This window comes from Nymphalis io, chromosome 3, assembly GCF_905147045.1.
Source record: "Nymphalis io chromosome 3, ilAglIoxx1.1, whole genome shotgun sequence".
Lineage (NCBI taxonomy): Eukaryota > Metazoa > Arthropoda > Insecta > Lepidoptera > Nymphalidae > Nymphalis > Nymphalis io.
The window spans coordinates 8,376,305-8,520,483 of record NC_065890.1 but is presented as its reverse complement, the minus strand read 5'-3'; the positions used below and the strand labels follow the sequence as shown (position 1 = coordinate 8,520,483).

The 144,179-nt window shown below is 32.4% G+C and overlaps 1 protein-coding gene across 1 annotated transcript; it reads right to left on the bottom strand.

Moving 5' to 3' along the window:
* Positions 1 to 23,641: 23,641 nt before the first annotated feature.
* On the bottom strand, positions 23,642 to 125,447 carry LOC126781424 (neural-cadherin-like). The gene is made up of 10 exons (XM_050506392.1): positions 125,299 to 125,447; positions 94,688 to 94,831; positions 44,411 to 44,526; positions 41,604 to 41,768; positions 33,781 to 33,918; positions 29,858 to 33,654; positions 29,098 to 29,333; positions 27,283 to 27,486; positions 26,283 to 26,501; positions 23,642 to 25,950 (listed from the first exon to the last, which is right to left on the bottom strand). Exons 1-10 carry the CDS (start codon positions 125,348 to 125,350, stop codon positions 25,847 to 25,849), a joined length of 5,175 nt encoding a protein of 1,724 aa, XP_050362349.1. The 5' UTR covers positions 125,351 to 125,447; the 3' UTR covers positions 23,642 to 25,846.
* Positions 125,448 to 144,179: the final 18,732 nt, after the last annotated feature.

Genomic DNA, 144,179 nt, shown 5'->3' with positions numbered 1-144,179 from the left:
AAAAATATATATTTGAATGTTTCAAAAAATATACGCAGTATATAATTTCATCTCCACGTGAAATATGTGTGCGCTATACTATAACCACATAATATTAAAATAATTAATTGGTAATTACGTATGCATAATAGTTCGTTACGAATAGACAATATTTAACTTGACAACAAGAGCAAAATTTATAACTCGGTTTATTGCCCAGTCGACTGCACATCAATTAACTTAATCGACGACGATATATTAGTTCGTTTACGAAACGAATAAAAACTAATAATGAATTGCCATTATCTTTTATGCATACGCTACACATAACGTATTAACAGTTAAGCCGCTGAGGTTTCAACACATTGCAATTTGGTCCATCGTTCATTATTTATATATACTTTGTTTATTTTTACAACTAGCGTTTCGCCCACGGCTTCGTCCGCGTCGTACTTAATGCGTAAATGTAATAATAATATGTACATCTAATTTGCCTGTCAGTCAGTAAACGATTTTCCTTTTCATCGTTGGATTCTGATTGACGATAAAACTATGTTGTATACAGTTATCCGTTATTTGTTTTTTCATTTCATTTAATTGTAATCGTTGTTCCCTTGGCAAGTTACTTTCATTCCATTAAGAGGTAGAGGTTTTATTTTTTATATGTAAGATGATATCTGAAGTTGACGTGTTTCGCACACCACCATATGTTATAACATATATTATAATAACAAAAATACGTACGTAAACTTGAAATTTTTATAAATTTTTAGACTCAACTGATTTTGATGAAATAAAGACTAAACAGTACCTTGAAATATTTTTTATTGTAATTCAGTTATTTCAATTGTAAATTTTAGCAGTTTGAAAGACTACTCCAGATAAACAGACACACAGACAGACGAAATTAAAAAAATATATTGTTTTGGTTTTAGTAACTCGCAAATAGCCATATTAATTTTAAAAGCGGTAGTTATATTGATATTACAGACGGACACTTCAATTTAATTTATTATAATAAAAATTTTAATCAACACGAATAAATTAATTACATATAACATTGAATGCTTTAAAAAATCTTATAATAAATTAATATTAATTAAAACTTGCTTTTCTCTTTACAGGATAGGATAGCTTTTATTTATAATATTTTTATAAAACAAGTAATTAATATTATATTTATTGGTTAATATAATTTTTATTATTGGTTATTTTTTATTGTACTCACTCAAATTAAGTTATAATATACAAGAAGATATCCAAGGTAGATACGTAAATTATGGCGGGACGAGTTGGTATATAAAAAAGCATTAGATGCAACAGGCGGCCTTATCGCTAACGAAGTGATCCCAAATCGAATCCCTTCCGGAATCCGGGCCAACAATTAGTGGGGTCTATTAAAAAATTTTTAGTAGTCCGGAGTTAGGCAGTTAGCGGTGTTACACTCTCGTGCTTCGAAAAACATGTGATATCGGCAGATATCTCTCTGGTCGATCTGAGAGTCTGTACATTTGTATTATCCATCGTGTTAGATTTCCATTCTATCAAATTCGATTAGCAGGGTGATTTCATATGTTCTCTGACTTTTCGGTTCCATAATTGTATAAGAAATTTATTCAATTTTTTATTTATTTTATATATATTGCACAACGAAATAAATTGTACAAAAGGTGGGATTAACGCTACTGCATTCTCTACCAACCAACCTTAAAGCGTGTATAAGCGTGCAAAATTATGTAAATAAAAATAATAAAATGAAATAAATAATTCTAATAATAATAAAATATAACTACACAAACATAATCAGGTACATACATATACTATAAACATACGCATACAATATGTAACAACAACTGAATAACGTATAAATAAACCATATAACGTTCTAATGAGCTGATTTACTCTTTTTTACGAATTCGTTATTTTATAGATTTGAATTGACCAATGGAATTTTATAGAAAATGTTTAACAGATGGATATGAAAACGTCTTGTAAGATTCGGAACTTTGATGGAGTGCACAAAATAAATATTTAGCAGATTAACATTGAAAATATATTGTAAAATCAAATTGTCGTTTCTTATCCATTTTTCTTTTAGATCCCGTCTGTGAAATATAAATGTCTATAGCTGTCCCCATCCGTCAGGCAATGGAATAAGATAAGAGCTTTCATTTTAAATAATTGCGATGGATATCATGAGTGTCGGAGGTTAATGATATATTTTGAAACACTCGAAAATTAGATGTTTATGTACCAAGAATAGAAATATATATGAAAACTATATTGACATTTGCAGAAAGAAATGAAAATAATGCAATGCTTGCGGCTCCTAGCCGACGGTGTAAGAATGTTAATCAAGCTTACTTAAATTGTAGAATAACATACTAAGTGTAGTGACAGTGGGCTTGTATTGGATGGTCACCAATGTACATATTCACACGACATGCTGGCAAACGATGGGACAATGATGGCTAGCGACTGTTTTCCATGAAAATTACTACAAGAAAAAAATTATAATGAATACGAAATTTAATTAAATATTTCTTTTACTTTGTCAATACGCTGCGAATCATAAGATTTAGGTTGGCACGACCCAATTATACTTACGTTTCTAAACACATTAATACGAAGCATTAACATTCGCGGTAGACTAACTGCTGAATTGATGATGCTAGGAACAGATTTGTCTTACCGTCATTTTTTTTACGTCACAACCAAGTTCGGAACTAGTATGTGGGCCGTGATGGCCTAGTGTTTAGAACACGTTAATCAACCGATGATTACGGGTTCAAACCGTGTGTTTTCAACGCGTGCGCTCGGCGGCAAAGACAACACCGTGGGGAGACCCGCGTGCGTTCGATATAAATTTGCAGTTAAAACTTTTACTTTAAAAAAAATATATAATCCAGGCTACGAGACACTGATGCATTAAATTCATTAAGCTAAGAAAAAACTATATAAAATAGTTACAAGTAGATACCGTATCTAATTTGACTTAACATAGATAGGTGTTGCCGAGTTCAAAAAGTTTTAGAACTTGCAATGTGGTGGCGGTGCAATGCGGCGGCTGAAAACCACCGTATTTTGATCTCGACGTTTCACTGAACTCCTAAAATGAGAGAAGTTATTCATTATACGTATATATTAAACTTTTACACAGCCTCGATGGTTTAGTTGTTAGTTGGGGATCACGAGGTCCTCCATTCATCTATTGATGTGTTCTATCAAGTAATTGAATAGAACTATGGATTTAAAAGGTTGGTGGCTTCCGTTTCTCGAAAATAATGGCAAGTTGTTGGTCCTGCGCCTAATCTTTCCATCGTGTTAGATTTCCAGTTTATCGATTATGAGCGTAGGGAAATAAAGAGTACATTACTATATTAAAATTAAGTGATTATATATTATAATAATATTATAATATTTTTTTATTTAAAATACAAAAAACATGACTAAATAACTGGCTTATATTGGCATATTATATGCCATATATGCGATACAATTTTTACGGCTGTCATTTTTGAATTTATTTTAAGGTAAGGAAAGAATGCTCATAATTATGTAATTCATAATCGAGAATATATTATTTAAATTTACATCAGCATTTTGGACTTGAATATGCCGACATATTGCCACGGTTAAATGCTCATCAATTAACTTAATCGACGGACATCAATTACTTTATGTATATGCGAACGTAGAAACCAACTGCGGCTCGCTATTGATGAGCAATTTCTATTCGTCATTATTACAAATGTGTCGATACTACGTGTTTTAAAGACCTTTACGTTTTATTACTTATATCATTTAATGTAAGATTCTTGTGACCTTAATATCGATATGAAATAGTATAATTTATAAATTATTATAATGTAATACTATATCAATTTAGATATATTTTTTAAAATAAATATTCGATTTTGAGCGCAACGTGGAATGTATAACATTTGAGTAATATATTGCTAACTCATTAAGGGGTCATTTTTGTCATTGATACGACGTGATTGATTAGTCGATCGGGACATCATTTAAATCGATTCACGACTTATCTACTATTAATGGAAAATAAAGGCAATTAATGGCTATGTAACCCATTAATCTCGGCGATAAAATTACGTTTTGTACGCTTACTTTATCACGCGTCAATTTAATGGGTATTTTTTTAACGAATTATCTAATTAAATTTAAGTTAAAAAAATTGTATTAGTATCAACCACTACATGCAATTATTTTGTTCCGGTTCTGCAATCCACGTTTTGACGAAGTATGTAGTCGTAAATATTTCATCTAACACACCAATAGTTCAAACAGTGATTTAAACTATAATGTGTATGTCAATACAACTCAAAATTCTATAAAAGTTTGATAAGTTAGACGTTTAATGGTGATTGATGAAAACAGTGATTATAGTCAATAAACATACATTTTGCTCTTAATTCATAATAAAATATTTAATAATTGAAAAAATGAATCATTCATCATGTAGGTATAACAATATTGTTATACAATCTATTGAAGATTTTTCTCATATGAGAAAAACATTTTCTTAGAATTTTACGAAAATCATCCTCCAAGGAGCGTGAAGGTAAAATAATATATACGATAAAATGATTTAAGGATTGATAGACATTTTTTTGCTAAGTTCGTAGTTAGAGATCCGCTAAGAATGGATTTTGTGTAACTCGAAGAAAATTGTTATAGAAAAATCGTTATGTACTTAAATTTTGTTTTTAATTTATTTTAGTAAGGTAATGAGCGATACAATATGTGGTAAGTAATTTGTAATTAAACCATTCGACCAAAAATTAAAAAACATGGCTGCCCTGAATTATTAAATCCATTAACTTATAGCCAGTGTCACTCGGAACGCTGTAAAGATTCTAACGACATCACATACATTCAAGTCTGCTCAGGTTTTTAAAAGGTATGGTAGAAAATAACTAATAATTAATGTCCTCCAGACTAATTTCGGCCACGGCGGCCAATCTCAAGAGAGATTAGCCACTTGTGTAGGATATATTATAGTGTACAAGTGTGTGCGCAAACACAGGTGCACTCTCTATTCCCTAGCTCTCATAATCCGTCACGACCGGAAAGAGTTCAGGTGCAGGACCAACTCCAATAACTTTTTGTTGGCATGATTTGCAAATTGAACCCAGGACCTCCGGGCCTGCGACCTTTAGCCTCTAGACCAACGAGGCAGAGGAAAACGAACTAACATACATTCATAGATACATAACATGAACCTTGAATATATTACACACCTTTTTTTAGTGTAATTAGCCAAACGCGTAACGACTTAAATCCCTTTGTTAATATTTCGTCTGTACTGTTTGTTGTATTTATAATGTAGTATGTAAAAATATTCAATAATATTCTTTAGGTAGCCAAATTGGCGTAAGTCAATATCAACATATCTATTTTTTAATTTCTAAATGGATTGTTTTGTACATATTTGAACTTCAATAATATACTCATGTTTTTACTTATTAAGGTTACGTCTAAATTTCATAGTCAAAGAGATTTTAGTTAGGATTTAATTTGTATAAGCAAAATATTAAAACACAGCGCATGGAACCGCCACAGCCTCATGAGGCTATCTTAATAATTATTATAATATATACAAATTACTTTTTTATGACGGTTAGTCCCCAATATAGGGGATACTAAATAAGGATTATTTATATTCCATTCCATTAATCTAATAATTATTACATTATATGATTGTATTGAGTGAGATATTTTTTTACTGCACATTTTTTTTACTTATTGGACTACATTTGGGCCTACATAGCTTACGTTAGCATTACATAAGTTTTATGTTTTGTATTTATAAAATCGAGTCTGATGTAGTAAGCTCGTTATGTATAGAGAATGTGTTAACTTTCCAACTAATTTATTTTAACGTCGAAAGGGGAAATTTTGACATCGTTGCCATTTGTTGTTCGCAAGGCACTAAGGGACAGGTAATAATTTGAATGCGACTTTCATCTGTTTTTTATGTACAACAATTGTTCTCTCTCGCATATTATTGTATTATATTATCGGGTGACTTACAGTCAAATGCTTAAGCAGTCCTTTATGTCTGATTTATATTATATTTTTATTAGCAGTTTAAAAGAAGTTAGGTTGTATATTATGATTTTATTATATCGAACTTTGGGTAACACATGACGAAAGAGCGTCAAAAACTGATGCGGTTGTAATAACATTAAAAGAACATTTTCGCCACAAAAACCTTAGTAGCCCTTTGTAAATCAAAGTTCTGATAAAGAATAAATTATATTCTTTATTTAGTTTTAGTCATTCATTTTTATATTATTCTTAGCAATTCGAGTATATACATACAAAAATTGTATAAAAATGCCTATTAGTTAATGAAAATAATTATTATTCTTGCAAAGATGAATACAGAATAAAGGTACCTAATTAAAATACATATACAATTAAAACATTAATTCAAAGTTATTAAAAAGATATATGTCAATTAGTCGATGGGTTATTATTGGCACACTGTACTACTAGTATAACTATTATCTGAATAAAATTTTAAGTTTTAATTTTTAGATTAGATTGAAACTCATTTTCATTTATTTAACGTAGAAGCATTACACTTGCTTTTTGTAAGTCGAATTAAAAACAGTCGTTGGTTCGGTAAAAGAAAATACTAACTAAACTAAACGCAACAGGCTTTTGTTTGTTAAAATTTGTAATTGGTGATTAATTTGAAACAATAGCATTTTTTTATAGAATAGGAAGGCGGACGAGCATATGGGCCACCTGATGGTAAGTGGTCACCAAACGCCCTTAGACATTGGCATTATAAGAAATGTCAACCATCGCTTACATAGCCAATGCGCCACCAACCTTGGGAACTAAGATTTTATGTCCCTTGTGCCTGTAATTACACTAGCTTAGTGAAAGGGCGACAGAGTGGCTTAAACAAAAGTTTTAAAATTAGACGATATGCAATACAATACAATATTTCATCTTTATATATTTATTGATAATGTTAGGAAATAAAAAAAGAGCATTTTATGTTTATGCCAAATATTTAAAATAAGCTCTTAAACACAAAATACCTTATCAAGATCAGGTCAAATTCATTTCTGTCAAAGACAACAATATATTCGGCAAAAATAAAATTAATCGCGGTCCTTTAGACTTATTATACACGATCGCGGTATAAACATATTGAAGTAGCTAATGTAGTTACAATGATAATGACGAAGCTTCGTCGTGACCGATTCGGGCCTTTGAGATAAGTCAACTGCGCAAGATATATTATATATATTATACCTCCAAGAAGTTGTATAGCATAAAAGTATCGCGGTCTCGTTAACCACACTAGATTTCATCTCAAATTACACCAGATTTCAGGAATTTGTAAATTTGCTATTTCCTTTTTTTATACATGAAAAAAAAGTAAGTAAACAAATAAATCATAAGATATATCTATGGTATCGAAGCGAAATTTGTTGTATCTAGCTATAGTTAGAGATATTATTATTATTATTATTTATATAGACAATTTGTTATAAAAAGAATTAAGATCATAAAGTAATCATAATTTTTTTAATAAATTTATTGTACAGTTACAGCCTGTCCTGCTGGGCTAAGAGCTCCTCTCCTTTTTATGAGGAGAAGGTTTGGAGCATGTGACAGAATTTCAGTGAAATCAGACGAATGCAATTTCCTCACGACGTTATCCTACACGAGCGCCGAGCACGAGATAAATTATATAACACAAATTAAGCACATGAAAATTGTCCAGGCTTGAACCCACGATCATCGGTTAAGTTTCACGCGTTCAAACCGCTGGGCCATCTCGGCATTTTTTGTTAATGCATTAAATACGCGGTACAAATACAAATAAAATTATTATTTCTATATTACTATTAACTTTCGAGATGTTTTAAATTAATTAAAAGATCCTTAATTAAATACACGGACTGTTCAATTTCTCAGAAAAACAACGCTAATTAACTTTTAAAAGTAACTCCAATATATAAAATATTTTCACATATTTATTTTTCATATAAAGACATATTGTGCTCCATCGCTCTTTCCAGTTCTTTTTAAACATCCTAATGTATTGTGACGTCACTGCAAAAGCTGTTTGCACTACATGTTATTTTTTTAGGTGGAACGCCTTTTTGTTTTATTAGTATAGAGTAGTTAATTTTATGAAGCGCATCATATACTGCCTTTAATAAAATATGTAAATAATCGAAACATATTTGATTACCAATACATATATTTGATTCGAATAAGTAATCAAAGAGTAGGCGAAAAAGTAAATACATAGTAAAAGGGATAATGTCTACTGGCTACTAACTACGAGTAATTAATAAGGGCTTTTTGAATAGACTTTCTGAGGAATGCTAATAATAAAATGTAACGATGATGTACAAATTATAATAAAAAATAAGATTATTCAGTCAGAAAAGTCTGATATTCGTAAATATTTTTACGACTGACATTATTCATATTATCGGCAAGTAATAAAATTCTTTACATACTAAAAAGTCTATCAAATGTACATATACATTCTATACCTCGTCACTTCGTTGGTGTAGTGACCTTATAAGCCTTCAGATCTCGAAGTCCTGGGTTCAAGTCCATAAGAAATATTCAACCATATAATTGTTTGAAAGCTCCCAGTGTTTACAATCTTGTGGCTCGGTAAGCACGTAAAGCCGTTGGTCTTCTGCCTAAGCTCTCTCCAATTGTGTCTGCACCTGTGTTTCGCCACACACGTGCCATAATATTTCATAACACACACATCATCACATAATATGCAATTAATCAGTGGCGAAGCCATGTCTATATGATATGACGCTTGTTGCTTATTATTTATTTATAAAATTATTAGTAGCGGATGATATATTTATTTTTATAAATACGTCGGCTATTACTGTGCAATTGTTAATATTCTGGATAGTTGTTTGACGGTAGAAAAACGATGGAGTTGGTGTCGCGTAATAACTACCGGATAGATTAGCACAACGATTGATCAGCAGTAAAAGCCTACTTTCTTATAGTTAAGTTTCCGTCACAAAAGTTGCCTGGTTTATATATATATAATAGTGACTTGACACGCTCTTAAGTAATTTTATATCCTTTGCTATGATTGACGTATTTAATTAAAAATTTAATTCTATGATTATGTGCGTTTATGTTTATAAATATAAGCCTCCGTATTTATTATAATTATCTGAGAAAATTATGTCAAGACACTGTTTACTATTCAGCAAACATCGCACATAAATTGAACAGAAAACTTACTAAATGATTTGTTTATATAATCAGAGCTTCTCGAAGACGTACTTAAAATAAAATAACATTGCAGATTGGAAGACTAATTAAATTTAACAACCAACGCTAACGGAACGAGAATTCTCGGGATACGGAGTAATGAATAGTGTTAAAGGAGGTTGTCAAAAGGAATACTCAGCTAAAAGATATTTTAAAGTTATTAACAGGTATAATAAAGTGTGTCTTATGTAGACAAACTACCTTAATGAGTTGATATGTATAAGTAAAAAATTAGTATGTAAGTATGATATTTTAGTCAAAATGTTCAAGTGAATTTTTACCACATCGATGGTCACAGTCAGTGGTCTAATAAAAATGTATGTTTAGTTACCAAATGAGTATAGGTACTAAATGATTGTGTAAAAACAATTGCACAATAAGAGTCTTCGTGCGGAAATAATAAATGGCCGGTCATATTGATGTCTGAATGACCGGCCATTTTGATTTTTTTTTGTTAATGATTTAGATACCAAATATTCAAACAAAAGTATTAAATATTAAATGCTGGTAGTATTTTCAAGCTGATCTGTCACTTTGTACAGTCATTCTTATCCACGCGTGTTTGTTATATGATTTCTAAAAGAATATTAGCTATTTCTCACTTTGATTGTCTCAAAAGAATACTTGAAAAATCGTAGAAACGACCATCGTTATCTATAAGCACAAAAAACATGTAAATTCATCGTCGTCGATAAAAATGCTACAATTAAAGCGTTCTTAGCAGGAAAATTACCCTATATGTATTTGCAATATACTTCCAATATAAATTCCTTTTTATAAAAGTGAAGTGAAGTAAAAGTAAACAGTTCAAATTACTTTGAAAGCTTACAGTTGCTATGAATACGTCCCTATTTACTGATACAGAGTTTCAGTTGTTATTTGTTTCAATACGTTTAATCAAAGGCGGGCTTGTGACACTCCTGAATGCTTTTTAGATAAATCGTGAACCAGCTATCATTTGTATCGAGTCCATTCAATCCGAGTTTTGAGGGCAAACACCTACAATACTCAAAATATACGTTATATATAATCCACGTATATTTTTTTAATACATTTAAAATATAACATTTTATTTGTATATTTTTTGAATTTTAAATTAAACTTGTTTTTTTTTTTTTGTAGATTTTTTCGAAATTCGATTCATATATTTACGAGTAGGCACATGACCCGTATATTCAACTAACTTCGTTTGTTTATCGGTTGTCGGTTGACAGCCTCACTGCTACTTGTTCTTTTTGTATTTCGTATGCCGAGAATAAGTATAACTAAATAAGAACAGAAGATGATGTGACATTGAAATGTTTTGGTTTCGGTATATAAAATACGACGCTTGGTCTTGTCTTATATGTTTCTATCAGATTAACAATTAAAGAAATTGTGATAAATCCGTGTTCATTTGTTCCAGCAAGAATATCGCTGGTTTTGCATTGTGAGTTTTCAAACTTGTGAAAGTTGAAATTTTGCGGCTAAACTAGCCGTAACTATTTTCATCTCAACTTAAATTTTACCGAGTTCAGAGAACGAGTAAAGTTTGCTCTTTTCTCACTAGTTTACTGCGCTTCTTTTTCTTTCAATTCATAATTGTCTTTTTGTTTTAATTTACAAATTAGATTTGTTTATCACAATAATTAATCGCTGTTTTTATTAAATTTTATAATTATAATTAATTGTAGTTACTACTTGATTCAAGACCTAATTGTTAAGTGAATTATTTATTTCCTTTCTCTCAAATATATTGTCTTTTATATATGCCATAAGTATAATATTACGGTGAACAATAAAATGTTAGAGCTTATTCTATGAGGATGTTGCGGAAACTACTACAAACTAATATTTTTATTGGTTTTTATTTTAGAGGAGATTTCAAGATACACAATGATGGTCTCGAAGTGTAACATTTCATACAATCTGGTTTAGTTCGGAAAACTTTTTACAATCGATGCAATCGTAAATGTAGGTAAAGTGCTATCCAGGCGTGCAGTATTTTTGTTTCATGGACACTCTCACATTATTACACCTTATATTTTAGTGCTTCGCTTCGCTTCGACATTAGATTTCTCTAGTACTACTTCCTACAAAATAGAATTTATTCTAATTCTATATTTTCACCAAAAAATAATACTAAATACATTTTATAAGTTTTAGCTTAATTATAGCATTTTTAAATGATTCTTTTTTATTTCTAAATTGAAATAAAAACGGTGTGTTAAATTTTATAGAAAAAAGGTTATATAAAACAGCAAACGGTACTGAACCTGAACGGTAGGTATTCACCACCGTCCAAAGACACTGGTGATAGGGCTTTGTGCAAGCTAGTCTGGGTAGATACCACCCACTCATCAGATATTCTATCGCAAAACAGCAGTACTTGGTATTGTTGTGTTCCGGTTTGAAGGGTGAGTGAGCCAGTGTAATTATAAGCACAAGGGACATAACATCTTAGTTCCCAAGGTTCTAAGATACTATGTGCATTGTGTGTGTAGCTACACTGGTTCACTCAGTCTTCAAACCAGAACACAACAGTGCTAAGTATTGCTGTATGGCTGTATCTATCCAAATGTAATGTAATACACTTTGCTCTAAAGAATTATTCTCTCTAATTCCTGCTTCCCCCTTCCTTCATACGCGTGCTGGCTCTCGATGTCACCGCCTAACTGTGACATCAATTCCTTCGCGCACAAAGAAATTTGGCAATTCCTTTCTTTGTCGCACTTCCAAAAAATGGAAATCTTTACCAGCTCACGTGTTCCCGCCTCTTACAACCAGGGTTCCTTCAAACGAGGCATGAAGAGGCATCTTGCGGGCCGGCAAGGCGCGGGTGGTTAGTGCAGAATATTCTTCCCGACTGTACTGGACGTCGTCAGGTTTAGACTCTACTACCACTTACAAATATAAAAAAAAGCACAAAGCCACCAAGTAAACAATCACTAATATTTATTAATTCTAGAGAAACATTGCAATACCAGAATTCTTACTAGCTTTTTGATCGTGATTATAGTGATTTGAATTAGAGCCTATTTATAAATTTCCAACAATATAGTGTTGTATTTTCTGAAATCATTTCCAACTTGCAATATTTGTTCAGCTTTAATTAGCCAAATACAGGATTTTCTTTGTTTCATATTTCCTAGATAAGAATCTAGGAAATCTCCGAATTGTTTAATTATACTGAACGGTAGTTGGCAGCATTGAGAACGTAATCTAGGTTAGCATTAAGCGCTAAGACGAACTATGCGGTGACTATTGCCAATTAGAGCTTGTTAAACGTAATTTGTGTTGTGGCGTCCTTATGTGCCGCTAAAACTTTGCTAATGATGATCTTAGTGTTAAGAATAAGTTAGGAATTATATAAATGTTAATTCAAATAAATACGAATGTTTATGAATTTGTTTTGAACCAAGACGCCGTTGCAATCAACTTAAAATAAAATTGCATAAGATGTGTGTGGAGCTCGCATCCTGAGCGTATGCTTATTGTATTGTCTCTTGTTGAAACAAGAAAAGAGATTACGACCAGTAAGACATGAAACTCTGATAATACTTACTCTATTCATATTTATATTTTATAAAACATTTTAATAATTCAGGGTATAAATAAAACATTTTATACATACATATTCGAGTGTCGAATTCTTTAACATATCAATAAGTTCTGAAATGTATTATTATAATTAATTTTCCAAAATATTAAAAATGAGAAATAAATAAAAAATGCTTAATTATTTATTTTAAAGCAAGAAAACCATGTTAAATACTTTAAAACTAACATTGTATTTCTTGAAATTGTATGTGGTTTTTTTAGAACCGAATGGAAAATGTAATGGAGGAGGGACGAAAGAAAAGTTTCGACTTTAGTTGGTATTCTCTGGAGAGTAGATTTTTGCATTATTATGTGTTTGAAATGTATTAAGGAAAAAAAAAACAAAATATGGCTAAGAAAATATCTACGCGAATGTAATTGTACTGTTATTGTAAAGTTGATTTCAGTAAAGTTGTTTTGCTTAATAATTTGAAACTGGTTAATTTGTAATTAAATTATTGATTAGAAATATTTTGCGTTCAAAAAAGATGGCTATCAGATTTATTATGGTGTCCGGCTCCCCTCTTAATACTAGCTTATACTATATATACTACTTATACAACGTTGCATTTACCTGTATTCGGAAATACTAATAAAAAAATTACATTTCTAGAATTCCTTATTATTCTGAAATATAAATTTTCCTTAACGATTAGATAAAAAACATTTCATTACTAAACTCAATAGTTTTATAATTATCTGCAATACCTTTTTCTGTAACTAAAATCAAAACTGCTTCGTGTTTGTTACTGCAGTGCAGCGACTATTGGAACTTTAATTGTATTTGTTTTTGTTAAGGTTCAAATCGATATGATCACGGTTTCACAGTAAAAACCTCTAGAAGTTTCTGATTTTATCTTTCGTACTCATTTACGGATAGAGGATGCGTACTATTCCGGTACCGGAATAATCAAAATACCAAACGTCAGCTTTACAAGTCCTTTTTTTTCAACCTGAAGAATTGTACAACATATTTTATTGTGCACTTTCATTTTAATCTCTTAACGTTCTAAGGTATTTTTATTATGTAAAATACTCTTCTAAAGTAATTTCTTAGACAATTAAACATTTTTGTATGTATTGCACATTTCTTAATTTTGTGTACAGGCGGTTTCTGAAAACTTATTAATGTAAAAAATTACATAAAGAAAAATTAGTTGTTTATCCTAACAAGATTATAATGGTAATAATTAAGAAGATAAGCCGTCCGAAAAATATTAACGTTGATTAATATACGAACGATATTATAGATACGTTGATATTTTTTTGTTAATCCAAAATTAAAAACATAGTCTTAAAAGAAAATTTAATATTAATTTCTTTAACAATAACAATATATTCGCTGTATTCAAAAAGGTCGTATTAATTTTATATGTCAATGCTTTTCCATAAATATCTTACGTAACAGTATATTTGGTTTTATATAATATGTATATTAATAAACACAAATGGCAAAGTGGTGGTTAAAACTATTCAAAATCCATGCTGTTGCTAGAGCTCAAGTTTACAGACAGCCACTGAGTATAATTTACTTTATAATTCGCTTGGCTTTAGGAATACACAAAGTAACAATATCAGGAAATTATAATATTATTTTCTTGTTTGAAATGAATTGTGAAAGGAAAATATCTGTAATTCTGATGGTGTGTGCATGTTTCTTTCTCTTCTCATCCCTTCCCATCCTTCTGTCCAGGATATTATGATCTTGTGAACAAGTAATTTCCACTTCAAGCGAAATATATGACACGTAATTACATAAGAAAGAGTTAATTATGTTTTGAAAAGATATTAATTACAAAGGTTTTATGTCAATCTTTGAAATTTAAATTCAATCAAGCACGAAGTAGTCTTGTCTTAAATAATGGACAAAATATAGACTAAATTCTGAGTTTAACAAGTCGATTTTAGTCGATCGAAAGCTATTCGAACTGTATGAATAGGCTTCAATCAAAAATTAGATTCAATAATAGTTTGCTACTTCAACAAAATGTTGGTTTGCTTATAAATTAGTTTGTTTATATAGCTATAGGAAATAGAGAATAAGCAGAGGTAAAATATATAAATATATATATATATATATATATACATATATATATATATATATATATATATACATATATATATATATATATATATATATATATATATATATATATATATATATATATATATATATATACTTTCAAAAGGTGTTTCACCGGATAGATAAGTTCTTATTTCTGTAAAAACTTTATGTACTTATTTTAATTTAGTTTACGATTTATATAATTAATACTCAATACAGTAAATTATGTATGTAAAGCATAAATAAAATGTATGGTTTCAATTGTTGGTTGGATTGCCAAATAAATTAATATTTTAATAAAGATGATTATTGATATTTTTAATTATATTTAACTAAATGAGTTTATAGATGTCAAAATAATTCACGTTATTCACTTTCAGAATATAATGAAGTAATTAATAGATAACGAGTACAACGGAAAAATATTAACTGTTTATAAATTCAGTTAATAATGTCAGTTAAAACTACAATAACATGATATTTTGAAATGAAAATTATATTGTAAATAAACATATGACTCATATAGACATTTGTTATATTTATAGTATCACTCAAAGTTGGAAATATTTACCAAGCACTTAATTGATTCTAAAAGTTTCCAGTTGAAACTCGCAGGAAAAGAAATTAAAAACTTTCACCATGCAAAGCGATCATTTCTAGAAAATTGTTGTATTATGTTATACTGGGTTATTTAATATATATTATATAACATTTCGTTATGTTACTAAGTGTAGTTATAAACTGTTTAATATAGTTGTATAAATACAACTACGTACGGAAACCATTAATTTTTTAATTTAAAAGTGAAATAGTACTATATAATACAAATACTTTTAACGTTATTTCTGTTAAGCTGTGTATAGTCATTTTTATTCATATGTTCTTATAACTAAAATTAAATATTATGCTATTTCGTTTCTTTGACTGGATCGTTGTGTCCGCTTAGATTATAATGTTGTAAGTCGCGATGTTCAGGGTTTAAAACTCGGTTCGGCACATTAAAAGTTTTTGATTTTTTCATTAAGAAATTCTTAATCTATTTGCAGCCTCAGTTCTTCTTTAAAAAAGGTCGGCATGGCCGAGATTGATGAGGAGATCTTATCAGAAAGTATATTTATGTATATAAGAAAAACAATTATACTTAAAAATAGTTCAATACCTGTTATAAATATATCTAGAACTATGGAATATATTTGATTCACATTTAACGTTTTTGAAAAACTACTTAGCTTAAAATAGCTTATTATAAGCAACAATAATTACGATTATAAAACTTTCATTTATTCTTTATAATATTAATCGAAATTTATTAGTAGATGATATTGCGTCCAATGTTAAAAGAAATTTCGAAATAATTTAAAGAAACTCAATTTACTGACAGCACCTGGTAAAAATCTTTTCTTAAATTGAAAATGAAATGTTCATACGTTAGCGATGCGGCGTCTGTCGCACTTTAGGAATGTCTAATTTAAAACACCGTAAAAAATATAATAAATATATAATACATAATCTTATATTATACATTCATATTTAAGATTAATACTTATATATATCGTGGTAATTATAAAACGTCATAAGTACTGCATACTCTATGATAATTATATGTATATGTGTTATCTGTATCTAGTAAATTTCGAGCTGTTTATTCTGCATACACTTTTGCACGCCGTTGTTAGCTTTGTGTTAATTAATGCAGAATTTTGGTTATGAACCAGATATTCTTGGCCCCATCTACGAGTATAAGCATGATTATGATAATGAAAGGTAGGATAACGCGTCAGCTGTATTCATATAGTGTAATAATTCATAATACATTGTTTGTTATCACTAAATTTATGATTAACGTTACAATTTTATCTTTACATTTTTATCAGCATCTCTTAAATTTTTTAATGTAATTGTTACTATTATTTAATATATAAATACACAATACATAGTGACAAGAACTTCCAACCGAGTGTCCCACGAAACTGTCTCTCTCGTATTTTTTAAATAATTGTCAATTTACTTGATGTAAGGCTTAATAAATAAATTTGTAACAGTAATCATAGCCTAGTAAAAATACCCTCAAAAAATAAATATTAATTAAAAAGTTTACCCAATTCTAAATATTTACCGAAAAACGTTGGATGTATTATAATTTTTATTCAGTGAAATACCTTTGTTTCAGTGAATCGGTATTAGTTACTGAGATACCTTTAGCCCTACGTGTATTTGTCACGTTTATGTTATTGTATTTATTCGTGAATATATTAAACAAGAAAGTAGTAGTCGAATAATGAAATAGACGGATTCTGGTTGTTATCCTTCTAACCACGTTCAAACTTCCCATAACCCTAATAACATCATCTATTTGCCTCATATTATTTGTTAACATTTTAAAAATCGTAGTATTTTATTCTTTTTTTTTCTGGAAAAATAATACTTTCGTAAATATATATTTATATATTTACTGGGTGTTATATTTATATATTTATGGGTACAACCACCCACCGGATATTCTATTCGGTTAATTAAACGCTTGAACGACATTTTAGGGTACGTTGTTAATTATAAACTTTTCCTAGTTTTTATCATCGCCGGTTGATCAGATGAGAAAAAGCTAATATTATCTTTGAAAATAAGTAAATGGCTGCCTGTTCTGACGGTCCTGACTCGCGTTCGTACTGGTGAAATAAGTATTAGATCAGAATATAAACCAATGTAAAATAATATTTATTTTTATCGCTTTACCCGCGGGTTTGCTCACGTCATAATTTATTATTATAAATACCAATATTGATCTTTCTTCAAAAATGAAGGATTTTCATACAAACTTTTATTCCCTTTAAGGGTTAAATTTTCAAAAATATTTTAATAAATATTCCCTATTGTGTAAAAGGAGCCAGTTGGCAAATTTTCATGTAGGTACGTACATGTGAGTTCTTATAAAGCTACTTACTAACGCTGGGCAACGTTCAGATTAAATAACCCGAACTAAAAATACTGAATGCTTCATTGGCCGCCAATAGCGTCATCGGATGCCATTGATCAATTACAATATAGATTAAAATATAAGTTAATGTTATGATTCTAAAAGTGGAGGCTAGTAAACGTTTTCTTTGTTATTTAATTCTCAATTTGAATTTCAATTTAAAACGTTGCCGTCTCAATGTATCTAAGCTTTCCTCAGTCTGTACAGCAAACGCAGTGTCGATTGTCAATGTTGCGCCACGTTCGTTCGATATTTATTTGTATGTAACATCACTGGCAATACGTACGCGGGCGAAATATTGTGTTAGTAAGCTTGCGGTACTCCATCTCACGTTCTAGCTGTTGTGCTAGTTTCATTCTGTTTAGACACAAAAATCAATAATACTTCACACGATTTTGCTGCGGTATACATTTTATTACTCATGCCTTTTTGTAATTGGTAAAAGAAAAGTAAAAATATTTGTTCGAGACTAACAATAATGACAGAAAGTGAGAAATTATTAAACTAAACAGCCGCTAAGCAAAGTTAATAAGCAGGACTTAATATTTCTATTCAAAGTATCGCTTCAGCTTTGTTTTTTTTTATTTGAAGGTAACATTAAATGTTCTTACATGATATATTTCAAATCGTTACAAAGGACCTAAATCGAATGGAAATTTGTACAATTGTGTTTTAATTACAGGGTAAAAAAAAAAAAAATTTGATAAAAAAAAGAATATCAATATGTAAATTTTATTGGCATTAGCTGATGACCGTAATTGATCCGTATGTTTTTTATAAATTAGATACAAACGTGAACAGTAGGTATTATTAGTATATATACAGGTATAATTCTAACTAATATAATAAATTTTAAATATTTAGTTATCTATTTTATTTTATTATCTATTACTGTTAACTATTCGTTCTGATTTTTATGATACGTTATAAAAATGATTCACAATAAAACCTTCATGTACATTCTATAAAAAAAAAAAAGTAAAATTTCTTTAGATTTTAAAAATGTAGCACGTTTTTGGTTGCTTGTGGCGAAGCTGTAAATAGGAGCAAAGAGGGCTTGCGGTTTGTCCGTCAGACTGAGGTTCATGTTAAAAGGTTCTAAAATGTATTTAGACAGTGCTTTCATTTTCAGTTGTCACAGCTTGGATAAAGTTGTATTATTCTGAATAAATTATCTCATACAACGATATAATGTGTAAAAGAGAAGGAAATTAAAAAAAATGCTTCATAAAAATAATAATAATAATTGAATCATCAATTGTGTTAAAATTAATCAATATACAATATATATCTACTTCTGAAAAAATACAAGCAATAATAAGATTCTTTCTTCTTCTTCTTTTCTTAAAAATCAAGAAATCCTACATTATCTATAATCGCAGACTCTGATAGTACAATTTATCTAATATAAATTTCGGAGTCAGAGATCCACCAATAGTGCTGCTAATGTAAATAAAAACCCTAGAGTTAGATAATACTGCAAACAAATTGTGTACATGTATCTTTTGGGTGTGTAAATAAATTATTATTATAAATTATTATTATTATCTATATTTTATTTGTAGAAATAGAAGTTGCAACTATTGTTTATTTTTTTTAAATGCTACGTACCGTTTAACAGCCGAGTATAATGAATAGAACGCGAGGATTTTAAGCGAAGATAACCCGTTATCTTCGCTTAAATTCGATCCGGTTAAGCTCTCCAAGTTATAATGTGCTTAATTTATAATTATTTATAAATTATCGTCAAGTGAAATTAGCCCACGTGTGAAAGTGAAATCGAATTCGCATCACAGCAACGTGATGGAATAAGCTCCAAACCTTCTCCTGAAGAGCCCAGCTTTGAGACATGAGCAGGCTGCTAGTTTTTAGTTTGTACTCATTTCTATATTTTCTGTTAAACGTTAATTAATACTCGTCTTTTCTCTCTCCTATGCATCCATTTTAACTTATGTATAAAGTTAAGTAGAAAATTATATATTTAACTTCGATGTGTAAGTCAGTTATACATTTAACGAGTTAGATAAAAATTACTAAGTTCTAAGTGGCTCGTATTACTGATAGAATACAAGCTAATAATATATTATAATTTTTTTAGAATATGTATTGAATAAAAACATATTTTAACTTATAAAGTTAATTAACGCTCTAAAAGACCACGCGTATCACAAAGACAACATTAAACTTTTTCTGAATGACAAGACAGAATCACATTCTGGTTTGGTCATGTTATCCACACATAGTAACAGCCTGTGAATGTCCCACTGCTTGGCTAAGGCCTCCTCTCCCTTTTGAGGAGAAGGTTCGGAGTTTATTCCACCACGCTGCTCCAATGTGGGTTGGTAGAATACACATTTCAATAAAATTAGACACATGTAGGTTTCCTCACGATGTTTTCCTTCACCGTCAAGCACGAGATGAATTATAAATACAAATTAAGCACATGAAAATTCAGTGGTGCTTGCCCGGGTTTGAACCCACGATCATCGGTTAAGATTTTTTTTTTTTTTTATAGAATAGGAAGGCGGACGAGCATATGGGCCACCTGATGGTAAGTGGTCACCAACGCTCTTAGACATTGGCATTGTAAGAAATGTCAACCATCGCTTACATATCCAATGCGCCACCAACCTTGGGAACTAAGATTTTATGTCCCTTGTGCCTGTAATTACACTGGCTCACTCACCCTTCAAACCGGAACACAACAATATCAAGTATTGCTGTTTTGCGGTAGAATATCTGATGAGTGGGTGGTACCTACCCAGACGAGCTTGCACAAAGCCCTACCACCAGTAAAAATTCACGCGTTTTAACCACTAGGCCATCATGGCTATTATCCATACATGAAAAATGTTTAAATCAACTTATATTGGTTTATCATACTTTGATTAGTAAAATAACAATTTTTATAAAACACTTTTTCAGATATACATATGTTTGTTATACATTTTTTTCTTGTCTCGGATATTCTTCTATTGCTGTAATTAAGTTTTAGTTTATATATATTTAGTGTTATATGAATTTGCTACTTTTTTCTTTTTATGTTTAATTACAAACGATGTTTACCTATAATTAGTTGTTACGCTATTCTATGTATTTTTTTTTAAATGTAGTAAGTTTTATATTCAGTGTATACAACTGTTGGTAAACCTTAATAAATAAATAAATACATTATCCGTTAATACGTTACAAATACTATGTTAAATATATAAATATTAGATTATACATTGATATTAAATAGAATAATAGTTTTATTCTTATGTTAATGGCTGTTATATTACGTATTCCGATTCGTGTGTGGGTATGTTGTACATGTGTGCTGTCTTAAAAGGTTAGAGTTATTGTTTGTTGAGTGATAAGTCTGTAGTCGTTCCTTACTCGTAATATCTTATTGTAAGTACGTAATTGTTTTGCAACACACATTATATTAAATAATAATATATTCTGTTCGTAAATGCGAAGTTCTCTAATTTGATTTCATACAATTCAACATGCGAATTCAAAGTAATCACGAACTACAAAGTTTATACCTATTATATAAATATTATTTTATATAACAAATCTGTGAAAAACGTTATTAGGCTAGTCGCCATGAATTTTAATTTCGATTTAAATCGGAAAGAAAATTTTATTGGAGACGGTTCTTCTTGCGTCTCTTTTGAACATAATTTATTCTCCTTTCCCGATTTTCGGAATAGACGTCATTTTGCCACAAACGTTTATAAATGTTAAGGTTTAAAAAATAACACATAATGGATATAATATTAGAAGTATTATTAGCTTTACTGGCAGAACTTTGTGCAAGCTCGTCTACCCAGACGACGAGGTACCACCCACTCATCAGATATTCTACCGTAAAGCAGCAGTACTTGGTATTGTTGTGTTCTGGTTTGAAGGGTGAATCAGCCAGTGTAATTACACAAGGGACATAACATCTTAGTTCCCAAGGTTGGTGGCGCATGGGTGATGTAAGCGATGGTTAACATTTCTTACAATGCCAATGTCTATGGGCGTTGGTGACTACTTACCATCAGGTGGCCCATATGCTCGTCCGCCTTCCTATTCTATGAAAAAAAAGCTTTCGAGACAACGTCTGTAAGGCCGAAAGTTGTGATGATAAAATTTCTCAAACAATGGTAATGAACGATTCAGCATTTTTTTTAGTTTTATACATATTTGTAGTTTGCGAGTAAGGTTAGATTGAGTGAAATGTATAACTGCACGACTGTTTTTTTAAATATTTATTAGTTAAACTTCACATACTAAGCGAACGTGCCCTTGAGTAAGTTAATAGCTATATTTTTTTTTTCTTTCCATTTCACCCAACATTTAAAAAAAGTAACAATACATGTGCATTGCAGACATAAACTATTATTCCTCGGGTCGTTGCAGCACCGTCACTCTTGTAGCTTCACTGCTCAAATTTGCTCCTCTCGGCTCCAGTAAGAGTCTGCTACGTATCGCCATTTTGATGATGTATCTTTTATTTCTCTCTTGTTGTGGCTGTCCACGCTTTTTTTGAAGAACAGCGCGGTTTGCGTGCATTGTTATAACAATAAAATAATATATATATATATATATATAAAAAAAATATATATATATATATATATATATAATATATATATATATATATATATTATATATATATAAAATATATATATATAAATATAAAATATATATATATATATATATAAAATATATATATATATATATATATATATATATATATATATATTATAAAGTCTACGAAATCATTGTTATAGGAAATTTTGCTCTTTAAATAAAATAAATATTTACTGAATCTGTTACTGACATCAGTCTAAGAACAGTTTTAATTAATTTCAACTTATTGCGGTGTTGCTCGCATGCTTTTATTTGCGGAATCTGTTGCTGATAAGTACTTTGTAAACATTGAAGCAGCTAATATTTGTATGCAACGATTAAATATTTCAATTTGGAAATTATTTATATCAGTCAAGTTTAACGCGAAAATGTCTAACTGCTAGGTGTCTGCGGTACATTCGGAGCGGAGCTTAATTCCTCATTCCATTGTCAGTTGGCAGATACTTGCTTAGAGCATCTTTAACTGTTACATTGTCAAATCTAGTCACCTAGTGGCTAGTGGTAGTAGTAATTATTTTTATTTTTTTATTAGGGTGTAAAGTCATTTTCCATTAACTTTCGATTTCTGTACTAAATGATCTAACTCGTTAAGCTAAAATCTAAAATCGGGCTTAACTACTGGACTTCCTGCTAAATATGATACGGCTATAGTTGCGGATCACGAAGTCCCAGTATGGTCGCGTCAGGCCAATAGTTTTAGATTTTTTCAGTTATAAAATTGGTGTGATGACATCAGTCAGGAGGCACTATGATATATTGTAGTACATACAGCAGCGCAAAGATTTGAGAAAAACATTGAATTACAATTTCTTCAGTTTCATATATGTTTTATGTTATGATTGTTTGATTTTTATTCACCTTAGATCAAGGTTTTTTTAAACACCGAGCCCGCAGCCTTTGATTAATATTGATATGCGCTACACAATTTGCGGTCACAGCTCAATGTCAATAACTGTGGTCATAACTTTTTATATCTTATTGCATATTTATTTGTTTTAGATGTAGCTTTTGTATAGAATTTTAGATATCATTGCTATGTTAATATATATGTCGTACGGGTTAGGGTTCAGTGAAATGAAACATTTTTATTTTTTTCGTATTTTATTCATTCTTTTATGTAATCGTCAGAGTTGTACAACTAAATAATCACAGTTGAAACAAAACATAACTATGTCGGTATAATAATATTAGTGTCTAAAATAAAATTATGTGCTCCGGTGTTGGTTGCAGCGCGAACTTCACACCGCTCACAATTTGTACTCGGATTCTGTGCTCTGCTGTCTTAATTAGGTGTACAGGTTATTTGGTGAGAAGAATGGACCATCGAAATAAAGTGCAAGCAGCGTGTTGATGCTTTTCAAAGACGCTAAATAATTTCGATTTTTAAACATTATGTAAAAGATGATGGAAAATCGTGTGAATGTTTTACTTATAACGATAATTGCACTAACGTTTAAATTCGATAAGTACAATTTCGAGTTATTCGATATTTTATTTAATATCACTTTAAAATGTGATAAAGCAACGCGTGTTGCTGGGACAAATAACTCTTTGGTTGATAACAATTATTTAGTAAAAGTACACGATTTGAGACAACGCAGAGCTTATATAAAAGTGGAGCTAGAGAGTGTTTTAAATGCACAATTCTGTCGCGAGGGGATGATGTTTAATAATAAATAGTTTAAAAATAATATACCACCTTTTTGTAAACACCGAAATACAAAAAACGGACAAAAATTCTTTATATTATAAATCGTCTATATGATTACTGGCAGTGTAATGATATACTTATATAAAGGAATAATAAAAACGTAAATCATTTTCGGACAACCATTAAACTTCTACTTACATGATTAGTAATTAACGAGAATTGCTTTATTATAGAGACGAGTAGTTTTTGAGTGCAAACTAGAGGTGATCTTATAGTAGATATTCAAAGTCTATAATTAAACAACCGAATCTACAAAATCTTAGGCTTCAAACGCATAATAAAATCAGTCATTTTAAACACAATACAGTATATTCTAAAATTTACACTGATCCTAGTTCGATGTCGATGTGAGACAGTTTTAAAGAACCTGTAATTTATTTAATTATTTTACTATAAATTCTTAAAAATTAGCATTAAATTAGTGACTTCTAACGGTTGCAATAACTATCTCACGTCAAAATCGATGGTATAATCCTAGCACAACACTCTTAGTAAGTTATTGATATTTTTCTAGGTGCGACTAAATTTATATTTAAATATATTGAATAAATAAAGTGCAAACACTTAACTCTACGGTCATTAGCTGCGTCATGACGCTAATAGATTGGCACTTTCCCATTCACACCGGCAGTGCGTCGGTGACGTCACTAACGCGCCCGTTACGTGCCAGTGACGTGCCAGTGACGCGGTCGTAGCGCGCGCACGACGCACGCACCCACTGCACCATCGCACTGCCTCGCATCCATCTTTCAATCTCACTAGTATTTGAATGAAACTCCTCACAATCAAAAACTATTATTTAATTAGCTACTATTACGAGTAGACCGTAGACCTTCGTAGATATTCTAATTTATACCGTCTAATACTACATGGAGACTCGGAGAGGAACACCAGTTACTGTACAGTTCACTTACATGGAAATTTCAAGTAGAATGTAAATTGTTTTACATTAAACTAAGATAATTGGGGTAGCCGTTAATTTATCGTATATACATCCCCAGTGAATATTTCCCATATCGAATGAGCATTATAAACTCGACGTCCAAAGGGACTCTATTAATTATTATAATTAATATAAAATATAACATATTTTCATAGTAGGTACATTGATTTAATGCAGAAGGGCCGTACGTGGAGTGATATCACGTAAAGCTGTGGACTTACAAAATACTCGTATAAATTATTCACATTTATAGCACACTATCTACAAACACCCACGATTCAGATTCACATCTGGCCCTCCAGCAGAAATCCACTTATCTCGTTAGCTTCCAATAAAATACTGACTCATAATATGGTTAACTCGAATAAAACTTATATCAAATATTTGGTGAAGTATTCGGTTGGGAAACCTCATAGAAAATTACGCAATCAAACGTACACATGCCCTAACATAGAGGTACTTAAGCTAACGATCCTTAAAGTATAAAATAAACTCTTAGAAAATGGGTTCAGATACTCGTAGTCGCGACTGAACGTCAACGCGACGACACGGAGGAGTCGCGGAGACGTCAGGGAGACGTCACGGAGATGTGCGCGCCGAGCGGAGAGGGGAGAAATTGACTAATCGTCGTCGGGGTGCGCGGGAAGAGGATGAGATCTACAGCTGCTCGTCGAGGTCGGGGCCGTACAGGTCGGCGAGCTTGTCGAACCGCGGTCCCCACGCGCCCAGGTAGTCGTACTCGTGTACTTCGTCGTCAGTTCCTGTTCAATGAGATTTTCTTACATCCTCTGTGTTTAAAGACGATTTCAAATCATCTGTTCGTTCCTTGTATTATAATTTCAAGTTTTATGGTATTGAGTGTACCACTAGTACATACGAGATACGAAAATGTTATGAAAACTATTTCCTCTGGGTTTTAAAAAGGAAATAGAAGAATTTAACACTATATACGAGTAGATTGAAGACGAGATCAATTTATTTAGTCAGTGACTTTAATCTGAGTACAACAAATGGTATAATTTACGACAAAAAACTACATTTGAACTTGTACACGCACATATTCTATTGAATAGATACCGTATTCTAGACATACCGGAAGCAAGCGAAGATAAAGAGCCGGCAGTGCTACCGCCGCCTTCATACGCATAATTCCTGAGGTCGTCGAAAGGTGGTGCGTTTGGGTCGCTGTCAGCCCTCCGCTTATGCTCTTCGATGAACATACCCACATTCGTTTCCCCTGGCAGAGGTACACCCACAGCGGGTGCTACTCCAACCATTGGACCGACTCCTAGGCCCACTCCCAACAACGGATCTAAATGTAAATTTTATAAGCTGTTGTAAAAACACTAGCAAAAAATATGGAAATTCCTTAGGTATTCCGTTTTCTTAAATCACATCAAGGCGCGCCGATTAAGGCTATTCTTATTTTCATCAAGCGAATATTTTAACTGGCTGAGGCTTCTTTACATAAGATTACAGCATTAAAGTGGATTTGATAATAGGTCTAATTTAGAACGAGGATAAGCGAGCAGCAGCTTTTCCGTCTAAATTAAAATTAAATACTCCTGTTCCGGAACTAAAGCCTTTCATTTTGCAATATTTTTATGCTGATTTTACAAAAGAAGAAATGATATCAAAAAAGCTTTATTTTGCTCAGTTGTCAATGTCGCAGTGGAATCAAAGTTAATAGGATAGTCAATTCACAAAGACTGTAGCTTGACAATTTTTAGTGAGTTGTACATGTATAAATCATCGAGTCGGGCTCAAACTCCTAAAGGTTATGTCGAATCGAGCGTCAGACAAGTGACATTTACAAGGGTATTGCCTTTGCCTTTTGAACGGAAAGCCTTTAAATACCCAAAGGAATGCCTTCAGTATAAAAATGTATAACACTTGTTTTCTCTTTGAACTTTGAACATGGAACATATCGTCAAGAAAAAACATTTAAAGTCACGTCGTTAATCATTTAATATAATTTTAACGAAATTTTTCTTCACTTACCTAAGCTTTTGCGGTTAATTCTAGGCATTTGTTGTATATTTATGCCTTGGTAATAGATTATATTAATAAATAGTTAATATTTAATCACTTACATGGCAGTTTGGATGGTACATGATCAGGGAGCGGTCCACCGATTGGAATTTGAAGGGGCGTAATATCAAAGGCTGTCATGTCATCTTCGCCGCCGCCCTCGTCGTCGTAGTTTATTATATTCTCGCGAACATCGTCGTCTGGACCTGGATATTTAATATGCGCCTCTCGACGCCGATTGTACACCACAAACACCAGCACGAGAACTGTGAGATACGAAATCGATTAATATTGACATACTAAAGTTAATATAAACATATTTAATCGGATATCATGGGTAAGCGAATTACTGATTGGACTATATAATATCCGCTAATCGCATTAAATATTTTAGTAGAATTTGCTATTAAATTGAACATATTATTGCAATTAAACGATCGTATTCTCTATTGTGCGAATGTGGCGTATTAACCAAGCCATGAATAAAGGGTCTAGCGGTGTTAGTGTTCATTTTCAAATGGTGTGAGGTTTATCGGGAAGCTACTATCGAAACTGAAAATTTGATCCCACGAGCGCTCAAGTATGATTTGTACATTGCGCTTTATAAAAGGATTTGTAATACGGAATTGTATTAACAGTTGGCGTTTCTCCAAACGTGCATATGAAATAAGTCATTTAGTAGTTATTTGTGATAGAAATGATACTAATAAATTTATTTATTTCTAGCAAAGTTAATTATATGACCAAAACTTCACTTTTACTAAATGTTCTTGTTGATTATGGGTACATTTATATTTTAGTTTGACGATGTTATGAAAAGGCGTCAATATAACAAGTTTGTATATTATTAATACCCAAGACAATGGCCCGTCATTTCCTTTCGTAATAAAATGTTTTATTACTTAATTCTAAGAACAATTTCTTATTGAGATATTGGAAATCTAAGTAGGTATTATTTTCGATTATAATTTATGTTTGAAATAAATATTATTTACAAACAATCGTAAACTGGAAATGTTAGGTATGATGCTACACAAACATTACATTATGAAATATAGCATTTCAGTCAATATTTCTAACAAAACTATATTATATAAAGATAAGTAATCTTATTCGTAAGCTCTATGTATTGCACTAAGCGTTTATATTACCACTTTATGAATATGTCTATAGCGATTCACAAAATAAACGCCGAGCTCGTAAAGTCGAGCATGAACAGAGCTTTTAGCGAATACTATATACACGTGCATTTTCTGACCTATCTAGAATTGTTAACGATTTTCATACGAGTAAAGTGGAAACATAGTAATAGTATTCATTATCTTTATAAGAGCCTCTCATACATCATTAATAACATTTAATATTCTAAAATCAAGACGACTGAAAATGATTACTAATGAACATTAAACTATATTAAACATTTATCAAATAAATATGAAAACATGCAAAATGATAAAGTGCTCACCTAAAAGCAAAAACAAACAGACAATGATAGCTATAATGAAATCTCTGGAAGGCATGATGATTCCCGAGGCCAATAGTTCTAGTTCGCAGTCATGGCCGGTGTAGGCGAATGGGCAGATGCAGTCGTAGCGGCGCGCCGGCTCGCGGTCCACACACGTGCCTCCGTTCAGACATGGATTGTGCACGCACTCGTTCACGTTGACACACGTCCCACCCGCGCGACTCGATCCACCCGGACACCTATACATTGTGCGCTATACCTCCCGAACCGGCACCATCGCGCGCACTGAGCCCCCACAATACGAAGCATGCACTACTACTATATAGATAAGATGAGATAGATAATGAGTGTGCGATAGTGATCGGGTGAAGGGTGAGGAGACACGCGATACGCGACTAGGCTATGTGCTCACTCATGATAATAAGGAGGCAGACGAGGATGGCCGCCAGCGCGCCCATGCTGAGCTTGAGCGTGCGGCCTTCCTGAACGAGCTCGCAGTTCTCGCCCCAGAAACCCTCGGGGCAATGGCAGCGATAGCCCGGCTCCCGGTTGACACACGAGCCGCCGTTGCGGCACGGGAAGTAGAGACATTCGTTCTTGTCTACGCAACCCTTGCCGTCCGGAGACAATACCAAACCCTCACCGCAGCTAGACACCATTCCAATATGTTAACATACACAGATACACACATACGTAAAAATATTATATTAATACAATTGAAATATTAATTATATAGTGTAATATGGATATTAAATAATTAGATAATTATAATTGTATAATGTGAAAGCGAAGAAGTTATTATATAAGCGATATAATTATTATATTTTTTAAATAAAATGATTCTTACATAATATAAGTATGTTAAAAAATATTAATACGAATAAATAAACCTACTAAGGAACTCAGTGCGCGCCTAAAATTAATAAATATCAAGTTACTGATAAAGTCAATCATAAATATATTTTTGTCTAAGGTATCAAATTAATGTTACTTTAAAATGTGTTTAGCCTAACGGCTTTAATTTCCTTAAATCTGATTATTTTATTTTGTGTTTTTAGACAAACGGATGATTTATTTATAAAAAAGTACGTTAGCGACTTAAAAATGTCAGTATGATTTTAATGTTTAAAAAATGTAATATTTCTTAGAATTTCACATTGATCGGTACTTACGTGCATTCGTATTCGTTCCAAAGATCAACACAAACAAATGGTTCGGTGCAGTGAACATTGATGCAGGGACTATTAGATGGGCAATTTCTATCCAAATTTCTTGCCATAGTTGCTTGACCCCATTGAGTGCCATTCATTGCTGGAGGCAATGGTAGATGCTTGCCCTCTAATCTGATATCATCTAAGCATCCTTTTTGGAAATCGGCATATACTTCAAATGTTCTCACACCAGTGTATTCAGCTTTGCCTCCTGCATATACACCTTCCTGTTTATCAACAAGAAGCCATTGATGTCCTTCAAATGTAAACGTTTCATTGTATCTTCTTCCTTCGCCACCATCAATTTCAAGAGTGGCGGCACTACCGTATCTGCTGACACGAGCAATGTGCCATTGGCCATCATCAACTGCTACAGAATTTAGCCAAACGTCGCGTTCTTCTGTCCGTAACGAATTTAGGTTGAATCGGAAATGCAGTCGTGAATCTTTTACTTCTAAAATTCCATATTCACGATTGTGCTGATCACTCACTCTAAAAAGTTCTCCGTGAGGTTCTCGAGTTCTAAATCGTAGTTGAATTTGCGTACTAAATCTGTCAGGTTCGAAGCTTAATGCGAATTTAACGTAGCTCTGGGGTCTAAAACTTGTTGGCGTTGTTGGTAAATTGCACGATGGCCCTGTCCAGCCTGGTAGACATTGACATCTAGCTTCTGAAAAACTACCAACACAAGTGCCATGCTCCCAACATCTTGATGTAGTATCGGCTTGGTTGCAAACTTCCTCAGTTTGTGGACAGCCTGCTACAGAATTTCGTGATAGTCCAGGATGTGCTAAGTCATACAATTTACTGTTGTGTATTAAATTCCTAATACATCCGTCGAAACCTTTCCCAATAGGCATGTATTGCCAATGATAATGCGTAGGATCAAAATGTTCGATGTAAAGACCTCCAATTTGCAATGGTGCATTCACATTTAAATATTCATTAAATGGAGGTATGCTACCAGATGCTTGACACGTTGAGTCGTCGAACTCTGGCGGTGTGCCGTCTTCCATTTCTTGGATATCTGCTGATCTACAGAAATCAACAATCATTCTTACGTTTTCAGTATCCCAAAATATATCTAAGCGATGCCATTCGCCGTCATCTAATGACTTTTTAGTTTTCACTCTTAGTTCTAATGTGCCTGATCCGAAATCTATAAGTAATCTGGGATTTCCTCTTTCTAGTTCAACAGAAATAAAATCTGACACGACTATTTCTTCTGGTTCGGGTGGGACTATTGGTCCGTTGTAAAGTAAAACACCTTCTGATTTTCGTGTTATAAATTCAAAGCTTAAATGAGAGCTATCACACATCTCCAAAGATGGGTACCACGCCCATCCGGTGCCTCTAAAACTTCTTGATGTTTGTTGACATCTTGGACCTGTATAGCCAGGTGGGCATGAGCAAGTTAAGCCATATTTACCTTCTATACATCTACCACCATTGTAACAAGGAGAATTTCGACAGGTCTCGGCTTGTGTGAAGTTTCTCGCACCACACGTGCACTCCGCTATAACATCAACTCTTACACCGACAAGCGCAGTTTTATTAGAATTGACCATATATGGTAAATTACTTATATCCAGGACATTTGTGCAAGATCCTTCGCACATTTGATTTTCATAAATACATTCATCAATACCAACCATAGTAATATTTATTCCAACAGCTCTTTCTATTTCCTCTCTGTGCATTAATACTATTCCATTTAACCGGATTGGTTTATAATAGTGTGCACCGTGTGCTGAAAAACGAATATCAGTTACTGGTGGATGTTTCTTTCTCAATTGAACACTGAAAATATCAATATTTTCTCGTTCAGTATTAAGTAAATCGGCTAATTTGTCTTTAAATATATCTAACTTGCTTCGAGATACACTTAATGTTTTATAATTCCAGACCCGTATAAAATCTTCATCCGATATTCCAGATATTCGTATTGAACCTGAATTTATGATTGCATCGTGTGATATTTCCTTTACGTACACAGTGACGTTAGCAGGCACATCAGTTTGGGTGTGTTTCCTATCATAAACTTTGAACTTCAAATGATATCTGCCTTCTCTGGTTTTATGTCTCATTTGTACCATACCTGTTTCTTCATTTAATGTAAAGTTTGGATGTTCAGAACTTTCCCAGAAAAATTTCTTATCGGGTAAGTCCCAATCATCTAAATCATACACATAAACTCTTCCAATTTCAGTATCTGGTGCTTGACCTTGGTAATTGTATACAAGAATTTCCTTAGATCCAGGTTGCATTTTGTTATCATTGACATCGCCAATTACTACGGTTAAAGTACTAGTTCCAGTCATTGCTGGATTCCCGTGATCTTTTATTATGATAGGAATGAGATACTCTTTTTGCTGTTCTCTATCGAAAGAACGAAGCGAGGAAACAATCGCCATACCATCACCATTGGCACCTTTTTGGTCTTGTTCAACTTTAAATGACGCTCTTATTATGTCATCAGCACCAGGATCAAGTCTAAATTGGAATGGAGGACCGTTGCTTTTAGATCTGTCATCATCGTCAGTGGCCAAAATTTCAGCTACTTTTTTAGGTGTAATGTGCTCTGTTAAAACTGGCCTGTAATCTTTAAGGAATGTAGGCGCATTGTCATTAATATCTTGCACAATAACGGTTAAAGTTGCTGTAGCTGTTCTAGGAGGAACTCCGTCATCTATAGCTAATATTTTTACTTGATGTCTGGGCGTATCCTCTCTATCTAAAGATCTTTGAATACTTACAGTACCTTCTTGGCTTATAGAAAACTGTCTTTTTCTGTCCGATGATCTATCGATAGCATATGAAACTTTACTTTTACCGCCTTGATCCGGATCTGTAGCTTTAAATGTTTCAAGACTTTTGCCAACTTCTGCATTTTCGTACACGGATACTTCAATATTTGCTCGTTCAAATTGTGGTTTATTGTCATTTATATCCCTAAGTTTAACAACTACCCACGAATAAGCTACATGATATTTGTCATTATCGTTGTCTTCTCCTTTATCGTTAACTTGTATTCTAAATCTAAAACCATTGCTTTGTAACTGGTCTTCATAGTCAAGAGGCTGAACGATTTTTAATGAACCAGTACCGTCATTATTTCTAACCATAGTAAATTTGTCGGCACCGTATCCACTATTTTCAATTACTTTATATTGAAATTTATTAGTTTCATCTTCATCGTGAACAGTTACTGTTAGAATCGGCATTTCTGGCAAATTAGTCCCATCTGTTTCATCTACTTCTGTAAACCATTCGTCTTTAGTAAATTGAGGTGGCATATCATTTATATCTTTTACTCTTATAGACGCTGTACCAGTTCCTTTCAACCCTCCTCCGTCTGATGCTACGATTTGTATAGAATAATCGGGCGTTCTTTCACGATCCAAACAACATACAGCTGTCTTAATGACACCGGTTTCTGGTTCTATTTCAAATATTGGGGAACCTGTTTCTTCTTCTATTACATTTTTCTCAATAGAATACCATAATTTCGCATTGTTACTTTCAGCTGGATCATCGTAATCTATGGCAGTCATAGTCATAACAACCATGCCTGCTGTCCCATTTTCTGTAACATTGCCAAAGTAGACACCTTGCGGGAATATTGGTGCATTATCGTTAATGTCCTTAAGATTAACTTGAACATCAGCATAACCTACAAGCCCTTCACCTCCTTCATCTTGAGCAAATACAGTGAATCTCCATTGAGGTCTTCCATTTGGTTGATCACGATCTAATGGCTACAAGAAAAAAAAAACATTTAAATCTATGAAGGCAACTATATACCAACTTTTAATGTTTAAAAATTGAAGTTAACTTAAGCTAACAGCTTACAAACAGTTGTTGCAACACTTATATTAGTTTACCTTAAGAACGAATATCTCTCCAGTTGTTCGGTTGATATCAAATTTGCTATTAGATGGATTGTCTGGATCAATGCCTTGACCCGTGAGGAAGTAAACAATGTTCTGCTGTCTGTCTTTGTCACCATCTGTAGCTGTTACCTGTTGCACATTTAATATTATGAAATCTAAAATCATAAAATTGGTATTAATTATTACATAATTTAGGTTTTAAGAAGTGAGTAATAGTACAGTTATACTTAGGAAAAAATACAAATATTGGAATCGCCTTTAAGATATATAATATTTATATTTGTGACAAAAACTTGGCCCTTGCTTGTTTTGTTTACGCAATAATATTACAAAGAAGGCGACGAATATCACCACCCCATCTCATCCCGTGGGGGGCGTAGAAGTCGACCCGAGGGAATATACACCAGAGAACGGGCAGCAGCGTCTCTCTGAGTACTATGACTAACTTACTGCGATCGCCAACCCGTCTGCCAAGCGTGGCGATTATGGCATATCCCCTCATGATTCGCGCAACTAAACCACGGCCCCTAGTCCCCGGCAGCCCTGCTATTCCTAGCCTTGGTAACAGCTGTGGTAACGGCGGGGCAGGGGGTGCTAAGAATCCCCGGCAGATTTCGTGTTACCAACACCGACGACCTCTGGCCCTGGCAACATATAACACGCGTACACTGCGGACCGACGAGAAGATCATCGAACTGGAGGAAGAATTGAGCAGGTTACACTGGGATATCGTCGGATTATCCGAAGTCCGAAGACAGGGGGAGGATACGATGATCCTGAAATCCGGTAACCTTCTCTATTTCCGAGAGGGCGATCAACTGTCTCAAGGTGGTGTCGGGTTCATAGTCCACAAGTACCTCGTTAACAACGTTGTGAAAATCGAGAGTGTGTCGGCTAGGGTGGCGTACCTTATACTCAGAATCACCAAGCGGTATTCTTTGAAGGTCATACAGGTATACGCGCCGACTTCGACACACTCCGACGATGAGGTTGAGGTCATGTATGAGGATTTATCTAAAGCCATACATACCAACAAGACTCATTTCACCGTTGTAATGGGGGACTTCAACGCGAAGCTGGGCAAACGATTCGGTGATGAGTTAAAGGTGGGACCTCATGGAATTGGAGACCGCAACACTCGGGGCCAGATGTTGGCCGACTTTATGGAGAAGGAGGGACTCTTTATGATGAACTCCTTTTTCAAGAAGCCAGGTCAGCGTAAATGGACCTGGGTGAGCCCTGATGGGAAAACCAAGAATGAGATAGACTTCATCTTGTCGACGAGAAGACAAATATTTAATGACGTCTCCGTGATCAATGCAGTCAAAACTGGGAGCGATCACAGACTCGTAAGATGCTCGTTAAATATCAATGTTAAACTCCAGAGGTCCCGACTGATGAAGTCTACGCTCCGACCATCACCTCTTCAAATCCGAAATCCCGAAGCCTTTCAGCTCGAACTGCAAAACCGATTCGATTGCCTAGCAGACTGCGAGGAAGTGGACACATACAACGACAGGCTTGTGGAAACTGTCCGTACGGCTGGGTCTAAGACCTTCAAGACCAGCCGTACAAAAGGAACCAAAAAGATCTCTGCCTCTACCCTACGGCTTATGGAGGAAAGACGGAAAATGATTCTGACGTCCCCAGCTGATGCTGCCGGCTATCGGCTGATCAACAGACGGATTTCAAAGTCTCTAACTCGCGACACTCGCCAATTTAATACAATGCGCATTAAAGAGGCCATCGAGCGGAACAAAGGCTCTAAAGTGTTCGCCAGAGATCTGTCTGTTGGTCAGAGTCAACTGACAAGGCTGAAAACTGAGGATGGCAGAATAGTCACGTCAAGATCTGAGCTGTTGGAAGAGGTTGAGAAGTTCTACGGTCAGCTGTACACGACAGCTCAATCACCTGTCAGTAGTCATGCTGCAGATCCCAGAGCAAGACTAACCCGACACTACACTGAAGATTTTCAGGACGTCAGTCTTTTCGAGATTAGAATGGCTCTCGGACAACTCAAAAACAACAAGGCACCTGGTGATGATGGTATTACAGCCGAGCTTCTGAAGGCGGGTGGTACACCGATCCTCAGGGCTCTTCAGAGGCTTTTTAACTCCGTCATTGCCAAAGGTCAAACGCCAAAAGCATGGCACAGAGGTGTGGTGGTACTTTTCTTTAAGAAGGGTGATAAAACCCTTCTGAAGAATTACAGGCCCATCTCACTGCTGAGTCATGTTTACAAGTTGTTTTCGAGAGTCATTACGAATCGTCTCGAGCAAAGACTTGACGACTTCCAGCCACCCGAACAAGCCGGATTCCGGAAAGGCTTTAGCACCATAGACCACATACATACGCTGCGGCAAGTTATACAGAAGACTGAGGAGTATAACCAGCCACTTTGCTTAGCGTTTGTGGACTATGAGAAAGCCTTTGATTCGATCGAAACCTGGGCCGTGCTGAATTCTCTTCAAAGGTGCCAAATTGATTATCGGTATATCAGGGTGTTAAAGTGCTTGTACGAGAACGCCACCATGTCGATCCGACTCCAGGATCAGAACTCAAAACCTATCCAACTGCAGAGAGGTGTAAGACAGGGAGACGTGATATCTCCGAAACTGTTTACCGCTGCATTGGAAGATGTTTTCAAGCTTCTGGACTGGAACGGACTTGGCATCAATATTAACGGCGAGTACATCACTCATCTTCGATTTGCCGATGACATTGTAATTATGGCTGAGACCTTGGAAGACCTCGGCACTATGCTCGATGATCTCAGCAGGGTTTCCCAACAAGTGGGTCTAAAAATGAACATGGACAAGACGAAAATCATGTCGAACATTCATGTTGCACCCACTCAAGTCAAGGTTGGAAATTCTGCACTCGAAGTTGTAGACAACTATGTCTACCTAGGTCAGACCATCCAACTAGGTAGGTCCAACTTCGAGAAAGAGGTCAATCGTCGAATTCAACTCGGCTGGGCAGCGTTCGGGAAGCTACACGATATCTTCTCATCCCAAATACCGCAGTGTCTCAAGTCGAAAGTCTTCGACCAGTGTGTGTTGCCAGTGATGACTTATGGATCAGAGACGTGGTCGCTCACAATGGGCCTCATAAGAAGGCTCAAGGTCACTCAAAGGGCAATGGAGAGGGCTATGCTCGGAGTTTCTCTGCGAGATCGAATCAGAAATGATGAAATCCGCAGGCGAACCAAAGTAACCGACATAGCCCGAAGAATTGCTAAATTGAAGTGGCAGTGGGCGGGGCACATTGCTCGCAGAACCGACGGCCGCTGGGGCAGAAAGGTTCTCGAGTGGCGACCACGAACCGGAAGACGCAGCGTGGGCAGGCCCCCTACAAGGTGGACCGACGACTTAGAACGAGTCGCGGGAAGCCGTTGGTTGCGGGCAGCGCAAGATCGGCTAACGTGGAAATCCTTGGGGGAGGCCTTTGTCCAGCAGTGGACGTCTTTCGGCTGGTGATGTGATGTGATGTGATTACAAAGATCGCCTTCAAGAATATCTTCCTTGGCGAGATTTCCGGAATTATCTTTAAGAGACAGGATATTAATGTTCGACAATGAAACAGAACGACTCTTCTTGCATTTGTGTATTCTCTTGACCTTATTATATGTATGTATTACAATTTTAAAATAATACTAATCACCTTATATTTATGTTTTATGGAAAACACATTAAATACTTTTTCAAGCAACCAATACCTACCATACTATATAAGTTAATTAAGTTGTAGCTTTAAATAAATAATAAAACCTTTAAAATGCAACATAATAGAAAACAATATAATGCGAAGTATACGCTATTTTACAAAGGGTATTTAACTTTAAATTTCTTAAGGGTATAAAATATTGTTTCGATATTTCATATTTATCATTTAAATTATATTTTGTATATTTAAGTCGTTACATTTCACGTCTAATATTCTGTAATTGACTAAATGTGTCCAGTAGTGGAGTAAGATAGGAATCGCTAGTTATAGTAAGAATGGAAATTAATTAAGTTTTTCAATGTTACGAACTCGCTAACGTTAGCAGACTGTTCGCATCGGCACATGACAGCGGGCGCTCATGCTAACGCGCGTTCAGAACTTTGCTCCTTTTTATATTTCCAGAAAGAATGTTACAAGATAAAGAGTTAAAAAAGTAATGGTGAAAAAATAGACTTCTCGAGTTTGTATTATTTTGTTACATCTCAAATATTGTTAAGAACAATGTCTATTATAAATAATAACCAGGTTAAATATGTTTCGTAACATTTGGAAAAACATTTTCCCTATTGAAATTAAGATAACCATTTTTGTTTTTCTTTTAAGAAGCTTATAGATGTTTATCATGACATTTATAAATAAAATGTTACGAATATACTTAATGTAACATTAAATGAATATAAAATAAATAAAAGAAATATAAGACCTAACTGATTCTGCTTGGCTAGTCATAGAAATGAAGAGGGTCGACGTTTGCATTATTACACGGATTATTTGCGAAGCTAGACCAATTATAAAAAAATCCATCTCACGGTCGACGGACGGACACGTCCTCGTTGTCTTAATCTTTACGTGATATTTTAAGGAAACAGGCTAAAATTTATTTTTATTCAATGTGATGTCTCTTATATTCATTTTTTAATATTAAAACAACTAATTTTTAATGTCTAGATTCAATAAATTATTTTGATAGTTGAAATGTTATTAAACGATTTTGTTCGTCTTTATTTTGAAATAACATGTTAAAGACATTACCTAAATGAAATTAACATGACAAAACAAAGGCCAAGTGTTGAGGGATATATTATAAATTTTGTGTATAAATAAAATTTGAGAGTGATTAAAATTAAACACATTTAATCGAGCTTAAATATATATAAACATGCATTAAAATTAATTGAATGTAAAACGTACAAAACCTTGCAAAGGGTTAACTCGAGTCAAGCGAAAATTCAAGCAGGCCTTATCTACGTATGTACATACCTGGCAGCTGTTGATTTAAGGGAATACAATAGATTTAAATTAATTCAATCATCGTTACCTTTTTAATTTTATGTGTATAAAATATTAGACTATTTAAAAGGAGTTTTGGATATCAAAAAGAAAAAAAAAATAAAAAAAATAAAACATATAGATAAAAGAGAATCGATTTAAAAATAAACTTTGGTGAAAGAATATAGAGAATTTTTTTAAAAATATGATTTGATATTTTTTTAGTCACTATTTAACAGTGGATTTTAAATTTGAAACAGTTAAAACATTTTATAGTTTTAAATATTATTTTATTCAATTGAAAATTTATAATTAAAACATCAAATTGAATGGCACAATGTCAAATCAAAACCATTTTCAGGCTTCATTCAAATTACATATGACAACTATTTTTATATTAAGCTCAATCGATTTTCTATTTACAGCAGTATATTAAACCCTGCTCTATTGTTATCAATACCAATATTGTTTCGAATCTCCCGTGCGTAAACGCACGCACGATTATTATTATTTCTTAATTGGTTTATATGAATAGTTTTACTTAGTAACATTTTAAGGGGAATAAACAAAACAAAAAAAAATAAAAACCAAAACCTGTATTAAGGAGTGGGGGTAGGGGCCGGTTTCCTCGAGAGCCTGAGTGATGTAGGCGCTGTGTGTGAACCGGGGCGGAAGGTCGTTGATATCGAGCACGTGAACCACTACACGCGTCGAGTTCTCGTTGCGCCCGTCAGATGCCACCAGCGTCAACTCGTACTGTGCACACGCACGAGTTAAGACATGCCCCATGCTTAGCTAAGAGACTGTTGCACGAATATCCGTAAAAGTTTACGAGCGTTCTTAGTTACTGTTTTTTAATGTAAATATCGTAATTTTTTAAATTGTTCGTGTAACATTCTTTTGTATTACATATAACTTATCAAAAGCGAAAATGTTTTTTTTTAAATAAAATGTAAAGTAAATGTAAAAATCATTATCATATAATTGTTATAATTAAGTAATATTTACCTAATACAAGAAATATATTCGAATTATTATTAATTAATAGAACGTAATTGTTAAATTTAAGCCAAATTACTGGCATTGTTTTACAGGTACATGTAAATGCGTGAAAATAAATTGCCTGCATTATATTCGTCGTTTGAATGTAACAATAATTTAACACGGGTTGAAATCCGTAAGATAGATTTCTTTATTTTTTATAATTAATTGATCACGATATTTTTATAGGCATTAAATGAATTTCAACGATGCAGTCAGTTTTAGTAACATGATACTGTATTTGTAATTTTTAAAGATAATGGCAGACAATGCAAATGTTTTATTTATTAAATTTGGTGTTCTGTTCGTAATTATAAAGGAATCTTCCTTCTTATAGTAGGACTATAAAACGGATTATGTTTATATTTTATCGAAATAATAGAAGGCAGTTTTGTTTAATGTTTAATTTTTTATAGCCGATAAGAGGCTGATGTTACCATTTTAAATTCACCATTTCAATGAATACTGAACAGTGTGTAGTAATTCAAATCCTTGAAAAAAAAAACAATAATCGATACTAAGCACATCTAATCTGTTGATCAAAAGATAACTTATAAGGCTGTATACTCCGAGTAACTGGGTATGAATTCAAAGTTAGGCCAATAAAACGTTATTGTTTTTTTCACTGTAAATTATAAAGAAGCAGTCGACATTTAGGAAGTTAATATTGCTATCTTATTGAATTAAGGTGCAATATCATTTGTTCCTTGTGCAGACACTTGTGCAAAATATATGTACCTTGTGCTTATATAGTAGGCTCGTCCTTGAAATTGGCCGCCTTTTTCGAATTTTAGGAGTTAATAATATTAATGCGAAAGAATCTTTGTCTCCATGTCGGTTACATTTTTTTAAAACCATTGTACTGATTACGATAAAATTTAGTATAAAGATAACTTACACTACGGGGAATAATTAATTATTTTTAAATCAACCACAAATATGGTCAAATTTGGAGATAAAAAATTCATTTTTTTATTTCATAAAGAAGTAATAGTTAACTTTTGTATTTGGACCACAGATTATTAACACTCTTCTTAAATATGTTTTTATATACGATAAGTATTTCAAACTTATTTGAGTTAAACTAATCATAAAATTTAACGAAAATATGTTGAAAATCCGTTCATAACCTACCATTTATTATATTTGAAAATAGTCTTGTTATTAACGTATGTATGTGTGTGACATTTTCATTTAACGTTCATCTGATAATGAATGAAGAAATGACTATTATAATTTTGTAGCTTAATAATCTATTATTTTATATAACATTTTATAAAAAGTTATTTATATTTTATAAAAGATTTATTATTATTATATTATAGCAAACGAAAATTATTAAAACGTTGATTTTAAACTGAAGTTACAGACCTATATGGCATTATTGAATTGAAACAATTTTTTTAAATGTTACGAAATATGTCTTATCTTTTATTACACCTTATTTCTTATCCGTATTCATTGTAGATATCTTAAGCGTTGTTCGCAGAATGTTAGCGGTAAAATTAACGAGCTCTACACTTATCACTTACTTAATTACAAATACTTCTTACACAACAATAAAAATAAAACAAGCTGAAACTAGCACTAAAACGAAACGGAAAAGACAAAACACTAAAAAACCCATGCCATGCAAATCGAAAAAAAAAAAGATAAAAAACGTCAATCTAGAAATCGGCATCTGTCACTCCATGCGATTCCCTTTGGAACCTTAAACCACAAAGCGACGGCTGAGGGTAAATAATCAAATGAGGGCCTTTTATCGCCCCGAAGCCGACCTGTAGCACCCGCTTGGGAAGATTGCGGTCGTCTTCTTCTGTAATTTGAGTTCGATATGTAGGCCGCTCGAACACCGGGGGATTATCATTCACATCCTTCACGTGAATCACCACCGTCGTGTAGTTCTCTTTAAGGTTGTCCGATGCAGCCAGCTTCAACTCGTACTGTTGCCACGCGACAAATCGGACACATTCAGTCATTAGAATTTGTAGCAAAATGACCGACAGAAAAATAAATTATTTCCTTTATTAACTTCATTCATTAAGCACGAAATGGCTAAGATATAGGACAACTGTAATTAAAACTCTGATGACTTTGGAGATAAGCAATCATAATTAAGATTAACGAAGTTGCTTAAAACGTCGACACGAAAGAAAATTTACTAAAAGTAATGTTCAGAAATTTAAAAGTTTATTAACCTAAATAAAATTGCTGGACAACCTTTATTAAATTACAATTGTTTAAGCGTTTACAAGACGATATTAGTGAAATGGGACGATAAAGTCTTATAACGTCGGCGTTAGATTTTAACATTAAAGGCGGTATTTGTGGTTGCGACCCGGGCAAGTTATTGGCGTCATCTGTCCGTGTCACTCCGTTATTTCCTTGAAAGGAAGATGTTTGTTTCAAAAGTCATTCCACGAACATTATACGTTAAAGTATTGTAATATCAACGTGGATGAAGTTAAATTCTTCTTTTTCAATTTCGAACATATTTGATTTTTATTGCTTTTGCGAATAAACAGAATTACCTTTCTGTTTCATTTCATTAAACTACTTTAACTGTAAAAGCATATATGTATTATTTGTCTTAATTATTTTTATCTGAGCTGGTGTTTGTTATTCACTATTTCGTATCTTATGGATTAAATAATGAATATGAAAGCAATAGAGATTATAGTAAACTTTAGGCTCATAGACCACAAATTAAATTGAATTTGCGACAGGATAGAAGATTATAAGCCAGTAGCTTTAAAGCTCTATCACTAAATATTATATAGGTTCATGACTAGGTATATTATATAATACTTAATTTTGACGTAATAAAGGAATTTATAATTTTTGCCTGGTTATCGTTAAATACTTTGTAAGCCTCACTATGACAGAATATATTATGGTGTATATTTTAAAAGGTTAATAAGCAAAAAGGGAGTTTGTAAAATAAACTGGTTTACATCAATTTAAGCTCCACGATGCTTTGCAATTTAATAGCAAGTCTGCCTTCGGCAGTCGCTTGCCGGCTTGCTTAAATGGCTATCAAAAATTAAATTATTTATCTCGAGAAAAGTTCAATGAATCTTCCTCGAGGGCAACGAAGACCTATGATATCTCAACAATATAGCCAATGCGGAAATCCACTGGATTTGGAGAGGATTACTCGCTAACTGTTGTTACCAGCGCTTAACATATTTTACGCGTTATATTTTATAGGTTTATTCATTGTAAAAAAGTTCGTTCCTAATAATGTTTAGTAGAATAACTTTTCTACTTTGTAAATAATGTTTAGCTATATTTATTTGTATCCTTTTTAAGCAATTTAAAAATACATAAAAGTTAGCTATTTCGCTTAGAGCTTTTAAATGTTAACAGTCAGCGCTTTTATGCTTGTAACGCACGCGTACTGAGTATTTTGTGCAAGTGCCAACGCCAGCTACAACGATAGTCATTTGTAAGCGAGTGACCTACGCCCTTGGTCCATTTCGCTGAAATAATGGTATCGAGCCCCGGCCAAAGTGTCATGCCACAGGCCTCTGCTGTGTAAAAGCTTTGATTTAGTGAACATTACGTTTATTTACTTATTTTTCCTATTTCGAAACTGAAATAGTAACTTTTATTATCCTTACCAATTAAAATTTCGAAGTCATTGTAAATATTTAGTGAAAAAGGTTATTGATTAATACAAATATGATTATAATTGTATATAAGAAACAATGTATGACTGTATATTGTAATTATTAGTGTGGCTATTATGAAAGTAATACTAATTGTCAATTAAACTGCTATTTTATATATTTACAATAAAGATTTTTTAAGTTTTAAGCTCATTTACAACGAAATACATAATTATTGTCAGTATATATGTTACAAAAGCGTGGTTCAGCGTTTGTTTTATTATTTATTTTTAGAATTTCGTTATTACGTCTGTTTTCATCTTCGTTACTATCGTTAAATAACATTGAATAGTATTTTGATAATTGAATATTTATTTCTGTATACGCCATTATAATCCGGGCATTTGCGATTAACAAACATAATTATAATATTATACAGTAATATAAATCAATTTTATTAACATCCTGAAATGTATAAATTTAATTATCGTTAAAACACTGTTGACTTATTTTCATATAAATAGTGATTAGTGATATAAACAACATTAACAATATTCTGTTAAAGATTTAATGAAATGTATCTACTCTTATATTTTTATGATTGTAGAATATTTAGTTGCGTGTAATATAAGGTTTCTAATTCAATATAAAAAAATATACGCATATAAAAAATGCTTTGTTCAACGCTTTTACAAGCATTTTTGAATGTAGAATGTAACAAGATTAAATTAAATGTAAACGGTACATCGAATTGTAGATTTTATCGAGAAAAACCGGCAAAAGGCATTTTAAATCCAGAAAACACAATAAAAATATTTTGTTCAATGACAGCGACACAACATAGTTACTTTTATAACAGGATTTTAATACTAAAGAATTCTTAAACACCTCTTACTAAAAACTTTACGAAATTGTCAACTGTCGTCTAAGTCACCTCTATAGTGCTTAGTCAGAAATCTGAAGATGCAACTTACCCGTTTTCTTGTTTCATAGTCGAGTGCGCCCGCCACATAGATGGCGCCAGTCATGTTCTTTACAGCGAACGCACCTCCTATGTTCCCGCTCGTAATCTCGTATCGAATACGCGATGCTGCAACGAGAAAATCAAATTTAATTCGATGTGAATGTACATACGAATATATAATAATACGGGCATTTCATGGTGCGTTCGAAGCCGGTGAACACCACTCAATTTTTATGTGCTTAATTTGTGTTAATAATTCATGTCGTGCTCGGCGATGAAGGAAAAAATTGCGATGAAACAAGTCGCATTGTAGCAATGTGGTGGTCTTTGCCCAGCAGTGGATATTTAAGGGCTGATAATTTATGGAGATTGGATGCGAAGCATCGGCAACCTTGTGATATGTTCTTATGAAGAAATTTTAAAATTATATAATGGTAGCCAATTATTTAAACGGAATTTATTTATTAATTTGAATTTATAATTTATTTATTACGGAATAGTTAAAAAAATATTGAATAAGATGCAGTAATACGTACTAAAATAATTATATAAATATTCAAATAATCTCCGTAATTATATGAAAGTTCACAGCGTATTTAATTTGTTTGCGGTTTTAATTTTTTTTGGTATTATGTTTGATGGCTAAAAATCTATTTTATATCAAAAAATAAACGTTTCCTTTATGAAGATTGATTCACAATAAACTTCCCTAATTTTAGAAACATGTTTATTTACAAATTTTGTAAAAAGGTCGCTACACGGTGAATGTAAAACATTTTTCATAATAAACCTTTCAATAACGCTAAAACTTCACGCTTCGATTCTCAAATGTGAGTAAGAAATATAGAAGCGATTTCTCTAACCGACTAAAGTACTACATGATTGAGTGTCTGAAAGAAATATTGAAAATTTTCATACAATTTATAGTAAGTCTATTCGTTTCCTAGTCGAACATTGTATGATGATTTTCGTTCTGGCAAATGGACAAAAATGTTACGCAAAAGTACGTACTAATCAACAAAAACGTCACTCCAGTAATTAGTATTACGAGCAACGTGATGTAATCTTAAATTGGATTTCTGTTATTTAATAGTGAGTCTGGACGTGTTACAATATTTAGCATTTTTATTGTTGTTATCTGACTTTTTTCTCAGATTTATAAGACAAGTCTCTCATAATCTGTAATTGAATGTATATTTATTAAAGAAAATATATTATTCATGGTTTATTGCGTTGTAGCGCCATTATATTAGAACAACACATCAACTTATCCAGCTCTAAGTCTTGAAGTAAAATTCGCAAGAAGTTTTTAAATTTAAAAATATAGACGTGATTAATTTAAAAAAGTTATAAAAACCATTTTTTTTTAAATTAAAGTTTATACTGGATAACCTTTCTTATTCGTCGTTCAAATGTAAGTTTTAAGGGTTTTAAGAGTCACTTATAAATATAAAAATATATTTGCATATATATAATAAATAGGTTTTTTAAGTACATTAAAGCGTTAGCTGTGATGTAAGCGGAGATTATAATTTGATTGAATGGTGGACTAAGTTGAATCAAAGTTTCCGCTATCTTCGGCTTATGAAGTAGGATGCTGTTTGCGAAAGTGTTTGAGTTCTGCGGATTTAATGTGAACTTTCAAAATACAATACAGGTGGGATTAGGGGAAGGGTTTCCCTAGCTTTCAGGGTACTGGAAGAGATATGCTGAAGGCCTGAAGGAAAAAATAAGGTTAACAATTTAGTTTATACTGTTATCTAAAGGCTTTTTGCTCACTTTTCAAATAAAATTTATTGTATCTGGCATTTGTTGTATCAAATATCATTTCTCGTGCTTATAGAATAAATAAAGCAGATCAAAGTTATAAAAGATCGTACACATTTAGATACCCAATGTTAATAACATGTAATATATTCAAAAACTTTTTTTCAAATAATTAAGATGGTAATTTAAATACAAAACAAATAATAAGTTATAACTTAAGCCTAGACGGCCCAGTGGTTGAAATGCGCGAATCTTAATCTAGGTTGTGGAGTTCAAAACCTGGCAAGCAATACTGAATTTTCACATACTATATACTATGTACTCCAAACCTTTTGAAGATTGATCAAACGAATGAGTCCCATGTTTAGCAGTAGAGTGTTTACTGTACTTTTTATTATTAATAACAAATATACTACGAGAAATAAATGTAATAATTGTACCTCATAATAATTGTCAAGTTAACTTTTGTTAAGCTGGCAAACAAATTACTTCGTTTACACTGTTATAGGTACATATAAATTCAAATTAAGTGTATTCTACCTAATGAATCTCATATCACAAGCAACACAACTCGTAATGGTGTGCAATAACGTAAATATTATTAAGTGTACGCAATTCGTTTAGTGAAGTACAACGGGCATTCGTTAGTGTAAAGTTACAACGCCACGCTATATATTTTCGCTTGATATTAATATAAAAACTTGCATCTTTTCGGATTAAAAAAACCAAAACGTGTGTAAATATTGTTTCCAAAATATGAAACAGTTACGCTTTTACTTGATGGTAGGACTTTGTGCAAGTCCGTCTTGGTAGGTACCACCCATGTATTCTAAATTTCATTGAACATTAATAACATAAAACTATAAAAACATGTAATAATATTGAAAATTTCAAAAAAACAATAAAACATTTTTTATCGAAGTGAAAAATGAATATGTATTTTTTCTGCAAAAAGTTCTGAGCAACGTGCTCATTGGTGCAACGTGTTGAATTAAACTAAATCCATATACTTGATTGGTGAAGAAGCTGAGTCTAAATGGTTAAATAGTATTTAATACAAATTTCCTTCGCTTTATTATTATCATAGATAACGTCAATAAATATCAATGTAAATTATTAAATATAAGCGATGGTTATAGATACTCTCGAATATTGATGATCTAGGTTGCTTTATCTATGACGTAGGCTAGTATCGTATTGAGTGACTGAGTGCACTCTTATGCCCAGACAGCTTAATGACCGGACTAATGGTTTACTAGAAGGCCCTTTTGTTATAGTCCCCTGCCAATAGCCAGCAGGTTTTCTATAGACAGAGGTATAAGCGAACATTATTATACCTATTAGATATTATTGATTTGGATTATTTTGCTTTATTAATGGCATTAAAGACCCCAGATCTTTAAGCAATGATTAACTATATTAAATATTACTATGAATCTTAGTAATATACTAAATGTTAAGGTTTGTGTGTTTGCATGTCTGTTACGCAATCACACTCGAACCTGAATTCTAATCAAATTGGACATAAAAGTATTTTATTTAAAAAACACAAGTTAAAATATAGTAAATAAAAGTTACATAGTTAATTTGTATCTCTTTTTAAATATAAAATTGCAATATTTACTGTAACAAATATATTTTATACATAAAAAGTAAAACGTAAAGCCAAACTAAAGAAACAAATATTTTCAGATAATTTAATCGTCTGCTATTAATTACCGTCTATTCGAATAAAAGCAAATGAATGTGAACCATAAATTGAACGGCAGACTTATCAAAATATACGATTTTTCTTCCATGAATGGAGCATTCAATAATGCCGTGGCGGTGGTCTGCGGTAAATCACCGATTAGACCGTTATTTAGGCACATCTCAAATTTCCTTTCTTGGCTAGTTTTAATATAAAAGATTGAGGCATATAAATCGAAATTTAAAATGTGTTGACTGATAGTAACCACCTGTTGTCAGTTTTCGATGAATTGCTTCTCACGTTACAAATTCGATACGTCGTTGAGAGTACAAATCACTTTTGTTTTGAATTTCTATCTGTCCTAAAAATACTATCGTCTGAAATTTTCAGACGATATTGTTTGTATCACATTACAGCACGGCTGAGCACTGTACTCGCAACTGGTGCGTTACCCATATTTCATTTGAGTGATTTAAGCATATGTATGTATACAGAAACGAAATTAGTCCAATACAAGCGCGTTTTACGATTTATTCTAACGTGATATTCATTTTCTGTAACGATCATGAAAATAACGAAAAAAATCAATTATTCAGGCGTATGTAGCTAATACAATGAACACTGATATGATTTTTTTTGATAAAATTAATAATAAAATATTCAATGCTTTCAGAGCTTGTATTAATATTAAAGTTAAAAATCATAACTGACAAAAGCCGGAACAAAGTAGTGCGTCATGTGAAATGTTCAGCGCCCAATAAAATGTGCCAACGAACTTTTGCATTTAAAATATACGATGTAATCAATATATACATGTAAAAACAAAACAATATCCATTTTTCACTTCTCAAAACAACTTCTTCATGTTTCATTAATAGGTAACAATCTATACAAATATTATAAATGCGAAAGTAACTCTGTCCATCTGTCTGTTTGTTACGCTTTAAACTACTGAACTTTGACGGTATGGCAAGCTTGTATCCCAAGGAAGGACATGGTTACTTTTTTATTACTTACCTCTGCCCCCGCTCAAACACGCGGGTGAAAATTAGTAACATATAAATGTAGCTAACATTGAATTTAATTTACAAACAATTTTCAGTCATTTCTTAAGCAAAGGCGTAACATTTAAAACAAAAACAAGAGTTGTATTTTCTTGAGTTGTTTTTTGTTAAAGAGCATTCATTTAAAGAAAGAAAGCTGCTGCAAAAAGTTGATGTTGATAAAGCTAGCATTTTTACAATGAAGCTTTTGGATGAATGAAAATGTTATGCGCAATCTGACGCCGGGTAGACGCAGCCGGGGTCTCATTTGCTTATAGAAAATAGAGTAGGAGTGTCGCGGAACAGCGCTTCTCAATCTAACACACACGCCTGACAATAGCCAACAATCGCTCATCTCGACACAGATAAACTATGCGCGTCGACTGAGTGTATACATTACCCAAGAGATTAACATGAAAGGGTAAAGGGTTTTCAGAAATAATACTACATAATAAAACGCAAAGTTTGCCAATAATAAAAAGGTGCTGTGCAACAAATAAATCAGAAATACGAAGTTATATTAAGACCACAAAATAATAACGGTGAAGTAAAGAATGTGTTTTAGGGGAAAATTTTAACGAGAGAATTTTCTAAACATTTATCATATCCGCGAAAAAACCTTCATTATGCGCGGCTCGTTTTTAATTACTGGGTAAGAGAGAATAATTTTTACGTGCTTTTATTTTACTATGTATTTATATGAATAGTTAAATAGACGGCTTTACTACATCGCACATGATCAAGCATCATTATAACTTCATGAAAGAATCTACATAACATATTCAGTATTTTTACACACAGGAACTTTGAACACTGTTCTGGAAAAATGACGGCTGCGTACTAAAAATATACATGAGACAAAGTTCATGTGACGTAAGATATAAAAAAGTCATATTGTTCAACTAAACATGACGCCCTTAAATAAAATACTAATAGTAGGTAGAGGGATTGGACCCAAGTTAATTCTTTGTATCAATTGGAAGACAAATAGTGTTGACCTCGAATCCGTAAAAGTCGAAGCATAATCTATCACAATTTATCCCAGTCCAAGTAGACAATAAAATATTGTCTTTAGTTAATAAAATTTCGGCACGCCGTACTAGTTTTAATATCTATGACCCGTTAACGTATTGACTTATAATATCGATAAAATATTTAACTGACTAATTCAATGATTTTAAAATTGTAAACTTTATATTTTTAAAATCACAAACAACGTTCGAAAAACTAAGTCGCTGTTTGTTAATCTCTAGTATAATTCGTTGGAGCAAAGCCAAAGGCGAAAAACGAACGAATTCATTTCGAAATACATTTACTGTTTGCTGAAACTAAGCTCATCCATTCTATTTTCCTATATGTATTTACCATATATTCACACATGTATTAAAAATATTTTATTTTAATTAACATAAATTTTATTGTTCTTCAATGTAACAATTAAAATATTTAAAAAAAAAACTATTTAATTAAAACATGCAAATTTTTAATTCCCAACTTAAAAAAACAGTTTGTTTCGTAAAGGAAAATTCCATTAGGAAATAAATTAAATAGTAGTCATCGCAGTAAAACCTTTTAAATTAAGGAATGATACATTAATCTAAGCAGAAAATTTCAATCAAGGAAATGTTGAAAAAGTTTTTTGTACTTTCAATCAATTCTAGATTTCACATTTTTTCGCTTCAATACTAGTTTATGAAAAGTTGTCTTATAAAATATTTATCATCTTTTATACTAAATAGTTCAAGGACACAATAATAATAATTTATTAATCTACGAGTTATGATATTTTAAAGGGATTGTTTAAGTTTCGTATCTTCGTTTTGCGTAATTATTATAAATTTAATTTCAATTATTTATTAAACTTGAACGTTTCATATTTTCGAGTATCTAACCATTAAATTAATTAACATAAATAAATCTTAAAATGGTAAATTTCTCTAAGTTGTAAAAGCTACAAGCGTGGTTATCCATTAATTACTCTCCGTTGGTTCCGTATATACTAATGAAAATAATTTGATAAGTTTCTAAACCAGTCGGTTTTTACTACAATTTATCGAGTATTAACATTTTAAAGTTTAGCTCGTTATATAAATGTAAGATATCAGAATATATGGTTGTTACAAAATATTTATACAAATATTTAAACAAAAGCAATCTGCTGCGAAAAAAATGCAAATTGTCACCATTTATTATAAACAGCTTATTTATTTATTTTATATATGTATTCTTAGGTATTATTTTTGCATTACATTATATCAACGGATGACCCTATAAGTTAGTTTCCCTCAACCTCTCGGTCAATCAATGGTCCTCCTGGCTGGCCTAGGCCAGTCTGGGTACGGGCCTCGGGGTTGCCCCCCCTACCCGGGATGGTCCTCCCCGACGGTTCATCCGTCGTGTCGATTCATTTAGGCCCATAGGGCCAGGGTCGTTGTGACCCAGTGGCTATCTTTCTTCAATGGTAATCTTGTTCACTAGTTATGTCGTCCTACCGCGTCTCCAGATCGTCGTCGTCCTCTTCACCGATGCCTGCATCGGCGCTGATGGTCGGCGACAATAGGAGCTCACGAGGTAACGGACGCCCCTCAGGTGGTCTGGCATGAAGTGGTGCTATACCGTGGAGGTGTACGCTCGCACTGCTATCTGCCTTAGCAAATAGCGAGCGAGCGAGCTTGCGGACGAACTCCTCCACGGTGGGCGTCCTGGTGTCTCTATGGATGACATCATTTCTGACGTACCTCGGAGCTCCTACAATCAAGCGTAGGCATCGGTTCTGTTGGATCTGAATCCTCCGCTTCTGGTACGCTGAGCAGAGTGCGTACCAGGCGGGGGCCGCATACGTCAGGCGCGAGCGGACGTAGGCACCGTAGACCCTCAGTCTGGTCTTTAATGGAAGCCGCGACGTGAAGAGGGTGTGCAGCTTAGACCGGGCAGCCGCGGCATGACTCACCACCTTGTTAACGGTGGGTATCATGCGCAGCCTGCGGTCCAAGTGACACCCCAGGTAGCAGACTGAGGTCTGCCATCCCAAGTCCTGGCCTCGAAAGGTGAGCCGACGCATCGGCTTGTCAGCACCGACAAGCAGAGCGGCCGTCTTATCGACGTTGACAGCCATCCTCCACTTGTCTAGCCAATCCGGTATCAGATCCAACACTCGTTGCATCTTGTTTATTGCGACGATCTGGTGGTAGGACGACGAAAAGAATGCGCTGTCGTCCGCGTCAGACGCGACAGGGCCAGCATCACATCCTCTTCACCCTCACGCAGATGGTCGCGGAGGGTAGGGATGTCGTCCGTGTACACCGCGTATAGAAGCGGTGACAGGCAGCTACCCTGGGGTACTCCGGCTCGAATGGGGCGCGGCTGAGAGTCCGCGCCTTCCACCGAGACATAGAAGCTTCGGCCTTCCAAAAACGACGCCACTACTCGCACATACGCGAGAGGCGCCGAGGTGTTCAAGAGCTTAGCCAGGAGTCCGGCATGCCACACCCGGTCGAAGGCCTTCTCCATGTCGAGAAAGACCCCGACGGTGGGATGCCCTTTGTTTCGCTCACTGGCTAAGTGGCTAAGAACTCTGGAGTGTCGTTGAATGGTCGCTGCGGAATCCGAACTGCTCCTCGCGCAGGGGCAGATGAGGCGCGAGTCTCCGCAGCAACAGACGCTCGAACAGCTTGGCGATGTGCGAGAGTAGCGTGATAGGCCGATAGCTTGCCGGGAAGCGACGATCCTTCCCGGGTTTAGGGAGGGCGATAACCTTCCCTCTCTTCCACGCCTCGGGGAAGTGTCCGGTCCGGAGTATCCCGTTAAAAGCACTCGCGAGCGCTACGAGGCAGTTGTTGGGTAGCTGCATCAACGCGGCGTTGGTAATTCCGTCGGGGCCTGGCGCCTTCCTCTTCGGTAATCGGAAGACGGCCTTCCGCAGCTCGGACAGAGAGATATAATCGTCTCCCTGGAGCGGCGGGATTGGGGCCGACAGGAATACCTCCACTTGCCTCTGGATCGCCGCGTGATGATGGACGACATCGATCTTTGATAAGTCCGGTGGGTTGGGGGTGAATTGACCCTCCAAATGTTCCGCCAGGATCTCTGCTCTGTCGCTGGCGGAATATCTTCTGTTACCCGCTCGATCTAGGAGCGGTTAGACAGGCGAGTCATGTCCGGTAAGCTGTTTGCAGAGGTGGTACAACGTAGTGTCGTGCTCGGATGCTCGATCGACGGTGGCCTCCCAGTATTCATCCTCGAGAGCCACGAGCGCACGCGACACTTCCTCTGCAATCCTATTGAGGTCACGCTTCACCCTCGGGCAGCGCGTTCGCGCCCACAGTCGGCGAAGAACTCGTTTCTTCCTCAGCTTCGCTCGGAGCGAGCTCGGCAGCTGGTCCTGACGACTTTTTATTTATTTATTTATTTATTTATTTATTAGGGAAACATACAGCATATCGTATATTACAACTTAATATAATAATCATATTTTAACACTTATGCCAGTTAAGTTTCCACTACTGTTTTAACAGGGAAGTGGACTAATTTTGATGTTACATAAAATATAACTATTTATGACAAAGTAAAATTTTAACGTAAATATGGTTATGGTTAATTACTAATAAGTATTTTTCACAAGATTATAAAATTTACTTAAACTATTTTTAAACAGATCAATGTGGTTGTATTTTCTATTATGACTATTACAAGATCTTAGAATAAAAGAATTTTTGAAATAATTAGTTTTATAAATGGGTATTGAAAAAGTATCCTGAGAGCGAGCGTTAAAACGAGGACACTTAAATAAAATCTCACTGAGCAGATATGGAGAATCAATTAAATTATTTAATATTTTGTAAAGAAACATTTGGTCTCTTTGTTCTCTACGTTCTTCAAGTGGCATAAAAACAGAGTCAGGAAAAGTAAATTTGTATCGCAACCTCCTGATAAATTTGTTTTGTATATTTTCAATTAAGTTGACATATTTTGCATATTGTGGATTCCAAACAGTTGACGCATACTCTAAATGTGATCTAACGAAAGCATTGTACAAAATTACAAAGGTATGAATATTTTTAAAGTCTGCCCCTTGCCGAAAGATGAATCCAAGCATTTTATACGACTTCATCACTATTTCCTCAATATGCTTATCGAATATAAGTTTGTTGTCTAGTTGTACCCCAAGGTCTCTCACCTCGGTTACCCTTTTTAATTTAGTATTAAATATGGAATAGTCAAAAATTATTTGTTCTTTTTTTCTCGAAAATGTAATTACACAGCACTTGTCAACATTAAGCTGCAAATTATTAGCAATGCAATATTGTCCTAATTTATTTAAATCCTCTTGTAAATGAAAACAGTCTTGATTATTTTTTATTATCTTAAAAATTTTAGTGTCATCAGCGTATAATAAAACTTGAGAATTTTTGAAACAATTAGTTACGTCATTAATAAAAATGTTAAAAAGTAAAGGGCCAAGGTGAGAACCTTGTGGTACACCCGATGTTACAGGAATAAAACTAGACGTATATCCTTTAATAGCAACGGCTTGAGATCTTTCGCGGAGATAAGATGTAAGCCAACGTAGAAGGTCACCGTGTATACCGATGTTGTTAAGTTTTTGTAATAACAAATTGTGCGATATCTTATCAAATGCTTTCGAGTAATCAGTGTATACGACATCTACCTGGAAACCAACTTCCATAGCACTTAATACTGTATGCAAGAACTCACACAGATTGGACTCAGTGGATCGCTTATTAATAAAACCATGTTGGTTACAGGTAAGTAGAGGCCTTAATAATGGAAATATCGTATCATAGACAATCTTTTCAAAAAGTTTTGGAATAACTGACAATTTAGAAATACCGCGATAGTTTTTTATATCGTTTTTATTTCCAGACTTATAAATCGGCGTAATTAAAGATTTTTTCCAAATAGTTGGTAATAATCCGTTGTCCAATGATTTTTTGAAAAGCATTGTTAAAGGCACACATAACACTTTACTGCAGTTTTTTAAGAAAATGGGATGTATTCCATCTGGACCATAACCCTTGGATGTATCTATGTTCGATAAATATCGTTCTACTTTTTTGTCAACAATCTCGATAGAACTGATGATAGTCTGATTTGCGCTAGTAGAATAGTGATCCATTGTTTGATTTCCACTATTATCCTCAAAAACTGAATGAAAATAAGAATTAAACATATTTGCTATATCGTGTCCATTGTATCCAACTTGAGAGTTAAAATACATTACATTAGGTACAGATGTATGACCTTTTTTAGTCTTTATATAGGACCAAAACTGTTTTGAGCTAAAACGAATATTATTCTCTGCTCGTTCCAGAAACTCATTATAACACGTTCCTTCTAAGTTTTTTGATTGTAGACGTAATTCAGAGAACTTGTTATAATCGTTTTGTTGGCCATAAATTTTCCATTTTTTGTGGAATTTTAATTTTTTATTAATTAATTTTATCAAGGGTCGCGTAAACCAGCGTGGATATTTATTGATCTCATTTATACACTTTGACGGGACAAATGTCTCTATAATGTGATTTACGATAAGATAGAACGTATCAACTGCCTGACTAATATCTTTGTTTTTAAATTCGTGTTGCCAGTTAACTTCTCGGTGTGCTTCCTTGAGAGGTGGCTGCTTCTTTGGCTTTCTGGATCGCCTCAGAAATTTTAGAAGCAGCTCCTTCCACATCTTCAGTCGTCGCGATCGGGACCGTGAGCTCAAACTCCGAGAGCTCTGAGGAGTAGCGCCCCCAGTCGACCCGCAAACGAGGGGAGCGGGGCACTGTAAAGTCGCGCTGGAGGGCGATTGTGACCACAATCGGCAGGTGCTGTGTGTTGAGGTCGTAATTCACCTCAACATCGATGGGTGCGTCTAGTCGGTGGTGCAGTACGATGTCCAGGACGTCCGGCTGGTACGAAGGGTTAGTCGGTATGTGGGTCGGCGCTCCTGGACCCAACACACCGTAACCCTGTCGTTCGCTATCCTCAAGCAGGTGCCTACCCGCCTGGGTGATGACGCGCGAGCCCCAAGCGTGGTGCTTCGCGTTCAGATCACCCACGATCAGTGTAGGCATCGGCGAGTCGATAAGCGATTGGACATCGGTGCTGCAGAAAACCTGTCCGGGTGGCTTGTAGGCGGCATACAGCAGCAGCTCCGTCTCACCAGCATGCACACGCACCCCCTGCGTACGTAGGCTCACAAAAGGTGCATGTGCAAGTTCTTCGTGTATAATATCCCTCCTCACCAGGGCTGCCAGGCCTGTAAATGTCCCACTGCTGGGCTAAGGCCTCCTCTCCCTTTTTGAGGAGAAGGTTTGGAGCTTATTCCACCACGCTGCTCCAATGCGGATTGGTGGAATACACATGTGGCAGAATTTCGATGAAATTATACACATGCATTTCCTCACGATGTTTTCCTTCACCGAAAAGCACGAGATTAATTATAAACAGAAATTAAGCACATGAAAATTCAGTGGTGCTTGCCTGGGTATGAACCCACGTTCATCGGTTAAGATTCACGCGTTCTTACCACTGAGCCATCTCGACGTTTAAAATAGTTTAATAAAGCTTTAAATACTTAAATATTAGGAGGGAAACATTAGATATATCAATTGAACGGACAGCATTCATTGTATTTTTTTACAAAATACAATATATTTATTTAAAATTTTCTTAATATTACTTAATAATTTAATGTAATGCCACCAGAGGTTTAGAATATAGATTCTACTGAGATAAAAATAAGAAGTAATTCTATTTCTCAAATTAAAGGTACAAAAATTATATAAAAATTAAAATTATTTCTCATGCATGGAAAATAAAGAACAAGAATTCTACGCTTATTTATCATTTATATATTATTATTATATTCAAAAGAAACAGATATACCAACACGGGTATAACATAAAGATCGGACGCCTGCGAACCCAAACGCGTCCTGGAAGACCGGCCAGAGTTTCGCAGAAGTAGAGGCAGACTCAGATGGTTCGACAGCGTCGAACAGGACACCAAGATCTTAGGGGTGACAAGTTTAACTGGACCAGGCTAAAGCCCACCCACGGCTGTAAAGCCTCAGATGATGGAGAAAGGTAGAAACAGTTGCAGAATAATATTTTAAAAAAGAATACTTTGCCTCATCAACAATGTATATATACGCAATAGATACGTACATATGCAGTGTTTCTATTCAATTTGTTTTAGTAGGTATGTATCTGGTCTTACAGATCATTTAATAGTAATTGTAACAAGTGAGACGGTTCATTTGCTACAATATTTTCTCAAGCGAAATATAAAATTAGCGGATCTCGTGTAAACAAGGCTCACGTTATCGGGTGATCAGATGCCAATGTCGCAGACGGCGATACATTATGCATGAGTCTCCTCTTCCCTCACTTTGGTACAAAGGACAGAGCAACGGCTACTGTTCCCTCTGTAATAAGAACTAAGTGCTTATCCTCTCACTTCCTTGTCAATTAATTTGTATTTATAAGGTATTAACTAGGCTTGATTGAAAAAAATACTTTTCGAATCAATAGTAAAATATATAAAAAAACAGTATGTTAAATTAACTATACTATCAGCTTGTTTTTTTTTAAACTTTAGGTACGTTTTGTAAAACAGACTTTATATATTTATGACTATGTAGTAGGATTCTGTAACAACTCACTTCATTAGTCACCCGTGAAATTTTGATAACCGAAGTAGTGTGATATACTATTTTGATGCGTTTATTCTTGAATTGTTATAATTATTAAGGTCAATGTCGCATATCACTGTCTGTCATTGTTTCTGTGGTGAGTTTCGAGTTTGTTTTTTCAAAATAGTTACTTACTATCCAGTAAGTTAAAATGTCCGTTTTTGCAATTGAACTTGCTCACTCTCAATTCATATTGCAACATGCTCTTCCGGCGAAATCATGAATGATGACAGGGTATCTTCCCAAATATACTTTATTATAGTTTTAGTGGATGATATTTCAATTGCAAGAAAAATAATTTTAGCTACTTCTCCATGACATTTTATCATGCGTTCTTTGTTATAAAACTTTAAAACAAATTTTATTAATTTCTCTTGTATAATGTTAAGGTAAATTTGTAAAAATAATTACTAGAAAAAATATCAGAACGAAACTATTTTTAAATACTTTTTAGAATCAGAATTATTTCACAACATTATTTATTTACATGATATAAAAACGGTTTATTTTATAAAAAACGTATTTACGTTTTTATCATCAAAATAAACAAAAACAATTAGCTAACATAGCGACTCTTATTTAACAAATATTTGTTTTAGTTGAAAAAAAAAACTTGTTATTTTGTGTTGTAATTTAGCGTATTTTTAGTAATTTAATTATATTGTATAATTTATTATATTTTCAATTACTTTCGTCAAGTTAAATTACTAAAGTCGTTACGTTAAGAGATTTTTTAAGTATCACAATTTAAGATATAAATGAACCATTCCGTTAAATGAGTTTGTCGCTCATGAACTTCAAGGATTCCATGTAAATCTAAACTGCTTCTACGGCGGACTTTTAATAGCTCTATAAATAATTTAGAGGAGTTGTGAGTCTGATTGTTTTATTTACTTGATATGACAGGTAATATGACAGGCCTTCAATAAATAACACTAACAAAGTTTTGATTTTTTTACATGTTATACCTATGACTTTAATATTCAGAAGGAATTAATAATATCACATTTTTTCCTCCAATTAAGGGTAGCTTTTTGTTAGAAGCGGGAATAAGATTAACCTAATGATAACATTATTGAACCTGCTACTATTGACAGACGACTTGGTTATTTGTTAAAGATAGAAGAATTTTTACTTAGGAGAATTAAATTGGACAATATGTTACTAAAAATAAAATGGAATATAAATCAAACGAACACATTGAAGTACACTCAATGTTTCTCTACATTGAGAGGACTTACTTCAGATAAAAAACGAAAATTTTCCATCTTAATAAATTAAATATAAAAAAGCCCGACTCGTAAATCTCAAGAGATAGTGCATAGAAGCCTATTTAAATTCAAGCCAGAAGTGTGAAAGAAGGTTCGAGTGATTTATGGAGACACTCGGTGCTTCGTTATTCAAAAGTTTAAATATGAGGGCGAGCTGGCGGGTCGCAACGTCTGGTGCGGAGTCAGTGGCTTGGCCTTCGGGCGGGTCGGGCTAATGAGCCGTGCGGTGCCGATCTGCCGACGTACGGGTCTCATTACGTTACAACCTCCCATTGAATATGTGCTATTACTTTTTATCTATTCATGCTCCACATTTATTCTACCTACACCGCACTCTTAGTTCGAGACAGTTTACCTTTTCGTTTAAGTCCCCTCTGGTTTTGTGTTCACACACATAAATTAGGGAGTAAGCTTGTTCTTTTGAGTGGAAACTAAAAGGTTTCTGAGTTTATTCGTCCGATTAAACTATGAGAAAGAACATATTATAAATATATCGAATACACTTTATTCGTTTCATGTTTATGTACAAATATAATATATACAAAAAAGTTTATCATACAAAGAAATCAATTAAATATTGGTGTAATAATAAAAACGTGTTAAGCAACCGGAAATATTTATGTATGTATATTGCATGTACATTCAAAACGAGCGAATTTCGCAGTCGTGTCTTTGTGAATAATTCACGACTTTGAAAGTGTTAAGGCGAATAAGCAAACAAGATAATATTCGATTAATATTTATACTTGGTTTACACCCGCAGAGGTAATCCCGGTAAATACAGACATTCTCTAGTAAATGACGGTGGAACTCGTACTACATAACGCACTCACTTGATTACATCGTTTAATATTGTAATATTATACAAAACTATCCCGAAAGGAATATAAACGTGTTGAAATATGCGTCATTATCTCATTTGTGCATAGTCCCTAGACAGGCGTGTGAGTAACGGAAATTAACATTTTAGCTTTATTTCGTTCATTATACAGCAATTCGGTGTGAAAAATTGAAATTAATTTAAAGATAACAATTTTAAAATACATTTTTTTTCAACTTTTTGAATAACTAGTTTAAAGCGGTTTTTTATAAATTTAATTTTGAGGTGTTTTAGTTCGATATTATCAGTTATGATATGTGTACATTGTGACGTAATACAGCACGACTAATGACATGCGGTATCCGCGTTTTACGCCTATCGCTCTGGAATCCGGCCGCGGAAATAATCACCGACCTCGTCCGCGAATTATCTCCCTGACCGATACCGGATTCTCATTTCGTGAAATCGCATCGTATACGTTTGAATGACGTATTTCGCCAACATTACTAGCGTATTTCTAGTATTGGAATATGATAGCATGCTATTTATGGCTGACTATGGATTTCGAAAGTTAAAAGTAAAGTTATCATATATATTTCTAGTGAAAAAACCTTGTTATAAGATATTTTTATAAATTTCTTTTAAACTTGTTCTATTTTTTAAATCTCAATATAAATTTAAATATTAAATAACGATTGATTTGTTCTTTATTCAGTTTGTCACCGATATCTTAACAAAGATTGTAATAGTATCCAATATCGTTGATAGAATTCGAAAAGAAATTAATACATTCAAGATAAGAAATGGAGCGAAAAATAGGGAAAGTGAGCTTACAAAACAAAGCCAATAAAACAATAAAGAACGCAGGTGAATTTATAAGGAACAAAGGCTTTTGGAATAGTACGCAAGTGTCTAGAAAACGTTGATTGCTGGTCGAAGTCACATATCGTACAACAGTGTCGATAGAACTTGTATAATCAAAAACAATTCTGATTGAATTAATTTCTTAAGTGAAAAATATTGATATTATATATATTAAGTATATTTTATCTATAAAAGCGATTATACTAAGAACGATTTGCTTATTTGTAATCGATATAAATCTGAAACTAATTGTTTTAATAAATCCTTCACAATGGAAATCTAGAAGTAACATAGAATATTTTTTTGTCATTAATATTAAGATTTCAGTGTATATAAATGTACTTAAAGTCACAAACTGAATGCCACCCGGGCTAAGTCGTAGGCATTTGGCAGGGCGTATATTGTTAAATTTATATATGAATATATGAAATAAAAAACTTTTTTTAATTATTACGTCACGATCAATTAACTTATAATACGCTCACGTATAAAATATAACATAATTTGCTCTGATTCAGGCTGTCAAAAGAATACATTTCTTTGGATTTATTTAACTCAGCTCTATGACATAAAGGCGAAATTATTACCCTCCTATAGCCAACTCGTAAATTGAACGACAATGTTATATTTTTTTATATTCGCTACGAAAACGTTTCTAGCTCTAATGCTTACGTGACCAAACATAAATGTATTATAGCTTTTTACATGCAGCGCATTGCAAGTGCATTTAAACACTTTGAAAAATAAATCCGAGAAATAGCTCGAGTGGATTTCTTTGGTAAAATTTTTCAGTAAACTAAACTATGCATTTGTTATGTCGTTCTATTGCAACACGTGCACTGTACTGTATGGATAATATATGGGCTATTTTTTAATAGAGCCGAATAGACTGAAGGAAGCGGAATGAATTAAGGTATTTTATTTGAAATGTGTTGCAATTATTTGATGGTAACTTATCTCATCTTATAAAACTTAATATATGTTTCGTAATTGGGTGATTCAAAGTCGAATATTTAAAGCATTCATTGAATATTATATTATTCAACGAATTCATTATTTATTATCGTCCCGATATCAAAAAAATGGCAAAGAACCTCTTCATCAATACTGAAATTTATTCATCGAGACCCTCATTCGTGTAGAAATAAGAATAAAGGATAGGTGAGAACTGTGCTTAGTATAAATAAATAAATGTTTTGTGAAAATATAAAAAATGTATTTACAATTTTTAACTAATACATCATAATACCGTATGATATATTTTAAGTGTTCTGTATTTATCACAGGAGCAGCGCCCCGTCCTATTGGATCAACTGGTGATCGTGATGTTTTGCGGTATACAAATTTCATCATGTAAATTACGAAAGCATCTCTTTTTAATCGACATCAAAAAAGGAGGAGGTTCACAAATCGATTATTTTTACTTATATTGTGGATGATGTGGTTGTTACCTCAGAATTTCGTCGATTTGGCATATTTTTTTATAATATATTTCCAGATTGGTTCTATTTATATAAAAGTATAGTTTTGATAATGGAGTCCATGAGGAAATGAGAGAACTCCTCACGCATAGACTTAACTTAATATTTGTTAAGTGAAATTGATTAAAAAGACCACAGCACATACTGAAGTCGGTTATTTCGTTAATGTTTTCAATCATAAGATATTATTAAATAAAAGTCAGAATGAATATTGTAAAAAGATTTAAGTTAGCCGAAGTTGACGGAATTTCATCTTCGGTGGCCAATCTTAATTGAACTGCGCGGAAAATATTTTATTGTATAAGTGTGTGCGTAAACACCACCTGTGTTTAATTTTATTTCGTAGAAAAATCAGGAAGAGGACTTCACTTGTTTATCGAGGCATGGAAGAGCAACACTACCAACTTCCTAGCTTCGGGTAGTTCCCAGAATTTATTGACAGAAAAACTCAATTACTTTTTATTGGCCCAAACCGCAATTTGAACTTATACGAGCTAGCCACTGGAGCGACAATCTAGTTTCAAATACTTTGATTTGAGTATTCATTATGTTCCAACCATATCTATAATATTTTATAGAATATTAAGCTTATTTTTTATTATTAACCTTAATAAATAAGTTATTTCCTTTAATTTAAGATCAATATGTTACTTAAGAGATAAAGTTTTAGATATATGAGTTTATATATGTCATAAATGTGATAAGGTAAAGACATAAAAAGTAATTAAATATGATAATGAAGGACCTTCTCCTCAAAAGGGAGAGTAGGCCTTAGCCCAGCAGTGCGACAATAACAGGCTGTTACTTTACTTTTTTTTAACGAAATACCGGACAATTTCGGTGAAATTGATAAAAAAATATAATAGCAAATGAATATAAAAGTTAGTTGCATTTCCCTTCGTTTTCATCCGTTACGAGCAATTAGTTTTAATATGAAAGTGATTGAAATGAGCATGAAGCACGGGTTTAATCGACTGTCATAAACATTCAGTTTATTACATATAAATTCGCATCGATATACGATTATCTTTGTTAACAGTTACCAATTTTGAACGTGACGTTACAATAAAAAGTTGACGGCATTGAGTTAATAAGAGATGTCGGGTCGGGAATATTAAAATATGAATATTAAACATTCATGCATGACTTTCATTAGTTCATCCAATTCTTTTCAGTTTATTAATACGCGAATTTTAAATGACATATAAATTTGTACAAAATGTTTTCGGAATATTTACCATTTTATTTTGTATTTAATAAAACTCAAAAGCGTTAATGTAAAATAAATGTACCATTCGCAATAGTAATGAAATTTTATTCTGATTATTTCTTAATTGGAGAGTGTTAAGCCTTATTGACTCGGATGAATTCCTTAAAATTATTGTAAACAAGTACGCTTGCTTATGGTAGAAATTAACGCATATATGTATATATATTCATGACTATATATTATATTTATTACTTTTTAATTTCTCAATGATCCGTACGAAATCGAGGCTAAACTAGTTAATATATATTACCAAACGGTCACAGGACTCTGTATAAATGGAACGAATGAAATATTGGTTATACAATAAATAATGCTAAATAAATCAAACTGTTAAAATCTGTAGATTCTAAGGTTTAGATTTTTGGATAGAAAATTGATAACAAAATTTATTGGGTTGTGGGTGTAGGTGTGTTTGTTTGTGTGTATATGTTTTTCTTGATAATCTTCATAATATGTTGGAATTACGTCACAATCACCTTATTAAGTTTTATCGAAATCGAATTTAATGTCAAATTGGAAGTGGGAACTTGATCGAACGGCTAAGCCACCGCAAGCTTACTTGCACAGCTTACAAATTACATTATCTTGTTAATAATAATTTAAAAGTGCTTGTAAGAGAGCCTATTTATTTGAAAGATTTTTGTTTTTTATTTTGTACTGAACATTTTTAGTTTAATTACTAAAATAAAATACGAAGTAAAGCTATGAAGGAAGCATATAAAATGTGTGTATAAATCAATAATATTAATTAGTACTTCTCAGTAATTTAAGTATGAATTTTAATTTTTTTATTTCGTATTACAACTGCAGTATATAAGTACATATTCAAATTCAATTTTTGGGTTTATAAAAAAACCGTAAAGCGTCTTTTTTACAAAACTAAAATAGGTAATATTTTCAAAGGGAAACGAAGCACGAGAATTAAATGAACGCTGTTAGAAACTTCCAGGATTAAAATAAAATTAAAAAATAATAGTTGACATTGATGACAGTAATTGATGTTAAGTGTGTAAAGGACTAAGTCTATCGAGTGTCTCGTTCATTTTCATCGGTATAATGTAATTTCTAAACTGAGTATAGTTGCATGTTAAATTGATAATCTTGTATTAAGTGTTGTATAATCTGTGGGGCATTTAGTTTAGAACAATATTTATAAAGTTATATGAGAGAGATCCGCACTTATTACTCATTGGTTTTACTCAAAAAATACATTTGAAAACTCTTGTTAAAAATCTAATATATTAATATCAATAATACAATATCAAATAGAGATGTTCCGACGCTTCGCACTTCGGAATCATAAGCTAATGGTTAGCATGTACTCAAAGACAAGCGAATTCAGAAACTAATATAATAGTTATACAGTTTTGATTACATTATTACATTCTATACATAGTGTATGAAGTTAGTACATTCGAATCCGTATTGGCAACAGCGCCGAACTGAATGTTCAACGTTGGGTATTAAACCTATCAATTAGTTTCTGTTAGTTTGCTTCAAGCAAAAACGTTGAATCGTATTAATATCACCTCGGGCTTCATTTATATTATTTCTTACATTTTTTACCGTTGAGGTTATTTTTGAGTTACTGTTTTAGTTTACAATAATTATGCGTCGTAGCTTCTGTTAAATATGTTACCGGCAAAACCTGTTCCTGTCTGTACAGTATATATACAGCAATATACATGGCAATCGGGTGAGCCGTACATAAATTTTTGGAGCTACAACGCTATCTAGGATGATACACAACAAAGTAGATAGTATAAAAATCTTATACATGAAGAAATACATATATCATATATAAGTAAATTTTTATAGTGATCCGTGAAACGATATTGAAGAATATTAATCTCAAACAGATCAACATATATTCACCACACGTTATCAACTCGCTTTACGCTATGTTTGTAAAGGTGGAATTTTGTCGTTGATTTTTAATAAACTTCCTGTTGATTTTGAGTTTTGAATATAGCCCTCGCCAGGATATCTCCCCTTATATGTTAGATGAGATAATTACAGGCACAAGGGACATAACATCTTAGTTCCCAAGGTTGGTGGCGTATTGGTGATGTAAGCGATGGTTAACATTTCTTACAATGTCAATGTCCATGGGCGTTGGTGACCACTTACCATCAGGTGGCCATGCTCGTCTGCCTTCCTATTTTATATAAAAAAATGAGAATTTTGAAACAAACAAAATATTTTCGATTGCTACTTTGTTTGCATTTTTTTGTATTTATCATTTAATAATAATAATAATTAATTATATGTTAAAGTCAAACAGTATTTAAGTAAGATAATGTTATTAAAATCCGGTCAAAGATTTAAGTTTTAAACGTTACAGCGTTATTTAGTGTAACTTTAAACATCTTTTAAACTAAATGATTGTAACTTAAATCATTACATTAAAAGTATGGATGAAGTTGCTAAGAACCCACATAAAGGTAAGGAGAAAACCGAAACGGTTGGGAATTTGCCATTAAGCTACCTTAATGGGGTGTTAAGTTGAACCGACGCAATAGAGTACCCAAGATTATGTTGATTACTTATTTAGTATTCATTAGAAATAATAATATTCACTTCATTTTCCATAAATTTAATGTTACCAATAAATTTCTAAAAACTAATGAAACCGTAGAAGTATTACGTAATTCAATCTGAAAACTTTACACCAGATAACGATAGTTTTTATCGTGCGAAACGTTAACTACAATATTAATGTAATTATAAATTATAATGTTATTAATATTACAATTGCGACAGGTTGTGTATTTGTTGTAACTAAATGGCGATAACACTGTTATGAAATTTGATACCATGTATTGACAGTATGACTTGGAATAAAACATACTTCTTATTTGAATGTTTTTAATCAATTAAAAAGTGTAGGTACACTTTAAATAAAGCTAAGCTAATGTACAATTAATAATAATAATTATAATCTGGGACATTTTTCACACATGGCCATCTGTTCCCAAATTAAGCTTGTACTATGGAAACCAGACAACTGATATAATACATATACTATTTTTCTTTTGTAAACACATACTTATATAGATAATTACACACAGACTCAGGACAAACAGATATGTTTATGCACACAAATATCTGTCCTGGGTGGGAATCGAACCCACAACCTTCGGCGTGAAAGGCAAGCATCCACAAACCACGCCAACCAGCCCGTCAAACTGTTGCGTTTCACTTTAAAAACTGTTATTTTAACGACAAATAAGAAGACATTCATAATTATACTTAATTCTTTTACACCGAGCCGACGAGAAACTCGGTATATTTTCACTGATATAATTAAAATTTTCAACTAAATTTATATATCCTATTAGAAGACAAAAATACTTTTTTATCATCTAATATAATCTTAATTAAAATAATATGTTGCGTATATGTTTTTTAATCTTAAACTTGTTAAACTAAAACTTATTGAAGAAAATTTTTATATTTTTTTTTATCATGGATTTTAATTATTTCCTCTCAATTTTATTTTTTAAATAATTTATATAAACTTGCATGTACATTATAATTACCTCTGTTTATGTTTTATTAGTATTTTAACGTTGATATAATATTTATGAACGTATTAAGTATATTAAACAATAAATGATAAGTAACCCTGGTATGATTTATAACAGAGACAATTCCTTCGAGAGAACCCATAAGAAACCGCTGTCATATTTCTGTTACATACATATACATACACACACATGTTACATTATACTGGAATTAATAACTTACCATCAGAGATGTTATCAACACATTTATTTTTTTCTTTATTTATAAACAAAATGGCTGATTCATTTCGATTTAAAACTAGGCAATAAAAATATGTTAGCAGTTATTTAAAATATAGGGGTATAAAGTATTTATATCATAGAATAACTCCCCCCCCACCCCTTCACACAAGGGTGAAGTCGTAGGCTGGGACTAGTTCTAAATAAAGTAAGGGCGAATTCTGTCTGTTAATTTATTAAAAAAAAAGTATCTCAAGCATTCTATGTACAAAAAAATCCAAGTCTCACGCCGAGAGTATTTACACGCACACATCTATTGAAACCACCTGTGAAATCAATACGCAGTACAAATTCAATACACTATGTATTTTTATTATTTGCATCGATTTGCGTACGAAAATATTCTCTACTATTGTTTAATATTGGTGATATTGGCATATATGATACTAAGACTACGATTTAGCAAATAGTCACGTACTTTTCGTTCTAGCTTCGGTAGGAATATTATATAAGAGAATCTTGCCGGCGTCACCCCAACTGTTCTCGTGGCGTACTCGTTATTAAATCATAACTTTCCTTTTCTTGGTTCGTACCACATGTGTACGAAGAAAATCAACTATTATTTTATTATGAACTTTTCAAGATCTCTCCTGTAAAACATTTATTTTTGAATATTGTTCCCAATAACGCGATATAAAGCCACCAACCTTGAAAGCTACCATGTTATGTGCCTTGTGCCTGTTTGCGAAACACAACGATATTTTGTATTGGTAGTAAATGGGTAGTACCCAGTCGGACTAGCACAAAGTCCTACCAGCAAATATATTTCATTGTATACAGTACTTGAATTGAATCGGCAATGGAGATATTAATAAAGGTGTGATGTTAAAGCCTGGTATTATGGCTATTTCGAACTACTGCACCAAAATATTTGGAATTTCGTTCTATTTAAAATGTAAATTATAGGAAATAGTATTCATGAATACCGAAATCATTAATAAATATTATGTGATTAACTATAGCAACTGATATTAATTCTCTTCAGCTATTTAGCTGTTATTAAAACATTTCACAACATATTATGTATGTTTATTAAATTATATATTATAATAGTTTCATTATAATTTAAATTATTATATTAATTCTGATTATAATAGTTTCATTATAATTTAAATTCTATATTTTTAATTTAAAACTTTATTCATAGGTGTAAATATATTAAATAAAAAACGTTAAATATATATAAACCAAAGATACCCGAACGTTATATACAAACCAATTGAAAATCTCTTCTTTTTTATAGTAATAACTATTAAATAATTTTAAATTTTGATAAATTCTTAATGAAAACTTAATAAATCTGAATTATTTTGTAAGCCATAAAAATATAAATTAAGTCAATTGTACCGCTGCGCTGTTCAGTTACAGAACACAAGTTTCTATTTTATACCACAAAAGATCCATAAATATTCATGCAGACATAAATAATTCAAGGGAAAATTTTCATTCTTTCGCCATAGAGATTCTGAGGGTCCTTATCATATAATATTTGATTTATATAGGAAGAGCTGTCTATTAGTACTTATGTAGCTCATATACAGGCGATCTTTCACGTAAAATATATGTTCGGGTCTCGAATAATAACGTCAATGGAATTTTTAGTGCCGAATATGGAAGAATATTGGAAATACGTTGGTCTCATATGACGGAAATGTAAAATGTACTTGGCTACATATTGTTGCGAGCGAATAAGTGACGAAAAAATATATCAAATCTGGTGCAAGCATCAACGAGTTTTCTATGTCATATTATGTGAAATTGTTTTCAATTTAATATTTAAACTAGAATTGAACAATATATTCATATATTTTTTTTTATAAAATAGGAAGGCGGACGAGCATATGGGCCACCTGATGGTAAGTGGTCACCAACGCCCATAGACATTGGCATTGTTAGAAATGTTAACCATCGCTTACATCACCAATGCGCCACCAACCTTGGGAACTAAGATGTTATGTCCCTTGTGCCTGTAATTACACTGTCTCACTCACCCTTCAAACCGGAACACAATAATACCAAGTACTGCTGTTTTGCGTTAGAATATCTGATGAGTGGTACCTACCCAGACCAGATTGCACAAAACTCTACCACCAGTTTGGGAATATTTTTGTGTTATTAATATATGTTTATTTTTTTTTTTTAATTTATAAACCAAATTTACAAATATTAAGATGCGCATCATATGGGATTTATTTTAATGAATATTGGAATTTTATTTTTCATTGATATAATAATAATGTCCTCCTGACCGATTTTGGCCAGGGCAGCCAACTGCGACTGACATTTTTAAAGTGCACAAGTGTGTGTGTCAAAACAGGTGCTCTCTTTATTCTGTTACTATCAATATCCGATAAGACTGGAAAGAGTTCAGGTGCAGGACTAACACGCATTCCGAAGCATGAGAGTGCATTTCCAGCTTCCTAACTACGGCCAGTTATAGCGTATTTTTCAACCTAATAATTCATCAAATTTAAATACGACTCGGGGTTTGAACCCAGGATTTCGGTATCTGCGGGCTTATAGACTGAGCTATCTATGCTCTAGAACACCTGCGGCCCACCGGGCTTTTCTGGTTGACCCACTTGATGTTGCTTTATTTTAAAGTATTTAAAATTTCAAAGGTTTTTATTAACACCTAAATAATTTGAATTAAACAACTGCTTGTAGCCACGGACACTGCAAAGTGTTTGAAACATCTCGAGATAAAAAAATGTTAAAATATACGCGATAAATCCGTTCATAATTGTTTAATTTAATTAGTAATAATTCCTAAAACCAAGAAATCCTTACCTAAATATTTTTTGTTTGCGGCCCGCGACACAATGACTAATAAAAAAAGGGTGAATATCGCTGCTCTAGACGAACGAGGTCGTTGTTATTGATATAAATGAAATCTGTAGTTTAAATGGTTTATTTAGAAACAATATTATATTATTTATATATACGCAAAATTGCAATATATATTTTTTCACTTTATCAATACTTTAAGAGAGTAATATCGCTTTGATTATATAAAAGGTTGCAAATATTTTTTTGAATTGACTTTTATTTCATTTGTAAAACTGATTGTATTCATTTGAACAGCGATATAGACAGATAACATACGGAGTGATTTCGCGTTTTTCGAATGTTGTTTTATCATTTTATTTGCATTTGTCAAATATTAAATAAAAGTTCGGGAATATTTTTGTGTTATTAATATATGTTTGTGTTTTTTTTTTAAATTTATAAATATATAATGCACATACTATAATAATTTATCTAAAGATAAAATATTGCTCGGCATGGATTTCTGTGGAAAATCAAACCACTCAAAGATAATATATTTTCAGCTTACAGTATATCAAGATACGAAATATATCATACCGTATACTTTAAGCGGGTAATTAAGAGAAAACTTCCAAGATAATATAAGGGATTCGTATATTCATATATTAAACAATATAACACTTTATTTATCTTAAAATATATTAACATAAAATGTTATTCCCCTAAACACTCGAAATATTTCTCTAAATAAACAATATAAGTAGGCCCTTAAGCACTTTTGAATTACGTTACAATATTAAATTAAATTAAATGTAAAGCAACCACCGATTCGGATTATAGATTCTATCAAGAACAACAAGCAAAATTTTCAGTAGCTAGCCTTTTCCAACGATTGAATTATACTTATGTATGTTTAATCATGCACACAATCTTATATAGAACAACATGTTACGGATTATGATATTAATAATTATATTAATGTATATTATAATTATTATCGATTACTGTAATCATGCGCTCAGTGATTTCTCCCTACGCGCTCATTCTGCCTGTACACGTCGTAACATATACCCTTTAGAATGCATATTTATACATGGTTTATTTCAAACGTCTTCATTATTTACTTGTGTATTTCTTTTTCCGGCTATGTTTAGGGTCCTTTAAAAAGGCTCAAATATCCTCGTATCAACGTATGCTATATATTTTTATCTAAAATTTCATGTCCTTCTTGATTTCTTACAATCAAAATGTCAGTAATAAGAGAGGTATTTTTGCGTGAATCCTTTAAAACCAAAGATATAAGTTTCAATATACTCTGTGTGTGCAGTAGCATTGTAAAAGGCTACTAGTGTGCCTTTTTATTAACTATGTGGTTGATTTATATGAGTTTTTAAATCGAGGCAATACTGAGGATTTAGAAGCGGATATTTCGAGTAATCTCGCACAAACCGTCGCGCTTCTTGATTTACGGAGCGCTTCAAGCAATGTCGTTAGCGCTCGAGTGTTTTAAAATACATACCATAGGATTTAGGATATTTGTTTCGCCAGCAGTGAGCGTTTGATAACTCATTACGAATTTAAAAAGTTAAGCACATTTGAATCTTACGAATATACTGTGATAAGACTGCACGAGTTTACAGGAAAGAAATGAACAACGATAGAGAATCCGTTGTCGGATCAGGATGCAAATTAATACGCCCCTGGATCGAGCACATGAATATGCATGGACGGTTCTCCCGACCCAGAATAATATCATGCCGCGTATTGGATACATGGCGCCCTGACTGGCAGCGGGTCAACGCGAGCCGTGCCCGCTTGTTTCAATGTAAACTAATAACTTTTTCATCACCATGATAAATTTAGTAAGCATCAACTATATCAATCATTGCCGACTTTTTTTTTATTAAAAATCATTTTTAACTGTAGTGAATTTTTTAAACGATTCTAGTTTAGTTCTTATATGGCTTTTAGATATGTTTATATCACGTGTAAATAAATCAATATAATTATGGTGGTATGTATGTGATTTGAAAATAGTTTTAGAGTTTATACGGCTATTTGCTAGTTACCAAAGCCAAAACAACTATAATTTTTGTAAGCCCTTCTGTTTATCAAAATAAACCATAAAGAGGAGAATGAGTTATCACAAGGTACGTTTAGTATTTATTTCTTCGAAATCTGTTTTGAGCATTTTAAAAGTTATGACATTTTATAACATTAGCGTAGATAAAACCACGATGCACAGCTAGTATAAAATAAAAATAAAATTGAAAAATGCATTTTCACACTGAAAAAATGTCATGTCGAACGTGTCTATTCTCCAATTTGATGAAGTAGTTGATTTATATGTAGCGTTTTTGTTTTATGTCTGTAAAGTTTGTCTAATATATAAAACCGAGTACCAGTCCTAGTCTTTGAGAGTTTAAAAAAATTACGTACCGAACGGGATAATCGGATGATGTTGGAGCAACGTCCTAAAAATCAAAATTTTACAAAATATTTTCTTACTACTGTGCTAACTAAATGAAGTTATCTCTAAATTTTAATACATTTTTTCAAGTCTTTCATATTTTATAACATGAAATATAATAAATTGAACAAAGGAAAATCAAGAACAATATTTAACAAGACTTGTGTGAAGTGCATATTAAAAAAATCCTATCGAGCAATAAAAATATTTTTATTTTACGGAATATAAAAAATTAATCACGTATTACTGCATCTGAAAATTGGAATCAAATTCCGAGGAGAAATTACATACGGCGAAATAAATATTGTATTCTCAAAACAATAGACACGATTTCAATTTCAATACTCGTTTAAAAATTTTCAACATATAATCTTGACATTTTTAAATAATTATAAATACATTAACTTTTATTTAAAATAATAAATGTATTAATAAATAAATAAATTTAAAAACGCTCTCTGTTGCATATTTGTGCAAAGAAACTTGAAAGTATTGATTGCGGTACTTATTCTAATTACTACTCGGTAGCGCAAAGTTTTGAATACACTTTTAATAGCCAGTTTACTTAATTTTGCATTCAATAAGCTAGTAAGTTACGTTCGGAAAATTAAAAAACCTCGAGTCCTATTCAAACCCGCTTTGTTTATATAAAACTAATCTAAAGTCAACAGCTGTAATGAGAAAAGGTATTATCAAAATAAATGTTTTGTTAGGTCCTATTAATGTAGTATTTCATTCCTATTCGTAATTGTTAAGGCAAACTTTTAGATTGATAATAAATAATACTTAGTAAGTAAGTAACAGCCTGTGAATGTCCCACTGCTGAGCTAAGGCCTCCTCTCCCTTTTGAGGAGAGGGTTTGGAGCTTATTCCACCACGCTGCTCGAATGCGGGTTGGTGGAATACACATGTCTAATTTCAATGAAATTAGACACATGCAGGTTTCCTCACGATGTTTTCCTTCACCGTCAAGCACGAGATGAATTATAATCACAAATTAAGCACATGATAATTCAGTGGGTTTTGAACCCACGATCGTCGGTTAAGATTCGCGCGTTCTAACAACTAGGCCATCTCGGCTTTTTAAATTAAAGTGAGATGATTTCACTTTGACCAAGTCAAATAATACTTACTGTATCAAATTTATATAGATATTTAATTGTAAATGAATATATACATATATATGATTGCGGCTAAGCTATAACGCTAATTTGATGTATTAATCTTTAGTGTATTAACGTTTTATATATGGTAGATAGCATCAAATTATATAAAAATATAAACACGACATGAAACTTGACAAACAACTAAAATATTTAATTATTCTTTAAACTAAATAATATAAACAATTGGAAACAGGAAAATATTTTTTCAAATACAGACTGAGATGAGTAAGTAGGTCATGGGATTATCGCGTTAAACATAAATCATACAAAATCTTCAACTTTATTATATAACTACAGCTTATTTACCATAACAATATCTTTATATTTTATATAGAGTTAAGAAAAAAAAATTCTAACAAAATTTTTGTTAACTAGAACAGCTTCATACGTATTTTTTTTAAATTAACGAGTTTTAACCGACGACTTCTTCCGTATGAACGCTGAAGATAAGAGCTCTTGACCTTCCGCTCCAATATCTCCTGGGATACATTCTTTCTATAGATAATTAGATATAACGATGCTGAGTTTTATTTAAATCCACGTATATTTGTATAAAAACAGATAGATAAAGATATCGGACAAAAATGTTACTTTAAACGTTCTTAATATGTAAAAAAACGTTGCACATACAGCAACTTAAAGTAGCGAAATAGTATATATATATATATATTAGCATATAACATTATATTACACACATGAATTATTTCAGTCCTTAGCTATTCGTCTAACTTCTAGCTCGTAACGAAATTATGCAAAAGGCAGATCGCTAGATATTAACTGCATCCCATATTATGTACTAGCATACTTATTTTAGAGGAATATAATTTTAATTTTCAACTAAATAACTCGACCAATACTTAGTAAATGTAGTTACTAAGTATACTTTGTGTCTGAGATAAAATGAAAACTTATTTTAGTACAACAAACATAAAAAAGATTTAATTATTTTTTATGGAACTACACATTGAGCCGATGTGGTCCAGTAGTTAAAATATTTGAATCTTAATCGAAAATTACGGATTCATGCTGGGGCAAGAACCGCTGAAACCAATTTATCTTAATAATAAAATTCGTGTTACAGGAAACCGACATTCTACACAATTATGTCCACCAACCATCAGAACAGCGTGGTACGCTCGAAACGTTCTCATCGGGAAGAGAGAGGCATTTACGCAGCAGTGGGACATTTACACTGTTGTTGTTGCTGGCTGTTATTCACTACAAGTAAGTTTTCGTTTCACTGTACATATATTAAAACCTGATTAAAACTAAAACATATTTATAATTTAATAATGTATATCAAGGAGGAGTAATTGGAGTTTTAAGTATATTTAAAATAATCCTATTAAGATATGCGATTATCTCTTAACTCCAGGATTTACAGTGTAGCATAAATTTGGCAAGCATTTCAGAGTTGCCTAGAAAAAATACTTTGTTTTATTTAACCATAAGCCGTAGCACTAAAATATAGTATAACTTTATATGTAAAACACTATTAATTATTACTATTGCATTCTATTTTATAATTACAGAACACATCAAATACACGACGCCGTATTACGGTATGTTTAATTAAGAAAAATATTTTAGAAGTATTTAGATAATCGAGTTATAAATACTATTATTTATAATATTTTTGCTGCAAAAATAAAAATCTATATCACGCTATATAACTTAGAACGCATATTATTCATAGTTTTAGATAGAAGTTTAAAACTCAGACAGTACAAAGGCTATTATTATATAATGTAGAGTATCAGATGTGAAGTTTTAATCGTCACTCTGACCGAGCTGGGTAGGTTTAAAATTTTCATTTTTTTTTAGAATAGGAAGGCGAATGAGCATATGGGCTACCTGATGGTAAATAGTCACCAACGCCCGTAGACATTGACATTGCTTTCATCGCCAATGCGCTACCAACCTTGGGAACTAAGACGTTATGTCTCGTGTGCCTGTAATTACACTGGCTCACTCACCCTTCAAACCGGAACACAACAATACCAGGTAGTGCTGTTTTGCGGTAGAATATCTGATGAGTGGGTGGTACCTACCCAGACGAGCTTGCACAAAGCTCTACCACCAGTAATGCTGTTTCATACAATAATTGTGGCAGTAGTCTCACTGACTCGTAAGTAATAAAGAAAAAAAAACGAAGTATTATCGGCTTAAGAATAATGGCAAATAAAGTGGTCCTATATTTGGAGTCCTGCAAGGGTCTAAAGCAAACACGTTTAGGTATATGCTAATAGCAATGGCCGCTGAAAGTGCAAGATAATCCCGCTCTGATCACTAAATCCGTGGCTCTTTTGGTATACTTGTTAGTGGTGTGCAGTTTGACAGATTTGAAAACTTCGTTCATTCTAAAATAGATGTATTTATTATTAAATGATGGAATGACATTTATTCACTTGTTAAACGTAACATTACAAACTATAAACGTCAGGTCTAAATCTCCAGTAAAAAGGTGAGTATAAAAAAAAACATAAATAATAAAAGGGATACATATAATAAATAATAACAATGTGAACTTAATATTATTAATGCGACAGTAACTTTGTCTGTCTGTTATGCGTTCACGGCTAAACCACTGAACCGATTTTGATGTTATATATCTAGTATTAATAGGATAACATTTTTATATATTTTAATATAAAACGTGGTTTTATCAATAAACATGTACGATTTAAAAAAAAAAAACGCCCCATCATATTTCGAGTGCAATACTGCAGATTCAAGGAGTTTACACTTTTTAAAGCGATGAGGTTTCAATTAAATTCTCGTTGAAGGATCACATTGCTTTAATTAAAGCTTTTTTTAACAGTCGACTTGGCGTGGGTTGGCTCCCCTTCTCCCACTATTACTCCTCGAGGCTACACATGCCGATGTTCGGTTTAATTAGTTTTTGTTACAAGACCTTCGATTTACTCGCCTTCATATAGGAACTTAAACAACGTTTGATGTTTTTGTAAGGAGTTTTATAAGTATATTTACGTATTCGTTTGAGCGTTATTTTAAATTAGCTAAGAATTTCAAATGCTTTATTTTACTCACGTTATTTTACATATACACAGAAAAATCAATCAAAGCTCTACATAAATATGTATATGTATGTATATGTAGGCGTTTATACATCCATCATTCTGTTGACTTAAAATGTTGTACAGTTATAAACGTACAAAAGCTATCATCGGTGTCAGATTGAAATATTTAAAATAAAGAAACAGAAACTATAAATTTACACGACGCTCATAGAGAGTAGGATCATAAAAATATTAATAATAAATTGTAATGTATAGGAAGTGTTATATTATTAGCAAGCTAGACGTCGCTTTTAAAATAATTATATTATCAGCTAATATCCGTTGGTTTTTGGTGGCAAACTCCAGTAATTTGTCACAGCTCGGCGAGATGTTTATTCAAACGAGGAGATTTTATTGCAAGGACATAAATCTTCAAGAAAAGACGTGGTTGAAGTTACGGAGAGGGTAATAGAACGACAATGGTGCCTTGTTTGCCTTTCATTTGAAATTAACTTAATTAGTTATCATTTGAAATTGTCTTTGACATTAGAACATTTTAGAATATTATAATATTTATTCTAATAACGGTTTCGATAAATTAAAATTAACGATTATTAAAATGTTTAGTGCGAACCGAATACGAGTTCACTATTATATATTTGTATTAATAATTAAACTATTCCTTTATGAATATTGAAACGGACTATCATTTATAATTTACATTTTAAACTATCCTACGGTTATTAAACTCTGAAGTCGCAACATGCCAGGGGTTTACAACTATAACAATTAAAATACGAATTGAAATCCATATTAAGTCCGGGTAGCAATAAGCGAGTTACTAATTCAGCTATCCGTTCGTAATCCAGTTGGGTACGCATGACCGCTGGATAAGTCGCTGTCGTTTCAGAAGATTATTATTTTAGCTTAAGCGAAGGCAGAAAAGTTGGCTTTAAGGCAAATATGTAAAGCTTGGATAATATTGACGGCACTAATTACGAAGTCGCTGCCTCGAGCCGCACTGCTAAGAGAACATCTTATGCCACGGCTCGACACCATTCCGCTTTTGTTGGATACTTTTACAACTGCTCGCAAGAAATTTTCTTACGCGACATGAATACGAGATACATATTGTAATTTATATGTCACTTCATCCTTAGAAGTCGAAAGAAGATATCCAATGGTGTATCTTTATATGGACACGTATTGCTCATTTGTATATTTTAGTTTCCATTCGTAGAGAAATTTACATTGCTCTTTCTATGCTTTAATTACTTCATTTATATTTTTATTCAACGAATATTATATTTAAAAGCGTGACAATTGCAATAAACAAATTAAAATACACTTTCCACAAGTAAGCTTTTACAAGCCTTTTTTGATCTTCATTTTAAAAGATTAATTTAAATTTAAAAACGTTTCGGAATGACGATTTAACCTTGAAGAACAAGAAAGTCAGTAGTTACTCTTTTTTTACAATAAAATAAAATAAGTACGTAAAATAAGTACAATTAAATTATTATCAATCCAGTGTAAATTCAATAAATGTCAACGATTTATGTCTGATTTTTATCATCTAAACAAAATTTGGTTGAGTGATACTCCTTACTGTTGTAACTGTAACAGCCTGTTAATGTCCCACTGCTGAGCTAAAGCCTACTCTCCCTTTTGAGGAGAAGGTTTGAAGCTTATTCCACCACGCTGCTCCAATGCGGGTTGGAGGAATACACATGTGGTATAATTTCAATGAAATTAGACACATGCAGGTTTTCTCACGATGTTTTCCTTCACCGTCAAGCACGAGATGAATTATAAACACAAATTAAGCACTTGAAATTCAGTGGTACTTGCCTGGTTTTGAACCTACGATCATTGGTTATGATTCACGCGTTCTAACCACTAGGCCATCTCGGCGTTATTCGGCGATACTCCTTATTAATCAACATTAATTTATTAATTAGCAAAGCTATAGTTTGGTTTCATATTGAGTATACCTATAGGACTCAAATAATATCCTGGTACATTATTCACACACGGCCATCTGATTCCAAATTAAGCAGAGCTTGTACTATGGAAACCAGACAACTGATATACTAAATATACTACTTTTCTTTTGTAAATACATACTTATATAGATAATAACATCCAGACTCAGGGCAAACAGAGATGTCCATGTACACTAATGTCTGTCCTGGGTGGGAATCGAACCCACAACCTTCGGCGTGAATGGCAGGTATCTATCAACCACGCAAACCGGCCCGTCTATTATCTAAATAATACATAATGCGGAGTCATAGACACATGTAATCAATACTTATGTTACTTAGAAATCGAACATCGTGTAAGATTCGTAATAACATTGTTGTCTCATGTATGATTGCCTTAGGGATAATCCAGCTTAATGCTAATGGAACTACTGAATCTCATTATAATCGGGTAAAAAAACCAATGCCAAAAAGTCATAACAGCCTTCATAACGAGTTAACAAAGACCATAATTGAAGTGAAGTTATCACATATTAAAAAATAATATTAAACCTAGTCAAATTTAAACATAATTTCATTGATTGTATTTCTTTTTAAATAGATCATAAAACAATGCATACAATAATTATAATATAACATCTGCTTTCATAGGTTCAAAGTAGAGATAATATATTTGAACGGAAAACTAAAAAATAAATATAATATTTAGCTGTCACGTGCTATTGTTGACGAAGGAATCATGATATATAAATATGATATATTTCTTAAATTACGTCATTAATGTGTATATATTTAAAAATAAAATGATTATTATATTACTATTGGAAATAATAATTACTTGCATAAAGCAATCTGTAAGATTATCTGTATTTGTTAATTTCGTTTTAATCCACGGTTGTTGGATTTAATTAATTTCAGTATGATTAAAACGTCCGTCGTAATGACACTATTTAACATCATTGCTTCATAACCGATTGGCGTAGGCTTTCCCGGAATGTGGTTTTGACTACCGTTCGTGTCTTTATTAAAGTTAATTGTACTGCTGCTTGTTTTATAAAATAAATAAATTATGGATTTGTTGGTAACCGTATGTCGTCACGGTATGCGTGACTCGTATGCCGTGACTGCAAACGGAATGACACACGCCACGCCTGCCACCTCTACTCCCTTGAGTGCGTGGCACGCTCACTATATTTTATTATAATTGTAATATACAATTAATTATTTATATTATTAACGACTCTGTTAATTTGATTTGTTTACTGATTTTCCTTAAGTATAAATTATAGTCAGTTTTCCATGTGCCGAGTGTTCAGTGACAGTCACATTTTTTAATTAAATTCAAGAATTTTATAATCGCTAAAGTAAAACTTCTTGAAGCGCTATAAGAGAATTTACTATTATAGTCAAATTTTAAAACATCCTTTTTGAATATAATTCATATCCTACTGAACTGTGCTTTAATGATATTTGGTAAAAAGCGATTATATTGTGGAATAAAAGATACTTATTATATAATACTTTTATATTTATTTTAAATAAACAATATCTAGCATGTAATTATAAAATATCTATGTATCGTTATGCACTACGCCACTTGACTAATTTTATTCGAATAATCCAACAATATTTGAATCGATTATTTGAAATGTATGTCAAACAACACTCTGTACCCGAAGCACTGTAACTAGTTTACTTCGAACACAATTATTCATCTACATCCCAGCGATAAGCGAAACGCTTGGGAAGTACGCGAAACGCTTGGCGTGTAAGCAAAACTGTGAAAATATAATGTGAATTTAGAACTTTCATTCGTTATTGATGTTAATCAAAGCGAGATAACCTTAGAGCTAGAAGAACGAGCGTTTAAATTTCTCATATAATTTATCCCGAAGTATTTTACATTTTTATAACATTTTACGGCAAGGCCTTTCTCGAGATTCATAGCCTACGTTACATATTACAGAAGGACGTTTTTCAGTGAAAATATCATCAACAGCATGCATTATGAGGTTTTTACACATATTTTTAAAATAATAGCTTCATAATACGGAATTTATGTGCCATAGCGGTATATTTATAATTATGTAATACTATTATAATAGCACACTTGTGTTGAATATGTCATTTTTTTAATATTCATTTTTATAATCTAAGTAAATATCGAAATAATACAAGTATCTTCATGTTAAATATATTAAATGGGAATACAATACAGTAAACAGTAACAGCCTGTTAATGTCCCACTGCTGGGCTAAGGCCTATATATAAGTTAGTTGTTATTAAATTCTAGCCAGCCATACCCACCTCATACACCGTAAGAAATATAAGTTTCATAAGTTTATCTAAGATGTTACGTCACTGATGTGAGTGTTATTACACTGCCCCACTCACAGCTTAAACCGGTACCGAGAAATTCAAAATACCTTACACCCAGTGGGGACATACACAGAGCCCTAGCATGGGTAGAACATAAGGTTGATTAATTATTTTTTATATTGAATACTAAATCGTTAATATGAATTATATATAGTAATTCAAGATTTCTAAGAAATATATGTATTTAACACGTGACCTTACACTAAAGATTTCAAATTGAAATTAAGTTGTTAGTTTAATGTTTTTTGTTTATTCTTTATTTATATATTTCTGCTAAGATAAATAATTGTTTTCTTAATTCGTTTGTCTTGTATCCATCATTATTATTATGGAAATATCATAAAGTTACTTGCCTTATATGTCACAGTAATATTAAGGACTTTGCTAAAGTAAAATAGAACAAAAACCAGTGAATAAATTCATATGAAAAAGTTTAAATAGTAAAATAATAATCATGTACTTAATTAGTGTTATTGTTTTAATTAGCGAAATGTTTATTTATTCAATTTATTTAATTGAGTTAATATAATTTTGACTGCTTTAACAAAACGGTTTTATTCACAAACGTCGTTTCGTTGAATTAACAATTTATCTTTTTCTATCATCGTTGATTTGGCATTCGAAAAAAGAAGAAAGAGAGTAGTTTAACTAAGAAAGCGTAAGCCACTAAACAAAATTGATAGGTAATATTTAACGTTATCAAAATAGTAACCGTTGTACATACTTTAAATCTTAATAAAGCATTTTCAAGAAATAAATAAAACAGATATAAATTCATTACTTTAAGCACAAGTACGATAGAAAACATTTTTGAACTTTGTGCTCTACATAAATAATATGCGCGAAAAGAAGGCTGAATAAGACTTGGAAAAACAATATTCATTTCAACGTTTTATTTCTTACGGAAACACTAGACGATTCTGGGTCGCATTCGGGATTTTTTGAATTAAAATATAAGCTATTATTATATATGTGAAATATCTCTGATTTTATATTAGTATTTGCATATGATTGGAGGATTATTTATACTGGCAACTCTAAGTAAAAAGTAGAGCAGGCTGGCATGTTCCACTTGGCAGGTTAATGATAATTATCGTGTCATTAACATTTTCTATACGACATTCATAAAAAGGGAGCACTTAGTAAGCTCATATGACGTATGTTTTATTGAATAAATTCTAACTTTTTTTCTTTAAAATTATTCCATTCATGTAAACTGGAGTTTCCTTCGATTGCGAATCAGTTTTTGTTGTGTAGCATTATATTTTTTTTAAAACCTTATAGATCCTCAAAATAGTAAGTCGTGAATATTTAAGTAATACTTAACTTTTTTATGTATAGGTAGGCTGTCGTTGTAATCTAACTATGCCATTGTCGCCATGTATACATTTTTAAATAATGGGACGTTAATGTCCTTTTTCCATGGGGAATAAATTGATATTATATAGTTTAAACAAATTACAATATTTTCATTCAATATAAAATATTAAATCGAGCAGTACTTTTGTTTATTTTTTTCGTACTTAAAAAGCTTTAGAGCCAACAGAGTGAAATTTCAAGAAGCAGTAAAACGGCGACTTAACTCAACACGCATACAAGTTCAAAAAGTCGTATTCTATTAATACAATCTTGAACAAAACTGTAATCTCATTTATCAACTGTCTAAGGGCTTCCGTGAAATAACTCGAATAATACGATCAGTCCCCTTTTCATTAGAGTCCGAAAATCTCCTCAGGTTGAACATGATTCAAGCAAAAACACTCAAAGGAAAAACTTCTGATGGAAATGCATTGATGAATAAAATTGCTACAAAAAATTGAGGCACAACCTCGGTCAGGTAGAATAAATGAGTTCTTATTTGTCCTTTTTTAAATTGAATTATTTTGATGTCTGAGAAAAAATCACATAATATACATTTGCAACAATGTCGCTGAAGCCAGCCAACAAAACTAGCAGATCTGTCAGAAAGAGACAGATCTTTTATCGTACATACAATTTTAATTAAACAGTGAATTTGAGCTTTGAACGAATATCATTGTTTCTGAAATAAATATTATATGTAATATAATATGATAAAGGTATTCGTATATAAAATTTTAATTACATCTGCATAAATTATTATTCCACTATATTTATTCATTTATTAATAGTCTGGACCCGCGAATGCCACAACAAAAATGTTTATTTTACGAGAGGCTATTTTAATAAATTTCTGTATAAACCCAGTTGAAGTTAGATTAATTCAATAAATAAGTTGACATTAGAAATATTTTCCCGATGAGTTTTGTGATGAAACAAAATATGTCTAATAAAACAGATAAGCACTTTTGAATCATCATGTTATAAGAATGTCAAGTTTCATTGGTTCGGAATGCAGATTCTACCGAGAAAAATTGGCAAGAAATTCAGTAGTCATTTTCTTTTTCAATTAAATACATAATCAAATCATGTTCATATGTCTTGTATGGAAGTCAACAAAGACGAAGCTCCACATAAACCTTATAATATGAACTAAACTGTGTGAACTTAGCAAAAGGCCTAGAGTTTAGGACCGTATTTATTAAGCAACATATATTTTATATATCTTACTCATAATATATATGTAACATGCGTGTTTAGCTCTAATTCAAAGTGAGAGCTTAATTATTATCAAGCTAAAAATCCCTATTTTATTTGTCGACTTAAAGTATTTTTTCTTTAGCCTTCCTTTTTTGTAAAGGTTACAATTTTTATTTACATTAAGGACTCAATCGAGTATCAATTAAAATTAAAAATATCTATCAGTATAAAAAGTATTAGTTGATATCATTGAAGCTCAGGCGACATCATAAATTTATTATTATTTTTATTTATTTTTATGATTATTACTTGATATTATGTTTTTGTGAAAGCCCGTGTGGGTAGGTACTAGTTAAGCAACAGATATTCTACCGCTAAATAGCAATACTTGGTATTGTTTTGTTCCGGTTTGCAAGGTGAGCGAGACAGTGTAACTACAGACACCAGGGACATAATTAGGGACTTAATTAGTGTGTCACGAGTAATATAAATCGGTGTAAAATGTAGTTCAATAACTTGTGGGGAATTGGTTTAAAATAGAGTTGCAGATTGGATTCATACAACAGGTGAAGTTAAATAAAAACTCGTACAAAGGTATATAGAATAATTATAATTTACTCAAAAAGTCAACAGCAATGAGTTATTTAATACAGTTGACATTATATACCTCTCGTTAAAACGAGAATCATGAAGTATTTTCACGATTTGAAATAATTAATTTAATTATTTAATTTTAAAGTTTTATCAGTGTGAAAATTTTCGGAATATGACCTACTTATAAAAATTAAGCTGATATTTTTCCCAATTTTAACGTTTATATGACGTCATAGGACCGTACTTATAACACGTTCAAATAAGGGTCCATAATTTGGAACGAACGTTCAACCAACATCATCAATAAATCAGTAAAAAGTAAGGGACTGGGACACGAAGCGAAATGATTGGACCGAAAAGCTCTGATTTATACACTAGGTATAGATCGTACCTACTTGAGTATTTCCAGTGTGAAATTCTAAGAAATCGTTTGACTCAGATTGAATATAATTTATAAAATTCGGCGAATAATAAAGTTTACCCGTTCTCTTTTCGAAAGTTGTCAGTGTGAGATCGCTTTAAGGAAAAATACCGTTTTCATTTATCTTTTTTAAACTCTTATATGGTTTTTTCATATAAAGTATACAAATATGATATTTTTTACGTCTTTATACATGTACATCTGATTCGTCTTGTTTGTTAAACAGTAGTATAAATTATATAAGTGTGGCTTGTCTGGGTATTTAATTCCGATTAAAAGCCCAAGGAACATAGCATAATATAGTTAAACTGTAATTGTAACTATATTATTGCATAGCTAGCATATTCGAGCTCTAACACAAAAAATAGAAATGCTAATTATGAAAACGAACGTGGACTCCAGAGTGCTGGATGAGAATTCGGCTAGTGGGACTTGAGCTCAGAGGACCATTGTACATTATTTAGAAAATAGATATGTTATTCTCGTAAAAAACAATTTAGTTAAAATTGGGTTTGCGGGAAATTAGGACTCATTTTTTCTTGCGGTTTTTTTAAAAATCTAAATGGCTGTCCTGAAGTGGCTCGTTGCCACCCCATAGAATCGGAGGCAACAAGGGACTGAATTAGTGGCATCGGAACCACGCCACTGTACCATAGGACAACTATGGTAACTTGCATGTTATTTAAGCTAGCAAATGACGGTTTAAGTAATCGTATTTCTTAGGATGCCAATGATTACGACCATATAATAGGTGGCTATTGTCTAATTTCCGATTATGCGTTAAAAATTATACAATGATCAGAATGGTTCGACATAACTTACTATTATATTTTTATTTAAATTAATAAGGTGATGACTTATGGATCAGAGACGTGGTCGCTCACAATGGGCCTCATAAGAAGGCACAAGGTCACTCAAAGGGCAATGGAGAGCTCGGAGTTTCTCTGCGAGATCGAATCAGAAATCATGAGATCCGCAGGCAAACCAAAGCGGGCAGCGCAAGACCGGCCAACGTGGAAATCCTTGGGGGAGGCCTTTGTCCAGCAGTGGACGTCTTTCGGCTGATATGATGATGATGAATAAGGTATTTCTATTACAAGGTATCCTTTTAATAGAAATACCTTATTTATATTATCGGTATAGCGCTTTTTTGTTTCTCTCTCTATCTATTCAACATATTAACCAAATTATATCACTTGTTTGCAAAATTAAAAGGAACAGGCTATACATACCATTTACCGTAAACTATAATTGCATCCAAATTGTATACATTGTTCATGTGATAAACGCCTCAAGTGTGCGCAGATTAATAAAAGTTTAAGTTTATAAAATTTAATATCCTGTGTCCCTATAGTATTAGGTAGTGAATATATTTTATATAAAGCCATACTCGCACTAATGACGCTCCATACTTCACAATTTTATGTCGCGTCCTCGTTAATAGCACTTTTAGCGCGGGGACGACGCTGATCATTCGTCGCACTGTATTAGCGGGACAATCGCTCAGCGTGGCGAAAGCGGACAGATCCTTCTGGTGCAATTAGCGGTGAAGAGTCACATGAGTGGTCTCGATTTCTAATTAAGACATACATCAACATACATACATCTCATTAATTCAATTACGTGTAAGCACTTGACATTAGTGGATGTTATCGTCATAATTAACAATAAATAAACATGATTAATAACACTTATATTCATTTGTCACACTTCAGAACACTGAAATTGTGAAATTTTAATGTTCTAATGATAAAACTGGTTTCACTCGCAGTTTTGCTCACGTGGGAGGAGGGGGGGGATGCGGTCGGTATGGTGTTACGTACCCTGTCTTTTTATTTGTTCCTGACAACTTGTATGCAAAACTTCATGATGATCGATCGGTTGAGTTGTTTAAACTTAAAAGTGTAACAAACAAACTCATTTTCACATTTATAATATAAGTATGTATACTACGAGTAGTAAATGATTCCAGAGGTAATATCAAAATAAATATATAAGTAACCATCATAATTTGTAATAAACTTAATTGAATGTAAATCCAAGTGAATATTCCATACAATTTCTGACTATCAAATAATCTGAAACTTATTTATTTGTTTGCTGAAAAGAGGTTTTACGTGATAGCGGAAACAGAAGCCGCCATTCAGTGCAGAACCGAAACTTTATGATTCGCCATTCATGTTACTTTATCCGTGAGGTCTCGGATGACTAGATTCGCTTCTTAGTTGTTGCCGTAAACCTCGTCGCACCCATTGTCTTCTATTAGAGTTTCGGATGTTGATATTTATAAAGGCCTTTTTCTTTTTTAATGAACAACTAATCCTAATGAATGAGATATATAAGATTTATAAAAAACCTTTTAATAATTTTAACAAAAATTGAAAAGCTGCGATGTGAAACAAATAAAGCCTGTGGCTTTTACTTTGCATATTGGTTATTAAAAATAGATTAAGCTAAAAACCTACTTTTTTATTCTAAATTATTGTACGGTTTTTAAACAATACTAAAGTATTATAATAAAGTGTATTTTTATAAAGTGAAAGGTATGTTTTTAAAAGTTTTAGAAACAAAAAAAAACGAGTGCTGTTGTGGGATACCTAACCTTACCTTTTTTTACAGTGGATTTTTTTTATTTTATATTAACCGCTTAAGTATATTGTTTTAATAAGCATTGCGTGGTTTTATTGTCAAAATTGTTAATTCATTTAATTAAATGTTTTTCCTATAAAAATGGCTATAATTTTCAATATAATATGATTGACAAAAAAATTAAATTTAAGCAATAATTGAAGGTCTCTAAAATGTCTAAATTTACACATTAATAAACATTTCATAATAATTATATAAAACAGAAGTTGCTTCGATTTAGACTTGTAACAAATTACAACATTTGAAACAACTGTGATCTTAATTCGTTTGTCTAATGGTGAATAAACGTTGTTGAACTTTAGCTCTTATGTTAATGCCATAAGAATCTCAGGTGAGTTCTATCTGTTTCGAGGACATCGCCATTTACACGCAGGCAGGTAAACCTCTAGCTAAATGGGGCGTTTGAATGTTAAAGTCTGTACAAATTATTCAAAGGTTGTTATTCAAGACCACCATTAAGTAAATTTATCGAACATTAAATGTAATTTTATAATAATTTAGAGTTTATAAAGCTTCTAATTGCCGTTCGAATGACTTCTCTTCAATAACCGAGAAGCCTTGTTTTTCTCTTTACGTAAAACAAAATGATCGTTGTAAGACTTTCAGCTTCAGTTCAGCTTTTTTATTATTATAAATATTTATTTAATTTTACGATTTTTTAAATTGCTTAATTTTATTTTTCACGCGAACTAACAACATTAATTTACGCTTACTTTGTAATCATATATATAAATAAATTTGATTTTACGTACTCTTGAACCTAATGTATGAATATTTAAAGCTTTTCATGACATATTTACATTCTTAATCTATTCATAAGAGGACGGTTTGAGTTTGACACGTATATATATTTTTTAAATGGATGTCTTTGAAAGTTAAATATAAGACTGATTTAAAATTATTTTTATTTTCAACAAAGTATAAGACGGAGGTTTAGAACTAAGTAGTAATGCGGTTAAACGGCGCGGGCGACCTAAGCATCTTCTGCAGGGAAGTTTAGGAGAAGAGTTTAACAAGTTCACACAATGGGCGTTGTTCAAATTGTTCCGTTTAATTTACTGCATCAAGTCAACATTTTCTCGGCAGTGAAGTATGCTGCAAATCTATTATCGTGCAACTTTTATTACTCACAACTTCTTTGAAAATAAATCCTTGTCTCTTGTTGACTTACTCGGAGTTATCAGCTGTGATTTATTGTAAGAGTAATCAGTTATTCTTTCGATTTAACAAGTCTCACGTTTACTTAATAAATTGTTCACATTTGATCAAAAATATTTCAAAGAAATATTTAATAATTAAGCTGAAAAATATTTTAATCGAGTAGAGCTTTGCAACCACCCTTGGATCGACATGACATTTGTACATGAAGTTGCTTCTTGTAATTTTGATTCAGAATTTACCGACGAGAGTTAATAGCAGATATAAATCTTAGTAGTTATTTAAAAATTTAAAAAAAAGTACATATTTTAAACAAATTTCTTGAAAAAAGTCAACTATAGTATAATGACCCGAAGCTATGTATTAGAGAGTTCTCTAGAAATTAAAAGAAACTTATACATTTATAATTTTTCACATATCTATATATCATTTATATATAAAGTAGCAATTTTATGATTTGATATTTTGCTTCAAGAAGGATGTATGCACTGTACGATGATGAAAACCAGATGAAATTTATTTCTCATTTATAGAATATTTGTTAATGTTTATTTTAAAATTGCACATTCATGGTACTGTATCATTCTAACGATACACATTTCATAAATTGTATACAATACACATAAGATAATTTAATCAAAAAAGCATCAGTTTACGTATCATCAACAAGTCTATTGTATATATAAATTAATGTTTAAAAACACCAAGGCGTTTTTAATTTTCTTAAAAAGAAAAAATAAAACGTAGCTTGACTAGATTCATAAAAATTGCGTCACACATAACTTTATTATGTTCCCGTCGTAAAATTGAACCTTCATAATATATTCTTCAGCTCACCTACGTTTTCCTTTAGACTTTTCACTTAAGACAGGAAGCTAACAATGTTTACTATGACATAAAAGGAACATGCGATATTTGATTTATCATCGTATATATATATATATATATATATTATTAGATTTTGATAGGATAGTACGTACGATGTTTTCAAATGAAAAAATATTACTTTAGAAGCCGATTAATTTTCGACATGTCATTTTCATTTATATACTTGTGAAATAAAAAAAGTGTATTGAAATAAAGTAAAACGTCATTAAGAATGTAAAAATGTAGCGAAATTAAGTTGAAAAATCTCGAATTCTGTTTTATTTAAAGAAAGCGGCTTTATATCTGAATATTATATATAAAAGAATTACCACCAAATACATTATAAAAGCCGAGATGGCCTAGTGGTTAGAACGCGTGAATCTTAACCGATGATCGTGGGTTCAAACCCGGGTAAGCACCACTGAATTTTCATGTGCTTAATTTGTGATTATAATTCATCTTGGGCTTGACGGTGAAGGAAAACATCGTGAGGAAACCTGCATGTGTCTAATTTCATTGAAATTATGTCACATGTGTATTCTACCAACCCGCATTAGAGCAGCGTGGTGGAATAAGCTCTAAACCTTCTCCTCAAAAAGAGGAGAGGAGGCCTTTAGCCCAGCAGTGGGACATTCACAGGCTGTTACGGTTACGGTACATTATAAAAATCATTTTATTTTTCTATATTTACAAGATAAATTCGAAGGAACTCTAAGTGGTACGTAAATATTATTCTCAGAAAGGGCAAAAATGGCTGAAAATAATAGAAGTTCCATTCAACAGTTGGAGCAAGAGCTCTTGAATCTTCTTATTAAAATCTTTGTAAATTTTCAACTGAATAATAAAATTTTGAGTTTATACAAAACAAGTGAATCAACAAATAAAATTAATGTAAATAGCGTCCGTTGAATTCGTAAAAAAATAATAAAGGCACTGAAATGTTCGTAACAATATATATTTTTTATAATAAAACAGTTCAGTTTTATGGTCATTGCGTAAAATTAAAATAATTAAATGCAAATATAATACTGCACTGAACGAAACGCATACGAAGCTACTGTTTCGCTCCGGTATTCTCTGATAGCAACCCTATGTGACATGTCACAACGGTGAGTATGTACAAATGATGTTCCGGGATGTTCGAGCCAGAAACACTTTTTGATTGTGTCTTATTACAAGTATGCATGTTTCATACGGGTGACGATTACATAACTAAATGAATACAATTAATTCAATACAAGTACTATTTTCTAGATTAGTTCACGTTTATAGATATTGCATCGCAGTATGTCCATAAAGTTATAAAACTGTAGTTTCAGAAACATTTCCAATGAACCGACTGGTAGTTTCTAAGATAAACACGTTCAAACATTTAAACTCTCTAACAATATAAGTATATAAAACAACAATATACAAAATAGTTAAAAATATCGTTCGAGATAGACTATTTAGATTTAATTTAATAGCACAAAGTCTTTGCTTTTAGTATTAGACGTAGTTAATATAGATATATCGTTACCCGTTACGTTGTTTAATAATTGTATCGAAATTCATCATATGTTAGCTATAAAAAATACCTGGTATCAACGACCTCGATAGATTTACGAGATAGTCAAAGAAAATTTTATTATACTCGCAATTTCGACGACGTCGTTCAAAATGGATCCCTAGAGAGAATAAGTCTCCAAACCGTTTCAAAGGAACTTGTAACAGCTATTGAATTTGTTACTATCGATTGATACTATTTAAACATCGAAGATTAATCAGTAATTAACGAAATATTGAATTGAAACTGTTTCATATTAACTAAATTTCACCTACAATTATTTATCCGGATCAATTATAAAGTAAAAAGTAAAATAACAGCTTTTAGGCGAAGATTTGGAGATTAAACCACCACGCAGCTCCAATGCAGATATCCTCATAAAGTTTTTCGTAAAAAAATAGTACGGATTTCGGGGGTTTGAAACCACGATCTTCATATAAGTTTAAGATTTATTATTATCACAACTGAGCCACGTCGGTCAAAATGAACGCATAATTCTCATATTTGTCCTTTTGTTGACTTATCGATCAAACGCGAAATACAGTATTCCGATATAATACATGAAAACATATTCAGCTTCCTATATGAAACTTTCATACATGGCAGGAACATGGCAGACTGGTTCTCACGCTACCCTATAACACACTGCCACCGACATTCATAACATGAATTTACTCGGGAAAATACCAATAACCTCTCCGATATACGAATACTTGAACAATGGTTATAAATTCCGTTAATATGAAAGTGTTACTAAAATATAGATAATATTTTCATATTTAAAATCAAGATTTATGCGAGATTATAATATATTTTTACGACCTTATACTGATCCAGAGTTTCGAGCGAATATTTCTAACTGGATATCGTTCAAATGACATATTAATATTATATATAACGTAAGTAATACTACATAGTTAATACACATATATTGTGTAGTACAACTTATGGAGTATCCCACAATTGCTTCCAACTCATTTTATCTCCCTATTTATATTTCGGCTAAATAAAATAAATTGCTACTGACATATAATAAGGTATTTGAGTTCCGGTGAAAATTTAATCCAGTTTAAGGCGGATTGGAAAAGAAAGATACAAAGACTCCACGGAAATACAAAATATGTTTATTTAATCAAAGAGGTTCCGCGTGAAATCTTTTACGACAGTTATCAAAATACCAACGCAAGTTACTTATATATGTAATGTAATAAATTATATATGACTAAGAGCCAGTCACTACATCGACGAGGCTATCGTCGTTGGATTTATAAAATGCGATATACGCAATCCTATGAATTTGAATACAGATTATTCAACCAACCATAGTCGTTCACTATTTATTCTTCTTAAAATACACTTAATGTGTTTTTCCATTGTTGTGTACAGCTTTGTCTGCTTTATAATAAAAAGGTATGTTTGTGTTGTAATAAAAAAGTTATTTGAAAAAGTATTAACAAAGAACACAAATTTATAAATTTCCTTAATTGATAATAATTAATGAAATTTAAAAATTCACGGCCTTACTTATAAATTTTCCATAGCGGAGGTTTATTTATGTTATAAGTAACAATTTCGTTCTTTCTATCATTATTGATTTGTCAAAAAACTTAGAAAGAAAAAGACAGCATTTCTTAACTAATCATGTCCTAAATAACGTTTTAAAAGTAAGGCCGTTATTATTCATTATATATTTTTTGTTATATATATATATATATATAACATGTGTTATGTTTCGTAAGATATTCGATACATAAGTATGTTAGGTCTCGCTTTCATTTTTCAATATTAAATATATTAAAAGATTTTTAACACAATTTAATTAAAGTATCAATTTAATTAGAAAAGACCCGTCAATATACAAAAGTAACCATGACATCGTAACAATATTAGAAAATAACAATATTATTTCAAAATAATTTACGATACCAGCATATATATATATATATATATATATATATATATATATATATATAATATATAATAAAATAAATATAAATATCAAATAAGGTGTTATGTTTCGTAAGATATTCGATACATAAGTATGTTAGGTCTCGCTTTCATTTTTCAATATTAAATATATTAAAAGATTTTTAACACAATTTAATTAAAGTATCAATTTAATTAGAAAAGACCCGTCAATATACAAAAGTAACCATGACATCGTAACAATATTAGAAAATAACAATATTATTTCAAAATAATTTACGATACCAGCATAATTAACGTAAATTGTTTTAAGTGAATGATAGCCATTTCCGGTAAAGTATAATTTAAATATATCAGTTTATTCTTGTTACGTCAAATATTTATCTTTTCGTTAAAAAAAATCCAATTTTAAAAGTAAATTTAATTAAAAAAATATAAATCTTTTCCTTTTATTACCGATTCAATCTAAATCTAACAAGATGTGTTGTCAATTTAAGCGCATATTTTTAATGTTTTTATATTTGATATATACTAAATAGTATAAAAAAGACGGTAGTATCAGACAATCCAGATGTAAAAGTAGGGTATTCAATAGTTTTTGTTTAAGGGTAAAAAGGGTACCAATCATTTTTTATTATATTACATCTTAAACTTCAAAAGTAATTCCATTTTCAAAATTTATAGAACTTATTCCTTTAATGGTCCTACTTTCGATGATTTTCAATATTTCATTATACTTATAAAGTTTAATGTCACTCAAGTTCCCGTAACTGGCGTTTGTTTTCTTCAAAAGTACTCGTTAGTCTTGCAATTCAGATCGCACGGGAACACTAATTTACAATATAATATTTTCGCAACTTTCTGTAGTAATGCCAAATTTACGAAAAAAAATTGATATGGTAGCTGACAAAGATAGCTGGCAGCTAACAAAGATTTAAAAGTTTCTAACGGACTGTACATCAAAGTGACCCAGGCAATTTCGTCTAGAGCTGAGTTGGCATCGAGCTAGCCTTTGTGAAACGTTGAAACGCGTATGAATCGATACAACTGGGGTTCCGTGAACACGATGCACGTATAATTAAATAGCTGTGTATCATTCTTTGCACAAGATGTTTATTATTCTTATCTTCTATAATCAAATTGGCGTAAGTAACTATATCGGAAAATTAATATTTATTAAATGTAATGTCTATGATATTACTTTTTATTCTTTTTAGATTGTTATATGACGCTGTAGAATAGATACTTTATGAGACACATGACTGATTACGTAGGTAATAATGTTAGTAGTATCAAGCTCAAATCCGCACAAAGATTTTTTGAAGTGTTGAATTTAAATGAAAATGTCGTGATTTTTAGCAAAAATATCATGAGAATTGGAACAGAATAAGATATGAATCAATCTCTAAGCAAATACATACAAAAAAGTGTTTGGGAATTTTACTTTTTACCGTAAGTTCTTATTTGTCACGACAACACGTACACATTACGGCAAATCATTTACATGTAGCCGTAAGTATACTGCAAGTATGGTATTTCAAATACTAACTTTAAAAAGCAAAATTTCTCGAGTAGAAAGCTACAGCTCTATTACATTATAAAAAAAAAATCATGAGTATACGTACACTTTTGTTGTCGTTTTTTTTTTAATTTAAAAGTTTATATTTTATGTCAGACTCCGCTTTCTTCTGCATCCGTGCCTTTTTAAATATATGTTTTGACATTTCATTCGTATATACAATATAATTAGTTCTATATCATTTATATCATTTAGATTCAGTCTATAGCCTGATACTTACAGGAACCAATACACCAGTATTAAAAACCCTTAATTTTGATAAAGAACACAGAAACGATGAACAGATGTTGGTTGTTTTATACAACAACGCCTTATTGGGTAATTTTGTTAATATTAGTAATTTTGAGCGTGTGCCGATTTAGCACAATCATTTATTTTTAAAATAATTTGGCATATGGCAAAATGTCGTTTACATTTTATTAAAAATATATTTTGGCCCTTTTAGCAGCAGACATTTATATATAATAATAACTAGGTACTTACATTCATCGTGATCTTTGGCGGTGACCGTGAGGACTGTATGTTGGATGTCTTCATTTTCGTCCACTTCCGCTTCGTATAGCTCCTTGTCGAAATAAGGCGGATTGTCATTTTTATCCGCGATGCCAATTCGGATGAATTTGGTCACTGTAAATAAAAAATAACACTAAAACTTTTATTTTTACATAATATATTTTTCAACTTATTCTTTATATTGTTTGGTCAAATTATTGGAATTTTGATGGCTTAATAACCGAATTGCAGGTTCAAGCCCGGACAAGCACCAACACGCATTCCAGCAGCGTGATCGAATAAGCTCTAAACCCTCTCTTCAAAAAGCGTCTGGTACCAATGGCAAAAACAAAAATAAACAAATTCGACTATTTATCATATTATCACATATTGCTATTCAACCTAATAAAATGTACACAACAAATTTAATAACTGCGGTCACTAGCGAAATTATTAAATGTATAAAATAAATGGTCAATTATGATATTTGCGGTTTTTCCGAATGAATCGATTACTTTGATTCATGTCGCACTTAATAAAAGATTTAAAACTAGTTTTAAATCTATGTATTATATCACTATAATATTTTTTTCCAATCAAAAATGAGCATCTAATAAATACATAAGTCATGGAACTGGATGTTTGTTAATCACGCTCGAATAATCGGACGGATTCTAATGATACAGATTTTAATGGTACAGATATACAAACATTATATTTATTTTAATTACCTTTACCGAAGCGAGTTGTGCCGAGGATAGCTATTTAGTTAGGTTTATATAAAGAATATTGTCATGTCTTCAGAGAACATCAAAAATAAAAAGCCAACCCACTACACTTACATTTTAATGAAACTGTACTGAATACACCAAATGAACCATAATCTGTGGCAGACTTGTGTTAAAGAAACCTAGAGGGAAATTGCTTCCGTTTGAGGTACTCTTTAGCAAAGATAAATTAGGAACGTTTGTCGAAATGTCCGGTGCCTTTATTAGCAGACGTATAGTACTTTGAGGCTCCGTTGATGGCCTTCGAGCCACATGGGACGGACGTTAACCTTAGCAAGTGTTTAACAAATGATATATCATTATAACATTCGTCATTCACAAGTGTTCTACGATTTAACGTATAAGAGCTTTTTTCTTTTTTATACAGATATTATTAAATGAAAGTTGGTTTTGAAATAATGTAATACTACTTTGCGCCCGCGGCTTTGACGTGACGTAAAGGGGAGGGAAAAGTCGTCATGCTAAGTGTTAAGTTTGCGTATCAGTTATCTCTATTCAAAATTTGATCCAAGCCTGTGCTGCCGTTTTTAAGATATTGATTAACAAGCATCCAAACATACAAACTTTTACAATATCAGTAGAGTTTTATGATTATAAGTAGGATCAATTTAATCCAAACGTATTTGTACATCGTAGCACTATTACGAAGGAATTATTTATTCAAATAGCTTATGAGCACTTTTAAATTGTCATATTAAAGCAAATTAATTTACAACATACTTAAGCTAGAAGCGTCTTGCAAATACTTTTGAATTGTCATTATACAAGATTGAATCTACTGTAAAGGACGTACATTTTACTGAAAAAAAACGGAAAAGAACTCAGAAGTTACTTTTTTCTCTAATTAAATTATATTAAAGAGGGCGTTGACACTACAGCCATTGCAATACGATTACAGCGTATTATATCATCTTGGTGTGTCGACTTCTAAACATTAACGTTACTTTCTTCATATGTATAACACTATCATAAAGTTAACTGTTAGGTTTATAAGTAAACTTAGTAGATATTATTTTGGTTCCGTGTATAAGTTACTATAAAGAAACGCTATCGTAATTTTTGTATTCGCTATACTACAGAAGATTTCGAAAATTATTCCTCAGCTTCAAACTTTATTGTATTGAATATTTCAGGAAAAAGATTTGTTGAATATATTTGTTATATAACATGCATTCATAGGGGAACTACGGTATACATATCGACTTGCACCTGTGCGTTTTCATTTCGTTAGTGTGGAGATCACGTTCAGCCTCTGGCCTCGTATTGCTGCTTATATCACACTTGCTTCCGTCCGCGGATTCACCCGCGTATATGTAAGGCAAGTGTTAGGTAGTCTATGTGTTGTCATGATTGAAACAAAAAATTGCTAGCGAAATCAGTGAAGAAAATTCCAGCGTGTTATTTAGTTTGTGAAGAAAATCCTTCAAAATCTGCCATTAAAGTACGTAATTCCAATTCAAATTAATTACGAGGTAGCAGCGGTAGTTAGAAATTAAAAAGAAATCGATGTTTTTGTATATATTATATAGACGTATTAACTTAAAATGTTATTTTGAAATCACAGATATTCACTTCAATATTATTTAATGTGAAATTTATAATATTAGTTCGGCTATATTATATTTTTGTATGCATTAAATTATTTAACGGACGACAATGTAGATTACGCTGTCAGCAATGCATCGACAATGTGAAGGCCGACCTGCTTCTTTAACGTCCTTTCCATATTAGATATTTCTTCCATATATGAACTTACTTTTCATTCATAGGAACAAATGGATAAAACAACACGAACACCTAAAAAGCTATCAAGCTGTCGGTATCCGGCACATTACACCGCTGTCGCAGTTTTCATAGAACGATATTACCTGTCTTGAACATTTAATTTTACGTCAGCAAGAATAATAAATTATGAAATAGAGAATTGGACAATGTTTTTAGCTTTAAATAATATTAGATGTCACCACTTAAAACATTTATGTCGCTTATATTTAGAAATTTTAAGTAAAATCAATATCATGGTATAATTCCATTAATTTTTGTTGTTTATTAAAATCTACAATTTATTAAAACAAAACATAATAATTGTTATTTTGTAGTAAAATCGTATTGTTAATAATGAATTAGCAATTTTAAGTGATCTAATGACGTCAACGGGAACTTTTTTACAAGCCATGCGGTGTTTAATTCCGGGCCCTGAGGAATAATATTGTTAGAAAACTGTACAGACAGTCGTAAAAATTGACGCGGACAACTCACGTTCCTCGTTTAATATTCAACCGCAATTTAGCATATACGAATGAAACCGACCAATGCCCCATAAATTTCGTCGGTTATTTACATATATCTACAGTGTACGTATATAGGTACATGTAGCTTGTAAGCTACTATACAAACCAACTAACTGCAATAGTAAATAAATACTGATTACTTTTATATTATATAACGTACCTATATTAGAAATAAAGTTCTTCTAAGTTCTAAGTTATTTTTATTGCGAGCTGATATAATACTTTTGAAACAAAAAGTAAGTAAAAACTTAAATGAATAAAAGCCTCCTAATATTAAATAATATATTATTTAAAACCAGACGACATAATTTCTTCATCTACCTTGTCACTAAAATAATTAAAAAAACAATAATTTTAATAAAGGTAAGTATATTAAATGTTAGTTTATCATTTAAAAAGTTAATTGCATTTTTTGTATAGCTCTCCTTATATAGAACGCTGAGGCTTGGTTAGGGCAACGCATATAATGAAATTCCTTGAAAGAATCCACGCATCGGAGAATACCGTCACGTGAAGACAACATAAGATAAAGCAAGACATTTAATTAAAATCATTTTATCGTATCATACACCACTATATTTCATTTTTAGATTCCGTATACCAAAATAATTATTGTTTAAAGTTATAATATAATACAGTACAGTAACAGCCTGTTAATGTCCCACTGCTGGGCTAAGGCCTCCTCTCCCTTTTTGAGGAGAAGAAGAATAATATAGAAATGACAAAATAATCGTTCGAATAAAATTATTCAACATATTTAAAAATGCGTTTTATAAGTGTTAACATAACATCATCATTCTTTGAATTATTGTGAATTATAATAAGTATTTAGTTATTTATTTAAGGAAGGCACTACTTGCACAGCAAGAAGTACGAACAACAACAACAAGAAGTACAAAGTAGAAGGAACAGGTGGTAGTAATTACACATTTTAAGCTATGCCGAATGCAAGTGCAAAAAATGTATTGAAACGTATATTTTATATAATAAGATAACTTCCTTACTTTGCCTTTTAAACCTTATTTAATAAAAAAATACATTAATAGGTAAGACTAATTAAACAATACAAAAATATACATATGTGTATATTATAAAATGCGTTGGGTTCGTATTCTCTGATTTTCATACAGGAAATATAAATTTAATTGTGTAAAGTTAATACTATATATCGTTAGATAAAATAGTAAGTACGAAATTTTAACCGGTTCTCAGTAAAATCTATAATCTCATTCCGACCTTTATATGACGAATCAAGTGTCTACTTGAACAAAGTATAATTTGGTTTGATTTGATTTTGATGAATGTGCAAAGGATTCCAGATAGAGAGGCATAAATATTCCACTTTGAGTCAGTTGTAAATGATACTTCACATGCTCATATGCATTTCGATGCGACACGAATGAAAATTACGAGTGAGCACGAACTTTAATTTTCAAGCAAATGTTTTCAATTAATGTGTACAACAACGCTTCCGCAATAAACTTTACTGCAATAAACTACGATATGCTTACAATATAAGTTTTAAAATTATTTTGCGTGATTTTAATTTGAAATAATTTCGTTACATTTTTTTAATTTAACTTGTGATGACAACACATCTTAGTTAAAGAAGTTGGATTTTCTTTTTTACTTTATACCGTCAAAATGTCGAGTAGCGATCTATTAATACCAAAGCTGGATGGCACAAAGGATAACCGTAAAAGTTGAAAAGTATGTTTGTTTGAGTAGACTCTTGCAAAACACTAGAGAGTTTGTTATGTAATTAAGCTTAAAATTATTTGTGCTGTCGAGTACGGTACATAATACTTTTCCTTCTTATTTTTGTTCACAAAAAAAAAATCAGTCAAAAGTACTTTACGCATGGCAAAAATCACAATTTTTTTTTACACTTTGTCCTTTCTACATTACCCGTAACAACTTGTTTGCAGAATTTCACTACGATCGGTTAAGTTGTCAAAATGAGAAAGCGTAACAAGCAAACTGACTTTCGCATTCATACTATTAGTAAGTTTCATATAAACTGTATATTTGTATTTATCTACTATAACCTTTTTTAGTGTTACTTAAATCTGCAATGTGGTTTCTTCTTCTTCGAGTGCCACTCCGACTAGCGAAGGTTGGCAGTCAGCTTTAAATACTCCTTCTTGTTCTTCGCGAGGCGAAAGAGTTCGACAGCACTCGTGATTCCCGTCCATTCACGGATGTTGCACAGCCAAGACTTTTTTCTGCGCCCAACAGCTCTCCTTCCGGCAACTTTTCCCGTCATAATCAGTTGCAAAAGTTCATATCTTTCATGCCTAAGCACGTGTCCGAGATATGCAACTTTTCTCTTCTTGACAGTCTCCAAAAGTTGCCGTTTTTGGTTGACACGTCGCAGAACTTCCACGTTCGAGACCTTTTGAGTCCAACTAATGGCCAACATACGTCTATAAGTCCACATCTCGAAAGCTTCTATACGTTTTTTGAGGTCTTCTTTAATGTCCACGCCTCGCATCCGTATATCCGTATACTTCTTGTATAGGCCAGATGTAACAATGTAGGAGTCGTATGCACAGGGATCTTAAGTCTGCGATTGCAGAGTACTTTTTTCAACGTGCAGAAGGCACTTCGAGCTATTTCGATGCGAGTCTTTACCTCCTGTTCACAGCTCCAGGTGTCATTAAGCCATGTCCCCAGATATTTGTACTTGCGCACCCTCTCAATTTTTTGGCCTGCTACAATGATAGCAATGTCATCGAAGCTATGTTTAGATAACACCATGATCTTCGTTTTTGATAGGTTCATCCTCAGACCAGCGTTTTCACTGCACTCATTAACACGGCTCATAATTAATTGCAGCTCTTCAGGAGATGATGCTATTAGGACTGTATCGTCAGCGTATCTGATGTTGTTAATATACCGGCCATTTATTTTGACTCCACATTCTTGGCCTTCAATTGCTTCTGCTATTATTTGTTCCGAGTACAAATTAAATAGCGTGGGTGATAATATACAGCCCTGTCGGACTCCTCTCTTTATTTCTACCTCATCAGTCTCCTCATTGTCAACTCGTACAGTAGCCTTCTGGTTCCAATACAGATTCTGGATAATACGTACATCTTTGTCATCTAAGCCGATATTATGTAATATTGCAATTAGACGGACATGCAGTACTCTGTCAAAGGCTTTTTCGTAATCGATGAAACAAAGGAAAACGTCTTGTTGCATGGCTCTGCATTTTTGTACGAGAATCTGCATTGCGAAAAGAGCCTCTCTCGTGCCCACTCCTATTCGAAAACCAAACTACCTACGACTATCTGCGAGATGTTCGTCGCATTTAGCTCTTATTCGCTCGTGGATGATATTCAGAAATAGTTTCAATACTTGGCTCATAAGGCTAATCGTTCGAAACTCTTCGCACCTTCTTGCGTTGGTCTTCTTAGGAAGCGTAATAAAAGTTGAGGTTAGCCAGTCTTTGGGTAAGAGGCCAGCAATGTGGCTTACTGTATCTCAATCAATTTATCATTTATACTACACATAAAAAGTAGTCCCTATCCAAAAAGATAAATAATCAAGCATTTATTACTGTTACAATACATTAAAATTATATCAATTGATTAAAATATCCGATATCAAAGTATCTTTATAATTATTATTATCCCGTCCCGTCGCATCCCGTCCCGTCCCGTTTGCACTGGTAGAATAAGGGTCAATATAAAACGTTTATATCGTAATACATACGAGTATAACTGTAATGGTTGACGTGGCACACATCAGTAAAGCTCCCAGTCGGCATGATTTTCCGACATCTTAAACATTTATCGTCGGTATCGTTTTCAGTCAATTTTCACAATATTATAATATAATGAATTATACACCTAAACCTTCTTCATGAATCACTCCGTCCATTGGTGAAAGCCGTATGAGAATCAGTTCAGAGTAATAGACAGACTTTGTTTTATAATATATAGTCAATAATCATACTCATATAATAAAACAAAAGTGTGCTTATACTTTAGTTAGTCATTCAACATAATAGATACATATTTTTTTATTATTAAAGGCGTATTTGTTTCCGAAGCGATCTTTCGTATGTCCAGTCCAGTCGTTGCCTATCGCCCCCGGAATATTTTAGATGAAATCCCAATAGATACGAGGCGCTGCCCTTCTCTGGGTACTTTCGAACAAGACGTATTTACGACGCTTGTTTCTCGGATCAAGCAAATTTTCGATATTAACCTTACTAAGTGGCTGTCACTGATACTTTTATTGATTGATATAATTTGTGATATTGGTAGATTACAAGCTTGTATAATAATTAACTATTGGGTGCATAGCGTTAAATATACATTGTTACTTATCTCTAGTTTGTTTTGTATTTGATTTCAAATTAGGTCATGTGTCTTTAATTGTATATATTGTTTCGCATTAATATTTAGTTATGTTATGTATATGAATTATTTTATTTTTCTGTCAAACACCTATATGTACACCTATGTACAATCGTTCCTTTCTGCACTTCTCAATGTAGCCATAAAAATGATTTTAGCATTCAAGCCGCTTTTATGTACAAAATTATGATTTATGTTGTGCAATAAAGTATAACCCTCACTAATATTATAAATGCGAAAGTGAGTTTGTTTGTTTATTTATTTATTTGTGACGCGTTCACGTCTTAACTACTCAATCGATCATCATTAAATTTTTCATACATGTTGTCAAGCGTACAGAAAAGGTATGTCCTTTTCTGTGGCTATGGCTACCCAACATTTCTCCCTTTTCGCGTGGAAAATAATATATTATTAGGTCCTTACATATGAAATTAGCGTTTTGTCGTACTGACCACTTTGATCTGAAATATCTCCTCTTTGCTTAAGAATTCCAAATTCAAATTTATAAATTCATTTAGCTGGTACATTTGAGTTTTGAAAACAGTCATTCATTGGTTTTGTCCTCATTATTTTTTTCTTTGGCGTCGCTTATTACCGCACAATGGAAAACATGAAATATCGGTATATTTATGAACACGAGTTCTACCGTGGCACCAGTGCCGCAGAAACAGCTCGAAGGATTAATGATGTGTACTGCGCTGGTGATGCAAAAGAAAGCACGGTACGTTTTTTGTTTCAACGTTTTCGTTCTGGAATTACAAAATCAACCCCGTGGACGGCCAGAGACCAAAGTGGAAAACGAAGAATTAAAGGCTAAGCTAATAACGATGTATACTTTGATTAATTAAATATATTTTACAAAAAAAAATTGACTTTACATTCCTCCCGTACAAAACGCCAATTTCATAAGGACCTAATATAAACACAAATTAAGCACATGAAAATTATGTGTTGCTTGCCCGGGTTCGAACTCACGATCATCAGATAAGATTCACGCGATCTAACCACTGGGCCATCTCGGTTCTTTTATATATTCTAAAAAATAACAATAACAAATTTATTTTTTAAGAAATGTATACTTCTATTACTCTGATCAAATAACAGTTATTTTGAAACTTAATATTATAAAACTTTTTACGACATGGCAGCGCAAAGTTTAGAATAAATAAAGAATAACTCAATATTCTAGAATGAAAACTATTTTATAGTTGCATATTTCATAGAGACAAATTGTTTTGTAATAAACAACGCAGGCTTAGAACAGCGAGTAAGAAGTAACAACAACGAAAGTGAATTCTGTTGTATTTCTAATAATAAATCTATAAAAAAATTATAAATAATAATAACTTATAATTTATGTAGCATTGGTCTTAATATAATATAATAATGTTATATTAATATTGATATAACTAGTTTGATAATATATGAGTTCGTAAATGGCGACTGGTTACTAAGCGACATATATCGTTGAGATATTAAGGCGGTTCTACGTAATAGAAAACATATGGAATAATTTGAGCAAAAAAATAAATTATTGGCTCGAATAAAAAATATAAATAATCAAATTATATTTGTCTCTCTTCACAACGTTTGATTGAAGATCTTTTTTGCAAATAAAGTAATATATTAAAGCCTTGACAGATGAAAGGGTCGACAGACCAAATTATACGGGTCGTCTGGTTAAGAAATAATTAGGATATATTACTTGAAGAGTTGGCCCAGTGACAAAACGTTTATATCTTAGCCGAAGATCACGAGTTCGAATGAATCGAAATCGAAAAATTCTAACAAATAGACAGACAAAGACCTAAAATTGATTTTCTTAAATAGGAAGTTTTTAGTTGAGGGACTATTATTGGCCTTTTTTATATTGAAGAGAATTCTTATAAATTAATGTTAGAAAGTCTTATATAAAAGACCTAGTTTATTCCATAAGAATCGTTAAAGATACATTGAATAGTAAATACAATAGTACTTGTTTGGCAGAGTTCCAAGGTATTTGCATAAAAATAATATCAAGCACAATGTACATAAGTCATAGACACGCTACAAATACATATAATTGAAAGGCTAAAATAAATACTAAAATATTACCGCCATTTCTAGCACTACTGATTATAAGTAAGAACTCGTAAATTTCCCACTGACGGGTTAAGGTTTTCTCTTCTTTTAAGAAGTTGTGGAATTTATTCCACGATGCTGCTTTACTATGGGTTGGTTGATATACTTGTGACAGAATTTCATCTGACACTCAAGGTTTTCTCAAAATGTTGTCCTTCTCCACCGAGTGTAAAACACATTTCAAACGCATATTAAGCACATGAATATTCAACTAGGTTTGCTTAGAATTGAACGCTATTTTTACCAACCACGTATTATATTCACTAGGATCTACCGGCACTTTAGGCAAATATTATATTTATACTAATGTACGTATTGTTATAACATTTTATTTCGTTATCCGGATATCATAGTGTAATTACTAATGCATCATAATATTATCATATTTATTCATTGTTACGAGTCCTTAGCAACGTAATAAGCGCAATTTATGCGAATAAAACTGCATATTTTATTAGTAGACGGACGGGCATATTGGTCAGTAGGTGGTCAGTGGTAACCATTGTCCATAGACATTGGTGACGTTAGAAATATTAGCAGTTTCATAAAACGCCGATGCACTACCAACCTTGGTTAATATTATGTCCTTTGTGCCTGTACAATAAGTGATTAGTGGGTGGTACCTGCCCAGACAGATTTGCATAAGCCTTACCGCCAAGTTTTAAAACCATAAAACATCAAATCCAGCCTACGATTTCCCCAAACCACGATATCAACTTTGAATGTTATGATACTCATCAGATAAACAACGGTATTTACCACAGATAACAAATTGTCATGGAACAATAGAACAAAGGAATACTAGTCGGATAACTAAAGGATTAACTAGTATGCTTTTTTATTATGTTATTGAAGAAAGGCAGATAAGCACATGAGTCAACTCCTAATAAGTAGTCAAGATGAACTATAGATAATGGCACTTTAAGAAGTATAATTGTCACTTCTTATGGCGTCTATTATATTAGCTATTAGTTAATAAACTGGTGGTAGAACTTTGTGCATACTCGCCTGGGTAGGTACCACACACTCATCAGATATTCTACCGCAAAACAGCAGTACTTGGTATTGTTGTGTTCCGGTTTGAAGGGTGAGTGAGCCAGTGTAAATACAGGCACAAGGGACATAACGTCTTAGTTCCCAAGTTTGGTGGCGCATTGGCGATGTAAGCGATGGTTAACATTTCTTACAATGCCAATGTCTATGGGCGTTGGTTACCATCAGGTGGCCCGTATGCTCGCCCGCCTTCCTATTCTTTAAAAAAAGACCTCACTAACACAAGCAAAGCAATATGAAGAATAAAATGCAATATAATTTACCCAATGATACATTCATCTTCTCTTTAAACTTGAAATTTCGAACTTCATTAAAACTCCGATTTATGAAGACAATATTATCATCATCAAGATATGAGATAAGAATAGTACTAGGACGCCTTAGCCCACTGCTGGGCTAAGGTCTCCTCTCCTTTATTTGAGGAGAAGGTTTGGAGCTTATACCAAAACGCAGTTCAAATGTGGGTGGAATACAAATTGGACAGTTGCAGCTTTCTTCACGATATTTTCCTTCACCGTCAAGCACGGTATGAATTATAAACACAAATTAAGCAAATCAAAATTCAGTGGTGCCTGACCGGGTTTGAACCCAGGATCATCGGTTAAGATTCACGCGTTCTTACCACTGAGCTATCTTGGCTTTTTAAATAACAATAGATAAAACTAGAATAGTTGATGAATAAATATACAATATACACATACAGATGACACAGACAGACATCCTTCGAAAAAAAGCAGAAACGTTTCGAGAACGATTTGAAATCAGACACGAAACATACACATAATGTGTTATTTATTATTATGACACACACATTTAACATTAAAGTAGTATTAGTAGTAATCTACATTATATTGACAAAATAGAGTGAGTATTTATTGGAAATTAGAAGCCTCGCTGATCTCGTTTCAATATATGTACATACATAGCTTACCAAATACAACCTGAACTGTTCTGTGGTGAGTACGTTTCGTCTTCATTAATTGTAAATCGCAAATATAACATCAATTACTCATTCGAAATAATTCAAACACATGCATGGAATTCCTAAATTTGTCTGTTATTTATTGCTGAATAATAACTGTCAAGGAGAAAAACGGAGCTTTACCTACCACGCTGCTTCACTGCGGCTTGGTCAATGCTAGCAGCTGTTAAATATTCACAAATTGTTTCCAAGTATAACATTGCGAAAACATTACACGCGCTTATGAAAACCAGTAAAAATAGTACCGGACGTCTCTGATAAAAGAAACAACTCTATGGATAAAGAGATTTAAGAAGATTAGTTCACCGTACAAAGAGTAAACCGGATACGAGAATAAATAGAGTAATGTCAAAAGAGTATTAAATTAAATTCCAGTGTAACAGCAGTGACATAGTAAATAGATTAGTAACCGCCGGGAAACTAAATAAACAAAGCTAAAAGCTGAACCAGAGAGTACATGGAGCAAGTGTAATGTGCAACCTTTAATAACTGTGTTTCGAACTCTTGACACGCGTTCGTAATGATGATTCAATAAATACCATTTGTAGGCTCATTTAAACGAAATAATTGGAATGACACTCTTTGTTTACCGCATGTCTATATTAATTCATTACAAAAACAAATATTTTACGTATTAACGAAAATAACGAACTTAATGGGAAGGTTTAAGCAAATATATTTATTCGAGCGTTTTATTTCCTGACCATACAATGATTTTATTATATATGCAACATTTTTAGCTTTATCAGTTCACGATCACTCATGCGTAACTGAAAACTCCGATACTTGTATTTTCATATAACAAATGTTCACGGGTAGGTTCATTTTTTCACATTTTAATCAAAGGATTGAAATATATTTATAGTTATATTTTTATACGGTACGCTAGCTCTAAGTAAGTCTAGTCAGAATGAATCACGAGTGGCTTCAGATTATAGGACAGAAAGCAAAAAGTAGGACTTATTTAGGTTAGAGATGCGATTACATATCTATATGTAAGTAATGAATTATCGTTGTGTTCTATTGTTCTACATGTGCGTGTGTATCTAGGCTGACTTTAATCATCTCATCTTAAATTGGGTATTGTGCTAAGTAAATTAAAATAAGGACTACATTGTAACTGTCGCGTGCATAATTAATATGATACTTTTTATTACTTGATATTCGATAAACTACAACTTGTGTCAGAGGTTAGTGGTATGTCGATAATTTATATACGAAATATCTGTTAAAATAAGACGATTTTACGTGCACTTTATTTTAATAATATTTAAAAACTTGCAAAGTTGAAAACGCAAGCGTATCGTAGCACAGCGATACGCTTGAAACCGTAGCTCTAGATTTCACACCAGATATTTTTTATCAGAAACTTACATGTACATATAAAAGTATGTTAAAATACTGTTTATTTTTTTTGTCACGGTTGTGCGTCCCATATTGTATAAAATCTATCAATAAGTAATTCTTATCGTACAAGATACAAAATTTATGAGACGATTATAAAATATATATAAACATTAAAAACTATAAAAAGTAAAGAGTTCGAAAATAGCAAATTGATGCGGAAAACGTAAAATAAAAAAACGAGTGCTACTCTGGATAGCAGCTTTTATCCTGGATATTTTTGGATTGTGGGCTCAATAAGTCTAAATTATTGGCAACCAGAAATCCATAGTATGCGGACTTTGTTCAAAACACTTGCTGCTAGATATACCTTTGCGCTGGTTGGTATTTATTATTATTGCGGTTAAACAGGAGGGCTATTCTGACTCTCGTATTTCATTCATGAAATATTGAAAACAAACTAATGGTCATACGATTTTTAGATCCTTTAAATGTAATAATAATTGTAGTTAATTACAATTAATAAGATACTAAATTTTAAACTGTTATCTTTTATAAATACGATTATTCTGACTTTACTATTAAAGATATTGGCCGCGAATACACTACATTTTTTAAGTACAAACGATTATATCAAGATTTTAATTCTTTCAAATATATTTTCAAAACTAAAATAACTAAGTCAGAACTATTTTAGTAAGTTCACTAAACGCATACATAACGTTAAACTTCGCACTATGTGCGAATTGTACATTTCAACGGATATAACATTTCAAAACTATTCCACGAAGCTCCTTCAATGAAATATATAATTATTCGAGGAACAAAGGAAGGATATTGAATTTTGACACATTTCACTATAAATATGTAGTTTGAACACTACACTACTTTTACGCTTGGCTTTTTTAATATAACACAAAACAATTCAGACAATGGCAGCATACCATGTATTGAAATAAGAAACGAATAAAAAATCACAATGGTTATCGCGCGGCACTTTATTTCGTATAAAACTGCAGTTAAAAAATGGAAAATAAAACTGTCACATTGTAAAACATTTTTAACGAAGATTTTTAAGGGTCAGTGACTGATATAACATTACACAAACGATATTACTTTAACGATAGCTCGTCCGGATATATTCAACATTTTATGGTGAAAGGTACAAAGCTTTTCCGACCACTATATAATAATATTTTTAGCGGAGAATTATTACCAAATGACGTACTCACTTATTCTGTAAGTCCCAAATTATATCCAAATTACTCCAACTTTATAAACGATGCTTTAGGTCGATTACACTCTAACCTTCTACGACCATTCCTTAGTGAACGTTGTTATTTTTAAATAATCACCGTCAACACAAATGGGAATATCTATAAAATTATATATTTCTCAGGGCAAGGAATTAAATTTTAAGATAAAATCCCACATACAATTCACATTGCTTTGTGCAAGCCTGTCTGGGTAGGTACCACCCACTCATTAGATATTCTGATTCTTAAGAGTAACACCAGATTTTTGTAGCGGTTCTTCTCAGTAGTAATCAATACCTCCTCCAACCTAATAGCTTTATCTGCGTAATCCATTCAAAAAAGTTTTTAAAACTTTTTTTGAATATTTTGATTTTTTTGCATAATATAGCTTAAATAAACGAAAAAATGTGTGTACTCATGAATTATTTGTTGTTTTAAGTATTAAAGCGCTACGTTTATGGCGTATTCCCGTGCCAATACTGAAAGAAAACTAATTTCATGTGTTCCATGTAATGGTATAATAATAATAATGCCCCTCTTCGATATGGGGGGTTGTTTGCTTTAAGTTGAGAGTTACGAGGTCATGACCTGGTAAATGTGTCGAATATTGAAAACTTTTAAGGGTTAACATTTTTTATGTTGGTTTTATTTTAACAGCGTATTTATTGTAAATTGTTTTGTTATAATCAGAATATAAAAATAGAACAAAGCTAAAAGCGATTAAGGTTTTTTAGGATCGACAGCCATAAGGAAGCTCACGTCAATTGATATAGTAATTTTAGTGGCGTAGTATATCGGAGGGATATTTTATTGACAAAAATATATTTGGCTCTTTATTTGACTTTGAATATGTTTTTGACTAAATCTTTAATGTAGAGACATTTTGTAAATCTATTAATCACAGTGAAATAACGGATTCCGGAATGTTGCATTGTTTTACTGAGTGCTATGGGTTTTTTTTTTTATTATGATGTTGGCAGTTATAGATGCTGTAAGGAATCTTGTTATTTATCACCATAAGCCAAAAGGTTTTATAGATTATATTATGTACATTCTATTGGCCCTTCTAAAACGTCAAGTTAGGTTGCTAAAATTAATATTAATTAGACTACCTCGATTCAATCAAAGTTACTACATAGCCACTCGGAATAGCACAAAATCAACTATATCACGCAAATTTCACAAAGATCATTTTTTTTTATAATTTACAGTTTAGTTTTATTATTATAATGATTTGAATATTATTTAATATATTCATAAAAATATATATATTAAAGTAAATAATAAGTGAAAACCTAGAAATTTTATTTTTAATAAAATCAAGGAATTTTATTAAAATTTTAATTTTATTAAAATTTTATAAAAGGAATTTTTATTAAAATAAAATTTCTGAATGAATTGAAAATATAATTTTTTGATATCCAATATGATTCCAAACAGATTGTTCAGTTTACAAGCTATTGAAACAGCAAGTAGATATTTTAAAAGAAATTCCGAGCTAATAAAAACATCTATCGAATGAATAAAAGAAACCCACGAGTTTCCCAAGATTATTATCAGGAGACTGATGAAATGAGAAATGAAGCTGGGAGTTGCTGAGGCACTTCGAGTAATATATATTCTAAAAGTGATCTCGATCAGAAAGCTATCGGAAGCAGGGTCTGTAATCAATTTTTATTTGACCGCATATAACAGCTCGTAGCCTTTCTATCGATATTTAATGTTCTAATACTCATATAGATCATTATTCAAATATCAGATACAAATATAACCCAAATATAAATAATTTCGCGATTTAAAATATTGTATTACGTCTTTTTTTAATAAGTTATAGTATAAATATAAATTATTTCTAAGGTATTTACTTATTATTTACTTTAATATATATATATATATATATTTATGATTATATAAAATAATATTCAAATCATTATAATAATATAAGTTCAATATAGTAGCATTGCAACTACTTATTAATTGTGAAAATCATTATAAACAATTTTTGTTTAAAAACTTAATTTATGAATTGTATTGGAAATGGTCTTTATGCGCTTGTTTAATTTCTAATGTGTGTTATCATATAAAAAGCTATTTATTTTCTAATATCCTTTAACTCACAAACGTTCCTTGTCATTTAATTTTTATATTACAAATTATAATCGAATTTCGAAGACTTAGTGAGATCCTGTTGTAAAAGCGTATACATTGTCCCTGCTTGCGTAGTCGGTTCATATACTCGTAATATATAATAACGCCAATGATAAGCTGGTTATGACCATCTTATCATTGGTGCTGATATGTATTCACGTCACAATTTTTAGAAAAATCTTTATTACCAGTATCAAATACACTCGTATCACGTATACATAAGAAGCCAACAGATATTGATATATTTATAAATATGACTTCATAACCTAAAATTGTTTTTGTTGGTATAAGCTTTATTCAAATGTTTTAATTATTTATTTATTTTATTTAAAAACAATTCTATAAGTATAAAGAGCACAAGCCAGTGTATTCGAAATAAAGATCTTTGTAAGTTATCAGGGACATATTAACTTTGTTATATGAGCTTATGTATTCGATTCATTGTGTGTATAATAGGACATACTTCGGTGGCTTAAGATTGAATTATTGTCTCATCTGGAGGTTGTGGACGCCGTGTCGCCAATCTGTCTAGCCCCAGGTGCGCGTCTTATTGCACTGACACACTTTACAGTATATTGTTTTACGATAGAATATTAATAAAATACAATATGGAAGACCCAAATAATAGAACTACATCGTTTCTTTAAATAATCATTTTCTTCTCATGTGAAAATGTAATAAATAACTATGATACATAGCATTTAAATCGGTTTTATAATAATTAATGCAGAAACTGTTTTGTATGACGACTACTTACGTACCGCTTCAACTAGAGAAACAAGTTTAGAGCGAACTACTTGCTTACAAGGGAACTTTTTTCATATTGGTTTTAAAAAAACAAACAGATTGTCTTTTACATGACGCTTTTGAATAGAATTAATATTGCACTATTATTAAAGGTATATTATGTTTACTTTTAAATGCCATACGCCTATGTATAGTTGTATAGTTTCACTAAAACTTTTATTTTCATGGTTATTTGAAAACAATTAAGTAAATTTTTAATAGTAAACTACAGATAAGTGTCAATTTAAAGGTACTTGTGACACGCACTGTTAGAAGTATAACATATTCTTTACGCTATCAATTGGCCGCGAATTATCAGATCGATTTGACGTAAGACCCGATGTACCTGTAAACATGGCTCAAACATCCTTTTAGCTGAAACACCGCTACAGAAAGTATTTACAGAAAGAAAAGCTTATATGTAGTATCTATGCAGATCCAATTATTAAAATAAAATAAAAAAAAAAACAAATAATTTTACTGAAAACGACAAAAATTAACAAATTTAATGTAACGTCCGTAACAGTTGCTCGCCTCAAGGTATGAGTTAGGTATGTGACACAATACAGCTTTTTAGTACAGGATGGAAAAAACAATTTATAAAAAAATAAAAATAAAATATTCATGACATGAAAATAAAAGTACGTAGATAAAATATACAAAATAATTTCTTGCATACCAGTTACCTATAGTTACTTACAGCTAATTTTGATAGGGACCCACAAAGAGAGGACCAAGCACATTCGAACGGTAATAATATCTAAAAAAAAAGGAAAGAAAAAAGTATTCACTTTTGGTGATTTTTTAAAGATCCGTTTAAGAAAATACAATAGATGTAAGACAACTAACCGCAAATAGCACAAAGGTGATCGTTAAGAGTTGAAACACGTATCTGATGTGTTTGTTGGTACAAACAAAATACTTCGCATTTGCAATGTTTTTGTTACTATTATTTCTCCAAATATTGTTGTATAATCACACGCTTGAGATATTTTAATACCTTCAGGCTTAACTCGGAATTTATTTGTACAATTCTCATTATGTTTAAACAAAAACTTTATACGTCCAAACAACTTTACACTGAAATACTAACGTCATTTAACTCAACGTTTTTATCATTTTAAATGAGCAAAATATTGATTTAAAGAAAATATTGTGATTTATGTATATTAAAAAATCGCGAAAAAGAAAAGAATATTATATAATTGCGAGGTTTTTTTTCTATAATATTATTTATATTTATTTCTTTCTTTACAAACTGTGTATTTAGATATTACAGTAACAGCCTGTGAATGTCCTACTGCTGGGCTGATGGCCTCCTCTCCTCTTTTTGAGAAGGTATGGAGCTTATTCCACCAGGCTGCTCCAATGCGGGTTGGTAGAATACGCATGTGAAAGGTTTCCTCACGATGTTTTCCTTCACCGTCAAGCACGAGATGAATTATAAACATAAATTAAGCACATGAAAATTCAGTGGTGCTGGACCGGGTTTGAACCCACGATCTTCAGTTAAGATTCACGCGTTCTAACCACTGGGCCATCTCGGTTCTTTTCTAATAAATAAGCCCAGCAGTGGGATATTACGGTACGGTTACCGTACTACAAATTTTTGCATTCGCACACTATATATTCGCATTATAGGTACCATGTTTACATATTGATAATTACACATGGCGACATTAAAATACGTTTAACGAAATACTTGTAATAAGAGCGATTAAATAACCTACTGTTAACCAGTAGGAGTACAGAAAAGTAATATGATTTTAACAAGCATTTTTATTTTGTCATATTAAAGATCATGAAATGTAAATTAGACTATTTTTTGTAATTACAATACATACATATATTAATTTTTGTTATATTGTATAATAAAGTAACAGATAATAACTTTACGCTTTTTATTACCTAATCTTGTCAAGAATGCCTTTGTTTATTAGTGTTTTTTTTATGACGGTAACTATAATATGACTAGAACGGTCACACTTACTAAGCATTTTTTTCGTTATTATATAACAAATGTCTTGCGGATTCAACCCGTAAATATTGGTTGTCTGCCTTTAGACATATAAAAGCATACATTTGTAAAGTTGTGAAGGCACCCTTGTCACCGACAAGTCCGTGAAGTTGTTTTTGTGTTTCCTTCTAAACTAGTTTCGTTTAATGAAATTTCGGATAAATTATTTCGAACTCCATGTCAGACCAATCTTTAGTTTCATGCTTATGTAAAAATATATCAAACTATCTAACCGTCTTGTCGCCAACGATTACGTCAACTTGGAAGACGTGTTTTCACATTTTGTGAATTTACCAGCAAAATCTGAATAAATAGAAATGATTGTTTGTTTGTGTATCATCTTGTTCTTCAATTATTCATCAGATTGTGGTGCAATTTTAGAGTTCTGCGTAAGACAGCGATTGCCCTGTACCAAACGAGAACAAGAATTACTGTTCGTATGTTTGTTTTATGATATAAATGCGAAGCCGGGAAGAGTAGTGATACTATTAAAATAAAATTTGTTTTTCAAAGCATTTTTCTTTATCCTCTGTAGAAACCATCCTCGCGTGTCGTTTCTACAACTTGTGGTCAAAATTTGAAATGCTAATGCTTAACGTTTTTTCAAATATGTTACAAATGGATAAAAACTGCACACCATTATTCACTTAACTTTATGTAAACGAAAAATATATTTAGCTGTATTTTTTTGATTATATTGTAGATAACGGACACATCTGACGGTATCAATATTGTAGTAATTTTAATTTTAATGAGAGTTCATTATGAAGTGATCCAATATTCAAGAGTTTTTTTAATATTCTATCAGATTTCTTGTAACCGTTGCACGATCTGGCATTGTCATTTTATTACAAAGTTTAAATTTAATTTTCGTTAAGAGTTTCTGCATTAACTTTATTTTAGCGAAAAAATAAAGTTAATGCAGAATAATATTATAGAAATAGGTTTAAATGTTTCTATATCAATTAATAAATAAAACTATATTTTTATATATTAATTATGAGCTGAGTTTAATTTTAACTGATACTAGGGAATTGTGCCACATCATCACTACCAAAAGCAATGCCTTTTATTCCTATGACTTCAGCTTTGAAGATTGGATGAGCCAGTGTAAAGACAAAAAGGACATAGAATATAAGATGATATGTTGGCGGCGATTTGATAGTGTAAATAGTGGTCAATATTTTTAATAAATTTGTAAATAGTGGTTAATATTTTTAATAAATTTGTAAATAGTGGTTAATATTTTTAATAAATTTGTAAATAGTGGTCAATATTTTTACAATACGTAGTGTTTATAAGCGATTGTGATCATATACATGGCAGAGCAAATATGGCAGTCTGACTGTCTGGCATACTATTTAACGCAATGAAAATTTACTTTATTTGATTTCAGAGGCATAGTGACTAATAGTTAAAATTATATCGTATAAATATAATATAATATTATGTATGTATGTGTAAATATACGACCTTCTGCCATTATCGCAGTACTTGTCAGGGTCTGTTTCTAAGTCTCATTCCACCTGTTTTTTATGTGGGGCGATATTCATCTGACCTACATTAACCTTTATTAACGAACCAGTAACATCTGATTACAATAATTTACCTACTTTTAGTAAAATATTTGTGCTAACCACTGTGATTCGCTAAACCTAATTTTGGGCGTGTTGAGAACATAGGAATTAAACAAATGATGATCTTTCTGGCCAATTCGATCCGGAGATTTTATAGTTATCTAAGTGCACGAAATATATTGTGTTAGATCTAGAGCTAATATTAGTGTTAGAGCTTATATCATTAAACGTTCCTGACAAATACACTCGCGCTCGTCGACACAAGCTATTTGCGGTGCCTGGCATTGGTACTGGTGAGCGAGTCACCTTTGATACGCGCGTTGACTTTGTTCAATGGTGTCCTGGCCTGGAATCTAAGCCTCGACTTGTTTAACTCATCGCCTGCTGTATTTCGCAAACCGGCAGCGGAATACATACAAACAATAATAATTAAGGAATAAGTGTATTAATTAAATAAGTAAATGCTTTAGGTTAAACCTGTAATGTTTACTTATATTTTGTAAATAAATAAATAAATAAATATTATAGCTTACAAGTGTATAACAACAAATATATAGTATTTCATTCTTAGAATTAGATGAAACGGGAAATACGAAAGTACGAAAGACTTCAGAATGGTTTTACGTGCTTTTCGAGGCTCGGGCTTGTGGATCCTGCTAGCTTCCAAACTCTGGACTACTACTCAGAATTTGTTGACTGTAGCCCTATTTCTTTTTCTCTCAGATCTCAGAACTCGGGATCTACAGTATTATAAGCTAGCCACAAGACAAATTTAAGACCCATATATGCGTGTTGCGAATATGTTGCTAAGTATTTAAACTTGGTACCCGTGACAATAACAATCTTATAAATATATCAATCAACAGCCAATCGTTGTCCACTGCTGAACATAGGCCTCTCCCAAGGTGCGCCAAAGCTCCCTGTCCTCCGCCTTCCGCATCCAGTTGGTGCCCGCCACCTTCTTAAGGTCGTCGGTCCACCTGGCTGGAGGGCACCCTACGCTGCGCTTGCCGATTCGCGGTCTCCACTCTAGGACTCGTCTGCTCCAACGGCCATCGGTCCTACGACATACGTGACCAGCCCACTGCCACTTCAGCCTGCTAATTTTGCAAGCTATGTCGGTGACTCCGGTTCTTTTCCGGATAATCTCATTTCTGATCTTATCCTTCAAAGATACTCCGAGCATAGCTCGCTCCATAGCACGCTGAGCGACTTTGAATTTGTGGACTAGTCCCGCAGTTAGTGTCCACGTTTCGGCACCGTATGTCATGGCAGGTAAGACGCATTGGTTGAAGACTTTCGTCTTCAAACATTGCGGTATAGACGACTTGAGGACTTGACGAAGGTTGCCAAATGCTGCCCATCCCAAGCGAATTCTTCGATCGGCTTCCTTCTCGAAGTTGTTCCTACCGATTTGTATAATCTGTCCTAGGTAGGTATATTCACTAACAACTTCGAGAGGTTTGCCCTCGACGTATATCGGTCCCGGCACGACATGCCTATTGAACATGACCTTGGTCTTGTCCAAGTTCATGCCGAGACCGACACACCGGGAAGACTCGCCTAGGCTACGCAGCATTTCGGTGAGTTGTTCCAGCGACTCTGCTATGATGACGATATCGTCGGCAAATCGAAGGTGTGAGATGTACTCGCCGTTTACATTGACTCCATACCTAGTCCAATCCAGCGTTTTGAAAACGTCTTCCAACGCGTTGGTGAACAGTTTCGGGGATATTACATCCCCCTGTCTCACCCCTCTGCGCAATTGGATCGCCTTCGTCTTACAGTCCTGGATGTGGACAGTCATTGTAGCGGCGTTGTACAGACATCTCAGTACCTCGATATATCTCCAATCGATATGACATCTCTGCAATGAGTCGAGCACTGCCCAGGTTTCGATGGAGTCGAAGGCTTTCTCGTAGTCCACAAATGCCATACACAGCGGCTGATTGTACTCTTCGGTCTTCTGCACAATCTGCCGAACAGTATGGATGTGGTCCACGGTGCTGTAGCCTGATCGAAAGCCGGCTTGCTCTGGGGGCTGGAACTCGTCAAGTCGTCTGGCGAGACGGTTCGTGACGACTCTTGAGAACAGCTTATACACGTGACTCAGGAGGGAGATTGGTCTGTAGTTTTTCAAGAGGGTTTTATCACCTTTCTTGAAAAACAGTACCACCTCACTCCCGCTCCACGTTTCCGGGGTCTTGCCATGTTGGATGACGGAATTAAAGAGGCTTGCTAGCTCTTTCAGGACCGGAGTCCCGCCTGCCTTAAGCAACTCTGTTGTGATTCCGTCATCTCCCGGAGATTTGTTGTTTTTAAGCTGTTCTAGAGCCGCCCTAATCTCTCCTTGGTCAACGACCGGGAGCTCCTCGGAGTAATGGCGCATAAGAGGGGCGCGCTGGTCATCAATACTGATTCCCATGGGTTTATCCGATCTTGAAGAGAACAACTGCCCATAAAACCTCTCTACTTCTCCGATAATCTCAGGCCTAGAGGTAACGACCCCACCATTTTCAGTTTTAAGTTTTGTCAGACGCGGCCTCCCAAACTTGCGAGCGAACACTTTCGATCCCCGATTTTGCTCAATCGCAGCCTTGATGGCACGGGTATTGGAGCGTCGGAGATCGCGTCGCGTCAGCGTTTTTATTGTTCGGTTTAAGGCCTTATCTGACAAAAACGATGGTAGTTCTCGTCGTTTTCTCATGAGCTCGAGTGTCTCAGCAGAGAGTTTTGGTGCGTTGTCTCTTCTCTGTGGCGGAAAACACTTGCGGGATGTGTTTTGCAGTATTTTGACCAGCGTGTCGGTTCTCTCATCAATGCTGCTTATGGTTTCCAACGCGGTGAATTGATTTTGAAGTTCCATTTGGAACTTTTCGGAGCCTTGAGCAGCTTGGAGCATGGTAGGTCGGAGAGTAGACCTCATCATTCTCGATCTTTCGGCTTTTAAGTTGATATTTAGAGTGCCTCGAACCAAGCGGTGATCACTTCCGGTATTAAACCTGTTGATCACTGAAACATCTCTAAATATGTGCCTTTTATTCGAGATGATAAAGTCTATCTCGTTCCTTGTCACGTTATCGGGGCTTCGCCAGGTCCACCTCCTCTGAGGCTTCTTTTGAAAGAAAGAATTCATCAAAAAAAGCCCCTGCGCTTCGAGGAAGTTTACCAGCATTTGCCCCCTGTGATTTCTGCAGCCCAAGCCGTAAGGTCCGACTTTCGATTCACCGCTATCTTGTACTCCCACTTTAGCATTAAAGTCTCCCATAACAACATTGTAGTGGGCCCTCGAGGTGTCGTTGAGGGCCTTTGCGATGTCCTCGTACATCGCTTCGACCACATCATCAGAGTATGTCGAAGTTGGCGCATATACCTGTACAACCTTCAGGGAGTACCTGTCGGAAAGTTTTAGGACAAGGTACGCTACCCGGTTCGACACACTACTGATTTCCACAATGCTGCTAATGAGATCCTTTTTGACTAGAAAACCGACACCACCCTGGGAGAGGTTATCACCTTCGCGGAAGTAGAGTAAGTTACCGGACTCTAGAGTTATCGTGTCCTCCCCCTGTCTTCGGACTTCAGATAACCCCAGTATATGCCAGTTTATATGACTTAACTCTACTTCTAATTCGGCGAGGTGATGGTCCAGCCTCATCGAGCGTCCATTATACGTTGCCATTTTCAGTCGTTTTATACGGTAGCCTGCCGTGAACCGGTGATTCTTAGCACCCCCTGCCCTGCCGATACCGCGACCGCTACCTTGGTCGGGCCTAGCGGGCTTGCCGGTAACTGGGGGCCTTTTTTTGGGCGCATCTGCCATTTAGGGAGGTGGTTTGCCCATACTCGCCGCGCTGGGCAGGCGTGTTGGCGAGCGCAGTAGGGGGTAAGATGTTTATGGGAGGGGGGACGCTGCTGCCCATCCCCCCTTTTCCCCGTCCCTCAGTCGCCTCTTACGACACCCACGGGATGAGATTGGGGGAGTACTATTCTAAGCCGGTACTCCACGGCTATAAATATATCATATAAAAAAAAATCAATAAAGTTTTGTATGAAATAAATATATAAATAATACTAGAAATTTTATATAGAAAGTAAAATATTATAATTCTTAAAAGTAGTACGTTTAAACGCAGTAATATCAGGAACTACTCGTTTGATTTGCAAAGCCTATATAACTTCACGTGTCGTCTCTAAGGACTGTAGCAGTAACCACGAAACGTCAAGCAATCTTGTAAACTTACTAGTTGTATTTAGTTAAAGAGATAAATATACCTACAAGTTTATGTACATTACATATATGAAAGAGGCGTGTACAAATAATATAAACACATAAAACTGCGGGTATAGTTAGTTAGTCGAATGATGAATTTCTATAAAATATATATATTACTGGTGGTAGGTCTTTGTGCAAGCACGTCTGGGTAGGTACCACCCACTCATCAGATATTCTACCGCAAAACAGCAATACTTGATTTTGTTGTGTTCCGGTTTGAAGGGTGAGTGAGCCAGTGTAATTACAGGCACTAGGGACATAAAATCTTAGTTCCCAAGGTTGGTGGCGCATTGGCTATAAGCGATGGTTGACATTTCTTACAATGCCAATGTCTAAGGGCGTTTGGTGACCACTTACCATCAGGTGGCCCATATGCTCGTCCACCTTCCTATTCTATAAAAAAAAAATATTATTACTTATTATTATTAATCACTTATTTTTATTTACATAGAACGATATGACACTAAAAATGAGAGAGGACACTGATTTCTGTAATACAGGTCTTTGAGCCTAGCTCAGAAATCAGGGACTTCATTTGTAACTTTGTATGTGAATAAAGATAATTTATTATTATTAACAAATCGGATGTTAAAATTAATACTCTAGCAATATCTCGACTTCATTATACTAAAATAAAGACTGAAATAATATTTCGTAATAAATATAATGATTGCTTATCGCTACGATATGTTTTAAATACTTGATATTGTAATACTATATGTCTGAAAGTTCTGTTTTAAATTATAAATATCAAAGGCGATTTTAATGAACCAATCTTTTTGTTTAATATTTATTCAAATATGATAAAGCTTAACAGTTTGTTCGCACTTTTGCTTGAAAGAGTCGGATTTGAAAATTTTAGTTTTTGATAGCCTAATTTTTAAGGAAGGCAGGTTGTAAGGCTATTTAACTTCACGTCACGCCACGGAACGAGTTCTGAACAGGAGCATTCAATGCCGGTGAAAACGCGCGGAGCAGCTATTTATCCTAATAAAATTAATTACACTGCTAAACATGTTTTTATCAAAGTTACAAATATATATGTATGTAATAAATTCCATTGAACTTGGAAGTGTCAGGATCTAGAGGTCTCTTTTAGTGTTTTTTATCTTCAACTCTGCCTTAAAATAAATTGAGCTTATAAATATTAGAAATATTTTCAATTTAACAAACGACTATAGCTAGCGAACTGGCGATAAATAAAATTTATATTAACCTTTTATAAGTAAAATGGATGGAGCAATTATACCTACAGTACTTCTTGTATATAAACATATATAAAAGGAAATGTTATGTTAGACTATTCGCATTCGATATATCTCACAGCCGAGATAGCCCAGTGGTAAGAACGCGTGACTCCTAACCGATGATCATGGGTTCAAACCCGGGCAAGCACCGCTGAATGTTCATGTGCTTAATTTGGGATTATATATGTGATATTCATCTCTTGCTATACGGTGAAGGAAAATATCGTGAGGAAACCTGCATGTCTAATTTCACTGAAATTCTGCCACATGTGTATTCCACCAACCCGCATTGGAGAAGCGTGGTGGAATAAGCTCCATACCTTCTCAAAAAAAAAAGGGAGAGGAGGCCGTAGCCCAGCAGTTGGACATTCACAGGCTGTTACTACATATCTCACAGCCAAAGTTATGAGACTTGCTAGTATTTTGCAAAATATTTATTTCAAGGGAATCTGGACCACTTATATCTTCAACTTCATATAATCGCTCCGTTAAAGTGGCTATATTATTAGCACACAAAGATATATATACATTTAGGTAAGTTTTTAAAATAAGATAAAGGTATCGCCTTGTAAGCAATAATATGCCGGTACGGGTAAGATAGTGCTCAATTAAGATAACAGCTTTACTACCAACAGGATTTAATAACACTAACATTTAAGCATATTTATTTACATTTTCCTTTGAAAAAAAATTAGCGTGATGTTATGAGTAATAAAAGTATGTTACGAAAAAAAAAGTGTTCTCAATAGGTTTCCTTAATAGCCTAACTATTTGTAAAATATTTATTAGGTTTAATATTTCGTAAATGCTTTAATAAATTTGATATAATTGTTATTAAAAATTCCAATATGAAATCGATAAATATTTCTTTTTTTTATTATTTAATTTTTTATCAAAGTCCTCAACCTTCAAATTTGACCTTGAAATTAGAAATTTGACTATGACCTTCAGTTTTTACTGTAGAAATTTAATCTGAACTAAGTAATTTTATGCAATAGTAATTAACATAATATTGAAACATCAAAAACAGGCCTTGGCTTTTCGTACTGTAATGTGTAATGTCAAATGAAATGATAAAATTTCACAAAGTGCAATGAAAATCAAATATATTCCAATATTTATGTAGTAATTGATTCTTACTAAGAATTCCGGAGAAAATATAGCGAACGGTCCCTTTTACAATTGATTATCAGACAATTCTAAGCTTAGATAATAAGTAGATTCTCTTTTGGGAAATTGCTACTTCGTTTTACGTAACAAGAAAATAATTACGTTCAATTAGTTGCTTACAATTAAAAAGAGAATATTTATCTAAGCGATTTGAGTGTAATAACGTAGACAGCAGTAATGCTATAGAAATTGTATATTTGATTCCGATGATAAAACATATTATTCTCTCTAATTCCTGCTTCCCCCTTCCTTCTTAAGTCCACGCGAGCTGGTTCTCGATGTCACCGCCTAACTGTGACATAAATTCCATCGCGAACAAAAAACTTTGGCAACTCCTTTCTTTGTCGCACTTCCAAAAAATGGACTTCCTTACCAGCTCGCGTGTTCCCTCCTCTTACAACCCGGGTTCCTTCAAACGAGGCGTGAAGAGGCATCTTGCGGGTCGGCAAGGCGAAGGCGGCTAGTGCAGAACGTTTTTCCCGTCTGTACTGGCCGACGTCGCGTTTGGACTCTACTACCACTTACCATCAGGTGGAGTAGAGTCATTTGCCCTCCCGGCGAATATAAAAAAACATATAATTTGATTAATTAATAAGATAAAAAAAAATCTAATTTGATACAATCTTTTACTTGGCAGAAATTTTAAACGCATCGGTTGTTTTATAATATTATAGGTAGGCGGACGGATAGATAGGCCACCTGATGGTAAGTAGTTACCATCGCCCATAAAAAAAAATCCGTGCATCGGACCAACCTTGGGAAGTAAGATGTTATATCTCTTGTGCCTGTAGTTACAATAACTCACTCACACTTCAAACCGTAACACAATATTACTGTTTGGCGGTAGCATTTCTGATGAGTGGGGAGGCCAGACGGTTATGCACAATGCCCTACCACCAAGTGAATACGTTCAAAATTTAGTAACAATGACCTACACAAACTAACATTTTAATTAAATAAAAACTTGTAAATAAGAGTAACAGTTTATTTAAATGCCTGTTCTTCTTAGTAGAATCTATAATTCGAAGTACTATCACTTTTTGTTTTTTTTCTTGAAAAATGACATTTAAAAAGAACCTGGTCTACGGCTCTTTGGCCTTCGTAACAGCCTGTGAATGTCCCACTGCTGGGCTAAAAGCCTCCTCTCCTCTTTTTGAGGAGAAGGTTTGGAGCTTATTCCACCACGCTGCTCCAATGGGGGTTGGCCTAAGAAACTTAATTAATATCTATTTCGATTTTTATTTTAATATTAATTGTAATACTATTATTAATTGCAATAAACGGACTATGTACTTTTTTTATATTAAGAAATTTGATACTAACGTTTTACAGTGTATTACATTAAGTTTGTTTTCAATACTTAATATTTGAGATACAATATCAATTCCCACAGAATAGCACCAATGAATCAAATATCATAATGATTGTTTAACGTACAATTCTATTTACAAAAATTGTTTTCCATAGTTGAATTCTCAATAATTTGCGTGCTCGTTTGCTTTAAAAGATATATAATTGAGCTACAAAATACTTAACTATAGTATGAAGTCAATTGCAGTTGAACTTTTACAGTTAAATAGTATTCATATAAATGTATAATTAAAATATAGTATGTTAATAATTGAATTGCTTTTTCTGGCTTATTTGGTATGATATAATAATAATTGCCACAAAAGCTGTTAATTAACTTAGAGGCTCTTTAACTTACGTAAGCGATTACCCATCACATGAAATAGAATGTCCGAACGAGACTAATATTATTGTGGGGTAATGAGATTGTAAGACTTTAGCCAAATGACACATGAAAAATAAGGAATATCATGTAATATGATATGTTATTAATAATTCTTTCGTTATATATATATATATATATATATATATAACGAAAGAATTATATATATATAATTATATTATATATATATATATATATATATATATATATATATATATATATATATATATCTTTCTTATTTACATATAGAATTAATTAATATACAGCAAAATAGTTTAAAAAAAAAACAGTTCTATGATAATTTTAAGGAGTTCATTTTATGAAGTCCAATTATAATATTTCTGAGAAGAAAAGTTACACCGCACTTTCAAAGGAATATGAATGAAAAATTAGAATATGTCTTCTTCTTCTTTGTCCAAACCCTCTTTCCAGTTCAGCTGGGGTCGGGTCTCCTTGTACGTCTGCGCCCGAGAGCTCTGTTCTGGCTTGTTTGAGTACTCAGATTCTCTTTCTGGGCCTCTTTTTGCATGCTTGCAAAAATTAGAATATGTATTGTAATTTAAAATATGTATTCTAAAATCAGAATATGTATTCTAAAACTTTAGTTCTGTTTACTTAGCTTGTAGAATTAAAACTGAGTTTTTTTTTAAGAAGTGTATTAAGCTTGATTGGTATTGATTACAAAATCTATATTTAGGTGATAATGAAGACCTACATTTGAACCAATTTTAGAAACTTATTTAATCCCGTGCAATAGTTTATAAATCGTTTTCGTTTAAAAAAAGTAACAAATACAATTATAATATATAAATTCATCAATTAAATCTTGTGAATAATAACATTTATTTTGTTTTTATGCTAATGATATGAATGAATGCACACCTTTTATGTATTTTTTATTAACAAAAGAAAATAGGTACTGTTCATTGAAGGAGTTTAAATAGAAGATTTTCCATACCAACAAGCTCTTGAATTGTATTTGTCCCGACCTTTTTACTCGTAGTTTTATGTGAATTCTAAAACGTTGAGTTTAAAACAGTAAAGAGAATACCATAATCTACAAACCAATCTTTTCGAGTTATCAAACATAAAAACATGATTTGTTAGAAATGGAAAATCAAAATCAAAGTGAAAATATTTCCACAACGAGTTTTCTCTTTGAATTAATAAAGAGTGATTCATCTTTTTTCTGCTTTTTTCGTTTCAATAAAAAATAGTAAAAGAAATAAGACGAGGAAAAACTCTGCACTCTCATGGCATCAACTGTGAAACTATATATGGCAATAAGTAATTGTGTTAGAAAATATATATAGAAATAAGCTTTATATGTGTTTTAATGTAGCTTTGATGAAAAATATTGACTCGTCCATATGTCATTTGAATATTGCTAGTATAACTTTCAATTAATAAATTAATTTAATAACTTATAAAACTTAATAAGTACCTAAATAAGTACTGTTTGTTAAAACCCAAAATATTTTCAGGGGGTCAACCATATCCGCGCGTGCTGATAGCAGCCGGCGGCGGTTCACCGCATGGCGCACTGAGTGTCAACAGCTATTACATACACAAACCATTCGCATCACACTCAACACAAATTACATAAGCCACTGCACTACACTTTATATTTGTTTCATTTTCAGTTTTCGCTATAAAACTATTTTCTGAAATTGACGATTTCCATGAAGGGGGAAAGGCGCGTAAAGCGAGCGATCGCCGAGCGGGCTGGAGCCAACTGCCGCGTCGCTGAGCCCGCCCCCGACAACCCCGCCTTGCCGTTGTGGCAAACGAGCAACATTTCCAAACACAAAAACACGTCCTAATAACCAATTAATGTTACTGAATAATTTAGAGTACAGCTTAAAGAGAAATGGAATCTTCAAAAGGGACACTTAAATCTTTTAAAGTTTAAATATCTCTCCGAATCTCTCTGTGCCTAATTTATTAAAATTCGTTTGACCGATATTTAGGTAAACAAATCGAAAAAAAAAATTTTTTTTGATTTTGTTGCCGTAGTTAAAATATACGATACGTTTATTATGTTTGCGCACGATATATAAAGTAACACAGAAGTTGTGTACAGTAATTGTATATACTAAAAATAAACCCGAGGCATACAAAGAAAAGTAACAAACATACTTTTCCTCATGAGATTCAAGCCATTCTCTAGACTTTTTCCGTGATATTAATGCTATAACACAATTATGAACTTTATCAGTTAATTAAATTATAAACTACAAGAATTATACACAGTCGTGTCTACTTTTTAAAACGATAATTCATTTATAAAGCACATTCCTTAATTTACAAACGAGGTAAAGTTCAAATTTCAACCGTCATAGACAACTTGTCAACTGAAATGTATATGAAAACAAACATACATGTTGCACCTAACATTTTGTTTTATATATTGTTTAAATATTTACATATTAAAAAAATGTAATTAAAAAAATTATAAAGCATATTCAATTCCGTACATAATTATACTAATAAACATAATATCTCAGATGACCGAATCAAAGAGCAAAGAATAATAATAATAATAGGGGTAGCCTTTTGGATGAAATATTATTTAAATTCCGACTTAACTAATACATTCAATGTTCTGTACTTTAGCTTTATTCAATAAAAAGCGTTCAAGTAAAATTTGGTCACTTTTTCACATACGGTCGGTACAATCAATTTTATTAATTGCTTCGCTTATAATTCGATTTGTATATAATATAAAATATTATGCGTTAATTGAGTTAGTTTTTATTATGATAAAAACCTTTGTAAACGTAAATTCGAGTTTTCGAAAGGTAATAACGAACGATGGGAATTTTATTAATTGCTGAGAATATTAAATGTAACAATGTTAGTAGTTCATATTTTAACGATACATATTACATGTTCGGATAATTTTTCATGATTTTCACGTGTTTTTTCGTGTATCATTTAATGATTTGTCGTAAATATATGATTACTTAATAGGAACAGCTGTGTCTGAAACGCCACTTATGAGGCGATTATCTACTTAACAGTAACAGTAACAACCTGTTAATGTCCCACTGTTGGGCTAAGGCCTCCTCTCCCTTTTAAGGAGAAGGTTTGGAGCTTATTCCACCACGCTGCTCCAATGCGGGTTGGTAGAATACACATGTGGCAGAATTTCAATGAAATTAGACACATGCAGGTTTCCTCACGATGTTTTCCTTCACCGTCAAGCACGAGATGAATTATAAACACAAATTAAGCACATGAAAATTCAGTGGTGCTTGCCCGGGTTTGAACCCACGATCATCGGTTAAGATTCACGCGTTCTAACCACTAGGCCATCTCGGCTCATCTATATCTACTTAAGCCCGGTTATTATATATGAATGTTCAAACACATTCCGCTATTCTGATATTATATTTTGTGGTAGGGCCTGGTGCAGAGCCGTCTGGGTAGGTACCACCAACTCATGGTATATTCTATATTCTACTACTACTTAGTATTGTTTTTAGACTTAGTTATGAATTCCGGTTTGAAGGGTGAGTGAGCCAGTGTAACTACTAACATAATGGACATTACGTGTTCCCGTAGTTGGTGGCGTGTTGGCGACGTAAGGAATGGTTAAAATCTCTTACTCCAATGTCTATGGGCGGTGACCACTTACGATCAGTCAGCACAATAACCCATCCGCATACTTTATAAAAAAAAACCGTAAGTAGCAAGCCAACGGTAGCTACTAAAGTACGCCTTATAGACAATTCAATTACTCTCCGTAGCAAAGCAAATCAAATCGTTTTTCGAGTCTACTAACCGCTGAATAATAGTGAAATAGTCTCAATATTCTAAACGATTTTTAAAATTATAAGTAGTCTTCAAGTTCATTAAACGTGAAACAGTTAATGAAAAAAATACCATCAATATAAAAATTACTAAGTGATTAGAATATCTACTGGAAAAACTCAATTACACTTCAATCTATAATTATTTTTTCACCATCATTATTTTTTATGTTCAATTTGAAAGAGTTGTCCGATTAATTTCATTTAAGTGGAAGTTAATGAGTCGGAGGGTGCTATCAGTGTAATTAATTTTCACCTTCCTATCTCAAGTCCTGTCGATTAAGTACGAAGGGAGAGGGCGGTAAAATCGAAGCCGATAAGATAACTATTAATCACGAAATGAGTTACGTTAAGTTTGATCATGAATAAGTAACAGGTAACTAATGACATCGCACAATAAAACGTATACCGAACGTTCAAAAAATAAATGTTAAAATATAAGCAAAGATCTTATGTCCTAAATGTTTAACAGTAGGACTTTCACGAGCTGTACGTTAATTTCACGAGCTGTGAGTAAGCTCAAGAAAAGGATTTTAGAGACTTTTCCTTCATGATACAAAAGTCCTTTACTACTGAGCAAAAGTTAAATTTTAAACACAAACTAAGCACATAAAAAATCTTCATGTAATGTAGATTTTACAAGTTATTTTAATCGAGACATAATTTTAGGAACGTAATAATATGTATCTTCTTATATATAATTCGTTTGTAAACCGTAAGTAGCGAAATTACCGAACCAATTTTAAAAATTCTTTCCCCATTAAAATGATTATTCAGAAATAACATATTTTATTTCAATAGTAATAAGATTTCAGCCCAAGATATTTGTAAAGCAAGTCAGAAGAAAAAGCGCTAGCATGCTGCTTTATCCATAAGTTTATATATATTTAAATATATTCAGTTTGTGATTGTAAGAGTACACATTTAAATGTGTACTCTTACAGTCACAAACTGAATTCCACGGGGACGAAGCCATGGAAACAGCTAACAAAATAGAAATGGATGTTGGTATATCTCTTAGAGATTAATAGCATTCGACACTGATTGACGGATTATCATAAAAGTAGACACATAAATGTTTTTTTTTCATAGAAAATATTTCTAGACTGTACACTTTGTTTTAACTTGGTATATGGTAATGTAGGACTTCTGCTATTATAACTCACTGGATGACATGCCAGTCGTTGGTATAAATACACAGATAGGATAACTTCTACTGAGTTTTGCTATTATAGTATAAAATTTCGACACCTATATTATGTATGAGTAAATTTTGTCATCAATATATTTAATGTGTATTTGTATGAGGAGAACCTACAAACCTACTCTTCAAAAAGGCCTTAGCCCAGCAGTGGGACATTCACAGGCTCTTACTGTATATATACGATTATAATATACAATTTCGTTGAGACTTATAAGATTTTATAATGGACTCTTTCATTTGAAACTTTTGTTTAAACGTCTTTGATATTTAAACGTCGATTAGTTATATTTTAACATTGGTTTTGACGTGTATTAATGAATTCGCCGTACCCAAATAATATACGTATTATAATTAAGCATTTTAATTTCACTTCATGTTTCATGTCACTAAGAAATGACAAACATACAAACTTCCAAATTTATTATATCAGTAAGAGTATGAGAAGTTAAAAGAAATTGATTAATGATTGATCAAAACTCAATTCAGACGTTGGCATTAAGACATTTTATTATTGCTGTTTGTCCAAAAGTGTAATCAATAACCAGTAAATGCCTCACTACTGGGGAAAGGAATCGTCTGATTTTAAAAAGTACTTGAGTTCTGAAGCTTATTCCATCACACTACACAGTTACGGGCTTCTAGATACACATGTGCCCTAAATTCATTCAACACATAAAAGGTTTATTTATGTTGTTTCCATAATATTAACTATTATTATAAGTACAAATTAAGCACATGAAAATTAAGTGGGGCTTGCTTGTGTTTGAACCCACAATCATCTCAGTTTGCTTGTCTGTTTGGTAACAATTTCGAAACCGGTTATACATTAACTCGATTTTAAAAACGTGCTACATTCAAATATTTGTTCTATAGTTGCGCAATTTTTGAAAACATTTATCATGGGATATTATTGACGCAAAATCTAAGACTAGCGATCAAAGTAATTTTCTATCCATGCACGCAATAAAGAGAGGCCATTAGATGACTTTTATTGAAGCAAGGCATGTTTCATTGCTTATGCCTTTGTAGGGGATGCTTTTTATGCTGGAATAGTCGATAGTTGTGTTTCGCTAGTTTTACCAACATGGCTTCGGAACAACATTATATAATATCGTAAACAATAAAACGAAAACGTTTTCCGCATAGTGGCAAATGTACAAACACGTTTCTATTATATGCATCTGCATGTACATTGTATATATATATGTACGTAAATAAATGGGACGCGCCCCGAGCATCGTCCCGCCAGCCACAATTATGTTCGCCATTGCTTTACTGTAAGTGATAACCCCTTCGTATGATATTCGAGCAACAACGGTCTTTGAAATTTGTAATTTTTGAACGAACAAGCGAACGGAGGACAGTGTTGCCCTGCATATAAAACGATTAATTAACAAGATCAACAACGCTTAGTACTCGCGAAGAATACAGAATCACAGAATCTGGGCACAATATATTAATAACAATAAAGAGATTGTTTTTATTACATATAATTAGGCATTGTTAATTAGGCATTATTATTTTAAATATCCAATTAAAATAAATATCACTTTTTTTATAAAACCTTAATTAAGACAGTGATCTAATACAACAATGTCATATATATGTAAGTTTTAGAATTCTAATTTATTACAACGTTATCGTAAAAATGAAAATCGATTATGAAACGGTTTGATTTTTTTGTTAAGTATAATTGATAGCTTTTATATTAAATAAACTAATATTACTATAATGAAAGGGGTCCTTTTAAACGCACTGCTCCATCCCTCGTCGTTTTTAATTCAAAATATAATTATTATAACATGAATAAAAATAAATAAATTAAAATTAATTTACAATCGGCAAAGATATCAAGTAGAACAAATGACAAAGTCTTACCTATCGTTATTCTCATGGGTAAATTTCTTTTTAATTCAAAATGTAACTAAATTGATAATATTACCAATTCAATAAAAAAAAAACCGAAAATGGTTTCCAAACGTCGAAGGTAGAAGAAGTATCAAGAATAAAAAAGTTTTTGTTGAAGTCGGCTAAAAAAAACAAAACCATTATTAAGTAATTTACTGTTAAACTTCGACAACTTAAGAAAAAGAAACGTAAAATAAATGATTTTAAATGATAATAATAGATCAATGCAGTATTAGGGAGGCGATTACTAAAAGAAACACACGACAACAAACAAATCTCTGTAAAGTTTTAAAACTTCCGCATTGCGAGTCTCCCCGACCTTCTCGAAATACCGTAATTACAAAATAATTATTTCGGTGCTACGAAGATGAAGTAAAAGTTGGAAAAGTTGAAGATCGATGGATTTAAGCACATTGTGATATAACAAAAAACATTGATATATGTACTTGCTCTTTATTGTATATAGATATATAAAACCTGTTCAATACTTTTTTTATTTTTTGTTTGTCAACCGATTATTTATGGTGCTATTGATATGTGTGTGTTAAAAAAATGAGTATTATATTATATATTGAGTGTGTTTAAAAAAATGTTCGTAACATGCAAATTCATATATGTTTTTGGCAATTTTTTTAATGATTAATGTCAAATTTCGACCACTGCACGAATAATATTCTTATCGAATTGATGAACAATATGAGAGTAAATCGTCCGCTACATGTTCCGAGCTGATTTCATCAAGCTGCTCTTATCAAAAACATGATCGTTCCTCTTGATATTTTCTTTTACAAAACCCGAGATGGATTGTAGACATGATTTAATTGGTATTGAAAACTCGGAACTATATTGGCGAGCTTTTCAACCCTAGCCTTTCTGATAGGATTTCCGATCTATTCATTGTATTATCTGCTCAACCGTTTTAATAAAATGGGATGAGATAAACAAGTTGTAAATCGTTATTTATCGTAATACTTACCTTTCGTAAAGTTTACTGAATACATTTGAATCAGGTGAAGTAGTTACTTATATATCATATACATATAGTATCCTATGGGATATTGCAATTTATTTATATGCAGTATGCATCCCGTAGATATATACAAAGGTAAGTAATACAATGTGTACAGTTATAGTGACTATATTTGCAAGATTAAATATAATGTTTGCCTTTTCCTTTTTCTTTATTTGTTAAGTAAATAAATCTGTTGCCGTATTGGTTTTTGGCGCTATTGTGTGTGACAATGTTCGTGTTGAGCTACTTTCGACAAATACAATTTTATTCGTTTGAAGTGTCGATCAATGTTGTCTCGCTTAGTTAATAAGCACTTGGTTTATAACGCGTCTAACTCAAGCAATAAATATCGATTTACGTCAACGTTCATAAGCCTAAGACGGAGTGGCCTTCCTAATGATGATATACAGCATATTAATGATCAAACATTTCGAGTAAGTAATGCATACAGCAATGCTTAATATATAAACGATCGGAGTAATTATCAATATATAATATAACATTTGATTGAAATTTTAAAAAAGAAACCATGCAAGAATACCATTTTCTTTCATTTAAAAAGAAAAAATATCTAAAGAAATCAATGTCTTTAGTTGAAGTTGTTTACTTAAGGGAAAAGTCATATTTCTTAACAAGGAGTGTGTCGTGTTGAGTGCCAAGTGTTAAAGTGAGGAAGCAGTTTTAGTAGCTTGGTTGGCCAACTCTTGGTTACGTCTCGAGCGACTATTATACAACGTTGTATAGATAAGCGGGAACATATGCCATATAACTTCGAGTTAATTAATATGGTTAGACACGGATGCCACGAAGGTAACACTCGAGTTTGTTTACTATGGGAATAATATATGCCTTAAGCAAATGTTTGAATACAAAATTATTAATACGATGATCTTATATATTGTGGATCGGGAAACCTGCATACTTATCATTCCCCATAAGAACAGCTTGGTGAATTAGCTCATAAAGCATTTCCTTAAAAGAAAAAACTACATAATATAAACAAAAAAATAATTTTGATACATAAATCGTGGTATTTCGCTCTATTTCCATGATTGCTTAACAATATAATAACATAGTATTAATATGTTATTTTTGAAATATTGACGACCAGCACTGAAAAGCACAAGATAATTGTGGGGACGTGCTATGAATAATAATTTCATTACACGATAATAAGCTAGGTCGAGGCTGGAGCGAACGCAACGGCGCCGTCAGCCACAATGCTCAGCAAACAGTCGGGCTAATGGGATTCAACAGCTTAAATTAAATTTTAAAATTTACTTTTCAGATGAATCTTGAAACATTTTGATACTTTAATTTGTTTTAAAACTCGTTTCGGTTTTACAGTTTTGATCGAAATAGTTGAGTTAGAGTATGTTCAAATTCAGTTGAGGATTTCGAAATAAACTCTTAGAATCTGATCTAAAAATCTTTACTTATTTATGAGGTAGCAAGAATTCATGGAATATGTTGAGACCGATTTTCAGCACAGAACTTACTCAGAATACATAATGCATAACTGTCTTTTGATTTTAGCATCACCTTCAGCTTTTTACTGGAACTATTAAGTATGAAGTTTTTTATTTGAAGTGAAGGAAATCTGTCCAATGAAACAATCGTTATGACTATATATAAACGCTATATGCAACTATTTGTTATAACATATACTATAAATACAATTATTATTAACTTGAAGTACGCTCTAACAAGCACTTTAGATAAGCCATTTTAATTTAACCTTTCAAATTAATTGAAACGGTTTAATATTAATAAAATTGTTGCTTACATTTTTCAATATAAACAAAAATATTAAACAGTAATGTTAATACCGTCAGATTACAGTAATTACAAAATAAATGAAAACAAAAAATCCAATAGGCTACGCTGATAAGAGCTATTGGTTTACGGTCTGATGTAAAGCAGCCTCGAAATATTCTTATGTTGACCTCGTTTAAAGTATTAACGAAAACAAAATGAAATTTCATAGCCGTAACCACATAAATATATCTTACTGCATTCAGGAAATGTACTGAGAACTGTAAATGATGATATAATTCGAGTTAAGTGTTCAGAATTTCGTGAATAAAATGTACACGTAAAACTATCGTTATATATGTGTGCAGTATACATTTAGCAGCTATTAAATAAGCACACATGCGTCATAATTTCAATGTGATAACCCGTATGTAATACTTCAGGTTCATTAGTGCAAGCTGAATAAAATTGCAGAAGGTGCTACTCCTAACGGCTACGTCACTAATTGCAATTTTTGAATAAAACATACATCCTAATTTTGTAAATATTCAACGATTGCCTTCGATTTAAACGATTAATTTTAATATTTTTTTTTCATAACCTTTTTCTATTGGAGATTCATTTAATATATAAAAACATGTTCTTTTAATTTTTGTACTATTGGTATATAAGGTACAGACTATTTAGTGCCTAACTTTTAAAAAGAGTCGGTTGTGAATTTGTTTGGGTGGATTTTTTACCATCTCATAATATCAAAGTTCGGAGAACTATTAAAATATATTTAAGTTTTTAATCTTTTAAATATAACATTGTTTTCAAACAACTGTACAAAGTAAGCAATATTATTAACAAAGAAAATCATGTTTAACAACCTATTGAAATAAATCTGCGATACCACTTAAATTGTATGAGATACATATATATATATATATATATATATATATATATATATATATATATATATAGAAATTGAATATATAGAAAGAATTTTATAATTAGAATTTAGAATTTAAGAATTATATTATTGTAGCATTAACAATATACTACGGAAATATTTCTCTTCAAACAATATTTCACTATATATTTATATTCGTGGAACAGCGAATACAATTGGCAATAATATAACTAGTGATTTAGCAATCATATACATTCAAATCAGATGTCTAGCCACGTTAAAAGATTGGGAGCATGAAAAATACTTATGCGAGATTAATGATCTACAGTAAAATCGTTGAAAGGGGATTCTAAAAGCGCCAAGAACTAAAATATGCCGAATGAAATAACAGTTTTCAGTTCAGTTAAGAAACGTCTTTGCGTAACACTATTGAAAATTATACATCTATCACTACTTCAAATATTCGATATAGCATAAAATAAAAACAATCAATAATGCATCTGTCTCGCATATATTAAGTGTAGCCTTTTTAGTACTAGTAGTTGTTTGTGAAACTAAACTCAAACTCACCGCAGTACACGAGATCATAAAATGTCAAAAAGTTGGTTACAGGAAAAAAGGTACCAAAATAGCGTATCACCATGAGTTGATTTACAACATTTCACGAGTGAGACGTGAAGTGAGTCTCAGAATAGCTCTGTTGTAAAGTCAATTTAACGGATTTAGATAAAACACATTCAATTAACATCTAATAAAGTTATTTTTATATTTCTCACTAATAATATCCACGTTAACTGGCCTTAGACGGCCAAAAGAAGTTTATATAATAATAATAATACTTTTCTTTTGATTGAATTAAGGCCACTCAAGAAACGTAACCTTACGAGATATTAAAGTGCAAAAGTTTGCGCGCAAACTTAGATGCACTAGTTTCATTTTTACTTATAGTCGGGAGTGAGGGCATTCTAACATGGCCAGCTATAGATCAGACGCTGGACCAACGTCTTCACATGTTTTTCAAGACATGCGAGTGCAACATTGCCAACTTTCTAACACTGGGAAGCTACTGAAATTTTTTTAACCGAAAAACCTTGTTTTGGCCCGAAGCAGCTTCTTTCGGAATCGTGATTCAGCAATGCAAGTTACAAGACCAACGAACCATTGAAATTTTACATGATAAACAAATTGTACATATATGAAAGCGATCATTTCTTTAGAAATTTGTTAGGAAATCTGTCACCATGAGAAACAAGACTGCTTGAAAATAAATAATTATTGTATAGTAGTAAAAAAACATCTTGGTGCAAAATACATGTGACTAATGAGTATCAGCTCAAAACACGTACAGTCGAATCAGCACTGGAGCGGCCTGGCGGAATATATTGCGTCCATTGATGAAACTTTTCTTTTTTTTATTGAATTTGTTTTTGATATGCCAGCAAGTTTTTATTTCCAGACGGCATCACTATCGAAATTTTATGATTATTCGGGTAACATTTATAGGCTATTACTTAACTTTACTTCTAACACAAAAGTAATATAACGTTTTTTTAAAATGTATATAAATGTACATATAAAAGTATCGGTATGTAACTTTCACAACACCCGCGACACTGTGCTTTAAACTAAATAGAAATATTTATATAATTGCTTTACAAGAATTTATAAGTACGAGCAAGAATGAAACACATTAAACTTGCTTCATCCACATCAACTGCTTGAGAGCATTGATGTTAAATGTCACATTCCAGATGTTTTCTTATTTAATTTTCTTTAAAAAAGTAATTTATAAAGCATATTATTGTTTTAAATTAAAGTAATTTAAAATTGATAGCATTTCAATTAAGGTTTTCTTATGAAAATATATACTTTATTGTGATATCACTACATATCATAAACCAAAGTCCTTCATCCGTATCTGTTTGTCTGAACGCGATAAACAAAAGCTATCGCTCGGAATTTCATGCGGTTTTCACCAAGGGATGGAGGATTCACAAGGAAGGGTAAGGTGTATAATTTATGTGCAAAATGACTAAAATATAAAAATGATTGTTGAAGATGTCAGAAAAAATCATGGCGACTGGGAGCTTTATTGGCATTGGCTTACGCTGCATAAACCAACGGAGTTATATGTACATATGTATTACGATATTAAGGTTTTGTGTAGACTAATTCTACTCGTAAAACCTGGATGCATAGTTAGTAAGTTATATTGCAAAAATGACTGCTTATTATATTTATATCACAAAATATAGTACGTGAAATTTTTTGGTAAAAAGATGCCTTAGTAAGTTAGAAACAAACGTCTCCTATTTAATAAAATACATCAGTCTACATTTGTTATAAACGTTGAACACGACAAAAGGAAAGGTCATTTCTGTTAAATAAAATAAAATTTTATTGAATGTTCCAAAACCTTTTAGACGGAGACCCGCATACGAATTAGGCAATAAAGATCGAAACAACAAAACAATTGACCTAAAAGTAATATAAATGTAATTTCTTAATAATGTTTAAATTATTCACAAATTAAAGTCATGTTAAGAACGAGAAAAATAACACTTTTATTTTATATCGAAATTGAAATATTGTTTATTAAAGTAAGCTCATACGAGCACTTTTCAATTGTTACGTTATTATATTAAATTTAAAGCAACCGTCGAATGTTGATTATATTCTAGAACCGTCGAGAAGTTCAGTAGTTACTATTATACTTAACTACTACCACCACCACTAATTAAACTTTTAACATAAGATTTACATTTATTTTAATTGGCAAAGTTAAGAAGTTAATCATTTTTGTCATATCACATTAATCAAAGATTATAAAAACCCGATAAGATAAAAACGTTATTTTATATTTTATTTTTTTTCGTTAAAAATAACGTTTAAATTGTACTCAACATTTCGAAGGTACTAAGTAACGAAATTCGAATTAATCTCCTTTCAAAATGATACGGATCCATCAAAATCCTATTGAAAATAGCACAATGAATCTTAGCTTCATCTTTGTTATTTTCTTACGATGTTCGGGGGCCAGAGAACTTGAATAAAAGATTCGTATATTATCCATGGCTCGGTTCGAGTACAATAGACCAGCGACAACGCATCCAGTGTAATTCAGCGAGCCTTGCGACCGCATTGTATAATAAGAGGTCACACTTTCCGAAGCACTTCGAGCCGGTCCGAATAAGTCCATATGATAATTCCATTTAAGTTTCACGAACTTGTTGGATTAGCTTTTAAATCTTTATATATTGTGATTTTAATGCCAGTTTTATACAAGACAATATAATAATTCTCACATAAAAATACAAAATGGACATTGTATTGATCTTTCAAGTGAAATGTTTTTTTTAAAAACGTCCATTAAATCAGCAATTTTATTAGGTAACTTTTCATTTATTAAATATACATATTTAGCTTAGCTAACCGTCCCGGCTTAGCACGGGTAGAACAATGGTCTACATCATTTATTGGTAATGGTTTAATCGTATGTATGTTTATTGTTTACTCAAAACACAAATCATTCTAACTAAATATTTAGCATAAAATGTAAGTTTGGCAAATAATAGATGCGACTTAATTGACTTCACAACGGTTTTGACAAATATATATAAAAGTAATTTTTTTTATATCACTTTATCCATTTATTATACTTATTGATACTATTATACATAATATACTTCAATAAGTATTAAGTAATAAGTTCAATAAGTATATTATGGACATTTTCATAGTATCGGTTCTTATGATATATATTATTTTAGGGTGAATCTTCAGACATTAAAACCGTATACACGCTTCAAAAAAAGAGCTCTTCAACTCTTAACAACTGTTGTTGTTCTCGTTTTATTAACAACAGAGACTCCCCTCAGGGCGTTTTTAACAAAGTTGCAATTCTTACCGAGACATCACAGTATATCAATATTATGTATATCCACTATAATATTGTTTATTTTGATAAAAGCAGTGACTCATTGTATAAACACAAAAAGTAGAACCAAGATTTCTTATTGGCAATGTCAATTCATGCTTCCGTGGCCCCTTTTTAAGTAATAATAATAATGTCCTCTAGACCGATTTCGGCCATGGCTGCCAATCTCAAGAGAGATACGCCAATTGCACAGGAGGTATTAGAGTGAGCAAGTGTGTGCGTTAATACAGGTGCACTCTCTATTCCTTAGTTTAGAACTAGAACTTATTTAAAGCCAGTGTCACTTGGGATGATATCAGACTTCTCACAATACCGTACTATACATCCCTATCAGACAACAGCTGCCTTAACAAATACATCTATTTGTCTAGACGTAATAATTAATAAAATGTTACAAAGATAACTAATTAAAAAGTGTCAGTCAGTAATCGTTGATTATCGTTCAGTGTATATATGTATATACATACAAGTAAGAAAATCATTAGTATTTAAGGATTTATTAAAAAAGGATACCTATTACGCTCATTGCCGTTTGATCTCGGTAGAATCTACATACCGAATCGGTGCCATCATTTTAATTTAAGCTTGTGACAATTAAAAATTTCTTGAATATAAATTATTCTGATGTCGATTTCTTAAAACAAAAATTAGGACAATATAAATTATACATCTAGTACAATATCAAATACTTCTTTATCACTTGGAAAGTAAAATGCGTGTAACATTCGTATTTTACAAAGAATATTACATATGTGTACCCTGTTTCTTGCCTAAATATTTCATATTTATACCGACATCTGAGAACCGTGTTGGATATGACACATTCGTTTTACTGCGTTTGAAATAAGAAACTTTGAATAATCTTGATTTTCTTACACATTTTCCGGAAAGTTCTTAAGTAGTCAGAGAGAAAAAATATGTACAAGGGAATATTTACGCTTCAAGCATACAAAATATCCTGTCCTTCTCCGGAACGCCTCCATGTTTAGGCAAATTGTGGTCGTCACGTAACGTCACGCGTCAATGACCTGACATTATTTGTCAAGCGGATCGAAAGGCAATCTCACTTACTCGGGTCCATTTGTCACACATAAAACGTGATGTATGACCATCTTCCGCCCGTACATCCTTTGGTCACGACGCTGTCTGAAACAACTGCGGTCTGATTGAAACTTGTACTCTGTACACGATACGATACTGAATTCTATTCTCTATATCTGTGATATTTTAGAATTAGAACATATTTTATTAATCTTTATTAAGTAAGAATATTTAAAGTACTTTTTATGTGAACATATATTGGCGCCTTGGAATTAAAACCAAATCGTATGCCGTGTCGGCAAACGGCATGACGTTCTCCTATGACGTCATGACTATATATTTAAATATACTTATATTTTTTATGGCCTACGATGTTAGTAAAGTTAAATTTTTAATTAATTTATTTTTATAGGAATATATTTTCAAAAAATATAGAGAAATACTTACATTCATTAACAAAGTACTTAACAGCAAAGTTTTTTAATTTAACTGTAGCCGAAGTTTTTAAACTCTTTCTTTATTAAGTTCCCTAAGGGCTAGTTACACCCTTATTGCTTAAAAGAAAATGCTACAAATTAGCGGTTTTTATTGTACACCAGAAACTTCTTTTGATGGGACTCTTGACAATATAAAAAACAGGCAGTCATAGGGACTGCCGATAGAAGTGAAACTGTTAAATATATTTGTCCAAATTCCACATCAATCATATTATATTGGCAATTCTAGTAATAATTTTATTAAACCTCTTTATTCATCAAAATACACATGTCTATAACTTGGTACAAAATATGAATACAGGTTAATTTAAATAAACAATAGTAAAAATAATTATAATTTTTGTATATACTGTTAGTATATTCATACATTTTTAAATACTTAAATTATTTGTACTTTCAATAGTTTCATTATATTCACAATAGTATGTCGGTGACGCGAATCGAGTTTATTCCCTATTATCATGCAGAGCAACGCACCTTAAGAAGTTTTCACTTCAAAAAAATAAAAGTGTGGCTAAGTAATAAAATAGGTCCATTATATTGTTATCTTCCATAACAACAGTTCGAAGCTTATTTTACCACACTATTAAATATGGGTTTATATATCCCCAAAGTATTATCTCTGCAGATACATACAGATTTAACCCATGATGATTTGGTTCCCCCATAGCACGAGATGAGATATATAAATATAAATTTAGCATTTTTGAAACCAGTAGAGTTTGTTTGGACGTGAAATCATGTTCTTGGTTAAGATAAAACATTTTCTATCCACTGGCCCATCTCCGTTCTCCAACCTTGCATGCCCTAAAGTCAACACTCATACATTCAAATACTTATACAAAATTCACAAATTTCAAGACAACGCGATCCCAATTTTCGGTTCGGAATGGGAAATTGGATTGTGTCGTATTTGTCTAGGAGTAACATCTAGGAGTTCGGAATGAAAACTTGTTCTAACCGGCAGCTGCAGTACCGTGCGGTTTGTTTTGAGAGTGACCATAGAGTAAGTAGTTAATTGTGTCTGCTGTTTTTGGCTCGAATACTGAGAATTTTAAGCTAATTGATGTTTATATAGTATTAAATACATTGTGCCTGTGCTGCTTATACATCTATGTTATTTTAAACAAACTGAAAATAATAGTTAATGTTATAGGAAATTAAAAAAAAAATGCTGTAAATATTTTATTTAACTATTACACTTTTATATGCGTTATTAATCGAAGAATGTTCGATGTGATTTTAAAAAACTATGGTTTTCATAGTCATAGAATGGGACCGGCAAAATTTTATATTCAATAAAATGGCAAACATGCTGCGCAATTAACTTCAATTTTAAAAGCTGACTATTGTCTGATCCGTTACAATAATCTAATTATTTTAGCTTTCGATGTAAGTTTTTTTTTTTGAAAGCACTGATGAGATCTAAATTAGAGCCAGTAAAATGCATATTCTCAAAGACACCCAAACTTTAAGTTGAAAAGAACACACATTCTGAAAGAGATACCTATCATAGCAGTTTGTACCAGAAATGTGGAAGAGAAATGTTTCGATCGAGCAGATTTGTCAACCACAAAAAGATACCACTCCTCCAAACATCTAGTTGAAATCACTCCAAATGACGATGGTAAAAAATTAAGTAAAATCGGAATAATAAAACAATAATATAGCACTTCTTGTTCTTTTATTGACAGCTTCTAGTATTGCTCGCGACTCCATTCAACATAACTCGGGGTAGATGATGCAAGTTGGCTTTTTTTTCTGCTGACCATTTAATATGTTTTATACAATCTATATAAAAATTCTCATAAGTCGACCCAGGTTGAAAGCAATGATCAGATTTATCAAAATCTTTATTTTACGTCCGAACCTCTCTGCCATATATCCCACACGATTAATCTTACTTGTCATAATTTTATAGCATGTGACAGAAACGCGTGTAAAGATTTTATTAAAACATATATTAGCGGGATCCCAACAACATAATCCCTACTCATTTGCTAAGATCTGGCGGTAATGTTCTCGCTGCGTTTAGTCATTAATATCCTTGCGTAAAAGCAGCTATAAATTGTGGTTACCGCCCTTATCTGCTTGTTTTCTGCGTAAATAAAATTATTCATATATACCAATTAAGTTTTATATATTCAAGTATAAAACATAATAAATTGTTTATATACCAAAACTTTAATTTTATTGTCTGTTTATATGCATACACATTTTAAGAAGCTCATTAAAGCACTTTTAAATTGGGACTCAGCTCAGTAATCTCATATATAGTTCGGAGGCGAAGTTATTTACAGACTACGACTTTAGTATTTATTCTTTTTCACAATTATTTTTGTATTAAATGTTTTGGAACGGTGAAATACTTAAATCACACAGACATCTATATTATAAACATGAAGTTTGTATGTCCTATGTCAAAGAGTAATCGTCTTCTAAGCCCAATAGAATTCCTTCAATCCAGCAAACGCAGAATAAAACTCAAAACAAATATATTTTCACATTAATTATATAATTGCGATACATTTCTAAGTAGAATTTCATTTCATGAAATGTAACATTTGGTAGTAATAATTTAGTGCTAGAGAAAATACGACGAAAGGATATTGCAATTCAAGCATCGTTTTTATAGACACTATGCATTATTATTTTGCTTAGACACCACATGTGGTATTTTGATATAACATTGTTATTTTAGAAAAAAATAATCATAAATACAACTCAATCTCATTTGAAATATTTTGTTTTCAATTTTCTTTTATCGACTGTGGTTTGTAAATGTATTGTTTTTATTTAATAGTAATCACTTTGGCAATAGTAATGTTAATTTAATATTTTGACAATTCCTGACCTTTCAAACTGTTACACAACATAAGAACTCATGACTGAAATGTTACCTACCCTGACCTATACACAAAGCAACACTATCAGTAAATATTTTTAAATTGTTTAAACTTGTAAATGAATTCACTAATCATACGTTATCATAGTTTGGCGTTAAACGACATTCGGTAGTCGAAAGTCTTCCTTTAGAAACATTATATTAATAAAGTTCGGAACTAACTTGAGAAGTCATTTTAGTAACGTGGGTATGAGACAAAATATTATAATTGAAAATATTGAAACTTTATCGCAAAATTTTCAACTCATATTATATTAATAAAACTTTTCTAAGGAACTCTAATAATAGATTTATTAATTCAATTGCATAGTAATATATGAATTCCTTGAAAACAAATAGTCTATCTTGAAAATAAAATTTTAAAACTATGTCCACAACATTTTACTTCGTACTTTTTATGTAATTTTAACATCTTGCAAGCGCTACTAAAAAAATGAGATTTAAAATTTTTCTCTCGGTATTTCTAGAAAGTAATAAAAAATTGTTTTAACGCTTTTTATATCGGAAGGAACAACAACTGTTAAAATACGAAAGTATACTTTATTCCATAATAATTGGAATACAACACTTCGAATTATGTTATTAAAGTACGGGATAGCGTACCGTTTACGAACAGCTTGAATAAACTTATGGGTTGTGATTATGCAAACGTTTTGTGCAAGCTGATGAGGCGTTTTAGGAAATGGAATCGAATATCACAAGACAAATGTGCGCCTCATTAACACAGATAGAGCAACATCAATCAATGTTGCTTTCATAGTTTATGCTTTCAAGTGGATATAACTTCTAAATAGGACGTCGCAGAGTTCACACACTTCATATAAGTCGCATATCTGTGACCGTCGAAATTAATTATTTATTGGATGAGTTTGAACAGCCGTAAGTGATATATGGTTAAGTTCATCGGTTGAATTTAAGACTTTAAACTCTGTACTCATCCGATATAAATGATACACAATGGGTACCAAAAACTCATCAGATATTCTACCGCAAAACAACACTACTTGGTATTGTTGTGTTCCGGTTTGAAGGGTGAGTGAGCCAGTGTAACATCTTAGACGTAACATCTTAGTTCCCAAGGTTGGTGGCGCATTAGCGATGTAAGCAATGGTTAACATTTCTTACAATGCCAATGTCTATTAGCGTTGGTGACCACTTATCATCAGGTGGCCCATATGCTCTTCCGCCTACCTATACTATAAAAAACAATTTTAGTAATATTATTAATGCGAAAGCTTGCAATATTTCTTGGAATTGGGTTGTATTGTATATATTTTTTATTTATTATATTATTTTAGTTTGTAAAACTACATTTTTAACTCAATAAACTAAATTTGAATATAAACATTGTGAAAC

Excerpts from the sequence above, each read along its gene's own strand:
- LOC126781424 (XM_050506392.1), bottom strand. The coding sequence starts at position 125,350 with ATGGTTGACCCCCTGAAAATATTTTGGGTTTTAACAAACAGTACTTAT. Across the intron at positions 44,527-94,687 it reads CGCCAAAGATCACGATGAAT|CATCGCGTATTCGATACGAG; the intron begins GTAAGTACCTAG and ends TTCTCGTTGCAG. Across the intron at positions 41,769-44,410 it reads ACTATGAAACAAGAAAACGG|TACGAGTTGAAGCTGGCTGC; the intron begins GTAAGTTGCATC and ends GCGTGGCAACAG.